The following is a 110,204-nucleotide window of genomic DNA, read 5'->3' as shown; positions in this document are numbered from 1 at the left end:
CAACAACCCCACCCTGGGCATCCCTGGCAGCGCTGTCCAAAGGCTCCCGGAGCTCTGGCAGCCTCGGGGTCGTGCCCATTCCCTGGGGAGCCTGGGCAGTGCCAGCACCCTCTGGGGGAAGGTGGGCACTGCCTCATCTTTCCCTCATCTCCAGCCGCTCCCCGGCTCCTGTCCCTGTCACAGAGAGCAGAGATGGGTGCTGTTCCTCGGGAGGAGCGGCAGCCCCCTGAGGAGCCCCCTGTCCTCTCCCTCCTCCCGCCGCAGCCACACACGGCCCCTGCGGGGGTCGCACCGCCCCGTGCAGCCCCTGAGGCGGGGCCCGCGCCCCCTCCCCGGCCATGATGTCAGGCGGGCGGAGGAGGTGCCGCTGGCCAAATATAGCGGCGCTTCCTGGGCGGCGGGGCGGGCTCGTCCCTCCTTCCCTCCGTCCCTCCCTCCTGCCGCAGTCAATGGGGCGGCAGCGGCCGCGGCGGAGCGCAGCGCGGGCCGGGGCCGCGGGCCGGGGGCCGGCATGGCGGGGCGCTGAGGCGGCGCGGCGGCGAGGGGCGGCGGCGCGCCCCGGCATGGGCAGCCGCGGGGCCCGGCGATGAGCGCGACCCCGGCCGCGACCCCCCGCGCGAATATGGGCACAGCCGTGTCCAAAAGGAAGACGCTCAGGAACGAGGCCATGTCGTCCGTGGCGGCCAAAGTGAGGTGGGTGCCGGGGGCTCGGCGGGCGGTGCCTCGGGGGGTCCCGCGGTGCCGGGACCCTGCTCGCCCCCGGCCGCCTCGGGGGTCGTGCCGGGCTGGGGGGAGCCCCGAGACCCTCCTGACGGGCCCGGGCACCGGTGCGGGCACGACCCGGGGTTCGTCCCGCAGGGCCATCCCGGGGCTGGGGAATGGCAGCTGCCGGTGGGTCTCTGGCTGGCTGCCCCGATCCCCCCAGAGCAGCCGCGCACTCGCCGGTGGCGGCGGGCGGCCGTGCGCCCCTGCACCCGCGGACCCTCAGCCTCTGGAGAGGTGACTTGTCTCCGGACGCGTCCCCGCCGCCGGCCCGGCCACAGTACCTGCAGGGCTTTATTTGCCGGGTGGGCAAAGAGCATGTCAGAAGTGGATTTGTCAGGAGATGATGATCTTGGGGAATTCGGAAGCGCGGTCAGTTTGCCCGGTGGTTTCTCCTCGGCTGAAATGCCGTGTGCGTGTCCGAGGGCAAAGTCAGCAGCCTCCTTCAAGGGTCGCGCTCCTTTGGATGGAAAAACTGCTCTGTGAAAATCTGCACCCGCCACGTCTGCCCTCCCCAGCAGTGTCCCAAGCCACTACATGGGTCATTTAAGGGATTTGGGTTCTATATTGTGCCTGTTCTGGTTTTATGTTGCTTGTTCTACAGTGTAGCATTTCACTCGCTGCCTGGTCCCAGTGCTTTTCAGTATGAAACGTGGGAGAGCTGAGAAAATATATTTGCTGCTTAATGGTACTTAGGTTTAAAAAGCAGTCAAAGATGAGCTTTGCCTTGGTGACCCTTCCCCGATGAAAGGACCCTTCTCACGCTGCAGTGCAAGTGTCACAGCAGTCGTCGGGTGATTATTTGGGGGCATTGGCGCAGCTTTTTAGCTGCTCCTTAGGCACAGCTGTGCCGGGGGTTAGGTCTGTCACTGTCTCTGCTTCAGCTTGTCTGGCTCTTTGCTGCTGGGGAAAAATAGGGAGAAATTAAACTTTTCAGCTGCATTATATAACACCTTCTTTGTATTAGACAAAATTGCATTAGAATAAACTGGAGTCGTGTGTAGGGCTCAATCCGTGTTGCTCAGAGATCTCAGTCACCTCTCTCTGTAACTCAGCATTACGGCATCTCTGCTGTGCTGGGAGGAAAGAGAAGTCTTGTGGCTTGAAGTGAAGAGATGCAAAGCTGACTGTATCTTGCCATCTGCTTGAGTTGTAAAGAAATCCATCCTTCAAACTGGAATATCTCGAGGGACAGCTCTCCAGGAAGAGCCTGCAACTTTTCCCCACGTTTTGTTGCACCCTGTCTGTAAGCAGTAATGAAAATGTTAATGCTTTCCATGACATTCAGAGATTTGGAAGTGGGATCCTTTGTGGTGATGTCAGCCAGGTGCATATACAGAAATGACACATAAAACACCAGAAGTGCTGTGATGGGGTTCTGGGAGTGGGATTAGGCAGCCACACAAACAACGCACTCAGTAACTGGTAGGATTTCAGATGGTAGTGTGGGTGTTTGGGAGCGACTAATGTGTTTTGAACGTAATGACTTGTTAGCCTACACCAGGCTTGGCAAATGCTGCTCAGGTTCTATCAACTGTGGGGAGTCCAGGAGGTGCCTCGAGAGTTCTGGTTTGCTCCATACCTGCTGTGGCTGCTGACAAGCTGCAGGTACGGGTCTGTGGGAGCTCTCTGGTATCTCTGTGAATTAAGGTGGTTTGACCAGAAGAGTTGAGTGGATTTGGGCTGGGGGACATCATGCCCTTGAGGAGTGTCTGGTCTCATGGACCATGGCACAGGACAGGTGTTTCTATGTGTCTTCCTGTTGATGTCCGTGCTAGAAATTCCTGATCTAAAAATCGTTTGAGGAGGTCAGCGAACTTGCTGAGGGGCTCCCTGCAGAGCCTCTTTGCATGGAGAGGGTGCTGGTGGTGACAGGTGCTGTCCGTGTGCCTCCATCCTGCCGCTTCAGGCACGGCTCAGTCCCTGCTCCCTTGGGCTCTGGCATGCTTAGTAATCCTACAGTGGCAATGCCCCACCTGCTGAAAGGTTTCTTGGAGCACATCACACGCAGCTCCTCTGCTCTGCCCTGGATCCTCCTCCATGCATCTCCTGTGTCCTTATCTACAGCAAGGACCCTGTAGGACACTGGATAAGGCAACAGGGACACTGTTCTGTCCACTCCACGAGGGCTGGGCACTTGGGTGGGCACTACCTGTGTGGGTAGAGCTGCTGCAATGATCATGTGCCCTGTGGGTATAGGCAGCTGGGGGATCCACTTCTTGTGCTGCAGGAGACGCCCTGGAATTGCTTCTCTGTATCGGCTGGGCTCTGTCCTGGTCATACTTGTCATGACTTCTCTTCACAGAGAAAAATCATCTCCTGGAGTTCTGCTGCAAGTCCAAGTGACCACAGCATGTATTTCTTAGGTGTGGCTGGAGTGTATGTGCACACTTGATTGTCTTACTGAGCAAGGAGCAGGGCTTGTTAGCTGGTGTGAGTAATGGGATCCAAGCAGGAGATGCAGGCTCCCTAGATCATTAAAAGAAAATCTCTGCAGAGCGACTCAGGGGAGTCTCAGGTCCCAGGAGCATTAATTAAGCTCCATGCAGCTTGTTGTGTGCTGAGTCTTTTAAGTAGCTTCTTACAAACTGAGGGCACAATTGCTCTGTGCCCACACTGTGGAGAGCACCCACGATGCTGCTGACTTTGGTCTCTGTGGTCTCTTCTCCTGGGGGAGCTGCGGCACCCTGTACACCCGAGAGGCGGCTGTGCTTGGTGCTGCTGCTCTGATCGCCTCTGAAGGGCTTGGATGCAAGATCTCCCCGTCAGAGGGATTGTTCCCTCCCTGTGTGTGTGTGCTTTTATTGCCCTGCAGCTCCTGGGCCCCAGTGCCGAAGGCAGGGCTGGCGCAGTTGTCCTTGAGCGGTGACCTTGGTGCTGCCCCTTCGCTGACAGCCTCTCCAGGGCCCTGCCTGTGGCTGTCTGGCCTGTGCTCCTTGGCGTCCTTAGAACTTTTCCAAGGGTGCAGATGAACCAAAGCCCTTCAGAAATGGGGTTTTGTTGCCCTTGCTGCCTTGTTTTCCTACAGGAAAACACTGGCACCCCCAATGAGGCAATAAAGCAGATGTTTTCCTGCAGTTCTGCTTTGTATTGTGCTTTTCTTTGGGGAGAGCGTGATGGTGAGAGCAAACAGGCATGAGGCTTTTCTGGGTGTTCCAGAACCATCTCTTCTTGCAGTCATTAGTACAGGAAATATTTCAGAGAATGTGGTTCATCTTGCCCAATTCCATGACCTTGGCATCTAGTCCAGGAAAGCCCACAGAGGGATAAGAATTTGGTCTCACTCCCTTTCTTGCTGCCTAGAGAGGGATGAAGAGTAGCTTTGGACATGGCATTAGTTGCTGTGAAAGGGTAAATTTTTCATTGATGAAATGCAGAGGTAAGTGACCATGTACCTTATCCCAGGCTTCTTGCTGCATGAGTGATTTTTGGCTTAGCTTGGGATTCTTTGTGGAGTCTAGATTCTTCTTTTCTGCTTGTGAATTTTCTGATGAGAGCGATATGAACTGTCTCTTTGATTGCCTTTTTCTTTTAACTTCTTCCTGCTCTTCCTCTCTTCTCCTGTCCAAACTTTGTGATCATAAAGTGCTCCAATACTGAGGGGTCTCTAAGACCCACTGCTGACACCCAATCTCCCTTTACTGAGAGCAAGAATTTTAAATTAGAATTTTCCAGCTACCATTTCTCTACGTAGATATTTGAGAAAACTAATTTTTGTCAGGGTACTGTTACTATTAGGCTTAAATAACGTAGGTGTCAACAGTCTTTAATGACTGAGCTGTTAACTGTGGATGTGCTGGAGGTGTTCCCTTCTCTGCTTGGTGACAAGAGCAGGATTGCTGCTGTAGGAGGACGTAGGTCCCGATGATGCAGGTCTCTTCTCTCCTGTATGCCTGAGATGCAGCATTATCAGATGCTGTCACAACAGATTCCTGCTGCAACTCCTCTGGGCATTACTTCTGAAGGAGCAGGAGAAGGTGGTGGGTGTTCCTTGTTTTTCCATGTAATACTCCTGAATAGTCCAGGCTTTGCTTAGCTTGCTGCTGTGCTCTCAGTTGAGTTACCTGAGCTCTTTCCTGTATCTCTGAGTGTTTCAATCTGCATTTCTTCACTCTGTAAGTGTCAGTTTGGTGGATAAATTTATGTGCATCAGTTTCTCATAGCTGCAAGTGCATCAAGGCCCCTTTTATCCCGTAGATGTGATTATTTCAGAGACATGATGGCCATTCTGTGCTTATTATGTTGTAATTGAGATCTCTGTTATTAGGCGGCTTTGCTCCTTCGAGCAAGTCTCTGTCTAGACTGTCTGTGCTTCTTCACAGTTCTCTTCCAGACCCGAGTCCAGCTCTGACATCTGAGGCACAGTGAGTACTGGAAAATGCCCCCAGAAGGGCAGCAGCCTTTGCTGCCTGTGTTGTGCTGCCCTTCCCTCCCTGGAGCCGTTCTGGTGGAATGCTGGGGGAGATGCTGGTGTTTTCTGAGGGTTGTCTGTGCTGGGTAGACTGAGCAGCACAGTGTGCTAGAGCCCTGGTCCCTGCTTGGTGTCCTTTTGTTAAACCAAGCTGTGCTGACTGTGTGACGTGCAGGTCTGGGCTGCCACTAAAATGAAAACCTCTCTCCAGATGAGTCAGGGCTAAACTTGTCCTGTCATCAGCTGATCACCTCTCAGTGCTACCTGCTCATTTGTATGCAGCTTTTGCAGTGTCATACACTCAGGGTTATAGCTCACCGGCCCATGGAGCTCTAAGGCACCTTGTACTTCATCTCATTTATGTGGAACAAGTTTTCTTTTTCATCTCTTGCCAGTTAAATTATCCCAAGGTGTCTCTGCTCAGAGCCCGGTTGAAGGGGTTTATGTCCAGTGCTGTCCAATGGTGTGAGGGGACTTGAACTCCATTGGCAACAGTAGTGGAGGCAGACCTGAGCTAAAAGAAAAGTTTGATTGTGTGACTTGTGGTAATAGATAGAAGAGAGAGAAAAGAATGGGATGAACAGAACAGCTACCATCTGTTTGAAATGTGCTCTGGCTTTATTTTGATCAAGCCGATGGGTAGCCAAGGAGAGTGGAGAAATGGCGCAGTAACAATCCAGGCAAGTGCTGGTGAACTGGGATGGCTGTGAGGGCAGGGAAGGAATGCCAAAGGCTTGGCAAGGGGCATGTGGCCATAAGGAGCAAGCGTGGCCATCAGAGTCCCCTTGGCAAAGGGCACGTGCAGATATCTGTGGGAGATCCGCTGAGGCATGGCCAAGGAGAAGCCGATGGCACTCGGAAAGTGGGAATGTAGAAGGGAACCACTGAGATAATCAGCAGAATAATTAGTGTGAAGTTTCTGGTGTAATTGTCTGGAAACCCCCCGCTGCACACTGTGCTGTGCAGGCAGCATTGCCATGTGCGCTGGGGCTGGGGAGCTGTGCCCACGTGTCCACATTTGTTTGCTCTTGCGTTGGCCTGAGGGCTCCGGGACGCGCGGGGTAGAATGGCCAGGACAGAGCTGCAGGTTCAGCCTGGGCAGGGAGCAATGCTTTTGAGCAGCTCTGTGCTTCTGACCCGTGTGAGAGCTCTGCATATGACCTGTTCTCTGAGAGCTCTGGCACCTGGGATTGTACCTCCTCTGCTTGGGGAAACCAGAGTGTGAGGTTAGAGATGCTGCAGCACCTTCCAGCCTGGGCTCTTACTGAGTGACGCTGCTTTCACTGTGGAATAAGGTGGGCTGGAGAGCAGCAGTGCTTCTCTGGCTCTGTCTTAGCCAGTTTTCAACTTGGATCTTAGGAATTGCTTTGTACTGGTGTTTTGAGCCCGTGGTTTGCAAGCTAAAGGTGAAGTGTTGGTTCAGATTTTCAGACAGACAAAACAGCTTCAGGCATTGGTGAAGAGATGAATGGAGACAATGACAGATGAATTTGGAGCTCGTGGAGCTTTTGAACTAGTTACAGACTGTCATCATATTTCAGCATTTTTTGTGTAAATCGCCATGTTCTCTCACTGATAATTTACCTGAGAACTTGCTTGCTGTTATTTTTTCTACGTGGAGTGACTGCTGATGCAAAAGAGAAGCTTCAAAGTTTTTCCCAATGGTCTAAGTGTGTGCCCTATTTGTGAATGGTGTTGGTGATGCCTTGCAAGGACAGACATTTCCATTGGAAGCCTTGGAGTCCCAGAAGTTTTGGTGGAAGAGATCTTGGAATCTCATGCCCAGCCATCTTATTAAAGCTGTGCTATTTCCAGTGGTGTGCGAGATCAGCCATGGCTTTGGCTGAGCTTTAACCACCTCTGAGATGGAGTACAGGAGCAGCTCAGGAATTCTGTTACAACTGAGTAGCCTGATGTTAAAATCATAGAATTTTTTAGGTTGGAAAAGACCTCCAAGGTCAATGAATCCAGCTACAAACCAAACCCTGCCACATCCACCACTAAACCATGTCCCCAAGTGCCAAATCCACACTTCCAGACATAGTGACTCAACCACTTCCCTGAAGCAGCCACACTCCAGTTCCCACTTTGCATTTGTGTGTTGCTCCAGGATCAAGTCCTTTTTGCCCGGACAGAAAGGCTGAGAGTGCCAGGAAAATCCATGAGGTGCTTGTCCCCTGGATGGATGAACCACGATGGTCACCCCTTTGCCCTTCACAGTGGGGATTGTGGGCTGATTGTAGAGCTCCCCATGTGACAGGGCCTCCTTGTGACCATCTCTGGGGGTGTTAGGCACTGAGGAGGACACTCAGGGCAGCTGCCACCCCAGGCCAGTGTCTAAGGTACAGCCTGGGACTGGACATGTAAGAATCTGAAAACAGGGAAAACCTCAGCATTGTCTGTTAGTCTGTAAAGATGCAGAAGCTTAAACCTTTCTTCTTGCACAGCTCCAGCTGTGCTGCTCCAAAGCATTTTGCATTTGACTGTGCTGAAATTTAGTTCCAGGGAGATTAAATTACTCTTTCTTCATCGTTCATATTGATCCTCTGTTGCTGACTGTGGATGACAAATGGACTTCGCACTCCTTCCAGCCCGAGTCACTCTGGGAAGTGCATTGGAGCCTTGTTAACATTTTCTCCTTTGGGAGGTGGTTCATAAAAGCAGTGGGGAAGATCCTGGCTACACAAGTTGAGATGTGCAAAAGCTGTTTTCCACTTAGATATTGAGTGGCCATTATGAGCCTTTTGCAGCAGCTTGAACTGGAGAGGTTGTTCTGAGGCTCAGCGCTGCTGAAGGAGGAGACAGTGGATGTGATGCCTCGGTGTGGAGTCTTCCCTGTTGCAGCAAGTCTGGTTCTTCCCCAGGAGGTGCTGATGTGCTTGAGGGCTGAGGGTGCTCAGCTCTTGGTTACTTGGCTTGGCTTGCCAAGGGGGTGGGTGGCTGTTTCACCTCCCTCTTTGCCAGTCTCCACCCTGGGCTGCCCAATGGCAGCTCAGCCTGATTGGGATGCTGCAGACTTTGGAGAGATTGTTCTACAAACCTGGGGAACATGGATGGCTGGGGAAACCCTGGCTCCAGTATTGGCTCTCTTGAGTCACAGGTCTGTTGGGTACAGAAGAACAATCACGGCATCAGGACATTACAAATGCCCTGGCAGTTGGAGTCTGGAGGTTACTGTATTCCATGCCTTGACCACGGATTCCTTTCCTGTGTGGGTTGCAAGCAGAAAGCTCTTCTCTGGTTGGAATATTCATAGGTTTGCTCTCTTACGTAGGCCTGGATGTGTGATAGGGGTTGAGCTCGCCCTGCTTGCTTGATTCTTAATGTATTCCAGTAAAATCTCGGTCATCCACAAGACTGGAATCCATCAGAGAAGCAGGAACTGCTTTTGTGGGAGGTTTTGGGTGTCTCTCAAACAAGCTTGTCCAGTAATCCAAATACTGACATAGCTGGGTCTTGTAAACTTAGGGTTCAGGTAGGTTAAATGGGCATTAGCACCCACATCTGAGCTGTGATGGCTCCCAGGTGGGAGCTTTCAGGAGCTGTAGGAGCCTGGAGTGGTGGTTGGCTCTGGGGTGGAGATGTCTCATTCCTGGGGCTGCCAGGAATGGCTTAACTCAGGGGACTGGAGGTAGTGACCCAGTGCCTGTGTGTGCATCACAGATTTAATGCAGGTGCATTTCAATTCTGGTTTTTTATTATTTTTATAACAGAGAAGCTAAAGCCTAAACCAGTTCAGGACTTCTAGTCCAGCTCTGTTTCCCTTTTGGCCATGGGAGCACTGAGGTTCCACCAGAAGCACTGGAATCCTGGTGTGTAATGAGGAAGTCTCACTGCTCTGGCAGTGTTATTTCCATGAGTGTCACCTGAGGCTGAGTGAATGGCAGCTGCAGGAGCACAGCAGTGTGTTGGTATTGAACTGTTCCTTCTTTCCTTGGCCTTTAAACATCACAAATCTCTCTCTTTCTCTCCTTGACTGCCTCCTGATGCTGGGACACAGAGCGGCAAGAGCTTTTGGAGAATACCTTTCACAAAACCATCCTGAGGGCAGAAACGGCTCAGGTAAGAGAACTGATGTGCCTTGGTTACGCCCATGTGTGCCTGCACCTATGGTGAATAGCCTTAGAAGGAAAGTGCATTTATTTATCTGTCATAAGCAGGGTGAGGTCTCAGCAGCAGATAGGCAGGAGGAGCTGCCCCCCAAGGAGAAAAGGCATTTTGGTGACCCAAGGCTTGGGTGGGCTTTGGGGATGAGTTCTGTTAGGGAACAAGTGCCCTGTCATAAATTCACCCCTGCAGCTGATGTCCTTAGGAGTAGTTGCAGCTGGGAAGTGACGGCACTGCAGGAGGCTTCTGCACTGGTTTGTGACTCCTAGATCTTGTTTTTACTGGGGTATAAAAAACAGGTGAGTTGTATTCTATTCATTGGTGTGAAACCTTGCTGGCAGAAGTGACGTCTGGATTTATTCCCAGTGTTTGCTTCAACAGGGGTTAAACTGAGATTTGCACTACATGTGCTGGCTAATGTGTCAGTATTTTCCATGTAGATATTGTCCCCATCACCTTATCATGAGTTCTGCTTGATGGGCAGGAGAGTGCAAGATGAACTCACCTGACTTCTAACAGGGCTGTGTCTTCTCTGTGACAAAAGAAAATATTATGCAGGCAATAAATTCATTGCAAAACCTACAGAAAATCCTGTGGAATCCACATAAAGTCTGTGTGAACAAATAACAAACTGTTCTGTGCTGTTGAACTGTTGTGCAGGGATAAAGTTATTTAATAGAATGTAAAGTAGAGTGATACTATCATTTTGGGTAAGCTGTGTGTGTTTAAGCCTGTACAGGAGATGCCTCTTGCTGTAAGAGCAGTCACACGGTCTTTGGCAGCCAGCTGAGTCCTTTCCTTTTCTCTTGAATCTGTTCTAATGACCCTCAAGTTGTCCTTGGCTGAATTGTGCTAATGTTGTAAATGGGAGGGCTCTAAGACAATGTACTGAGGTTTTCTTGGTTTCTTCTCATGAATAACTCCAGTGACACTTTACTTACAATATTTGGTCTAAGAGCAGCGCGTGGAGGTAGGAGGGGAAGGGCAGAGAAAGGCTGGGTTTTGGTGCAGCTGAGTTGAGGTGTCTTGTCTGTGAGGCAGCAGGAAGGGAGGGCTGGACAGGTTGTGCAGAGACGGCTGGCAGGAGCTTTCCAGAATGGCAAAACCTTAATTTTTTTTTCCTTCCATCGTGGCCATTTCTGCAGGTGCTTCTGTCACCTGGAGTCTTGCCAGTCCTTTTTGCAGCCCCCACACCCCAGTTTCCAAGAGGGAGAAGTGTTGGCTCCTGCTCATTTTATGGTGTCCTTGTAGTACCTGTGGTGTCATGTTGGGGCCAGGCAGAGAATCTCTGATGGAGACAAGAGGAAATTGCAGATCTGTTCAGGTGCCTGGGCAGTCCTGGTCAGGTCCAAGGAGTGGGAGCCTCTCTGATGTGCACTTAAAAAGCTGCTGTTTAATTCACTGTTGCTCCTGGTTGCTCTGACTGTAGGTAAGGAGAGCATGGAAAGGGAGCTGCTGTGACTCCTGGATCATGTGCCACAGCCAGGCTCCCCAGAGCAGCATTTCAACCCTGTCTGTGCTTGTGACATGCACAGGCTCTCTGAAGAAGCCTTTTCACCCACTGCCCCTTGCTGTATCACCCTTGAGATTGTTTTTGGATCCAGGAGAATTTAGTTGCCACAGGCAAGAATCAAGCAGTGAGAGTCACACTTGGAAATACCCCTACAATACTTACGGAATCCTTAAGTATTCACTTGGAAAGAAATAAAATTCCCTAGAAATTACTCTAAATTCTGAGGAAAAAAAAAAGAATCGTCATTTTTAAGTCATCTTTTGAAATTCTGTGATGTATAACTTAACACAGTCTGTAACACTTCTTTATAAATAACCCCAGTAGGAAGGTTGCTATCCAATAAAAAAACACAGCGAGTAGAAAATTTGGCTCCTTTTAGTTCATCCCAGCAGCCCGATCACAGGGAAGTCACGTCTTTGCTTCCAGCAGAAATTCCATCTCAGGATCACTTGTGCAAGTTCTGGAGGCTTCACCTTTGGGTGGGCAGGTGCTGGAGCTGCAGCACGGGCTGTCACCCAGTGACTCCAGGGAGGCAAGGGAAGGGTCTCTGCTGCAGGAGCTGAAGGCATCACACAGATCCAGAGGGACCTGAATGGGCTCCAGCTCCTCAGAGAGCAGGCAGAGACAGTGAGAGCAGGGAGGAGCTGTGCAAAGCCCACCTGCATCTCTTCTGGTTGAATGCCCTTGCACATGTTGGTGCCTTGAGTCCCCGGTGCCTGTATGCGTCTGTCAGCTCTGAGCTTTCACCCTGAGTGTTGTAGCTGGTGGGACAGGCCTGTTTCTGCTGTCAGAACCCCAGCTGTGCTCCCAGGTGCTCCCTGCACTGCCAGCAGACTGAGCTGGGATGAAGGCTCTGGCCTAATTATGACTGGAAGGAGGCAGGCCTTGATTCAGTCCAGAAAAAAATGGTTTAAGAAATACTTAAAGTCACTGATGAATGCAGTGAGGGACAAGAGGTGTGGATTTTGAGGAGCAGGAAGGTGGTAGAGCCATCAGTGGGACAATGAAGGCATAAATGGAGGAGGGAAGGGCAGGATCCTCCTTTTTTGGACCCAAGAGCTAGAACCCTTCTCTCTCCCTGTGCAGGGCAGTCCATATGCAGGAAATGAGGTGAGTGTGAATCTTTGGGATGTCAGTTCTTTGCTGCATTATCTGCTGGATCAGCTCCTCGGCAGAGGGGTGAAGCTCTGATGCCCCCAGCAGCCCCAGGAGATCCATGGAGATGTGGAGGGAGATGCCAAGTGTGCAGACACTGGCCCAACTTGGTCCACTTCTGCTGCACTTTGTTCTCTGAGGGTTATCTATTTTAGTTTGCCTTTTTTTAATCTTTTTAGTCCCTTGACTCCAAGGAAAGGAAAAGATATAATGGCTTTTGCAGTCCTCATAACTTTACATTCCACAGCTATCAAAGAGCTGCTTCTTCAGTTGTAACTTTTATTTGTGGTGGCTCCTCCGGAGAGCTTGTGTGCTTGTGTGTGGCAGAATGTCTTGTAGAAATGGGGGAGTGGTAATGAAGAGCTGCAGAGGGATTGTAGATCAGCAGGACAGGCCAGCTGCCTCGTCCAAGGGCTGAGTTATGTGCAGGGCTGTGTTTACCTTCTGTTTTCAGTAAAAGTGCAGTGTGTTCATGCTCTGCTTGCTTTGCTGGGGCAGGGTGTGTGCAGTTGCACGAGGCAGAGAGGCTTGCAGGTGTTACAGGGTGTACCTGGAGGGAGGAAATGTGAAGGGGAGCGTTTGTTGGTTACAGCTTCTGATTCTTCCTGAGCCCCAAGAACTTCATGGCTCAGGATGGTTGTGTGACTATTCCTGTGCAACTCTCCAGTGTCTTATTCTGGAAAAGGTTTTTTCCAGGTGACTGGGCAGGTGCATTTACCTCTCCTCTTTCTGAGGTTATGTCAGGGGTGATGACAATATAGAGTTTTCTTCCCTTTGTTTCCCTTTCGGAGCAGGGCAGTTGCCTGGTGGTGGGGTATGAATGCAGAGGATGGAGGGGTTGTCCCTTTGGGATCACTCAGATATTTTTCCCCCTGATCTTTAAAATATTTTGAGGAATTGGAAAGAAAGGGAGGGTTGGACTCTGCTGCAGGTGACAGGATATGGATGTGTTGAGGGAGCTGGTGCCAGGGTGGTGATGTATCTCCTGCTGTCTTCCTGCCTCTATTAATTGCTGGCTTATTCATGCACGCTGGAGGTCTGGGAAGGTTCCCACGAAGAGCGCTCCACCACATTCAGCATTCATTCTGCCTCCAAGGCTGTGGCCAGAGTTTTTGCTGACTTCTGTAGCTTTCTGGCACCTTTTAATGTAGAAGTGGGTGTCCCTTGGGACAGAGTTAGATGAAAGATGTGGAAAGGGATTGAAATGTTGTGAAAGGAAAGTGTAAAAAGGCTGCAGAGAATAAAGCATAGAAGAAGTAATCACCCAGTCTCACAGAGCTCATGGAATTTTGGGCATTCTCCAGCTTAGATGTCAGAGGCCCCACACTGAGATAATGCATTTCCATGTTCTGGAACTGTGAGAAGAAAAGGTACCAGAGCATGGGGCAGTGACATTGAAAAGGACAGCAAGCAGAGCCTTTGAGACATTTCCTGCTGTCGGGGGAAGCAGGAATCCATTCTGGATCAGGATCAGGAGGGAGCTGTGGGGGTTTTTTCCTGTTACTTTTTTAATCTGTTTTGCTCAGTGGGGTTGTTGGGAGGGCAGCTGCTGCTGCTGGAGTAGGGGGCTGTAGGATGCAGCAGCGGGCTGCCTGCTGTGACAGGCTGCTCTGGGCAAGCTGTGTGGGAAAGGCTCTGGAAGCAAGAGAGAGGGAGAGATCAAATATGAGGTGCCCTTGGTGCTGCAGAGGTGATGGGCCCTGGGCAGGGGCTGCCTAGCAGGCCTTGAGCCAAATTCTCCATGGCTTCTGCTAAACCAGCATGGCTACTGGTTTGCATCAGGACAAACCAAAGGGGGCAGTTACCTGAAACTGGAAAAGCTTAAGCTCCAGAAAAGTCATCTTTGTGTCTTTGCTTTGTTTTTTGCACGATGTTTCAGTCATCAAAGTGAGTGTATAAGGAGAAGAGGGCCCTTGTGAGCTTCCCCAAGCCAAGTGGCAGTGGGGAGGGGTGGCAGGAGCAAAACCATGTTGGTGCCTGTGCTGGGTGTGGAGCCACCACCGGATCAGTCACTTGTGTTTGGAGCCTGGCCTTTGGCTGTGAGTGTGTGTGGAGGGAGCAGCCAGGCACAGAGGAGCTTCCTGATGCTGCCAGAAACTGGCATGGGTTTAGAGAAACCCCAGGTGAGGTTTCACCGGTGCTTCAGGCTGAGTAACCTGTGAGCTGAGCTTTCTGTGCCGCCAGCAGTAGAGCTGAGGCTCTGCAGTGCCCTGAGAGGGATATTTCAATTTCCTGGGTTTAGACTGTGGAGCTGCCAGCCCAGCCTGGTTCAGAGTAAGCACCAGGTTGGCCTTTTTCTCTAGAGGATGTTTGTCCTGTCCCCAGGACAGATCCAGCAGTGCAGCTGGCCCTGCTCTCAGTGTATCCCTGTGCTGATGAGGTGGATGTGGCCTTTTTGAGAAGAGCCTGTGCTCTGGAGGGAGTTGTAGGTGGCCTGAGCTCAGGACAGAGCAGGGATGTGAAATCTCATCTCTGAGAGCTTCAGGCTGCTTCCAGCATCAGCCAGTGCAAGGATGGTGTGGGTGTATCCTGAAACTTGCTGTGGAATACGCTGTTGGCTTATAAAGGGAACAAAGACGTAGGTCACAGTGTTACCATGGAGATGCTGAGGCCGGTGATGGAGCTGCCACTTGCTCCTTTGGGTCGTGTCTCGCAGTAGCAATTTCATCTATTCACATTAATGTTACAGGCCAGACTAAAAGGTTACTCACCTGTGAGATGTCAGGTCAATTCTATCTTGAGTTTGTTTGTTTTTGAAGCCCATTTGAGCAAGGAGACTAATTGGAACCATTTTGTCATAGTTAAGTGACCTTGTGGTTTCTCAGAGCAGCTCCCTTCCAGAGGCAGCCTTTGCCTGTTCCCTGTGGCTTTGCATGGAAGTGTGTGACGTTCTCTCCTCAGGAGCAGTGGGGTCAGGGTGCCCCGGAAAGTCACGGTGGGGCTGGCTTGGTCAGGCCTCTGGTGACCCATAGTGAGCACTGTGCGCTCACTGTGTTTCTTGTGCACAGCTCAAGAAAGACAAGGAGCTGCTGGGAAGGCTCCAGCAGAGGCCACAAAGGTGATGAGGGGTCTGGAGCATCTCTCGCATGAGGAGAGGCTGCAGGAGCTGGGTCTGGTTAGTCTGGAGCAGAGAAGTCTCGGAGGGGATCTGATGAGTGCACATAAATATCTCCAGGGGTGTCAGAGGATGGTGCCAGACTCTGATCAGTGGTTCTAGTGACAGGACAGGGAGCAGTGGCCATGGACTAAAACACAAGGAGTTCCACCTCAGCATGAGGAAGGTAAAAAGAGCTCTGGATCAGGTGCCTGGGGAGGGTGTGGAGTCTCCCTCTCTGGAGACATTCCAAACCCACCTGGCCATGTTCCTGTGTCACCTGCTTCAGGTGACCCTTCCTTGGCAGGGGCTTGGACTGGATGATTTCCCAAGATCCCTTCCAACCCCAGCTATTCTGTGATTCTGTCTACTCACTTGGGTCTCAAGCTCCTGCATGGCTGAAATGCCACTGTGACCTTTTTTTTTATCTCCCATTTTGATCTCCCTGCCTCATGCTTCAATAACTTGAAGAAAATTCCCATTTTTTTCCCATGACTATTTCTTGATCCCATTTCAGCCCTGAGCCCAGCGAGGTGGGCTGCCTGTCCTGTGCCAGGGCTCACGTTGTTGGGAGAACATGGGGAGAAGCTCTGCATTACATCTCTGAGAGGGAGCAGAGGAGACCAGGACCTGCCAGCACCCTCGTGGGGCAGTGACAGGCATGTGAGAGGTCTTGGAATTGAGATTGCAAGAGAAACTTCTCTGCTCTGCCATTTGAATGGTTGTTACTGGTTTTGCAGTGCCCTCAGCTCTGGTCAGAGCCCCTCTCTGCTCCCCTCACTGAAGGAATCACCTGGATTCCTCCTGGTACAAGGTAAAAACATCATTAATTCATGAGCAAGGCCATGTACACCCAGAAACTTTCCATTCATCTTCAGTGACTGTGGTTTAAAGTTGGAACTTAATTGTCATAAACATCAGGTCCAGAGAGTTCCAGCTGAGGAGGAACAGGGAAGAAAGAATTGTCTCTGATTTTTTTTGTCCCTTAGATGACAGATGTTCTATTAATAGAGTTTATCTGGATTCCCCTTTGCCACTTTGCCTCTGATGCTGGAGCGGAGGCTTTAAATCTAAGGTGCTTTAATCATCAGTTTAGCTGCTAAATACAGGAATAAATTTTGAGCTTCTGTCTGTGCCTCGTGGCTATGTTCTGCCTTGATTTATAAACTTTTCATCCCACAGGGTCACAAGGCAGTCTGCAGCAGACAGGAGTTTGGCTCCACAGTTGTGGGGGGGCATCAGTCAGCTGGGGCTGATCCCAGTGTGTTCCCTGCTCTGGAGAAGTGTGGTGGCAGTGAAAGGAAAATGTGCAAGTCCTTTCTCAGTTCCCTAAGCCAGACTGAGTGCTCAAGCACTGTTACTGAATGAGAAAGGATGTATTGCAAGTATCTAATACTAGTAAATGCCTAATTATCAGGAACTACATGTACTGAGAGTGTGGGTTCTTTTTTTCCCAAGACACTGCAAGTTGCCCAGCACAGATTATCACTGCTGTCAGTCTTTGGTCGTGCATGTGCCCTGTGTTGGGCAGTGCTGCGTGGAAGGTGAAGAAAGAAATGTCAGACAGGAGCAAGTGAAGCCAAAAAGACAAAAAGATGTGTGTTTAAGTACATGATGAGGGGGGTGAGAAGTGGTTTGGCCCTCAGGACTGGATGTCAAGCCCTGCTGGATTTGGCCCTGGTAGGCAGGGAACTGATGGAAATACCTGGATGTTTCTGGTACCAATGGACACACGATCTACAGATCAAGCACGCTGTCTTCTTCCCTTTCACCTTGCTGCTCAGTCCCTCATGCACAATAAATCCATGTAGAGCAGGAATCAAGGTGAAAAGAACCTGATTTATCTGGTCCTAGGTAGCTTTGCAGCTGTGTGAGACACGGGTGTTGCTGCTGGAGGCAGGTGGGGGAGCAGAGTGGTTCCCAGGGCAGCTCGGTTGGCGTGGCTGGAGAGGAGGGAGCTGTGCCAGGCTGCCCAGTCACGCTGCCCAGGGCTGCCCTGACAGGTGGATGGAGCAGCTGGCAGTGGGAGAGGTGGCAAGAGTGATGTGAAAATGAAGGGAGCAGCAGCTCGAGGCGAGGGTGTTGACAGCAGCCTTCTGCAGCTCCAGTCATTGCTGAGCTCCCATTGGTGTCCCTTGCTTCTCCTCACCCAGCATCCCTGTGGCTCAGCTCTAATCAGCATTGATTTCGGGACCAGCCTGACTTCTTTCCTAGCAGTAGCAAACTATTAGCCTCAAATGCCATTGTGGCAACAGGTGCAGTGCTTTGGTACCCGAATCCTGTTCACTGCGGCACAGACCAGGGTCACTGCTCACATCTTGGGCTGCTGGTGTGTGACCTCGTGTATGTGAATGCACAGACTCCTGAAATGGTGTGGATTCTCTTCTACAGGCCAGTAATTCATTGTGATGGATGTTTGAATCTCTTTTCCTTCCGCACTATTTTTTTTCTGTTGATAAATTCTCTATTAACAATTACTCTTGAATAAAGCTTTGTATTCCCTTTGCATATGAAGTTGGTTCTCCAGTGTGTAATTACTGAAGGTGCTAAATGGAATGAAACTGAAGAATTATCCAATTGTTTTACAAAAAGAAAGCATATTGGTGTGCTTGCAGCCCTTTGTAGTGTAGATCATGAAAACTCCTACATAAGTACAAGTGAAAACACTTTGAGGAGGGGACAAGTAATGTAGGAAGAAAGAATTATCCTCACATTTTACATGCTAGATCAGGTAGGTAGTTTATGTCAAATATATCTGGTCAAGCCTGCCAGGAATTTCAGTGAAGAATTGACTCTTGAAACCAGTCATGGCTCCCTGAAATGTCTGTAAATTTTATGGAGCTGAACAGACCTCAGTGCTTATAAAACAGAGATTGGTATTGGTCTCTTTGCTCTTGTGATCATAAACATTTTCAGGCATATTATGCTTTGGGGGCTTCATTTTTCCATTTAGCCACAGATCCCAGGGCTCAGGAATTCCTGGATCTCTGAATTCCAGAGCTGTCAGTGTGTGAGTGAAGGTGACACTCCTGTGTGTTCCCTCTGAGGAGGCTGTGCATTTTCCATACAAGTATCAGTTTCAGGAGGAACAGGGGCAGCTGTCAGCCACGATTTTGTGGTGTCTTAAGAAATCTGTAGCGTCACTGTGCCCACACAGATTAGTAAATTTGACAAGTTGAGATGAGTACTTAGAGCTGGCCTTTGTTTTTAATTTTAAAAATGGTTTGTTTGGCACTATTAGCAAGCACAGATCTTGGCAGATCTCGAGGAGTCGTTTGGTGGTGTTTTCCCGAGACGTGCCCACTCTAGAGCACAGTTAATCCTGGAGCTGGGGAGGATCTGAGCTGCTGGAGAGCAGATGCAGGAGGCCTGCAGCCTCTTAAGGGGTGACATGTGGTTTGAGAGACTCTGGGGCTGTGACCACTCTCTGCACTGTTCTGTGACCCTGTACCCTGCAGGTGGGTACAGGCTTTGGGGTGACAGCCTGTGGAGCACCTTCTTCCACCAGAATAGCCCGTGTTGTCCATCAGGCTCCTCCTGGAGCAGGTGCAGGTGTCCACACTGACCGTGGGGCAAAGTAGAGCCCTGCCAGCCTTTCACATTACCTGGGCAGTATCTGAGGGGCACTACCCCTCACTACACCTGGACATGGATTTTTGACTTCATGTGAAGCCTGGAAAGAGCATCAGCTGCGGGTTCAGAAGGCACAGCTCTTTCTTCAGGACCCCTACAGTGTCTCCTCCTGGCCAGCTCCAGTATCCAGAGATGGAGAGGAGACAAATGAAAGGAAACCTGACTTGTGTCAGCCTGAATGGCCCTGACATTCACTTCTAGAGCAGAGGGGCCAGAGACTGGTTTATTTCCTAGTGGGGCTGGAGGAAGTTGTATCTCAAGCAGAAAAATGAGACAAGGGTGACCCCCTGTACTGGCACCAGCTCAGCTGTGATTGCAAACTGAGCAGGGAAAGAGGCCCTGGGCCATGTGAGCCTGTTCCAGGATGGATTTCAGATTCAGAAGCTGGCCATGTACCAACTCAGCTTGGGAGGGCTCCTCTCAGAGGGGCACAGGAGCACTTCAAAGGCAGCAGAATGTGGCAGCAGTGAAAGGTCCATGTTACACACATAGCACCACCACTCTTGTCCAGAGGTCATTCTCCTCTTCCTCGTTCACTTCATGGCCAGTTGCAAGGCAGCCAAGCCTTCAAATTGTGGACGAGTTCTTCCAGATCATGACTCAGTAGCTAAAGAAATGTTCCTTAAATACCTACTGAAGTAAAGGCCTGGGTTTGCTTTCTGCCTCTGTTTTAAGTGCTTCTGTCTGTGCTGGACACTAATGATTTCATTTTTTGGGTAGAAGTCATATAAATAATGCGTTCCCTGCTGAGCCTTTGCCAGTCCCTGAGCTGCTTCCCATCTGAAGGGAAGTGTAAGAGGTAATTAACAGCCACTTGAAAAAGGATTAGCAGGTGGGTGGGAGCTACTGTTGGGTTCATGCATGGAATTGCCATGGAAATGCTGAGATTTCCTGGCACTTCATCCAGTGTGTGGGCTCCAAAGATAGTTGCACTCATGGGCCTCTCTCCTTTGGATCTTCCTACCCTGCAAAGGGAGCGGCTGTGTTTTCCTACAGGACAGCTCCCACGGGCCGAGCCGTGGCCATCTGTGAGACCGGGGCGTGCCGGGAGCAGGGCGCTGTGCTGCGGCTGTCAGCTGAAGTCTCGCTGCATTTCTTTCATGCCAAACCACCTGGCAGAAAATCAGGAGGAAAAAAAAACAAACAAACCCAAACCTTGTTGTTTCGCCCCTCTGCCAGTGTTCTGAAAGAACTTAATGCGCCGAACACTCAGAATTTGGCACTCGGAGAAGGTGGTGCTGGTCCTTGTCCTGCAGTCTGTGACCAGCTCCAGAGCCCTCAGTGTGGCTGAACCAGGGCTGCAGCTGAACCAGGGCTGTCTTGCATGGCAGCATTTTCAGGCTGTGCAATGGAACCTGCATTTGCTTCTAGAGTTGTTGGGTGGCCACACATGCTTAAAATATTGGGCCGCACTGTGAGAAATATCTCTCATTTCAGTGCCTGCTCTGGAGGTTTAGAAGGTGACAGTGGGCACACATTCATCTGAAACAGGTCCTGCGGGGGCCTCCTGTGTCTGTCTCCCCTACACAGCAGTAGCAAGGAGCCTCCTGAATTTGCCATTGTCTGCGGGGCTTTGCTTTAAGGAACACGTGCCTTCTGTTTCAGATCACCTGCTAGCAGACTCCTACATCGGGCAGGAGGACTCCCCTGAGATGCAGCAGGTGGCGCAGAGCAAGCGCAGGCTCTCGGTCATCTCGGACGGCAAATTCGAGAGGAGCTTCGCCGAGGAGCAGGCGGAAAAGATGCCGAGCGAGGGCCCGAAGCCTCGAGTCTACACCATCTCTGGAGAGAGGCCGATGCTGTCGGAGCACGAGAACGACAGCATGGAGCTGATGGTGATGAAGGGGGCTGCCCACGAGGAGTGTCACCACGGCCACCACGCGCACGGTGCCGGCGGCGCGCACGGTGTCCGGCACTGCAAGGCCTGGCCGGGCGGCCGCCAGGGCTCCAAGGAGTGCCCTGGCTGCACCAGGCTGGCTGCCCCTTCCCAGCAGTCCATTGAGCTGGAGCAGCACGCGCCTGGCGAGGCTGGGTGGCACAGGAAAAGGCTGGAGAGGATGTACAGCGTCGATCGAGTGTCTGGTAAGTGAGCGCTGGGTGACAGGGAGGGTGACACCCATCTCAGCCCATCCCAGGGTTTTGATCCTGGGCCCTTCTGGTACTGTGAGGCGGCATTCCTGGAAAGGGATTGTCAAAGGAGGAGTTTGCAATAAGCTGAGCTCAGCTGCAGGCCAGCTTGTCCTAGCTCCTGGTCATCAGCAGCTGCTCTGGGTGGTTTTCATGACTCCTTCATGCAGCTCAGTGAGCTCCTTTTCTGGAGCCAAAGAGGAAGCACTCTGTCGAAGCCCTGCATCCATGCTCATCCCAGAGGCAGTTCAGAGCAGGATCCTCTCTCTGCCTCTTGCTGGGCAGGGGAAATCTTTGTGAACTGCTCTGTGGGAGCCTCAGGTTATGGTGTTCTGTACTTTGCTGTGTTCCCAAAATTCTTGTTTGTAGGGCTGGAAGCCACTCATGTGGTGCTACCTCATGGGCTTCCCACAAATACAAGTAAATAACAGTGTTGGACTTTGTTCCCTCCTTGCTTCCCTGCTCAATGTTCTCAGGGAATAGGGCTTGTAATTATTCTATTACATTAAACAGAAAAAAAAATGTTTTTAAAAACTGAACTATTAATCAAATATATGTCACAGTCTATGTGCTTTGAATTATAAACTGATGTGCAGTCTCTCTTTGCCTGTATGTGGCTGGCAAAGATTCTGGCCTAATTTGTTTGATTTTTTTTCTGTAAACACACATCAAGGCGTTTAGAGCAGAGAGTCTGGCCAGGAAAGGTCAGGGTTTTCTCCTTGGAAAGAAATTGTGTATTAGGACTGTGGAGATCAAACTGTTCAGCATTCCTGGGCTCATAGTTTTGTGGTAAATACAACACTGATGTTTACTACAGGTCAAATCACCAAAGGTTTGGGTCCTGGACCATATTTTCATGCCTAGGTACCTAATATCATGAGGCTACGTTGTAGAATACATAGACTAAACTGAAGAACAGTAATGAAATAATAGCTGATTATGAAGTGTGTGGGAAAACTGCAGACCCCTGAAATCCTGTGCATGATTTTTAAGCATTGTTCCTCTGTTCCCTGGGACTTTTTGGGCTTCACATCAGCTGCATGTGTCCCATAGCAGCTCCTGTGAAGAAAATGAACTTTATCCCAGCCCAAATGGGGCGAATCAAAATTGCACTTTGCGTTGTGGGACTGAAGGAAGTTACTTGATACAGAAGCAAGGGAAAGCTCCACATCATTAATGGAGGGGTTTAACTCCGCATAGCTGGAGCTGTGTTTGCTGGAAAACATGTGCTGGCAATCCCTGCAGGGAGATGCTGTTACTGGGTCTTGGAATTCAGTATTTCTTTTCAACCAGACAGTCATTTTCATTGGGGCCAGTCATCAATGTGGAGATTCCTCTTTCTGAAAATATGTCAGAGTAGTTACTTAAATGAGAGCAAAGTGGCAGTGCAGGACCTGTGGATGCCCCCATGGGCATTCCTTGTTTCAGCAGCTCCCCTGGGTGCTCATCTCAAGCCTCTGGGTCCTGACATCTGTGGCTGCACAGTCAGGGCTGTGTCCCAAGCCCGCATTCCATCCCAGCACTGGCGCCATGGAAGGAGAATTCCCTCAGCTTGGTCTTCTTTGCCCTCTCTGTCCAAGTGCTGCCACTCAGAGATAACCCCAGAACTGAACAGCAGAAGTGCCACAGGTTGCAAGAATTCTGTGGCATGTCCTTCCTTCCTGCCTGGCTAGGAGGGAAAAGGGAGCAGAGAGGAGTGGAGGCGGCAGAGGCTGATTTCCCCAGGGGTTCACCTGACAGTGCTGCTTTTGCATTTACATGACAAGTTGCTGCTGCAAACCAACACTTATGGCAGCCAGGCCCCATTGGCATTGCTGAATATGGATTTTGGTGCTGAGTTTCTGATGCCTGACACCATTCCAGGGAAGCACAGGCTGTCATCTCCTGGGCTGCTCCCAGCATCTGATACAGACACGTGGACAGAGGTGCTGGGATTTGGGTGCAGTGGGAAGTGGCTGGAGATGCTGGATGTGGTGCTGGTGTCCCTCCAGTCTTACCAGGCCCCTGGCTCCTCCACTGTTTCCTCACAGTTGATGGTGACAAGAAAGGAGAGCAAGCTGCTCTGCCTGGCCAGAAAGGATGTGCTGCCTGCTCCTGGCAGCAGCAGCCCTACCCATAATCTGAGCATTAATTTGGTGAGAGAACACTGGAGCTGAGCTGTACTGCCCAGTCCCCACTGCGAGCTCCTCTGCTGATGTTCTACCCTCTGAAGGGCCCTAAATCCTTTATTCTGCATTGAGTGCTGTGTGGAGGGCAGGGATATTTTTCCTAAGTTAACTCCAGTCTATGAGAAAAGAAGAGAAAGCTCCCAGTGATGGTGCAGCAAAGCCTCCTGAGGATATTAGCTGTTGTGGTCTGCTTTGAACCAAAGCCTGTGGCTTAAAAGCTGTAAAAAAACATTAAGAGATTGTCAGTCCTTTGAGATGAGTAGTCCCTGAGAAGCCTCTACAGAATGGTTGGCTAAAAAGGAATTTGTACAACTTCTCCTTCGCCACTTGTGTGGGTTGGAGGCTTCAAACAAGTAATTCATTTACAGCCTTGAGTTGTTCTGATTTGCTTCTGTCTCTGTGTTTTGGAGGAGAGCAGACTTTGGGACTGCATCAGAAGTCTTTAGCATGCTGGAATGCAGTTTCATTTAACATATATATTTCCTTGGAGTGCCTTCAAACAAGTCTTGACGTAAACTGTGAGCTGAGAAGGAGTGTCTGGTACAGCTTTCTATAGATTTCTTGGAAGCTGCACTTGAAAGGAAGGCTCCCCAGCTGCAGTTAGCATTTTTTGCATCTGTAATTGCAGCCACTTTCTGTACTTTCAGGGGATAATCTGTAGGATATGATGATCCGTACAAAACATTTGGTAAGATAGTTGGTCTGTAGTAATTATGCCTGCAGTGGGCATGTGGAGTTTGACTGGGCTTGGGCCAGCAAAAGTGAATTAAAAAATACCTTGACAATGCCAGAATATTAAATATTATCATATCAGAAGACTTGAATTATTGAGGCAAGACACAGTCAGCAACACGGGGCAAGGCATTATGCAAGGGATATTATTATTATGTGGGATTATTACCCACAAATTGGGTGTGAAGCAAGATGAAAAATCAGGTAGCCTGCAGGAATCCAGTCCACTGAGATCTCACAAGTGTTGTGGCAGTGGATGTCAATACTCCTCTGATTCCCTTCCTGCCTGAGAGCTCTCAGCAGGAGCTGCTGCTTGGGCAGGTTCCTCCTCCTGGTCACCACACACATAACTGGTGACTTATTTTGCTTTTTGTCTTAGTGGTCATTCAGTGAAGGTGATGCAGTGTTCTAATGCCCTGGAATTAAGAAAAAAACCACAATTGGTTTGGCCAGGGCAGTTTACAAAGAGAGGTGACTAAATCAGCTCAGTAACCTGCAGGTTGTGGAGCTGATGGGTGGTTTGACCCAGGGCGCTCCTGAAGGCCACGTCACCAGGAGCAGGTGTGAGATGGGTTTATTGAAACTTCAGTGGCAGAAAAAGAGAGGATGTTTCAGGCTTACTGTTCTGAGAGGAAGGTGAATGCTTTTTATCTTCTACTGGGCTGTATCAGAAAGAAGTGGAGGAATGGGGCAGTTTAAATCAATGGTATAAAGGAAAAGGCAGAGAAAGGAAAATGCTTTCAAATGTTTCTTCTCCCCGTTTTTTTTCCTAGTTCAAATATCACTTCTGTAATTCCTGGATTATTCTAATCTCCAGTGCTTAAGATAGAGCTTTTATTCTTCACTTAGTAGCCTGATGGACAGGCTTAGCATGAATTTACAGAACACTCCAGTGGCAGTGTGCCTTTGTATGAGGAGATGAGACTTGAGCTCCTGTTCAGTCAGGGCAGGATGCTGGAGGAAAGTCCTGAGAGAAGGCGCTCAGGAAGGAAATGTGGCAGTCTGAAGGATGTCTGTGCCTGCTGGGTGCTCAGGCTTTGCTCTCTCTCTTGCAGATGATGTCCCCATACGAACCTGGTTCCCAAAAGAGAACCTCTTCAGTTTTCACACTGCTACTACAACTATGCAAGCGTAAGTGAAACCACTGCTGTGGCTTTTGTTCGGTATCTCAGAGTCCAGGCGTGCTCAAAGCTGAGAGCCCTGGAGCAGGAGCTGTGTGTTCGGCACTGCTGTTTGGGGATGAGAAAGAGAGAAACTTGGCTCTTGTTAATTTTCTTTTCCCACTTACCAGTTCTTTCCTACTGCTCTCATTTGTTTGGTTTTACCTTCTTTAACTCCTTGGAGTACCCAGCTCTTCTCTGCTTCCCTGATTTTGTCTGTGACACTGTGGCCTGGCTGCCTCTGCAAAGCAAGGGTCCTGTGGATACCAGCTGAGACCTTCCACCAGCTGCTTCTGCTGCACACACTTCCCAAGGGAAGGTTATTCCAGGCTTGTCCTGCATCCCTGGCTCCAGAGAGGTGCTTTTCTCTGGGATAAGATGTAGCCCTGCAGCTCTGCACTGGTCTTCACCTGTGAAAAAAGTGTCAGTAAAATTCCTGTAAAGTGTGAAGGGGTGTGAGTTAGGAGGAGCCTTTCCCTCCACACTCCATGCAGGTTCCTGGATGCTGTGTTAGGGAGGAGGCAGCTCTCAAAGGGCTGAGGAGAGGAAGGGAAGCCTTGTCTCCAGGTTGTACCTGGCTGCCAGGGGGTGCTGCCTTCCTGGTTCCAAGTATTTCCTACCTGAGTGGAAAACCAAGGCAAGCAGTGAGGAAAACAAGATGCTGTTCTGCCTTCCAAGGCCCTTCCCCGGCCTTGTCACCTTTTTCCTGAGTGTTTCTTCCAATGTCTGGGACACCCTCAGCTCTCTGGCTCTCTCTGTTTCCTTCTTGTCTAATCTGGTGTCCTTTTTGTACTCTTGTTTCTCTGACATTTCTTCTTTCTCTTGTGCTTTTCCCTTCTCAAATCCTGAAAAGAGGCTGGTTATTTCTCTTGGGATAACCCAGACTGGATCAGACCTGGAAGGACTGATGCAGGGAGGGCTGGATCTGGAGCTGAGTGGGGAAGCTGCATTTCCCAAAAAAAACAAAACAAAAGCAAAAAAAACATTTAAAAACTATTGGCCGATAGCAGTACAGTAGTAGTATTTCAGTAGTACAGTCAGTGGTATTTCACAGTTCTGGTCTGACCCACAAACCATGTGCAAAATCAGCACGTTTGGACACTGCCTTTGCTGTCTGAATTTGTATTTTCTGGGCAGATTTGTTGCAGGATGATGGCCTGTGGCAGAGCTTACAGGGCTTGAAGGCCAACATGGGGTTGGTTTAGGGAATAGTGCCCTGAGGGGGCCCTTGAGGAGCACAACTCCTTTGGTTGATGTGGCTTCTTGGTTAACATTTCTGGAGCTTCTGTGCTGCCTCTAGAAGTGACACAGAAACACCTCCAGAAGTTCAGGGCACCTCCCCAAGGTGCTGAGGTAGCTCCCTCTGCTCCAGTGTTTTCATCCTGCTCTGCTCGCTCCCTTCATGGGAGCACAGAGCATGAGCCAGCTTCAGCAGTGTTTGTCATGGTGGGAGCAGCTCTGCCTGCTCCAGGAGCTCGTGGTGCTGCAGCCTGACAGGCCACACTCAGCTCTTGGACATCTGCACATCCTCTGGGTCTGCATGGAGCTCAGTTTGCATCCGAGCCACATGTCAGCCCTGCCCCAGGGAGGATTGAGCTCAATCAAGGAGGAGTCTCACTGCTGAGAAATGTTTAATTTAAAAAGCAATTTCCTTCCACCTAAAGAGAGATATTCCTTCTGGAGTGAGAATTCCTTCAGAGCGCTGGCTGGGGCTGAGCACTAATATGAATTCCTCTTCTCTCTCTTTTTCCCTGCGTCTCCTGGAATCTCTAGCATCTCGTAAGTATAATCTTAATTTTTTTATTTCCTTGCCTGTTGGTGTCCTGGATAAACTCTCCTCTCCTGTCCATCCTATTCACTCATGCTTTCCCTACACTAGGGGCTGTCTGTCAGCTGGCAGGAGGTTAGGTAGCTACACCTGGTAGGCCTACATGGATCCCACCAAACCATCCTCACCCTCCGAGCGCAGCCCTCAGCTGCTGGCACACTTTGTCCCTCTCGATGCTGGTGTGCAGAGGGGGTGTGGCTGCAGCTCCCAGGTCCATTCTGCAGAGCAGGGACGGTGGCTGCTCCTTTGGGCCACGTTCTGATGTTTGAGGAGCAGCCTTAGGGAGTGAGGAGCTGTGGTTTGAGTGCCCTGCCCAGCCCTGACCCCCTGGGCAGCTCCACCTCTCTTGTGTGCTGAGAGCTTCCCTCTGTGTGTCCCGTGTCCTCTCCACTTGCAAGCTGTGGACTTGGTTAATGGCTTGAAATGGTTTCCCAGGGCGTTCAGGGGCTACGCAGAGAGGAAGAGACGGAAACGAGAGAATGATTCTGCAGCTCTTATCCAGAGGTAGGGCCCCTTCCCCCATAGCTGTGACCTGCTGTTGCATGGGCCCTTGGGGTCACGACTGAACCCTGGTGGCGTTGACCGTGGCTGTCCCTGTCTCTGTGCTGTCCTGGGGACGCTGGCAGTGGCTCTGCTGGAGCTGTGGAGGTGAATGATGCTCAGGATAGCTGATCTCCGTCTTCTTAAAGAACACTGTCAGGTTGCTTTTTAGCATTCCACATGTTCCGTGCCTCAGGCAGAAAAACACGTACTTTAAAAATGAAAGATACAATTTCCCCATTCCAACTTGGAATTTCATATCGTTGCAGGATGGCTTGGGTTGGAAGAAACCTAAAATGTGATCGAGTTCCAACTCCCCTGCCACAGGCAGGAGTTTGTTTGAGGTTAGATGAATACTGTATGTGCCATTGCTGCATCTACAAATGCGCCTCAAAAATCTAAGACCTAGGCAAAATTGACATCTCTAGTGACCAGAAGTCCATTTTTAAGTTTTGTTTTTTTCAATAATAGGAGGGAAATAAAAGTGGATGGGGACTGATTCCTTGTCCAGGTATTACAGAGGGGCCTGGTTTCCTTTTGCAGGCTTCCTAAGGCACATCGCTTACTCACAGCAAGAATCAGGACTGGTTTGGTTTTTTAAATGTGCCAAGACTTGTGGCAGCCTACTAAAAAGGATAACACAGCATCTGTGTCATTGGTTTAAAACTGCCATGATCACTTCAGCACTGTTCAAAACCAAATGGGAGAAAAACATCAGGTTTTCTTAACTGAGCAATTGCCAGGCAATATTTTGTTTTAGAATTTTTTTTTTTTAACGCTTCAGAGTGGTGAGGTTTTTTCCATCAATAGCAAAGAGAAATAAAAATCCAGACTAAAGACACTCTAAGCAAATGGACAGTGTATCTTTAAAAAGAGAGATTTCTCTGAATTTGTTAGGCAGATGCAAGTCTTGGTTAGAAAATGGCTTGCGAGTACGGGAGCAGTTGTGGACCTCGGTGGGGCTGTGTAGTCAGGAGAGAGGACAGAGTCCCCTGAGCCATGTCCAGCGTGTCCCTTCTCCTGCAGGGCTGGGCAGGGCAGGGAGCCTGGCTGTGTCTGCCCCAGAGAGGAGCTGGGACAGCCCTGGGGGGCCCTGGCTGCAGGGATTGCTGGCAGAGCTCAGCTCTCTCCTGCAGGGAGCGAGGAGAACCCCGCCGTGCGTTTGGGTGTTTGTTGTGCAGCCCTTTGTGGGTGTTTTAGGGCTCAGCTGTTCTCACACAGCCCCTTCAGTGCTCAGTCCTGGTGTCCAGGGAAGCTGGATTGTGTGATGTGGCCACAGGGATACTGCTGTGGAGTGGGGGATGCCCAGAGCTTTGCCCACCGCAGGAGCAGCCAGAGAGGAGAGTGTGAGAGTGCTGCCAGGGGTTTGGGTAATGAAAAGACTTCTGGGCAGAGTGTGGTGACCCACTGCAGGCAGAGCTGCAGGGTGTGGAGTGGGACTGCAGTGTCTTGGAGCCCCTCTGGCTGGGATGGATACCCTGGAGGTGCCATGGGGTCATGCAGACCATGAGGCACACCGGAGGAGAGCTGTTCAGAAAACGGAGTGATGAGATCTCATCGTTGAAACTTAGGGGGTTCTGGTTGTGTCATGATGGGTGAAGGGATCTTGCAAGGGATCAAATGCCACCGGGCTCCTGGGTGCAGTTGCAGGAGCCAGGCAGGAAGGCTGGGCAGGTTTGGGGAGCCCCACTGCTCACAGAGCTGGTGGCAGCTTTCCCAGGGCCAGTCCTGCCATGCTGATATGCAGGCACAGAGGAGCCTGAGGAGCCAGGCAGCTGCAAGGAGCCCTCAGAAGGATCTAGATGTTCTCAGCATGGCCACATTAGGAGGCAGTCCCAGACTTGTACTTCTTGTCCAAAGTGCTGTTTTTTCTAGAGGAAAATAGATGGAGCAAAAGGTCTTTGTCCCATTCTGTGAGTATTTAGTGCAGTCGTTAACCTCTCAGGGTTTCTCATGGGAGATCCCAAGCTGTCCAGGCAGCTGGGAGCAACCTTCCTCCATGGCAGAGGCTGCTTTACCCCTTTTCCCCCAGAGCCTGAAGAAACTCCTCTGTGGAGAAGACGGCTGAGCATTTAACAGAAAAGTGGGGTTACTCTAAAGTGCCAAAAGCCCAAAGGATGTGACAGTGACCTTGGGCAGTTAACATTGGTGCTCAGTGTCTGGTATGATCTCAGGCTCACAACAGATCTTAAAGATTTCCCTATGACATATGTTCGAGACTTCTTTGTGCAAAGAACCTCCCTGGTTCCCTTAAAATGTTGTATTTATTTGGATTTTAATCTCATGCACTGTAAGACAGATCCAGTTGTCAGTGATGGTGCACCCCAGAAGGCTTTGTCCAAAGAACCAGGCCAGGAATCTGTCTAAAGGGGCACTTGTCTGATCCACAGCAGTCAATCTTCATGTACCCGAGTAGAGACAAAATAAATCTTTGGGAAACTTTGATAGCCCAAGTGCAGACAGGAGTTTGGTATGGAACAATGCTGCTCCCAGCTGCTGGTTTTGCATCTTGCTGAATTTGGAGCCTGATGACAGCATGGGATCCCAGGCCAAAGAGGGGAAGTGCAGGAGGTGATGTGAGTGAAGTGCTCTCCCATGAGGACTGTGTTTGTGTGGATATCCTGGACAGGAGCAGATGTATCCGAGTTTCTCTGAACAATTTCTTGTCAGTGCTCGAGGTGTCTTTTGGTCCAATCAGTTTGCTAAAGCATCTGCATGGTTGTACCATGTCCTTACTCATCTCACTAACCTGTGTGTGAGCCAGACAACATGTGACTTACCCCTTTCACCAGCTGTGGTGTCTGTTGCCTGGTGTTTGCCCTGTGTGTTGGGGGGCACAAGGAATCCAGGAAAGCTCCCCTACTCCAGGGTGCCCGGTGCATGGGCTCTGTCATCCTGGGGCTGCACTGTGGGGTGAAGCCACGGTCACTAGATAGGGGTCATAGGGTTCACTGCTCTTGGTGCTGCTTCTCCCTGTCTCTTCTGGTGTCCTGTTTGTTCCTGTCCTGTTCCTGCCTCGTGAGTGATGAGAAACTGAGAGAAACTGGTCCCTTGCACTCGGAGGGGCTGGACAGAGTCCCCTTGTCATGTCCTCTCAGGAGTGGCCAGGACATTCTGTTTCACACAGACCTGACTCTGAGGTGTAGCTGCTCCCCAGGGCTTTCCCCTGGAGCTGTGTGCTCTGCAGCCCCTCTGGATCTGCCTGTGAAGCCAGGGCAGGGCAGCACACGGGGAGAGCAGGCAGGGGAGAACAGGGACAGGCAGCATCACTGAACTCTACTGTGCAAGGAGGGAGAACCTGCTTTGGTCCTCCCCAGCTCTGCCTGAGAGCAGCACGGGCTGCAGGGTTACCAGGAGCACGGGAGGGGTTTTAGGAGTTGCTGTGTTTGGGAATGAGCACAGCCACGAGCGTGGTGTGTGCACAGCCTGGGCACGCCATGCTCCTGCTGGCGAGAGGGAAGCAGTTCCTGCTCTTTACCAGGAAAAGAGGGAACACTGCCAGCACGGGCAGTGGGTGTCCTCAGCAAATACAGCACAGGGAAAGCAGCCATGAGCAGGGGGCTGCCCCATAGGACCCCACTTCTCTGTACCACCAGTCCAGAGAGCTCAGAACAGCCCCACTCAACAAACATCACCATTCCCAGCACTAAATCACTGCAGGTTGGGGGCCTCGTCTCCAGCTTTGGAATGCCCAGAAGGAAATACACCATCATCCCCATTTTATTTTTTTCCTCCCTGTTTTCACAGTCCTGCTGGGTCCAGGTGTCGCTCCGTGTCACCTTTCTCAAAGGTTGTGTTTGGCCTTTCTTTCAGGAATTTTCGGAAGCACCTCCGCATGGTGGGGAGCCGAAGGGTTAAAGCACAAAGTAAGTGAGCACCTGGAGGTGTGGCTGTGAGGAGCTGGGCTTTGTGGGGTTTGTGGGAATTCTGTCCCATGCAAATGTGGGTGGAAAGGACCTGGCTTTGGGCTGGAGAGAGGATTTGACCTGTTGGTGCCATTTTACCCTACAAACAAGAAGGACAGGTGGTTGCAAGTGTCCAGGACATGTGGATGCCTGCAGCAGCCTGGAGGCTGTTCCCAAGGACCCTCTGCTGTGGCTGTGGGACATCTCTGGTGCAAGGCATGGAAGGAAAGCCGCAGCATCCTTGTCCCTGTGTGGATTTTGGTGATCACTGGTGTGGAGGCCAGTGAGGAGAACCCAAGCTAGGAGCCCAGCAGAGCTGCCTGGCTTCTCTCTGCAGCTGTGACCAGCTGTGGCTCCATTTGCCACACAGACTGCTGGCTGTCCCCTCCTCCCCATCCCACTGCCATCTCCAGGCTGGACGTGGGGGAGAGTTGCCTGTGGGAACTGAGATGATGGTGGAAGGAAGAAAGAAGAGAATCAGAGAAGAGATTGGAGCAAGGGGCAAATCGGGGAGTGTTATGCCTCAGTGGGGAAGAAAAACCTCTTAGGCCTGCAAAATGGCAGTTCCCTTTCCCTGGGGAAGGCAGTAATCCTCCAAAACTTGATTGGGCAACTCCCTTAGTGCTGTGAAAGTGGTGCAACCTGCTCCTGGGAGCTGAGGATTGCTCCAGAAGAGAAAGCATCTTGTTCTTCCCACCCCCTGGCCAGGCATCATGTACAGAGTATCCACAGCAAAGCACTGCTGAGTTCAATTTGCATTCTTTCCTTTCTCGTATGCTATGGGAAGTGATCGGCAAAGAGCTTTGCCCTTTCCAGAGTCTTCATTGGCATCTGAGTTGGCACTGCCTGACGTGGACAGGGCTCACCTCTGGGAAACTCAGGCATGCCTCTGCCTCGGGAACTCTTGGGTCATGTTTTCAAAGCTTTCTTTCTGTGCACGGTAGCTAAATGCCTGAGTTTAACTGAAAGCTGAGAATGGAGATCACCTGAAGAACTGAAGATGGGGTTTGTCTCCCCAGACACCCACCCTGGCCACGCTTCAGCAGGGCACAGGCTGCTCTTGTGATGCTGATGCGCAGTGAATTCCTGTGCTGCTGTTACTCAATTCCCTGCTGCACACTCTGTCTGCCACCAGAAATAGGTATTAGTGCCCATAAGTGGCTGTTAATCCCAGCATAATGGCTCTCACATGGGCTTGCCAAGTCAAAGTGGTGGTTGCCAGTTCCCAGGAATTTGCCTGCGGTGCAGTGCAGCAGTCTGAGCCAAGCTCCCTGGATTGTGCTTGGGAAATGCCAGTGCAAACCATACAGCACTCCTTGGGAGGAAAAAAAAAGCCATGAGCAGTGCTCACAAGAGTGCAGGCAAGCAAAGGCTGAAGGATTTCCTCTTTGGCAACAAAATGTAGAAAGCATAAGCTTTCCAGAGACATCCCCTCCCTGCTGTTTGGCCCAACTCTGACTGGGATGCCAGTAGGACATGAAGGGAGAACTGACTGGAGAGCTGCAGCCTTCTTCTGGCCATGTAGGTGTCGTTAGCTGTGCAGTGCATGTTTCTGTGAGGCCTTGGAGTCTGAGCACTTACACGGGGACACTGGACTGGCCCTGGTTAAATTGAGGTTTGAGCTGTGTGCATTTGAGGAGAGACCATCAAGTGTTGTCCTTTTTCTGTGTTCCACGTCCTGTCCTGTGCACAAGTGGGCCTTCTGTCTCTGCTGTGTGGAAAGGACTCACGTTTGGCAAGTGGAAGGACCAGCCCAGGGGAGTCTGTGATGTGTGGCTTTGGTGGCAATCTGCTGGATGATTTGTTTGCTGGCAGCAGCAGAGGTGCTTTGGGATCTGTTAATGTCGTGCTCTGGTTTTATCCTTTAGCATTTGCCGAACGGCGTGAGAGGAGCTTCAGCAGGTCCTGGAGTGACCCGACTCCCATCAAAGCTGATTCCTTCCATGACTCTCGAGAAAGTGAGTTCTGAGTCCTTTGAGCTTCCTCCTGTGGGCAAACCCTCCAGCAGTTGTTGACTGGAGTCCCACTGGAGTAACTCCTCTGTGCTCTTCTGTCCTGTCTGTGCTCCTTTTTTAGTTTCCTGAGATCGGAGCAGGTAACGCTCCAGGTGTATGTACCTGTTCATCTGTGTGTACCTGTATTTATTTGTAGAGCACCACTCATCCAACCTCAGATTACTGAGCAGTTGCCAAAGGGTACCCAGTGGTACAGCTCTCTTACAGCCCTCTGTTCCCATCATCCCGTATCCTCTTGGCACCAAAACAACCTCTCTGGAAGCTCACCAGTCCAAGGCTGCCTTCACCATAGTGGGGTAACATGGCTTCCCCATGCAGGAGCTCCTTCTGAGCTCTGTTCTAGTGTGGAATAGCTCATGAACACAGCTGATGAGATGGAGCTTTGATTTTCTGCACAGGTGATAGCTTGGGGCAATCTGATCTTCATTTGGGCTGCCAGGAATCCCTCTGGGAATCCCCAGTAATGCTGCCGTGTTCTGCTTGAGGGGACTGAGATGCTGTTGTGTTCGTTTACAGGAAGGAATGCCAGCATCTTCCCACTGTACTCTTAAAAGGGAATGGCTGTTTTACTCAGATATTATTGCAGGCCTGTAGGCAGGAGCTTGGTGGATATGAGTTTGCCCGTGTTGAAGGGAATTTCACTAATGAAATGACCTGTTCTTCCAGGTAAGCATGAGATCTGGCCCTGCTAGGTGTAGAAGACCCAGGCTGCAGGGGGAGGTGTATGAAAGGCCAGGTTCAAAACATGACCCTGTTGTTTGGCAGTCTGATTCCTCCCTGCTCCCTCAGCTGCCTGGAAGCGGATGGAAAAGCCATGGAAAAGCCATGGAAAGCCATGGAAAAGCCGTGGTTCTCACAGGCTCCAGGCACTGCCCAGCGACACTCGGACATCCCCAAAGGCTCAAACAGTGGCACCTCGGTTCTCTTTCCTCAGTCCAGCAACCATCTCTGTTTTTAACCTTTAATGGTCAATTATATTCCTTCCAGATGTTTTTTTCCCCAGGAGGCGTTGAAGGCCAACAGGTAAGGTCGATTTGGAGAGCAAGTTCAAGTCTACTGTGGCAATATGACTGTGTTTGTTGCAGCTGTCCTCACGCACGCTCTAAGACTTCTCTGCCAGGATCAGTCTGACCAACAAGGCAGATTTTCTTTATAATTCCTTAAAAGATGTAGTTGGAGCTGTAATTACTACAAGGAGACCAGCTTTGAAGTCTTTGGACTTTTGCTTACCAGCCTGGCAGCGCTGAAGTGTAGAGAGTCTGTCTGCGTTCTGTCTCCTTCACCATTTCTGGAGTGACAGGGCGACTGTTGTGACTTAGCATTTGGAAACCAAGCTTGGTGACTGCAAGAGTGATGAAGTTCTGTGACACGTGGTGTGAGCTCTCTGTGCACTCTTCATTTGTTACATGTTTGTCTGAGACACCAGCCCCAGAGTGGTGTCAGTCGCTCTGCGGGTGACAAGAGGTCACGAGTGTCGTGGCACCTCTTGTGAGGAGGCTGCCAAGGCAGGATGGAGTGGGGAAGGCTGTTCTGCCCTCGTAATGCTCCCTGTGTTCTGGCAGGCCATGACCTTCAGGATTCCTGCGGGACTCTGGATGGTGACTTTGACTTGAACTGGGAAGCAGAAAAGGAACTTGAAGCCATGGCATGTGACGGAGAAGACTTTATTCCACCAAAAATAATGGTGAGAGTTTCCAGCTCGTGCTCTGCCTGTCCTTTCAGTGCTGCTAAGTTCAGGATGTTCATGGGAAGTCTGTTGTATAGGCACTGCCTCGGGTGTCTGTGAGGGTCACTCAGAGATGAACCAAGGCATGACATGGGGTCAGATCTCTTTTTGCTGGGGGTAAGGCACTGAAAGAAAACTAGAAGGAGGGTTCTGTAGTCCAAATCAGAGCAGGACTGACACCAACACACAACCAAGTCAGCCTAAGGCTTGTTAACCCTGAAAATAGAGACCTGAGCACCACTGCCAGCTCTGTTCCCACAGTGAGGAACTGAGGGGCCTGGAATCACAACAGAGTTCGGGTTCTGGTGCTGCTGCACTGCCAGCTCTGTTCCCACAGTGAGGAACTGAGGGGCCTGGAATCACAACAGAGTTCGGGTTCTGGTGCTGCTGCACTGCCAGCTCTGTTCCCACAGTGAGGAACTGAGGGGCCTGGAATCACAACAGAGTTCAGGTTCTGGTGCTGCTGGAGCCAGCTGAGGCTTCAGCCAGAGTTGTCGGGCACTGTCTGACACCTGCAGCCCTGTGCCTGCTGTGCTGGGGCAGTGCCAGCCCTTGTCTGGAGCCTATGCAGGTCCCACTGGACACTGAACACTCCCTGCAGCCAAAAGGAGGTTTTGCAGGAGTGGTCCTCGCTGGGATACAGCCGTCCATGGTGGTGCATCCTCTGTGCACCCCAGTCTCCCCTTTGCAGACTGTTGTGGGCCCAGTGCAGCCTGAGGGCAGAGCTGTGTGCTCATGTGTTGAGGGTCAAGGATGGTGACACTCAGGGGCGCTTGGCGGGCCTGGGGGTGCTCTGGGCTGGAAACCTTCCATTGGGATGTGGATAGGCTGGGTTAGCTGCTGCCTCAAATAACACCTGCGAACAGCTGGACAGGGCACTGTTTTGTGGCCTTTGTGCTTCTGTCCAGACTCTACTGCCTTCTTCTCATGCTGTTGCACCTTTTTTTGCCTTTGCAGCTCATTTCTTCCAAGGTGCCCAAAGCAGAGTATGTCCCAACAATTATCCGCAGGGACGACCCCTCCATCATCCCCATCCTCTATGTAAGTAAATCAGTTCTGCTGTGGATGGGAACAGGAGTCATACAGAGAATTTTCATTTCCCTGGTTCCTGTTAGGGTGACAAAATGCTGATGTGATTTGGCAAAGCTGTCAGGAAGGGGCTGGGGGTGTGTTGAACCCAGCTTTGGGGTCTGGGGTAGCTTTGTGGGGGCTCAGGTCTAGATGGAACACTCAGGTGGGGTGGAAAGGGCACAGGTGGGCTCTGGGCTCTGCAGGCCCAGCCGAGCTGCCTGGGAGGATTATCAAGGGAAGGCAGGGCAGGCATTGCCAGGCTTAGGGCTCCTCCTTTTGCTCGGCCTTGGCATAAGCAGCTCAGCAGTGAACCACCAACCCCATCACCCCAGGCGCAGTGGGGCATCCCTGTCAGTCATGAATTTAACTCTGACTTTCCACTGGGAGTCTGGCTGGAGCAGGTGTCTGAAACAGCACTGAGGAGTCATGGGTTTCTTTTTCCTAACCACTAAATTTGTGAGGGAAGGTGGGACTGAGAGCCCAGCAAGGGCAGTGTCAGTGTGCAGCAGGCAGTGCTGCTGGGCCTTAGCCCTGCTGCTCTTGCCCCTCCTCCTTGGAGGGTTGTTAGTTGCCCCTGCTGTGGCAGAGGCAGCTGTTTGAGGAGTGCAGCTGTTTGTCAGCCAGCTCGGACAGGGGTAAAGCCAGAGAGCGGCTGCAGGACACGGGCCAAATAGACATTGCTGATGTTGACAGCATCTGAGGGACGGTCTGTGCTTTGGACATGTCTGCAGGCTTCAGCTTCAAGCCTTGGGGTGGAATTGATCTTCATGGACTGTTCAGTCTTCAGCTTCTCTGCTGCAGCGTGATTTAGGGTGAGGGTTACTGCTGCTGTGACCAGCAGCCATCAGTTGGTGTAATTGTGCTCTTAAAGCAACCTTTATGGGATTGTGTGATTATTAGGGAGCTGGTGGAGTGACAGTGAACCTTTATTTATCTTCTGTCTTGCTTTCCAGGACCATGAACACGCCACCTTTGATGACATCCTGGGTACGTGAGTGTTACCTCCTTTTCCTGTCTCCTGCCCATTACAAACGTAACCATCAATATTTAAGTCACTCAGCTGCCCTGTGCTTCAGCTGCCACTCACAGAGGTGTTTTTGTCACCCCGGTGACCCCTGACAGTCACTCAGCTGCTCTTGGATGTGCTGCTGTAATAAGCATTCAATTCTGTGGCCTGTTTTCTGGGCTAAACTCATGGTTTGTGGCAGGGGAACTGAGGCACGGGGCAGCAGGTTCATTGTTCTGTGCTGGGGAGTGGGAGCAGTGACAGAGGGCCAGGAGGGCTGGGGCTGCTCCAGAGCTGTGGTCACTACAGAGCAGTGTCTGGTGCTGTTCCGTCCCCTCTCTGCCCTGTCACATTGCTGACATTTCCTGCTCCCCACAGCATCCTTGGCGTGGACTGAGCAGCTCAGCTCAGCTTCCTGCCCTCAGGACTAAGTGTAAAGAAATAAGATTAATTTTGAGCTTTGTCCGTGGTTCATCTTTTTCAACATATTTTGGTTATTTTGTTTTTTCTTTTTAGAGGAAATAGAGAAGAAACTTAACATTTATCGGAAAGGCTGCAAAATCTGGAAGATGCTGATATTTTGCCAGGTACATGAAAGTTGTTAAACACTTGGGTGAATTGCTACAAAATTGTCTTTTTCTATGGGGAAAGTGACACAGAGGAACCAATATTCCAAAGTCAGCTTCCATTAAAGTCGCTGCCAAGGCTTTCACTTCCCATTTCCCAGACATGGAGCAGTCTCAAGTTGCTGTGACAGCAGGAAATCAAAGCTGATTTAGTGAGGCCAAGTCAAGAGCTGGGCTGATTCTCTCAAGGAGCCCCAGACAAACCAGCGTCAGCACTGGCCTAGAAAGGATTCCAGAGACAGGAACAAGCACTTGCAGTGTCATAGTCATGGTTTCCATCCAGCTTCAGTGTGACAGTGACAGGGGTGTGTGCTGTGGCCCAGACTGGCTGAGCTGCGAGCTGGAAGCCAGAGGACACAGGAGAAGGGTCAGGCTGGAGCTGTGGCTGGGACAGTCCAGGGCCTGCTGGATTTGGGGCTTGCTGGGGATTTCCTTGCCAAGTTTGCTGTTCCTCATGGTGGTCAGCTGTGGACTTCCCTGGCAGCTGTGCCTTGAGAAGTGAGGGAGGTGACCTGACTTCACTCCCTCCATGTGCCCAGTGCTGCAGAGGAGCAGCTTTGCTGCACAGTGACCTGGAGATTGTGACTTCTCATGTTCCTGGTGTTGTGTCAATCTGCTCATGCCTCCTGCTGCCCAAGCACTTTTCCTCTGCAGTGCCAGCCCTCACCTGCTGTCCCTGCTGTGCTCAGCTTCTCCTCTGCCCACCCCCAGCATCCCCAGCTGACAGGGACTTTCTTGTCTTCCCTATTAGTCTCCATCACCCACAATGACGTTTTTAATCTATTATTGTGCCTTTCTGGAGTGATGTGGGCACAGAACAGAGAACCAGAGAATCCAACCCCCAGCACGCTGCCCGGGTGTGGATGTTCCCTGAGTGCCCGCAGCGCAGGGCTGCCCTGCTCCCTTGTGGCACTTGTGGGAATGGCTGGGCTTTGGAAATGGATGGAAACACATCCAGGGTTTGTTTCCTCGGGGTCTGTGCAAAGGGGTTTCCATCTGTCTGTCTGTCTCTTGCAGGGAGGCCCCGGGCACTTGTACTTGTTAAAGAACAAAGTCGCCACTTTCGCCAAAGTGGAGAAGGAGGAAGATCTGATCCTGTGAGTGGCTGTGTCGTGGTCTGGGCTTGCATGGCGTCTTTCTGCTGGGTTTGCTCAATGTTTGCAGCACGTGGTGGAGCAGGAGAAGTGAAGGGAGCTGGGGTGGTTTGCTCAGGGGATGAGGAGGCTGAGAAGACACTGAATAGTGCTCACAGCTCATTCAGGGGTGACAGCAAAGGTGGCAGAGCTGAGCTCATCCCTGGAGTGCTGCAGCCCCGTCACCAGGAGATTTATACTTCTCTCTGTTTAGAATCTCTGTGGATAGAGACTGTCAAAAGAGAAGGGAAAGAAAAAGATATTTCTTCTACTAAAAACAGCTTTGCTGACCAGAAATGAGAATATGCATCTCGAGCCTCTGGTGCTGTGATAACCATTGCTAAGCTGGTGACTATGGCAGAAATCCAGAGTGTTCCCCCACAGCTGACTCTGGCCGGGGGGAAATGGAATTTGTCTCTGCAAAGCCTGCTCAAAGTCCAGCCTGTTACTGAGGAGCCTTTTCACTAACATGCCAGCCTTCAGCTGGGAGTGCTGAGCAACTTTGCTGCTCCTTGCAGAGAGTAAAGCTTTGCCTGTTTTGCTGCCTACTCGCTCGTGCTGGCTCAAACTTGCCTGGCTAACATTGCCTGGCTGTGGAGGAGAGGATGTACACCAACCTGTTCCTACACAACTTCTTGTTGGCAAGAGAACTGAGTATTAAAATCAACATCTGCTCAGCAATCTCATGCCCTGGCACAAACACTGGCTGTGGAATTCTCGAGCACGTGTGCACATCCACGATTCTGAGCGCATCCTGGGCATAGCTGCTCCCCAGCTGATAAATCAGGGATCTGCAGAAAGCTGCCAACACACAGCTGACAGTTTGGGAGCTTGGGAGTGAAAGTCTCCATCCAGCTTGTGTGTTCCTGGGAGGCAGTGCTGAGGAAAGTGAGGCTGCTGTCTGCTTGGAACACCCCTGGAGGGGCTTCTGGGCTTAGAGTCCCCCAAAAAGTCTGCTCCAACCCTCTGCCCAGGGGAGGGGGTCGCGTTTCACATCCCTCAGGCACCGAGTGCTGGTCACAGTCACTACACATCAAGTGGGGGTGACTGTGGGCAGCACCAAGCACGGGCTGACATGGAGCTGTCTGGGCCGTGTTGTCTCACTCAGAACAATCTCTCCAGCTGTTCCCTGCTGATTTCATGTCCTGGAAATGAACCAGTGCACTGATAACCCTCGTGTTCAGAAAGGGCAGTTGTTGATAGAAATGGGAGAGAGGAAGCTGGAGGGAATGCTTGGTAAAACTGTCACTCCAGAAGCACTCCTGGGGGACTTTGCTCCCTTCTCCTCACCTTGCAGCTCCCTTGGCTCGATGGGCTGCTCCTGCTTCTCTGCCACATGACTTGGAACTGCTCCTCAGGCCCTGGCTCTGCCCCTGTTCTTCCTTGTCTGAGATCCAGTGGCTCTTCCTGAGCAGTTTCCTGCCCAGGAACCTTAGGCCCTGTCTGAGTGCTGTGTGCACACCTCCCTGGCATTAACTGTGCCTATTAGGAGGGATTATTTTTTTTTTTTTAATGACGTGTTCTGTTTTTTCCAGCTTCTGGAAGAGGTTGAGCCGGCTGATGAGTAAAGTCAATCCTGAACCAAATATCATCCACATCATGGGCTGCTATGTTCTTGGAAACCCCAATGGGGAGAAGGTAGGAGCTTGTGGGTCACCCCTGGAGTGTCTGCTGTGCCCAGGGAGGCCAGAGTCACACTGGGAGCTCTAAACCTGCCTCTTCTGCTGGGTGGGAGCTGCTGCTGTCCTGTCCCTGGGAGCTGAGAGTGGGAGAACGACCCTCTGGATTGTGGGGCAGGGGAGGAAGGATTAGTGATGTGCAGGACAAATAACTGAAACCTTTGAAGAGAGGAGCTGTTGGAAGCACTTGGTTTATTTATTTACTGGTGAGATAGATGTTTTAAAGGACATGGGTAGACGGGTTTCCGGAACAAAGATGGGCGATTCTGAGTGCTCAGGAGTCATCATTGTTTTCAGCTGTCAACTCTGATGTGTTTTCCTTTCAGCTATTTCAGAATCTGAAAAACTTAATGAATCCTTATAGGGTTGCCTTTGAGTCTCCACTTGAACTATCAGCTCAAGGTAATTTATTTCCTGTACAAAGACACACACCCCCCCCTTGCTGACCGGTCTGCCTCCTTCGGGGGGCACCTTCATGAAAAAGCAGTTTTGACTCCCTTAAGTCCCACCATGGTCTTTGTTTTGCTTTAAGGACCTTGTGTAGCTCAGCTGCTGCCCCTGGCTTTCCCCTTGCGGTTCCTGCATATGTTCACATTTCAAATGCCCTCTTGGTTGTGCCTGGGGCTGCAGAGGCCTCTCCCAGGATCCTGGCAATGCAAAGGAGACGGCTTTCCAGGCTGAGTGTAGGAAAATCCATCATTATTAGGGCGTGAGGAATCTGGGGGGGCAATGCACATGGAGCAGAACCTTTTCCGTAGCCAGGTGTGCTGGGGTCTCTTCTCCAGAGCTCAAACCACTGGCACCAAGTGAATTGTGTCAATAAGCAACTGGGATGTGGCCCATCAGAGCCATTCTACACACCTCAGTCTGCTGGCCCTTTTCCATTTTTTTTCCCCTGAAGCTACAGGGTTTTTCCTGTTTGCTTGTCCATGTCAGTAATTGACAGTGCAGTTTCACACGTGACAGATTCTGAATTTGTCCGTGTTCTTTTATCTTTGCTGTAGTTCTTGGCAGATGAAACCATGCAGGATTCAGCTGTAGGCACTTCTCTGCTGCCCACAGCTCTGGTCTCAGCACAGCTGAGTTTTTCTTGCCTCCCTTCACCCTCAGGAATGTGCAGGAGTTGAACACGTTGGTGCTCAGCTGTGCAGAGTTCATGGAATCACAGAGTTCACAGAGTTCACAGTGTTACAGACTGGTTTGGGTCGGAAAGAACCTTGAGGATCACCCAGTTCCAACCCCTCCATGGGCAGGGACACCTCCCTCTAGGCCAGGCTGTTCAGTTCTCTGTGCATGATGAGTTCAGCTGCACACGGTGCCTGCACAGCTCCCAGGGCAAACATGCTCAGACGTGTCCAGGAGCAGCTTGCAGGGAAATGCCCAGGTTTGTGGGCAGCTCAGCAGGCCAGGCAGTGGGTTCTGTGTGCAGGCATTAAAGCAGCTGAGCTTTCAGGAGGCTGGGCTGAAGAATACGTTTGCATTTATCCCCTTGATCAGTCTGGGACGTGCTAAGAGTGTACCCTCGTAATCCTTTGCAAAGTCATCTAAAACTAATCTTAATCAGGCCTCACAAGTGAAAATCCCCTCCTTGAGCCCTGTCTGAGTGCAGGGTTGTTTGCCCTTGTGTTTTCAAATGCACCTCCTGGCTGCCTGTGAGCCCCCCTTCAGTCAGAGGGGCTGGGGGGCACCGCTGGCACTGCAGTGTGCTGTGAGCTCACTGCTGGCAGCACAGACGGGAGCAGGACAGGGATGGCCTGGTCATTTAAAAAAATACGTATTTTTAAATTTGAATTTCCAGCATTAATTATTTTTAGTGTTTCTTTGCAAGGAGTTAACTCTTGGTTTACTCTGAAGTCCCTGTGCCTCCTGCAGGCTGTGGCTGATCCTCTCCAGCCCCCAGCTCCCCTCAGCACTCCGAGCAGAGAGGTCAAAGTCTGGAGACAGACTTTGTGCTCAGTTCCTGTCCCCGGGGACAAACCCTGCCAAGGGATTACAGGGAGCTGTTCGTGGTTGAGGAGATCTAAAAAGATGTTTGGTTCTCACGGGCCCCTCCACGTGCCCGCTGTCGGTGTTTGCCATGGATGGGTCCCTGTGCCCTGCCCACGGCTTTGTGCTGCTGTGTTCTGTCCCCTCTCCCTCGTGCCCCTTTCAGGGTGTGACCCCTCTGCCTCCTTTCACTTCTAGGTAAGCAAATGATTGAGACTTACTTTGACTTCCGCCTTTACCGCCTCTGGAAGACCCGCCAGCACTCCAAACTGTTGGATTACGATGACATTTTATGAGCTGTAGAAGACTTTGCAAGAGGAAGCTCATCACCAGTGTCCAAGAAGTCATGCTTTATTGCAGAGAGACTTTTTTATTGGCACAGGGAGCCCTTCACAGCCCTACGGGAGGCAGCAGTGCTAAAGGGAGGGAAGGAGGAGCCCTCGGAAGTGTCGGGAGGAAAAGTCTCCTGGGCCAAGAGAGACTGGAGGGAAGGGGGTGACAGTGACACCTCGCTGGCCTCAGTCCGAGCCGTGGGGCCTCAGGAGGAGCTGTGTGAAACGAGGACAGGATGGAGTTCCTGGCAGAACTGAGCTGTTTTGGGTCAGAATGGGCCAGATTTGATTCCAGGTCCTTTTAAAGACTTTTGAAGCTCAGGTTTTCTTACAAAAAAAAACCCCCCACAAACCCAATTAACCCATGCACTACAGTGAAGAAGTCACCAGAGCACAGAGGGAGCAGGGGGTTGTCCTGGTGGGACTTTCTGTGCTGGGAGTCCTGGAGAGCAAGGACTGCTACACCTACTCCTGCAAGCTTAGAGCAAGATGATCCCGTTTCCATGTGAATATATACTGGGATATAGAATTGAAATCTTCTTTTTTGTTCGTTTGTTTTGTTTAATAGAAAATAAGTGCAATTTTTATAGCAAGGGAGGGGGTGAAATCCCTCCCGATATTTAATTAGTTAAAAATAACACACCATAACCAATAGATGAGGTATTTTTGGTCTGCTTGAAAATATATTCAGAATGGTAATATATCTTCTGTAGACATATTTAATCACCAGCAAACATGGTTTTAACATAAGTTAGCAGACCCTGCATGTCTGCTGCGTTGGTTTGGTTCCTTTCAGAGTAGCTGTGCTGCACTACCTGTACGTGCTGTCACGACTGTATAGTTCTCCTCCAGTTAGCCACAACTTCATTACTTTCTATTTTGCTGCTTGCAAAACTATGGAACTTTAGTTTTGCTGAAATACTTTAGGTTAGAAACACGGGACCTGGCTGGGAAGCCTCCGTCAGGCTCGCTTTGGTATAGAAATGAATTAGAAATTAATAGCCATGGTAATTAATTGTTCATGCCGGTGTTTTGCTGTGTGTTGGGAGAGGAGCTCTCTTCCTGTGTGGAGACCCCTCTGAGGGGGCTGAGCACTGAGGCATTTGGGAGAAATGCTTCTGGAGGGACACAGCACGGCCTTGGAGCATGAGTTAGACTCTTCTCTGTTCACTTGATTGCCAGTTGTTTGTGCACAACCCACCCCTTCTCCCCTGACCTGTTTCTTGGTCTGAGCTGCTCAGCCCCTTCCTGTGTAGGACAGAGAAGACCCTGAGCTCTGTCAGAGCAGCCTGGGAGCCCAGGTCTGTACTTGATATTTGATGGTGGCTTTTGGAATCTATTTATTTTTGTTTGGTTAGGTAAGGGGGTGCTTTTTCGGTTTTGGGAATGGGGCTTTTTCACATTCTGCTGTCCTTTCAGAGGACAAATAGTACTTAGGTCTGTGTAGGTCACTGGCAATTCTGGGAGGTGACACAAGTTATTTCTTTTACAAGCATAGGAAGTAACAGGGAAGGATTACCTTACTTTCCTGATTTCCTGGTATCTTGAATTTGTTGATTGTGAAGGAAAATACATGTACAAATCTTCTTTTCACTACTTCCAAAGAGAACTTGGTGTTCTGATCTGTAGAGTCCTCCTTCCCCTGTGCCGTACCTGTGGTTGTGATTGTGGGGAGCAGGCCTCTGGCTAGAACTGCTGAACCCTTTACATTTAGAGCAGTTTTATAGCAAAACTTATGAAGGAATGATGTACATACAGTAAGGAGAGGAATAGGTGGAGAGATAAAGTTTAAAGTCACTGAAGGCCACACAGACAGGTGTGGGCTGTTGCCTCCCCCAGGCTGGGGGCTTTGGTGGCCATGTCTCATCCCTGGACTCAGTCAGGTTTGCCAGACTTACAGTGAAGGGGAGAACAGGCACCAGTCTGTAGCTTTTGGAAGAAGATGCCAGATAGAAAAGAAAATGAAGCCCAAATTTATATCGATTACTGTTTAACATTGGAGCTTCCACCAGCTCTGCGGTGAGAGGTGGGAGCCAGAGGTGCAGTGAAAGTACAAAGTCACATTATCTGGAGAAGGAAATGGTTGTGGGAGGATTAAAATGCTGACACAAAACTCTCTCCCTTTCTGACCCTTTCACCTCCTAACTGGAGACAGGCAAACTGTTCTTTGTTTCTCAAATCCCAATTCAGTGAACTTGGTAGCATGAATGTAGCATTGTGGAACTATTGAAAATCTTATTTAACCCCCAAAGGGCCCATTTATGTATCCACTTGAGTGATTTCTCTGTAGAACTATTGTATATCTTCACTAACCACTTGTAGTACTTGGGGTGCAAAGTAGAAGGTAGATTGTACAGTAATTTCTGTGTTGGAGTGGACACTATGGACTGTTCTCCTGGTGCAGTTTTTGGGATATGACAACTGATGAATGCATTTCCCTCCAAAGATCTATATTCCTCATAGCTTGTGATGTTTATGACATGAACATATTTTTTCCTTTGTAGCATTCATTTGCCTATAGAGACGAAATTCTCTCAGAGCTGTGACTGGAATAGAGTTGTGATGTTTGATGTCCTGTGTGTGGCAGCGTCCTTGGAATTAACCACTGGTAACAGAGGAAAACACTTTTCTTCCCCCTTTTCACTGGTGGAGTTTTTCAGTTGGCTGCTGGGAAAGGAAGGGGTCAGTCAGCAGAGGCAAATAAAAATTGCAATTATTTAAACTTTAGAAGTAAAAATAGAGCTTGGAACTTCCTCAGTCAGAGCAGCCTGTAAAGGATGAGCCCAGCATGGTCCCAGCCAGGACAGCTCCAAGGCCCCGTGTGTTCCTCACCCCCTGTGCTCCTGCAGCATCTCCTGGGAATGCCAGGGCAGCGCTCACGGGCTCAGCTCCCTGTGCCCCTGCAGCAGCTCCCAGAGGTTCTGGGTTCCCTGCAGTCCCTGCCTGGGGCAGCTGTGGCTGCTGGGCACACAGGACAATCTGTCTTTCTACTCCTACCTGTTCCTTCAGCTCTCACCACCTGCTCTCGGGGCGTGTCTGAAACCAGTTCTGTCCTGTGCCGCCGGCAGTTCCGTGTGCCTGGGCTGGGTGAGGGGTGAGCAACGAGCAGCTCCATCCCCACTGCCCTGTCCCACCAGGGAACTGCTGCTGCTGCTCTGGGATTGCCTCCAAGAGGGGCAGGAGAGTGGGGACACCCGGTTCACTTGAAGAGAAGCAGATTAAACCCAGCTGGCTGAATTGGGTGCCAGCCCTGGCAGTTCACCAGCCACGGGTGGGGGTTTGTGCTGCCCTTACTGGAGGCAGTGCTGGATGTGACCCCCCAGCCTTGTCTGGGTAAATGTTACCACACCTGTTAAATGTGATAAATGTGTTATGGCCCGGGCTGGCAGCATCACCTCCAGGAGAGGAGGGTGGCAGGAAGGGCCTCGGCTGTCCCAGCCCTGCTCCTCAGCCTGGCTCACGTGCTGGGAGTGGCCCCAAGGATGTTCTCTGGTGCTTGCAGGGAATGTTCACTCAGCTGGAGAGGCCTGGGGGATCACAGGCTTTGTATGTGTGACACTTTCTGAGAGGCTTTTCTCTTTTCCTCTTGTTTGGCTGGGAAGGAAAGGGAAGAAGAAAATTCAAGTTACCCATGGGATGTAGAAATAGGTAGAAACAGATAAAGCTTTTTGCACCTCTGCTTATGCTGCAGCCACCAGCTTCCCTTTGCAGCTGACCTCCAGGCCTGGGGTGGGAAACACAAATTCCCAGATCATGTGTTAAAAAAGCAAATTCCCTGTGTTAAAAAAGCAAGAGCAGAAAAATCCTTGCAGCTCCAGCAAAACATCTGACTGCAAAAGGTACCCAGCCAGCTGATCCTGCCCGTGTGAGGACTCTGCTGTGGGATCCCACCCGCTCCCACCGCTGGAGCCACCAGAGCCAGTGGAGGGGCTCAGCCTCTGTGCAGGAAACTCCAGGAGGGAATTTATTCTTCATTCCTCAGCCTGGACTTGCTGCCTGGAGCTCAGCACAGGGTTCCTGTTTCCAGTGGTGTTCCATGTGCTCCCGTGTCCTCACCTCCAGCCTCTGGGGGATGCTCCGTGTGCAGGGAAGCGTGAGGCTGGGCTGTGGTGTCCAGCTGCGTGAGCACTGCTCGGGATCCTGGCACAGATCCACCCCACAAACAGCTCCTGCTGCTCCTGCCTGGCTGACCTGTGCCTGGCAGTTCCTGTTCCCAGGCTCTGCTGGCAGGGCTGCTCGGCACCTTCAGCAGCACAAGTGAGGTTGGCTGAAAGAATGGAAAATGCTGGTTATAAACAGCCAGCCTGGCAGGATCTAGGAACGGGAGCGTGTCCTTAATCCTGGCCCCGTTCTTAATCCCACTGGAGGTGGAATGCCAGGCTCGCTCTGCTCCCTTGGTCTGAGTGTAAACATTCAGCCCCTCACAAGCTGGTTTGAGTCACTCTTGGATATTATTAATGTCTTAGTCCAGGATAAGATGTGTTACTGTATGAGTGAGAAAATCCTTCCAGGGCCCTCCCAGTTGGCACCTGCTCTCAGAACCCTCCACCAGGGATGTGCTGGGCCGTGTCCTTCTCGGGATCCGGGCCCTGCTGCCAGGTGGGCTCAGGTAAAGCTCAGCTCAGGTCAAGCTGAGTTGCTCTGGGTTTTGCTGTGCCAATCCCTGGAGTTAGGGACAGCCCTTCCCAAGGATCCCCGTGTCCTCCCAAGGGCTATTGAGTGGTGATATATCATTTTCCACGTCATCTGTAAAGACTATGTGATCCTGTATTTTGTCCCACTGACCACAGCCTATCCCCGGCTTTCTGCATCTTCTGTGGAAGTGTTTTTTACTTCTCATTCTGGAAACACAAGCCAAAGTCAACTGGAAACTGTTACTGGCAAGTCAGCCTGTTAATGATCTCCTCTGTGGGAGCGAGGGAGTAAATGGGTGGTTTGATGGCCGTGACCCTGATTGGGATCATTGTTATTCCCAGGTGATCCTGCTGTGTCATGGCACCTTAAAGGTAAGACAGCCTCTTGCTGGGGCTGTGCATGATCTATCAAAGAGCACCAGGAACCAGCAGCAGCTTTGGTTCAGAAGTAACTTCAACCCAATTTACTGCCAGCGTGAGAAATGTAAAGTCTGAAAGGAATAAACATTGTGGACATTAAATGTAAAGAATCTGTCTGAAGAGAAACTACATCGCTTTTTTCCCATAAATGTTTAGTAAATATTAAAGGACTAATGCAACCTAATAATTTTTCACAGTATTGTATTGCTTTTAGAGTATCCATAAAAATGACGTAGGTAAGAACAGATAAGACCCATCACAGGTTGTTGCCCTATATTCTGAGAATGGGGATAATTACTCAGTTCATTGGGCATTCCAGTCTTATCTCAGCATCCCCGTGGCCTGGTGATAATCACAGCAGAGTGCTCTATAAACCCTTAGCAGGAGGAGCCTCTCCACCTGCACTGCTGAGCTGAGAGACCCCCAAACACCCAGTGGAGCCATGTGCTGGTCCCGTGTCCCCAGGTACTGTCCCAGGTCCTGGGGTGGCCCCTGCCGTGCTTTTTCCTACAGCCACACCCTGGGGCACAGCCCTGCCCTGCTCCTCACTCTGCTCCCAGGGTCTGTGGGGATTGTTGGGTTGTACCTGGGGAATGTTTCTCACCTGGGTGACTGAGCTGCTGCTGAGGCTGAGGACTGCTCACTGCACCTGGGGCTGGTCACTGCCACCCTCCTCTGGTCTCTGGCTCAGGACCAGCTCAGATGCACATTGGGTGGGTTCAAAAAGCTTCAGTGACAAGTGGGGGGTTATGAGATAATTGGTTTCTAATTTGTATTTTTAGTGCTAGTTCTCCTTCCTAGTAATAGAGACCCACCTACAAGGTGCTGTAAAGGTGGAGCTGGTGCAGAGCTGGGAATTCAAGGACAGGGATCTTTGCCCTTACCTTTGGAATGCCCTAAAGACCTCAGAGATAAACACAGCCAAGCGAGGCCCCTGAGCAGGGGATCCTGCTTCCTGCTGTGCCCCTGTGCTCAGACCTGACTGTGCTGGGGTTCAAGTGGGGGTGGCTGAAGGAACCGAGCAGGTTTGGTGTTCCCCATGCCAGGGAACCAGGCTGGAGTCGTACCCAAATGTGCTGGATGGGCTGTAGTGTTTCTACCGTGTATTTCCTGTTGTTCTTTAATAACACTATTCCTGGAACTGGGGTGATTTCAATTGTGATACCAAGTAACAACACAACCTGAGCTCTCAAGGGCTGGGAGCCAGCGCCCTTTTGGGATCTTTTTCCCCTCGGAGTTCAGGCGCCAGTTTTCATTTCCAGCTCCCTTTGCTTCTGCAGAGTGAGGGGACGTCAGCAGCTTTCTGAAAATAAAACTCGGTGCCTGCGTAGCAAGGAGAAAAGGAAACAGCGACAATGGGTCTGGTAAATGTGGAGAAGGATAGGCTGTGTCCTGTAATGCCCCTAAACTCTGAGATGGTTGAGCAAGTTTCTTTCACCCAAATGAGAAAAAGCAGCAACATTATCAAAATAACGTGGGGAGCCCCAGACCACTTCAGCGGAATTGATCAGCTGAAAAACCTCGTGAAGATAAACCACTGTGCCGATTCTGCCTCTGCTCTCTGTGGAGTTCAGAGGGAGCTGACAGCGTCCTGCTCCTTTCCCAAATGCAGCTTGAGTGCCGGGCAGTGTGGCTGCAGCCATCCGTGCTGGGTCTGCACAGACCTGCCCGGCACGTCCGAGCGCTCGGAGCCCTCCTCGCTCTCCCATCCCAGCAGGAAGCTGAGGGCACAGCAGGGGCATAAGGAGCTGGAAATGCTGGGCCCAAGACACCCCTGGGGGTGGAGAACCCAGCCTGAGACATGCTGGTTTGGGGCCAAAATGGTCTGGAGGATAATGGGGAGTTTTGAAAGCAAAGGCTGTGATCTCTGAGGTCTCGGTGGGCCCTGGAGCAGGAGGTTGGCTCCTTGGAAAAGCCAGAAGGAGGTTACAGTGACCCCAGCATTCTTGCTGTGGTTTCTGGCTACTGCTGCTGTCCAGGCATGGGGCCAGCCCTGCCTGACTCCGGAGCCCTCTGCCATCTCTGCTGCCTCGGGTTCCTCTGGGGCTCTGCTGCTTTGTGTGGAATAACCAGGCCTTAAGTACTCGAATGTTTCTATGGCTAAAGACATGATTTAATAAAAAGAGACGTTTCTGGGAAAGCTGCTTTTTTCTTGGTTTTTTGTTGTTGTTGTTTTCGTCATCCTCTGGCCGAGTTTATAAGCTCGGGAAATGGCACTTGGCAGATGCTGTGTGAGGGAAATGATGTGTGATGGATCTGTGGTGCAGGTCAGGGATCTACAGGCACTGGGTACCTCTGTGTGGCAGCAGCTGAACACTCAGGAGCAGAGCTCCAGAGGGACAAGAGGCCCAAACTCAGCTAAAAGGGGAGGAAAGCAAAAATTCCTGATAATTTAAACAAGGGACCATCTGAGAGCCACAAATCCAGTCATGGGGATAGGGCAAGGATAGCTCAGAGTGATTCAGGTTCCAGCAGCATCTGCGGCTTAGTGAGCATGGGGTGCTAAGGAATTTAGAGCGCATTAGGGATTGTGCCTCTTCCTGGGAGGAAGGCTAATCCCTGAGCACCCTCCCAGACACTGAAACAGAGCCCTGGAGAAATCCAAGGGAGGTTAAAGGCATGGTAATCCCCCTGGGGAAAACAGACCGCTCCAAAACACAGCACGGCCCCAGGAGGGCAGAAGGCAATGTATGAATTCTGATAAAACACTTTCCTTCCCCCGGGCCTGTTGCAGTGAATTGCCAAAGGGAGCAACCCTGGCTTGAACTCCCAGCTGCAATTTCCCCCTTATCTCCAGTGCTGACAGTCACCTGCATGTTCATCTTCTGATAAATGCGATAACTACAGCCCCTCAGCACAAAGAGAAACAGGCTGGACAGCTCTGTCATTTGAGCCATCTTTCTTCAGCCCTGGGATCTCTCAGCCCCCATCTCTCCATCCTCCCATTTGGGGATATTCTCCACGTGCCACCACCACAGTGAGGTGGGATGTGCCACGTTCACCTCAGCTGTGTGACAGGACAGAAATCACATTTATCCCTTACCACCCACTGCACGGCCTTGTGGCACCGCTGGTGCCTGGAGGGCTCGGTGCCCAGAAAGATGGTCTAAAGTGAAATCACACAGAGTCTGCTGGGCCCTGCTCTGTCCCCGTCCCCTCGTCCCCTGGCTGCTCCTCAGATCCAGCCCCTGTTGTGCCGTATCTGCCACGTCCTCTCGCAGCTCCGCAGCCACATCAGCCAAGCCCCGGTGGAACTTCGCCATCACAGCCCCTGTCACCATCGCACCTGGGTTTTGTAACCCAGCATTGCTCCTTGTGCCAAAATACGAGCGGGATTCCCGGGAGCCTCTTAGCACCAGCAGCGGGCACTGGGCCGGGGCTCCCGTGGGTACAAACACAGCGGAGCAGGGGATTAGCTCCAGGCACTGCTCGCCGGCCAAGTCTCACTGCCCAGCCCTTGACACTGTTTCACTGACTCAGCCGAGGCTTGGAGCAGTTGACAGAAATGATAGAAGGCTCTCAAATCCTGACTGACAGGGGAGAGGATGAATAATGGCCGGATTTATCGTTTTGTTCTAAAGGCAGGCAGGCGTGCAGTGAAACTAGCAGATGTCAGGTTCGATGCCCACAAAGGGAGGCGTTTTCTTTGCGCCAGGTGCAGCAAAACTGTGCGGGTTTCATTATTTCAGGATTTACGGGCTTTACACGGGCTCAAAAGCCAACCAGACAAGACCACGAAAGAGAAATCCATTGAGATCTCCGAGTACAAAGGCACATTGTTGGCTCTGGACGCGCCTGAGCCATGAGTCACCAGAGGCGGGGATTGTCTCTACCCGCTTGCCCCGCTCTTTATCCTCAGCCCGGGCACCCGCTGTGGCCCGGCGAGGGCTGGAGGCAGATGGTGCGCGATGGACCCGCGCTTGAGGGAGTACGGCAGGTCATGCGTGAGCCTCACATCACCCCGGAGTTATTTAAGGTGAAAGGCACGGAGCTGCCTCTGCCGCAGCCCACCTCCGCGGGGCACAGGGCTTCGGCAATAAAAGCTATTTCCAAGGGTACAGTTTCCACGTCTCATTTGAAGACGGTGCAATTTCTCTGTTGTGGCTCGGGAGTGCAACGGTAGGAGCCTTATCAGCAGGATACGGAGCTGCTGGCCGTAAACACACCTGCGCTTTCGGCACGCAGCAGGGACAGCCGCCAGTGCCGGGTGCGGCTCCGGCACCTCCCCGAGTCCTGCCCAAAGCCTATTTTATGTCACGGCGTGCCGTGTCCCCCGAGTCTCGCAGGCGAGGATTTGGGAGGTGTGGGAAGCGCTGCGCTGCCGAGCGATCGTTTCCTGATCGCACACGCTTCCCAAAGACACCTGCGGGCGGCTGATAACAGGCGCTGACTGGAAATAACGCCGCGGCGGCACTTTTGTGTCCAACAAGTGTCAATGAATCACTGAATCACTGAATCACAGAATAGCTGGGGTTGGAAAGGACCTCTGGAGATCATCCAGTCCAGCCCCCTGCCAAGACAGGGTCACCCGGAACAGGGGACATATGGATGCGTCCGGGTGGGTTTGGGACGTCCCCAGAGAGGGAAGACTCCACGACCTCCCTGGGGAGCAAAGAAGAGCAAAATGGGAAAAATGTTCTCCCGTTCTGCTGCCATGTGCCATGGAAAACTCCACTCCACTTGTGTTCATCAGAGCTGTCCCTAGAACGCTCCTCTGACGGTCCAGGTACCACAGACACTGCTCCAGAGTGCGGGGCTGGTTCCCTGCCCCTGCCCAGGCACCTGCTCCGCCTGCCGCGGCCGCACACTTCCCAAGGGTGACCCCGAAAGGAGTTTTTCGATCCTGTCCTCGGCTGGCACCAGACGGACCAGTCCGGGATGGGGGAACGGGAAAATATGAGTGTTTTGCGTATTTTGGGATTCTGTGTCGGTCACCACGGCTCGTGTCCCGGGCCGGGGTCTCTGTGTGAGGGCAAGGCGATGCGGGCGGCGGGGCCCGGCCGGTTCCCAGCCCGGGGACGCGGCAGCACCTCAGGCCACATCACCGTACCCCGGACCGGCCGCTGTCCGGCAGCCCCGCGTCCCTTCCCCCGGGCAGCGGGGGCGGAGCGCTGACCCCGGCCCCGCCCCGGCCCCGCGGGGACGGCCCTGCCCTGCCCGGCCCGGCCCGGGGGCGGTGCCGCGGGGCCGCCCCGGTGCGGCGGGGCCCGGCCCGCAGAGCCCCAGCGCCGCCGCCATGAGCAGCGCGGAGCCGCCGCTCGGCGCCGGGCCGCGGGCAGCGCCCGCCTGGCAGCGGGAGATCCTGGAGCGCAAGCGGGCCAAGCTGGCCGGGGCGGGCGGCGAGCCCGAGCCCCCGGCCGGGGAGCGGCTGGTGGTGGCGGAGAGCCTGGGCCCGCTCCGCGAGAACCCCTTCATGCGGCTGGAGAGCGAGCGGCGCCGGCTGCGGCAGGGGCGGCCCGGGCCCGGCGGCGCGGCGCGGCCGCTGCAGCAGCTGCTGGAGCTGTACAGCGCCGTGCCCGGCATCCGCACCATCCGCGCCGACAACATCCTCATCATCGAGTCCCGCGCCGACCCCGCCGCCTGCTTCGCCGCGGGGGACGCGCCGCCCGCCCGCCGCCGGGACTCGGCCGGCGCCGACCCGCTGCGGGAGCTGCTGGCCCGGCGCGGCGCCGCGCTCGCCGAGATCCGCGCCGACCAGGTCGTCATCTACGAGACGGCCGAGCCGCCGGAGCCGCCCGAGGCGGCCGAGCCGGGCACCGTCAGCCGCCTCCTGGAGAAGTTCGGGCAGCGGCCGCGGGGCCGCCGTCGCCGCGTTGGGGACGCGCTGACCGGGACCGGCGGGGCCGCGGCTCCGCCGCAGGTGGGACCGGGCGCTGTCCGGGCCGCGCCGCCCGCTCCGCCCGCGGGGCCCGGCTCCCCCCGAGCCCCCGCGCCCCTCCAGAAGGGACCCGGCTTTCCCCGGGCTCCGGCGCCAAAGGCGGGACCGGCATCTCCGCCGGCGCTCCCGGCCACCCCTCCGCCGCTCCCGGCTCCCCCCCGGGCTGCCACCCCCCCCGGCGGTGCCGGTGGCCCCCCAGCCCACGGTCCCGCAGCCGGCTCCCCCCCGGGCTGTCACCCCTCCGCCCACTGCTCCCCCACGGGCTGTCACTCCCCCGCCCATAGTTTCCCCTCGGGCTGTCACCCCCCAGCCCACGGCACCCCCGCGGGCTGTCACCCCCCAGCCCGCACCACCTCCCCGGGTGGTCACCCCGCAGCCCGTGTCCCCGCAGCCCACCCCGGCTCCCCCTCGGGCTGCAGCCCCCCAGGCGGTCCCAGCTGCCCCCAAGGCTGTGGCCCCTCAGGCCAACTGCTTTCTCCACAAGATCAGCTCCAACTCCTTCACGGTCACACCCCGGGGGCAGCTCCCCAGCACCCGCGTCCCCGAGCCCGGGGCTGTCCCCACCGGCCGCCCCGCAACGCCCAAGGGGCCACCAGTGCCATCCACCAGCCCTTCCCATGCCAGAGCCAACGCCAGGAGGCCAAAGCCGGAGGAGGCCGAGGTGGCCGTGTCGCCCCTGCCCAGTGCCAGTCCGGCCCCCAGTGCCACCGGCGCCACTCGGCCGCTCTCCGCCTCAGCCCCCCGGGCCGGGGGCTCCTTCGAAATCCACCCGGCCCCCAAGCCCGACTTGTCGGCCATCCCAGCCCACGACCTGCAGGCACAGGCTCTGGCCAAGCTGCGCCTGAATTCACGCAATTCCTTCGTCTTCGTGCCCCGCCGGGAGGGCAGCCCGGCCCAGCCGCCGGCCCAGATTGCCAGGCCAGGGCCACCGCCACCGCCCTCGGAGGAGAAGGCACCCAAGGAGGCCCCGAGGGCTTCCGCCCCGGAGCAGGAAGAGCCCATCACTTCCCCACCGGCGCCTCTGGATCCCTTGGTACCTGTGACTTATATCGATGACATTGTGGAGCCGGACAGCGGGGAACCTCTTCCCAGGGCTGGCCCGGCTGTGCGGACGGGGAGCTTGGCGGATCAGCCCGGAGGAGCTGGGCCTGACCTGGAGATGGAGTTTTCCTCCGTGCCCCTCTACAGACCGCACTCTGCCCCCCAGCAGAGGGGAGGCAGCACCTTCACTGTCGTGCCCAAAAGGAAGCCCGCGGCCCCGGGGCTGCCGGCTCTGGCTGATGCCAGCGGAAGGCCACAGCGGGAGGAAGAGGAGGAGGAGGAGGACAGCAAAGGAAGAGGCAAAGCCGTGGAGAACGCCGATGGGCCCCAAGTGGGGATATCCCATAAAAAGCGCTACCCCACGGTGAACGAGATTGAAGTGATCGGGGGGTACCTGTCCCTGGAGAGGTCCTGCATGAGCAAGACGGGCTCACGCCGCAAGAAGGTAACCGGGCACCTGTGTGCTCAGCAGCCGGGCTGGAAGCGGCCCGGTGCTGCTTCGGGTTTGGCTTCTCGTGAGGCACCGGTGGGAACACGGGCAGTGTGTCTTGTTTGCCCCTTGTGGGAGCCAGAGGCTGCCCTCAGAGCTGGGGGTGTAAAACAGACTCAGGAGTGAAGCCTTGGGGCTGGTGGAAAACGGGAGAGGATGGTGCAGCACCACCACACTGATGCAAAGGGCATGTCAGAATGGTGAGGAAGGAACCAGGGATTAATATTCCTCATGGTATCCAATATTAGATGAGTTGGAAACATTTTGCAAACCCAGTGTGTTGCTTGCTTTTACTGTCTCCTGGAACTTGTAAAGAGAGCCTGCAGACCACAACTGGGAGATGGGACTTGGCATATTAAATGGAATTTGCCCTCAGGGAGGGGGCACTGGGATCTGTCCCACAGAGCAGCTGAGGGTGAGATATGCCCTCTGATAACTGCAGGGCCTCTCCCACCCCATCCCCTCTTGGGGATATGATAATGGAAAGTAAAGTATTTCAGGAATTTAGGAAATTAGGGGGAGCTGCGTGGTTTGAACAGCTGTGGGCTTGCCCTCCCGCTCTGCTCGCTGTGTCTGAGGCGTTGGACATGTTGAGCTGCCCGTGGCCACTTGGGCAGCGTGGCATTGGCATCTTCCCCGCATTAGAGATCTATTGATAGAGCCTCAAGAATTAGGTCTCGATTAGGCAAAAAGAGATCAGCAAGAACTTAACTCCCATTGATAGGATTATACCACCTGCTCGTTCTGAATGTCCAGCTACAGCTCTGCAGATCCAAGAGATGCTGATTGCTCCAAACGCCTTTGGAGTGAGTGAATGCTAGATTTTCTCACGGTTTGGGGAGTAGTGTGGATCCTTGTGGGCCCTAAATTGAGAATTAATCTTTGTAGGGCTTGGTGAAATGCATCTGGATGTGATAAGAGGAGTGAGGGAGCTGTTGGGCTCTGAAAGCAGCCCGCTGAGGTGGCAGGTCCCGAATTTTCAGGCTGTGATGTGACATGTTTTTCCGTAGTGGGAATTGTTGTTGGATGTTTCCGTTACCCAAATGCAAGTAGATAACTGAGGGACTGAATGCACATGGGTGCCTGAGGCGCTGAGCATTGTAATTTGAGGAAATCCTTTGAGCAGGATGCATCTTGTTTGAAGGGAGGCAGGGAGTGCTGCTTCCCTGGCTTAACGCTGTCAAATTCCTCCCTAAGCACCGAAGCCTGTGGTAATTTGATGGTGACTAATGCGGGGAGCAGATCTGGAGCACCTTGACATCCAGAACAAGCAAATGAGTGTTGCTTCTTGCTCAGTGCTCCTGAAGTTTTTCCTTGTTTTCCTACAGGGAAATGCGTGGTCAGAATGGAGTTGTTCTGCTGCTTAAACACCTGCTGGCTTGCACTCATTGCAGCAGCTCAGGTTCAGTTTGGGGTGTTAATTTGATTTACACCAAATCAGGTGTGTCGTATAAAGGGTGAAAATATTAATACAGCTTGTTACAATTGTGAGTGCTCTTAGGATGGAGCAGAGGATACAGAGGGAATCTTGTGGTATGGTCATATTTGGGTATGCCCTACTTCTGATGGAGCTGATTTTTCTGAGCAGGGGACGCTGTTGGGGCACAAAGAACAAAGGTGCAATTAAAACCAATTAAATGAGGCACAGTGTAAGGTGTCCTTAACAGTACAAAAAGGAGGGAGGGGGATGAGCACAAGTCCAGTGCAATGACTGAATTGCTTTTTGGTTGGTTAAACCCGGAGAAGTCGTGGCATGTCCAGCCTTGGAGGTGTCTGAAACTTCCCAGGGGAAAGCTTTGAGCAACTGGCAGGTCAGTCCTGCTGGAGGCAGGAGTTTGGGCTAGAGACCTCCAGAGGATCTTTTCCAGCCTAAAATACCATGTGATATTGGTTAGCTACTGTTTTGTGTGTCAGTGGTGGATTTGTGTGACATTGGGCAGGTCATGAAGCTTCTCTGGCCCTGTTCTTATCAGCTTAACAGCATTAGTGCCCTGCTGTGCAGCTGAGGTGCCAAATGCTGCCAGGTGCACACACAGCTGTTCCCAAAGAACTGTTTGTGGGGTCGTCCTGCAGGAGAACTTGTGTAAACATTTGGTTTCTGAGAGGAGAGAGATTAAAAGGCAAAGGAGAAACTGCCTGTTGTATTTGAAGAGCTCAGGAAGCTGAAACAAATAGGGACCCTATGAAAAATAAGATGGAGTTGAAGGAAAGTAGTTAAGACACAAGTTTCTGGGTGAAATTAAATGTGGCATGGGAGAAACACCCATTTTGTTTTCAGTTCCCTTCCTGCTCAGTCAAGTACAGAGCATGACTTTGTAGCCAGGGTCTAGAAGATGCTGATGGTGGACAAATGGAAAGATTTCTGTTTACTCTTGACCTAGAGGATGTTTGTGGCTTTTATTCTGGGTAATAAGGCTGAGTGTTGATGCCTGAAAAGGAAGGAGCTCGTATTAGGATGCATTCCTTGGTTTCTTCCCAAGAGATCACTCTGTGTCTCCAAGGCAACCAGCCAAAAACAAGAGTTCTGTTTTGTAGCTGCGTTGGGGTTTTCAGAAACTTGATTTTGGCCTGAATTGGGCAGAAACAGACTGCTTGGGAGCTGGGAGCTGCAGTTTGTTAAAACCAATCCCCTTTCTCTTTTGGGGTGTCAAAACCTGATGCTGGTTTTAGTGAGCAGCTTCCTGTGTCTTTTGAGGTGAACAAGCCCTTCTTGTGCCAGGCATCTTCCTTTCCAAACCTTGCTTTTAAAAGGTCTTTAATAATGCTCCATGCTCAAGAAAGTAATGCTTAGTGAAACTTCAAGAACTTGTAAAAATTTAACTGTTAGCTGATGCCCAGCAGGAATCTGGGAGATAAACACCAGGTCAGCACAGTCTGGAAATGCCGTGGATCAGTGGGTGTCTGTGCAGTCAGGGGTAGTAATTTATTAGGAAGGAGGGTGTCAGCCCTGCCAGCTGGACCCCGCTGTTCTCTGAGATGCAAATGGTGTTTTTTCTTCAAATGTAGAAATTCAGCTTCCCTTTTCCATCCCTGTGTCTGGCCACTGATTGCCTGACTGTGGTAGAGGTGCTGTTAAAATGGAGTTGATGTGGTCTGTGTGCTCTGATCCACATCCTCCGTGGATTTTTGGGAGGGTGGCTGCGACATCTGGGAGTGGGTTCCAGCCCTGCTCTGCACAGAGGGAGCTCCAGCCCCTGCTCCTGGCTGCTGACAGGGACTTGTGACTTTGCTGTGGCCTGAAGGATGCTGCTCCTTCAAGGCCTTTCAGGATAAACAGCTTTATTGCTCTTTACAGACTCAGATATGTGAAACAGCTGTTACTTTGGGGGTTGGAGCTGGAGTTGGTGAGGGGGAGGAAGATGATGTATTGGAAATAAAAAATCTGTTCCCAGCGCTGTTGTGGGGCTGCTTTTGGGGGACAGGGGCTGTGAAGGTCAGCTGGGGCTGTGTGTGATGGGACACATCAGGTGCAGGGCAGAGCCCCAGCCCTGCTCACCCTGGGGGCTGGATGAGCTCGAGCTCCTGTGCTCCTGCAGGGGTTCAGGTGCCCTTCAGGGCTGTTCATCTGCTCTGGGGCTGTTCTCCAGGCAGCACCAGCAGCAGTTCAGTGTGGGTGGGACTCAGTCTGAGAAGTGTGTTTGCAGCTCCGAGGGGATGTGCCAGGAGCTGCTGGGCAGCTGCTGGAGGAGCTGGCTGAGCTCTCAGAGAGGACAGGATACATGTGCAGGGTGGAAGGAGACCTACTGACCTTTATTCTAAACTGGGAGTGGGGCAGAGGATGCAGCACACTGTTGGTGACCTCTGCTCAGGGCTCCTCTTTGTACTCTGTTATTGCAGAGAAGTAAAGGCATTTCAGCAGTTCCAGGAGGAAGGGAAGGCTTTGCTGCAGGATGTGGATCTTTGGGATCACAGAGGATAAAATCTTGCTCATCTGAGCTGACAAGAATCAGTAGTGGTTTGGTTACCTGCCAGAATAACGTCCAATAAAGTTGTTGGCGAGATAGAAATCTGGGTTTCTGCAGAACATGTGGTTGGCATGTTGGAGCGAGAGCTGGGGAAGGACAGAGCACTGCAGAGCCAGCCAGGCTCCCCACCAGCAGTCACTGGCTTTAGGCTTCAGGCTCTCCTCTCGCTGGAGGCTGGACTCTGCCCTGACCCTGCTCCTTCAGTGCATCCCAAGTGTTTTCCTCCCCAGGATCCGGTACCTCCTGGAGATCCTGCAGGGAAGGTGAATGGATTCCGGCCAGGCCACCCAAAGTCCTGTGAATAACAGGACCTGGGAGCCAGCAGACATCAGGTTGTTGATGGGTTTAATGTTTTGTGCAGGCAGGCAAGGCACAGCCCAGCGTGAGCAGGGATTACGGGAACAAGGCTGGTGGGATCCAAACAGTTGGAGTCTAAAGCTAAATTGTCTTCAGAGATGTTCAGCTGAACTTCAAAAAGTTCCAGCTCACACAGACTTTAGCATGGTCCGTGTTGTAATCTTTTGAGCTATGTAATGCCTGACTGTGGCTTCCAAATTCCCACTTAAAAGTCTGTTTAAAAATTACTTGAAATACCCTTCAGTTTTGATCATGGGCAGCAGCTTTGTTGGTCTAACCTGCTGAACTTCTTGCTCTGTAGTTTTCCATCTGTTCAGTTCTGCTGGAGATGGTCTCCTGTGAGAACCAGGTGCAGGCTTGGGATGTTGGCAGGGATCAGCATTTCCAGCTGTTGCCCAGACCTGTTTGGAGCAAGTCTGCACAGTGTGGAGTCTAAATACTGCTGGCTGCCTGAAGTGTTTTTTTTGTTTTTTTGTTTTGCAATGTATAACACAAGTAAATTAACCATTACACAAATAAACTAATCTGGTGGTAGAAGAAGAAATCTCTCTGCAAAAATTCCTTTGATTATGTCATCTCTGTGTTTTGGAGGGGTCAGGGCAGAGATTTGTGTTCTTTAGCTCTTGGAGAACTGTGTGTTCCTGTTCTATTTTCTGTCTCTGGCTGTGCTCTGCTGGGGCAGATTCATCTACCACCTTTAAGGAGGGGCCATGGCAGTATTTGACATGAATGTATTGCATTTTTAGGAGATGAGGTCAGCAGTGATAAGTCACGCTCAGGAAATCAGTGTCTTGGATGATGAAGTGCAGTCCCTGCCCTGCGGAGATGATCTCCATTAGCTGTCAGATGGCAGCAGGCTCTTTCGCCCAGACAGGGCCATTTAACTGCCCTTTGCTAATTCCGCTGATTTTTTTTCTGTAATGTTGATGGCTGAAGACTGGAAATCAGAATTTGCTGCGGTTACAGCTTTTAAACCACTTGACAAACTGCTCCCGAGTCCGTCGGTGGGGCAGTGGGTGGTTTTTTGTTTCCCTGCTGCATGCCAGCACCTTGAAGTGCTGAGACTTTGTTGTATGAAACCGTGGCAGAGCAGATGAGTCAGATTTATCTCATCTCTGGAGTGGGAAACTTTCTGTGACTGAGGCTCTGCAGGGCCTCACCACTCCCATGCTTCTTCTCGTTCTGCAGTGACAATCTGAGCTGGTCTCCAATTCCCCTGGTGCTCTTGCCCCTGTGTCCTGCCTGCTGCTGTCAGCACTGCAGGGAATGGGACGCAAGGGCTAAAATAGAAACTCTTACGCAAATAAGAGCCGAGCCTGGCTTTGAAGCTGGTTAGGACGTGCCCAGGGCTCAGCCTGCCCCAGAGCTCGAGAGGAGATTTGAAGTACTTTGTGCTCTGAATTCTAATCGCAAGGATTACAGTTAACGTTTTCTTAATCAGTTTCCCTAATCTGGGAACAAGATTGGAGATGATTTATAATTTCCCTCCATCTCAAGGATTCAGTTTGTTTAAGCTTTGGGTTTTCCTTCCCACTCTGGTTTTTTCCAGTGCGTGGTCATGATGTTCTGAGAAGAGCAGAGGAAGGACCCTGGGGTGGCTGGGGCAGGAGTCCTGGTCTGTGTCGTGTGTGGGGAGCAGTAGGAAAAATGAAAATATTTACTTTCTGGGTGCACTGACAGTAAAGGAAATCTGGGTAAGAGCTGCTGCAGCATCATCTCCTTCACCTCAGGGGTTGTGCTCACCCCGCTCCCAAGTGAAACCTGAATTTAAAACCTGTTTACAGCACAGACTCTTCCAGTGACTGCAGCAGTCTATGGGGCTGGGAGGATGTCCCTGTTTGCCAGTTTGTGTGGGAAGAGTCACATGAAGTGTCTGTATCACACAGAGCGACTTCACAAACATCCTGGGAAAACCTGGGCTGGAGGAACTCGGTGCTGATGTTTTCCAAGAAGTGCCCTTTGGATGATCTTGGGAACTTGGCAGGATGGAGCTGCTGCTTTGTGGGCATTGCAAGAATGTAGGAAATATCTCAGATGAAACATTTGTGTGTGTAGGGAAATTGTGTCGCTTGCAGCTGGTGAAAATGCAGCTCTGAGGGCACATCCCTGAAGCTCCTGGTGAACCTGCTGCACTTGCTTCTCATCAAGGAAGTTCCTTTTACATGTTAAAGGAGAGGGAAAGGGCAAGAGGCATGAACTCTGTTATGCAGGTGATACTGTTCACATCATAGGAGCCTTTTGGTCCTGAATGAGCCCCTTGACAGGGTGGGAAGTAATTCTGCTCCCAGCCTGTTTCCCATGGAATGATGCTCCATGGATCCTGTTCCAGCACCAAACCCAGGTATTTTTGTGAGCTGCTCTGGGCAGTCTGGGTTGCACAGAAATGTTTGTGGGTGGCAGCTCCCAGCACTGCACCTTGTTGTAGCCACAAATGGGCTGCTCAGAGCTGCCTGTGAAATCCTCTGCTGTTGGGAAGCTCTGTGTGGTTTTTATGAAGACACCAAGTCTTGACACTAATTGTACCTTGCTTATCCTGCTCCCTTTGTGTATTCAGATGAGATTTGTTTCATACTGGCAGGGAGATTTGTCTGGTTCTTAGGAGCCATGTAAGTAATTTTTGAATTGCTTGTTAAGCCGTGGAAGGCTCTGGCTCCTCTGCCTGCAGATGTGAGGAGGAATAAAGGGCTCCCAGGGTGAATGGCTGCTCTGTGCCCTGGCACACTGGGACTCCAGCTGTGCTTGTGTGGGCACTGCCATCTCCCCTTGTCCTGCACAATGAAGGGAAGAGTTAACCAAGCCACCTGCCCCACATGCTCTTCCTTGGGGCTGTCCCTACCCTGTCACCTCTCAGCAGGAATTTGACACTTGCCCGTGTCTTGCACAAGGAGTTTAATATTTCGAATCTCCATGCATTGCTCCTATCTGCCATGTGCTTCAGCATATTGATTACACAGAGCTGGCTTTGTGGGTTGCCTTGTAAATGGAGACTTTCTTGTTTTGCCTTGTGGCTTGGGATGTGATCCTGGAGGAAACGTCTCCTTTGCCAGCCACACAGGGCTTCAGTGCTCCTGCTGTAAATCTTTAGTGCTCTTAGCTCTACTCAGTAACTCACTGAGGTGCAGTTAATGGCTGAGCAAAAGTCAGTGTTACTCTGAGGAAACACTTCTTGGAAAACATGATCAAGTGATTCAGTGGTGTCATAGCCAATTCCAGTTCCTCAAAACTCTTCTTTTTGTACAGAATGACAATAAAGTACGTTTCTGAACTGCCATCTGCAGCTTTCTGGGCATACTTAGAATGCTTTAGCCATAGCAGTACAGGGTTAATCCGATATAGGAACCAAGCCTCAAGTCCCCTCTGTTCCTAGGGATACTTGTCAGGGAAAAACCTTTCTTTCTGTGTCAAGGAAAGACTTTAGAGGCACAAAAGCTCCTTATCTTCTGAGTGATAGCAAATGCCTTGGTGATGTGCTGGTGCTTCTGCAGTTCCCAGGGTACTGTTCCAGGCTGCCCACGTAGTTTGTGCCTGGACTTATTCAACAATTTGGGCTGACACATGACTGTGTTTTCAGGACAAGCACAGATACATAGACAAGCCCATCCCTAACTCTGAAAAAATGGCTCATTTTCACAAAAATCCTTTATCTAAAAGTTTATTTTGATGGGTGCTGTCTAGGTCATTGACTGCAGCCTGCTGGGGGAAAAAAAAACCAACCTGAAGGTCTCTGCAGAGGTTTGGAGTTTATGCACTGCTTTTTTGTCTCCTTTTACTAAATCAGTTGCTCTGTGGGACTGGTCAGATGGGAAGAGCAGGGTAAACCTTTTGGGATCTTTGTCCACCATAAAATCTCTGCTTCTACCTGGTTTTCACTCTCACAAGCAGTAATTTGTCTGTGCTGAGACCTTCCCTCTCACTCCGTGGCAGCTGGGAGATTGTTCTGTGTTAGAACCTCTTCTTTCTACAGGTCCTGAGCCTCCACCCACCAACCCAATGGGTTTGGAGCTTGAGCAGCTTTTCTGCCCAGCTCGGGGTTGTTTGCAGCCCTCCCTGGGATGCTCTGTGTGCACAGGCTTGCTGACATTCCCAGCTGGCTGCAGTTTCAGGTGTCAGCTGTGATGTCTTGTGCTTTCTTCTCCTTGACTCAATCTTTAGACAACCAATGCAGCAGCGAATGTGGCTCGATGAGATGGCACAGGAGCACAAGGTTCTTCAGAACACTTGTTTTTTCTGTGCTGGATCTCTCAGAGATGTCGACCCCTGCTTTGTGTTCATGCTGGATTGTCCAGCTTTCCTGCAGATACCAGCCAAGCCCTCCTGTGCTGCTGGGAGGAGACAATTTCCTTGTGGGGGGAAGAAGAGGGGCAGACACTGATCTCTTGTCTGTGGTCACCAGGGACAGGAGCCAGGGAAGGGCTGGAGCTGGGCCAGGAAGGCTCAGGCTGGAGATGAGGGAAGGGTTCTTCTCCCAGAGGGTGCTGGGCACTGCCCAGGCTCCCCAGGGAATGGGCATGGCCCCGAGGCTGCCAGAGCTCCAGGAGCCTTTGGACAGCGCTGCCAGGGATGCCCAGGGTGGGGTTGGTGGGGGTCTGTGCAGGGACAGGGGCTGGACTCGGTGACCTCTGTGGGTCCCTTCCATCTCAGCACATTCTGTGGTCCTGTAATAGACCAGATGTGAAAAGCTGCTTTAAATCACACCCAGCAGTACCTGGCAGCCCCTGGATGTCCTGGGGAGTCAGTGCAGTCCCTGGGTTTGTCACTTGGGAATTATTGAGGCCAGAGGATGATTAGAGGAAGATCAGTATGTGAAGAGAATAGGTCTTGATCCCTGGTGCTGCTCAGCTGTTTGGATCTGGTGAGGCACTCGGTGGGTTGGGATGTGCTGGAGGTGCTGTGGGATGGCAGCAGGGCAGGGATGGAGCCTGGCTTGTGCTTCACCACTTGCCATCCCACCCTGCTCCTCAAGGACAGAGCAGGGACAGCAACTCTGGCAGGAGCCCTGGGTGTGGGAGATGGGGACCGCTCACGGGGAAGGGAGATGGGCTCAGTCCTTCTCAGCCCCCCTGTTCTGGGCTGCTGTGGTCAAATGCTGACTTGGACTCTCCCTGCTGGAATATAATTACAGGATGATTTTATTCTTTTAATGCCTAGAACAATTACTTTTTCCTGACTGTTACAAGGTGAGAATTCGGATTGCCAAAGAGGTTTCAGTTTTAAAGGTGTAAACACCCAACGTTATCACTTTGGCTTTGGCTCAACAGCCAAGCACCAAATGTAATAATGGGTGGAGGAGAGAAAAGCCACAGTAAGGAGATTCCTTCTGGAGCTGAGGATGCAGATTAACCCCTGGAGACTTCCAGAGATGTCCCTGGTATGTGAGAAGCCATTGGGTTTTTGCTCTGTCATTAATACTACCTTGCAGATTTTCTCATCTCCTTTTTGAAGGTGAGGTGGCTGCTGATTGTCATTGCTCAGTGTTGTAGGTTGGGTTCTATAAATTGGTTACTTTTGTTTTTAATAAATCTCTGTATGTGGGGTTCTTTGGTGGCTGGTCTGAGTGCATGGAGTCCTGACAGCCTGACACAAGGTTGACTTCCCTTTTCTAAATGAGATCTGCATGACTGCTCAGATTTACGCTTTGTTGGGCAATGTTTGCCCTGGCTTCTCTTTCCTGGATCTTCTATTACTCATTACTGTTCAAATCCTAGCAAATAAATAAATGATTTTTGCTATGGCAACAAGAACCTATCGGTTGAACAGCACAATATTTCCTGAAAAGGCTGCTTTACTCTTTCCAGTGTGTCTGATTGCTGGGCAGAGTATTTACATATATATTTATATATGTCTGTATATATGGGTTTGGGTTGGACCCTGGGTTTGTGACACAGCTGTGGGTGAAGCCTCCAGCTGAGCAAAGTGTGACAAATCCTTACAAACATTCACAGCTAAAGGGTGCAAAATTCTTCCTTGCCACAACTGGCAGCTGCTGCTGGGGCAGAAACAGGGAAATCAGCGCTGAGACAGGCTGAGCAGAGGCCTCTGGCTGGGCTCCAGTGAGCTTGGCTCTGCTGGGACACGCTTTTCTTCTAAAGAAATGTCCCCTGTTGCCTTTTGTGTTCCCATAACAGTCTCTGTGGTCTGGCAAGGCGCTGCTGGCTGTGCAAACCTGTTGTCTGTGCCATGACTGGGCTCTTGCTTTTCCTTTTTAGCTGGTTCTAGGACTGAAGCTGCCTGTGTTCCTTGCACACAGCACTCAGTTGTGCTCTGTAGCCACTCAGAGCATTTCTCTGCCCCATGTGTCCCCTGGTTTTGCCTGAATATTTCGCCCTCCCTGTTCTGTTGGGTCAGGCGGAGCTGCTTTGTGCTTCCCTGAAACCCCGTTGTGCTTAGAGAGGGGAGCTGGGCTGCTGCCACAGCAGGTTTTGGGGTTTGGGGCTCTCTCCCCGTGGGCAGGGCTGAGTGAGTGCCCCAGGGTCCATCCTGTGCCAGTGCCTGCTTGTGCCTCATGTTTGTTCTGCCTGGGTGTGCCCAGGGCTTTATTGCAGCAGCCGTGGGGCTCAGCCTGGTGCAGGCTCTGGGAGCAGGGGCTGGGATCTGTCAGAGTCAGTGTGGTTTGAGGAACTTGTGCCATGGTGCTCCTGTGCCACACACAACTGCCTGTGTGAGCCTTGCAGGTGATCTTGGCCCCCGCTGGGCCCTGGGTGCTCTGTGTGAAGGGCTCCAGCATTTCCTCCTGCTTGAATTGGCTGTGGACAGTGGGAGCTGTTGAATCTGGGGCTGTTGGCGTTGTCTCTGGGCTCTGTGTGGGCTGTGAGTGTCTCCAGGCTGTTTCTGCTATGTTCTGCTCTTTGGTTTTGCTCCCTGCTGAGGCTGTTTTCTCCTCCAGCACTGTGTGCACCTTTGGTCCAAACTGGACCCAAAGTAATTTTTCTCAGAGATTTCTTCCAGATAGCAGAAAAACAGGAACATTTAGTTCCATCTCCCAAGCTTAAATTCGAAACCCCAAGGCATATCTCTCCTGTCCACTTTGTTTTCCATGCTTAGCCAAGTACTTCTTGCTGTTTTGTGCCATTGGCAGCACTGGTAAGTGGCCTGTGTGCAGTTTCTGGGATAACTCCTGGGCTTCCAGGACGCTGGGCACCTCCACCCTCGTGGCCTTTGTGCCTGGCAGCGTGGCTCATCCCCACAGGACAGACACCACATTGTGAGCAGTGACAGCCTGGCTCGGATCAGGAAGCATCTAGGTCAGCAGCAGGGATGAGAAATTCAGGGAGCAACAACTGGGATGCTCTCAGCTTCAAGACCATTTAATTCCAACCCCTTCTCTCTGAAATAGAATCACTCCTCTTGTGTGTCATTTGGGGAGACTCAGAGTGGCTGGGGCAGGGAATGGGGAAAGGCAGCTGGTTCCCTCCATGCAGTTTCCATCCTGCCTTCTCCTGGGAGCAGGGGAGGAGAGCCAGCCTGTGTCCAAGGTCCATCCTGCCCTGGGGCAGAGTAGCACAGAGCTCCAGCAGTGGGTTTGCAGTGTGGGGGAGCTGCAGCTGCTCCCTCTTAGCCAGATTTGAATTAAGCTCCCCTCACTGCTTTACTGGGAAGCAGCAGTGAAATGCTCCCTGTCCTGCTCTGGTCCCTCCAGAGCTCCAGGGCTCCTGTGCATGGGCAGTGCCGGTGGCACTGTGACCTGCTGGCAGCTCTGGCCCTTGGGGACATCCAGGTACGACTTTGGCAGCCCCTAACAGTGTCACTCACTGCTCCCACTGCTGCTGTGACAGGGAATGGGGGCACCTGGGCACTGTGGTGCTTGAGGGCTGCTTGGGGCCAAGTGTCATTTCCCAGCCTCTGGGGATTTTCTGCATGACAGAAATGTGGGATAAATGTGCTGCAGCTGTCCCTGGCCAGCCATTGCACAGCATCTGGAGAGATCAGAACCACTGGGCTCCTGTCACAAGCTGCCACGTCCTTTCCATTCTGTTCATAACCCTACTAGCTGAATTTTAATTGTATTTAGAAGTAAAGGGATCGTAACACTATTTTAGACAGCTGCTCCTGAACCTTGATCTGTGTTGGCTAAATACTTCCCTACTTTTGGCATGAACTTACTCCTGGCAAGCTTATCTTCCTTGTTTGTGTGCTGGCATCAGCAGTTCTCTGCTTCTTGGTGGTTATTTTCTGGAGTACTTACAACGAGCTGTTACGCCTTTTCTCCACCCTCACTTTTGCTGGTGTGAAGTTTTTGCAGTGAATCTGCTCTGCACCTGTTGAGGTGACCTGTAACCAGATCCCTGGAGCACAGCGGTAGATAATGATTAGGCCAGGCAGGGCTGCAGGGGGACAAACCCTTCCCTCAGCTTTTCTTTCCAGCTTGGATGAGCACATCTGGAGTTACTTCCACCACCTGCTGGGTGTTACAGGGAGGAGAGGAGCCAGGCAGTCCCCATTTCCAGCAGACATGCCTTGTTTCATTCCTGTCTTATTTAAGCAGCATCCTAATGATGATTACAGTCCTATAGCCGATCCCAAATGTTCTTCCTCAGTCATTCACAGGTGATGAACTTCTCTTCGTGCAAGGTTTGCTCTTAAACTCGATTTCATTTTCAGTGTTTTTGCTCTCCAGTTTTCTTCATGACCATAAAATTCTGGTTAGCCCTTGATGAACTCTTGTGTTAGAGTCACTTTCATTTTTCAGTCTCCCAGTTACTGTGGAAAGGTCACTAGTGACAGTACTAGATAAAACTGGTTTCAAACCAGAACCTTTAAGGCCTCCCCCTTGTCCAGTATTTTCCCTGCCTGCTACCAGCTGTTACCATCTCTGCTTTAGCTGCTTCCTTCTTCTCTCTTGTGGTTTTAAGCCCTGTTTAATGTAGCTGAAATAGCTCTTTGCCAGATTATCCTCCTAAGACTGGAGTCCCGATCATGGATGTTTCTGTTTTCTGGAGTTTGGATACACAAAGGAGCTGCCAGGAATTAGCGATGTCACCTTTCCAACGTGTGGGTGCTTTCCTGCTTGCCTGTCCCATGAGAGACAGGATGGCAGCTCCTCCGGGGTGCTGGGCATCAGCGTGAGGTGCTGGCAGAGGGCACAAAGACAGAGGAGCTCCAGACCCCTGGGCCTCCTGCCCCCACCCCATCCGTTTGGCTCTGCCTTTGGGTTTCACTCAGCGTGGCAAGAGATCCACCACGGCACTTGGGGAGGGACTGGGGGTCTGCAGTGGCTGCTTTAAACCAGGGGGCAGCCCTGGTGTGTGCAGTGACCTGTGCCAGAGCCAGCGTGGGCATCAGCAGGTTCTTGTGCTGCTCCCTGATAATTCTCCTTTGCTGTTGCCCAGATGAAGATCTCTTTCAACGAGACAAGTTTGCAGACGATGTTTGAGTACCCCTCAGAGAGCTCCCTGGCAGAAGAGGATGAGGAAGAGGAAGGACATGCTTCCGAAACAGAGGAGGAAAAATCTCGTATCTTTTATATTCCACGCCCAAACAGCACTTTGCATCCCAGTACACCTAACTCAGGTGAGTGAGGCACTGTGTTGGCACCATGGGATTTCTGGTGGTGGCTGTTTCCCACAGACTCTTAAGGGGCTCCACATGGGTAGAAATGCTAATGGAGGTGAACAGGGAGCTTCGGATGGGCAGCTTCCAGGCTGTCCCTGCTGGGATCTTGGTCCCCACTTATCTTTGGGGTGGGGAGAAATATTTATCTCATCTTTGTCCTTCCAGCAGATTTATCCAGCTACACCCCAAAGCACTCCGTGAAGTTCAGCGAGTGGCAGGAGCAGAAGTATGAGGGTCCTGCTGCAGAGGGACCCCTCCCAAAGGAAGCTGATTCCCATGGGAACCAAGTTATGGTGAGGCTATAAATAAGCAACTCTTATCCTCTCTTGTGGGGTGGGGGTTGTTCCAGGCAGTGGATGGGACAGGATGTGCCTTTCCCTGCACACCTGTGTTTGTGTTCCTGCCCAGGGAGCTGTGTCACTGCTCCCAGAGGGACCAGCACACCGCCCCACTGCCACGACCACACCTGCCCCTTGCCAGCTGTGTGAAGGAGACTCAAGGCAGCTGGCACACTCTGTGCCCAGCAAAGGAAAGACATGGATCTGTTGGAACAAGTCCAGAGGAAGCCACGGAGATGCTCCAAGGGCTGGAGCCCCTCTGCTCTGGAGCCAGCCTGGGAGAACTGGGGGTGCTCACCTGGAGAAGAGAAAGCTCCTGAGAGACCTCAGAGTTCCTGTCAGGGCCTAAAGAGGGCTTATAAAGAACAGGGAGATTGAATTTTTTTTAAAATTTATTTTTATTTTTACATGGGCAGGTGATAGGACAAGAGGGAATGGTTTTAAACTAAAAGAGAAGAGATTTAGATTAGATACTGGGGAGAAATCACTGTGATGGTGGTGAAGCCTTGGTGTGGGGTGGCTGCCCCTGGATCCCTGGAAGTGTCCAAGGCCAGGCTGGATTTGGATTGGAGCGACCTGGGATAGTGGAAGGTGTCCCTGCTCCTGGAGGGAGGGAGGGGGGTTGGAACAAGTTGGATTTTAGATCCCTTCCAACCCAAACCATTGCGGGACTTTCTGACACTGCAGGGCACGTTTGGAGGGGGGCAGTATCCAAACACAGCTGGTTGGCCCAGGCAGGGTGCCAAGGCACTGCCCAAGGCTTTGGGGGCTCCTTGGCCGGCTCTGACGGCGCCGCGGTGTCCCTGTGCTCTGCCCACAGCTCACCCCGGCGGAGAAGGGCGGTCTGTCGGATTTCAGCAGCGAGCCTGCGCTCTATTTCTGAGGCTGCTCCGCGGTGCTGCAGCAGCGGCTGCTGGGCAGGACGGGGCAGTGCAGCCGCCGTGTGGAACCACCACCCAAACCGCCCCCAAACCGCGGCTTTCCCCGGATCCTGCTGCCAAGGGTGGACCAGATGCTCTCGGGCATCTTCGGAGAATATTTGCACTGGATTTTGGGACCGAATTACTGCTTTCAAGGCATATGATTTATTCTGCCTGTGGCCTTGCATATTCCTTGTTCAAGATCAGCTGCTGGTTAGGCAAGTGTGGGAAGGACATCTGTAATTCTGGCAAGGATGTTGATTTTTCTTAATGTTTGTCTGAGTTCAGGCACTGTGCAGGTTCTGGACAGCTTTTGCAACCCTTCTCCCCGGTGGAGGACGGCTCTGGAGTTGGAGCACTGGGCAGTTAGGTGGGTTCACAGCATGGCTGTGACTTGACACATTTAGTATCAGTTTGGAAAACCATTGAAGGTTCATGGTTTGTCCTTGGCATGTTTCCAGCTCTGGTTTCACTGAAACATCATGGAATTCATGTGCTTGTGGAGTTCACTGAACACCCTGAGGGAGGGATGGGAAGAGCAATGAATACCTTTAGCTTTAGGTGTTACTTTTGCACCAATCAGTAGAGAAGTGTTCAGACTGTCTCAAGCCTCTTGAAGATTCCCTAACATTGGCCATAGCTTTGGTCTGTCCTTCCCAACTCTGGCATCCAATCTCTGGGAATTGCTGGTTGTGCTCCAGTTTGTCAGCTCCTCTTGTTGCTTTGTTCTAGATCTGATTGATCTCTCTCGGTTGCTTCCTTCAAGCCACACTTGCTCTGCTCCTCTAATCAAAGCACAGGAGGGCAGTTTCACTCCTTTCTTCTGCAGAACTTGAACAAGGAATGTGGGTTATTTTAGTTTTTTCTAGGATTTTTATAGTTCTATTGTAATTGTTTAATGCAGCCAATATGCAAAGGAACCTGCTAGAATCTTCCATTCAAGTTTTCTACTACTGTAAACTCAGGGTCAAAATTGCACTCTGGAACAGGTGGAGCAGTGCTGCTAATGTGATTTGTACTTTGGGATTAAAAGAGATGTGGTGAGAACAGATCCGGCCTCTTTGGGCTTTATGGAATGAGTGGTACCCCGGTGTGGGGCGTGAGCCAGAAGAACAGGCTGGTATCTTTGATTAAATTTGATGGTCACTGGATTGTCTGTTATAGATGATGAATGTCTGCTCAAGTGACACTGGTCTGTGAATTGAAAATGCTCTGCATACCTTGCACTTGGTTTGCTGTCTGTTGTAGCAGCAAGGGAAGGTTGTTCTGCTGAAAAACACAGGATTAAATGTTAGGACATACCTACTTGTAGCTGTTCTCTTCTGCCCTGGGTGCCTAAATACTTTTGGAAAGATAATGAACACAAAAAAAAGAAAAAGAAAGATTAGCTACTGGGTAGTTTGTTAGATGTTGGCTGGAGGGGGCAACAAAGAAACATTTTGCACCTCCTCGTCTGTTCCAAGCTGATTTGAAATCTGCTGCCTGTGTGACTTGCCGGGAGCAGGATGTGTCTGCAGTGCATCTGCCTGGGACATGGCACAAGGACCATGGAATTCCATGTGTCGAGGCTTCTCCCATTAAAGAAATACTTCAGGATAAGGTGCTGAGACTGGAGTAGAATGAGGGGAAATGTGAGACTACTGGAGACTGCAAGATTGAAGGGGTAAGTTTTCAGCACGGCTTTCCTAGCAAAACAGGCCCCAGTGAGCATCCTTCCCTGTGGAAAAGCTCAGGTCAGTTTAAGGCAGCTCTGTTTCTAGCACAACTGCAGGTGGTAAAGCAAAGCTGCTTTCAACTCCAGTTAGGGACAAGGGGTCTGAACTAGCCCTGGCTTAGTTCTCCTATGGATCCATGAGGAATGCTGAAGCCAACACTGTCCTGCAGCTCCAGCGCTGCTCTGGTTCTCGTGTGAGCTAACTGTGCCTGCAGCCCTGTGGGCAGGACAGCTCAGGGATGTGGGAGTGCAGAGTGCTGCTGACTCTGCTCCTTCTCCCAGCGATCCTGCTCCACCTTGGAGCTGTGATTCACACCTCACTGAGCACTTCTTTGCACTTCCCAGCTTCTGCTCTGATCCCTGCCTCCAGGCAGAGCAGGTGAGTGCTGTCCCAAGAGCAGGAGCATCAGCTGGTCACCTCCTGGGATGTGCCTCGGGATGGATGTGCTCAAAATGAAGGGTATTTTTTTGGTAAATGCCTACCCTGATCTGTAGCGTTCCAGGATCAGCTTTAGTGGATCTCTGACTAATACCAAAGTACATCTGAAAGGAAAATTTACTTCTGCAAAACAAAGGCTTTTATTAAGTGTGGCAACCTTGTACCACAACAGCAGCTCTCTCTGGCCAACAGGACTTTCCAGGCTGAAGTTTAGGAACGCTTTTGTCGACGTACTCGTTGTCCTAATATAGCGCTTTGTGGCTCAATGACTTTACCAAGATCCCTCATTTGCTCCTTCAGGACATCTAGCAATGTCTGAGAATTGTCCAGTATCTGGGAAAGAAATAAAAATAGCTTATTTTTACATAAACTGTTTTCTCTTATGAATTCCCTTCCATTCACCTGTTCTGCCTTGCAGCAAGATGGGTTCTCCAGCCCTTCAGCCTCTAATTCCTGGTGATTTATTATCCTGCCTCACTGTGGGAATATCTATGGGAGAATTTCTCTGGTTTGTATTCATATTCTGAATATGAAAGGCCTTTAGCAATTTATCTGCCTTGGAGCATGAGGCAGAGAACTTCCTGAAGCAGACTGGGATGGTTTTGGTTGGTTTGGTGGGTTTTTCTAAGGGAGATTTGGTACCTGGGCTTTTTAGATCAGTATTAAATTGTGCTCAGCTGACCCAGTCTCAACTCTTCCACTGTTAAAATGTCACATTTTGGGTTTCTGACTTCAAGACTAACTCAGATCTACAGTGACCGTATGTCAGACCAGATCAGTTATTAATTGTCCCCTATTTTTACTTCACTGTGTACATAATCGAACATCCCTGCTTCCTATGCTCTAGGCTGCAACCAATTTAGGAGACCTTGGTGCCTGTCCATCTCACGAGTTAAAAGTTTTAACACAGTCAACATTTGTAACCAAATGTGATGGTTATAGTCCCAAAAATAATTTATGTTCCTGTGAGTTCGTGGAAATCACCAAGTGATCAGAGAGGAGCTGACGAAGTGCCCCACAGGCCAAGGTGCTGGAGGAAGGTGAAGTCCTGGGGGGCTGGCAGAAGGCAAGGAGTGACAAACCAGGGATGTACACCCACAGCATGGGAACTCTGTTACTCTGTAGGACACCAACATCTCTTCCTCAGCACCTCCTTCTACTTCCTGTGAGTGTCAGTTCATTTCAATAAACAGGAATTCATCTGTAGGCTGGGGCTGTGACTTGGATCTCAGGTAAGTTTCTTTTTAACGGGGCTGTTTGTTTGTGTACCTTACAACATAGTTTTTAAGCTTTTAAATTTTATGTGAGTGTTTCCCCCTTGACTTCCAACCATCAGGTCTTGAAGGAGGTCAAGGAAACAGTTCCAACTTCATCTGAAAAGTGATTGCCAGGGGAAAGCACTGACTTTGGGAGAGGAAGAAGAGCTGACACAGTAGTTGGTCACATTCAAAATGCAAATGGGAGAATTTAGGCAGCAGCTAATAGGGGAAAGGGTGTTTCTGACACGAACTCTGCCCAGTCACCAAGAGAAGGAAGATTGTAACTTACCTTAAAAGAGGCTGGGAAGATCCTTTTTTTAAAAAACAAAGTTGGTGTGTTACTATGGAAGTGATTTCAGCTGTGTCCCTGTCTGTGGGGACCAAGCAGTCCGTGCCTGGCACTAACACACACGGGGAAGGGGTAGAGCTGTCCCAGGAACCACAACAACAGTGCCAGCCCTTGTGCTGTTTGCCTCCTTCCCACCCTTTACTGCCCCAACACTTTGACTCTTTTAATGACATTATTCTATTAAAGATGAAAGAAGCTACACTAAATATTGGGAGGCCAACAGCTGCATCAGCACCATTGTTCTCTGCCTGAAATGGTATGATTGTGCATCATTGGTTTCCTTCTTTTCCCCTAAACCATGGGTCTGAGATGGTCATTTTTAGGGGTGTGTTCCTAAAGCTATTTTTAATGTATTTTGACAATAAACTTTGCCCAAGCAGCACCAGAACAACCCTCTCGTGCTGGGGTCTGTGTGCCAGAGCTGCATCCCGGGCCCGGGACGTTGTTTTGGCTGCAGTGCTATGACCCGGGGAGGAGTGGTGGTTCATTGAGGTGCTCCCACCTGACCCTCAGGTAAATACAGACCCATGTATCTACATGTATCTCCACTGACACAGCATTAGGTTGGAGATGAGGGAAAGGTTCTTCCCGCAGAGGGTGCTGGGCACTGCCCAGGCTCCCCAGGGAATGGGCACGGCCCCGAGGCTGCCAGAGCTCCAGGAGCCTTTGGACAGCGCTGCCAGGGATGCCCAGGGTGGGGTTGGTGGGGGTCTGTGCAGGGACAGGGGCTGGGCTGGGTGATCCTTGTCCACCTCAGGTTATCCTGATTCAGTGATTCCCTCGGGTCCTGTCCCTGGTCACAGCAGAGATCGCTGTCGTCCCTCCTCCTCCTCTCAGGAGGAAGGTGCACACTGCGCTGTCCCCTCCTCTCCTCCAGGCTGAACACACCGAGCGCCCTCAGCGCGGCTCGCTGTCAGTACCTGCCCGGAGGCCGTGTCTATCTCGGCGATGGTGCGGTCGATGTGGGCTCGGGCTGACCGGAGCCCCGCCAGGCTCTCGCTGGTGTCGGACAAGCGCCGGGAGAGCGTCGCGATCCGCGCCTGCAGCCGGCCCCGCTCCGCCTCCTCGGCCTGGATCCGCCCGCTCAGCTCATCCCTCCGAGCGCGGAGCTCCGACAGCCCTGCGGGGCGGCACCGTCAGACGGGCCCGGCCCCTCCCCGGCCCCGCTCGCCCCCGGCCCGGCCCGGCCCCTGCCCGGCCCCGCTCGCCCCCGGCCCGGCCGCGCTCACCCTCCCGCAGCGCCGCGTGGTGCCCCCGCAGCGCGGCCCCGGCCCCGCTCATCGCCGCGGCCGGCTCGGCCCCGCCTCTTCCTGCGGCGCGGATGGAGCTCTCGGCCGCCTGGCACACGCTCAGCACCGCGCTGGTGCCGGCCGCCGCGCTGGGGCTGGTGAGCGGGGACCGCGCGGGCCCTCGGGGGTCGCTGCGCTCCGCCGGGCCCGGGGCAGGCCCGACCCTCAGCCCCCGGGATGCTCCAGCCTCGGCTCCTCCCCGGCCGGGCCTCTCCGGCTCTGGGTCCGCGGGGCGGCTGCGAACGGCCGGGGACGGGGGGAACGGCCGGGGCTGGGGGAGGAGCGGCCGGCGCTGCCGGGGCTGGGGAGGAACGGCCGGGACTGAGGGGGGAACGGCCGGGGCTGGGGGAGGAACGGCCGGAGCTCGGGAGGAACGGCCGGGTCCGGGGAAGAACGGCCGGGGCTAAGGGAGGAACGGCCGGGGTTGGGGAGGAGCGGCCCGGGCTGAGGGAGGAACGGGGCCGGGGCTGGGGAGGAGCGGCCGGGCCTGGGAAGGAGCTGCCGGGGCCGGGGAGGAGCAGAAGCGGCTCCTGGCTGTGCGGGGGCTGGTGTCTCCTGGGGGCTGTCAGCGAAGGGCCGCGGGTCCAGCCGCTCTCTCTCCCTATCACCCCAGCCAGGAGTGGGATGAAAAGGCCACAGCTTTGCCGGTCAGGTTGTGTTTCCGCTCTCTGTCAGAGGGAGCTGGCGTTGGCCAAGAAAGGGTTTTGGCTCAGGCCATGGAGTTTTGGGCACCCGCGGGTTTTGGCTCACAGCATTCCCACCAGCACGGGTGTCCTGCTGCAGCTAGCAGCAGGAACAGTGTGTGCGGGTGTGAGCCCTGGGAGGTGGGCGTTGAGCTTCCATCGGTGGGCTGAGAACCCGGCAGGTCGCCATGAAGGAGCAGCATCCCTCCGGTGCAGTTTGACAGCAGAGTCCTTGCATGCTCCGTCAAGTGTTGAACTCGTGTTCCCTCCGCTTTCCAGGCAGCCCCGAGGCCCGAAGCTGCGGGGCCCCTGCAGGATGCCGAGCTCCGGGCAGCCCTGGACGTGCTGCAGTGCTACGACTTGCACTCCGTGGTGGAGGAGTGGTTCATCGAGGTGCTGCAGACTGACCTGCAGGCGAATATCGCCCCCGAGTTCTGGAACTGCGTTGGCCAGTATGAAAACACGGCCGAGGAGCCCCAGTGCGCCGCGCTGCTCCTGGACGCGTTCAGTCTGCTCAAGTGCCGCCTGGAGCCCTACCTGAACAGCCTGGAGCTCCTGGAGCAGTGGACCAAGGCAGGCCTGCTCCTGGGCACAGGCGCTCAGACGCTGCAGGAGAAGGTCTACACCATGTTCAAAGCTATCCTCTTCTTCTCCACGACCAAATCCTTCCAGGAGATGATCCAGCAGTTCTACAGCCGCACGTTCAGGATATACATGCGGCAGTGGAAGAAGGGAGAGGATGGAACGAACGAGTGTGAGAGCAGCATGAGTGAGACTGAGCAGGAGAGTGACCCAGAGGAGGGTGGAGGAGAGGGCCAGCTCTGTGCAGGCTGCAGCAGCAAGAGGGAGCAGTGCTGGTGCCCTGAGGCCATGGAGCAGTTCCAGCAGCTCAATGACATTCTGTAGGTATCTCGCAGTGTGGGGCTGTCACTCTGGGCAAGGGGAGGGCGGTCTGGATGGGGAGCAGCAGCAGGTTTTATTGATCCCTGAGAACAGGAGGAGCTCTGTGAGTTCAGACTGTGTCTTGGTGGTGAGTGGAGAACTCAACAAGGACTTTTCTGCTTTCACCTGGTGCTTGAACAAGAGCAGACCTTTAGACAGAAAGTTCCTCTCCCTGGTTATGAGAATATCCTCCTCTTGCTCCGAGGCCTCTGATCACAAAGAAGCAAACCAGTGCAAGGTGTCCCGGCCCATGTCAGGGGTTTGGACTAGATGATCTTTAAGGTCTGTTCCAACCCCAACCATTCTCTGATTCTGTGAAATTCTTCTAAATGAATTTGTTGGCTTTAAGTAATGTAAGGAAGAAGGGATAGCAGTAGTGCCGTGTGTTACATGTAGTGCATCTGTGTGGGCTATCAGAGCGTGTGGCCTGAGCTAGGCCTGCCTCTGTACAGGGAGGGTGGTGCCTTCAGGTATAAGATTTCTTGATTTGCTGCTGCCTTTGCTCCCACACGTTCCTGACGGTGTCCCTGTGCCCGCAGCCGCCGGCTCAGTTTGCTGGAGAGGGTGAGCGCTGACGCTGTCACCACCATCTTGCACAGGATGATCGAGGAGAGGATGGAGCAGCGCTGCCGTGGGGAATACGAGCACTCCTTCCTCAACGAGTTCCAGGAGGTGAGGCAGCTGTGGGGGCACAGAGTCCTCCTTGGCACATGGGCAGCTGTTGTTGGCTTTTAGCAGCTCAGGCTAAAAGCAGATTCCAGCTTAAAACACCTGGTCCACGCCTGGAGGGGAGGTGGCTAAAAATCCCCATTTTAGCTGCTGCTGGAGGGGAAGGTTTGCTCTGGCCTGTGCATTTTGACCTTCACGTTTCACCTCATGATGCCTGTAGTAATGAGGGAATTTCTGTGGTTCCAGTTTACAAACCACAAGATCAACAAGTGCCACCTGGCCTGCAGAAGGCCCTCCCTCTGTGTAGGTGAGCCCGTAATTAGAATTTCTGTGGCTGCTTTCAGCGCTCTTTCCAATTCCCTGTAAAATTGGAAGCAAGGATGAGAGAGGATACTCTGGTATTGATCTCACCAGTTGCCACACAGAGAATTAAAATCTTTCTTTGCAACTGCCCAGTTGCTTTGCTGCTACTTCAGCTAAGTTGATGTTGAGCTGTTTACCCACCATGACTTTAGAATAAAACTCTTCTCCGGGTTATGGCTCCTCCAGGACACAATCCTAGCTCAGTGCTCCTTGCCCATGACCTTGCCTTTCCTGTGCTGGAGAACCAGGCCTGGAGCCAGGCTCCCATGCAAACCAGACACCCTAGATCCCTCAGTCTTTGCCATGCCAAATGTTTTTGTTGCCTGCAAACATCAGGAATCTTTTTGTGTTTATTTCCTTTTGGTTGTTGTGCAACGCTTTCTTTGCTGCACTTCGTATGAAATGCTTTTGGATGGAGACTGTTTAAGGATATTTTCAGGGCACCACAGAAAACACAACTGCATTCTGCTTGTCAGATGCTGCCCTTGCTTCCACCTCCTGTTTGGCCATAGAATATTGGAGCATGTCATGGTTAGGAAGAGGTAATTTTAAGGAAAGAAAAAATAAAAGCACAGGCCGGGAAATCTAAAGGTTAAATAGAGAAGTCTGAGAAACAGCTCACTGAAAATAAAATTACAGGTGCTGAGGGCAAAGGCTCTTTGAGGCTGAGCCCAAAGCAGCTGCCTGAAGTGTCGGGTCACAATCAGGCTGTAACAGGAGCACTCAGGGAAGATAAACTCGGGGGGGAAGAATGGTTTGGTTTGATAATGATTCCTTAAAATCGTGTTGCTTTGCATGTATTGTAGTCTCCTGTCCTTTTGTCCTTTAGGGGAATTCTTTATCAGCTTCTCCACAGTTTGGCCAAGGTGTTTGTAGTACTTAGGTTTGTCCTGGCAAAACTTGTGCATTTTTTCAGTGTTTCCTCTGTTGAGTAGATAATTAAAAATAAACATCAGCAAACCAAACCTTGACTTAGCATTTTGTTTCAGGCTGTCAGAATCTATCAAAAAACCCCCCTAATATGTAGTAGTAGAGTAGTAGTAGAACATCTTGTAGGATATTGGTACTCAAATACTATCCCAGGAAGTGGCATATATTTGCTAATTGATGGGGGGAAAAGGCATTTGTTTTGAACATCTGGATATTGTAATTGAGTATGTTTGAAATTTGACTATTACACACTTCTCACTAAAGCTCAAATATAAAAAAAATTACCTTTTTATACTCTCTGTTCAGATTTTTATTTTATAATTCAGTGATGAGGGTGGTATTTGGATTTTAAATGCCTACGTTGTGTTGGGTGTCTGTGACTTCTTGGGATATCTTGTTTGCTTTTCACTGATTTCAGGAACCATAGAAATTTTATGCCAAGGATGGTATAATGGGCAACTTGCTCATTTTCTTACGAATGGGATAGTTCTGCAAGTACAGAATGGGATGAAACTCTGCAAGAATGGAATAGGCTGCAAGTTTTGGAATGAACTCTGTCCTTTTTGGAACCCAGTGCCTGCACACAGTCTGTGGTCGCCCTTTATCTTCTCACACCCAGCTGCACAGTCCATATCCTGTATCTAGTTAAAGTTCCAATTCTTTCAGCTGGGCTTTCCCCAGCTATGACACAGGCTGGGGCACCTTTGAAGAGCAGCTGGGGGTGATGTGTCCTGGTCCAGCTGCCCCTTTCTGCTGGCTGTGGTGGCTTGCTGGGTTGGGATGTGGCTGTGCATCCAGCTCTGTGTTCACATCTGTTTCTCCCTCTGGTTGTGCAGTGGATAGAGAAGGTGATTGGGTGGCTGAGCAGGGTGTTCCTGCAGGATGGCCCCTCGGCACAGTCCTCCCCAGAAGCCAGCAGCACCCTGAAACGCTGGCGCTGCCACGTCCAGAGGTTCTTCTACCGCATCTACGCCAGCATGCGCATCGAGGAGCTCTTCAGCATCATCCGAGGTGCTTCACCCTGGGGCTGGGCCTGGGGGTGTGAGAGATCTCTCTGATGTGCCACACTGCCTCCCCCTGCCTCCCCTCAGAGCCTGGTGCTGCTTCTGATCACTGCTTGGTTTGCAGATTTCCCAGAGTCAAAGCCTGCTGTGGAGGACCTCAAGTTCTGCCTGGAAAGGACTAACCAGAGGCAGCAGCTGCTCAGCTCCCTGAAAAGTGCCCTGGAAATGAGACTTCTGCACCCTGGTGGGTTTTACATCCCTGTCTGTGTCCTGACACTCTGAGGAGCCTGGGCACGAGTGGGGCTCTGCTTGGAGCTGGTCTGGTTTCCTGTTTGAGGAGTGAGGGACTGTCACTGTGCCCATCACACATTCTTCATGTTCCAGTGGGCATGGCAGCAGCAGCTGATGGCATCCCAGCCCTCTTTGGCCTCATTTTCACACTATGGTCAGGGGCACAAAGTTTAGCTTTGGTCCAGGTGGGCAAAGGCTCCTTTGCACTGTCCAGGCTCAGCTCTGAGCCTCTGTTCGCGCTCAGAGCTGATTTCTCGGGCACATGGATCTGATCTGCCCCATTGCCTTGGGCAGTAGGGCAGCAAGCCCTCCTCCCACAGCACAGATAGAACAGAGGGCTTGGACCACCCAAACCTCTTCTATCCAAGCCATTATTCTGTGCTGCAGGACTCTGACTCCCTCTGCTCCTCTCCTGTAGGAGTCAACACCTCCGACATCATCACTCTGTATATCTCGGCCATCAAGGCCCTGCGGGAGCTGGACCCTTCCATGGTGATCCTGGAGGTCGCCTGTGAGCCCATCAGGAAGTATCTGAGGTAGGAGGCGTGTGGGGCAGCGTGACACAGCCCCACATCCCCCTTCCCTCCCCTTCCCTCACCTGCTCCGTTTCCCTTCTGCTGGCAGGACTCGGGAGGACACGGTGCGGCAGATCGTGGCTGGTCTCACGGGGGATGCTGAGGGCTCGGGTGACCTGGCCAACGAGCTCTCCAAAGCTGACCCAGTGACCTTGGAGAACGGCCAAGAGAGTGATGATGACATCTCAGAGCCAGGGGACTGGGTTCCTGACCCAGTCGATGCAGATCCAGGTGAGGTGCCAAGCTCAGCAGCCCTGGCAGCCGCCTGGTTTCCCTGGTGGGCTGTAGCCTTGAGCAGCTCATGCTCTGGTCCTCTGGAGCTGGGCTGGGCTGGGGCAGGTCCCTGTTCATCTCACACTGTTGTCTGCTGGATTCCACCAGGGAAATCGAGCTCCAAGCGTCGCTCCTCAGACATCATCAGCCTCCTGGTGAGCATCTACGGCAGCAAGGACCTGTTCATCAACGAGTACCGCACGCTGCTGGCTGACCGGCTGCTGCACCAGTTCAGCTACAGCGCTGAGAGGTGAGGCCCCAGTGCCCACACCCAGGCTGCTGTGGCAAAATCACCTCTTTCCTTTTACCTCCTCTCTGAAGGGTAGAACCTTCAGACTCAATCCTATGAACAACAGCTGTTTGTGGAGCCAGGAGTGCCTTTGGCTGTTTCCTTTGCAGCTTTGAGTTTGCCTCTAGAATTCCACGGTCAGATCTGCCCTGGACTTGTGCTGATAGAGCAGTGTGTAGGAATTTGGAGGCACTGACCTGCTCTTAGCTCCATCCCACATGTTGTGATGGCCCCTCAAATGGGAGGGATGGAAGATGTTTGGTTCTGAAACACAGGAAGTTCTACCTGAACATGAGGAAGGACTTTGCTGTGAGGTGACTGAATAATGGAACAGGAGCCCAGAGAGGCTGTGGGGTCTCCTTCCCTGGAGATACTCCAAACCCATCTGGACACAACCCTGAGTGACTGCTCCAGGGGACCCTGCTTGAGCAGGGAGGTGGAACTGGGTGAGCTCCAGTGGTCCTTTCCAGCCGGAACCATTCTGAGATTCTATCTTCAAAAAGCTGCTGGCCTAGAGGAGGTGGCTTGTTCCTCACTTGGGTGCCAGGAGCCACCCCGGGCAGACACTGTGCCTTGCAAGGCTTGCTAGGAAGAGCATCCTTGTGCCAGGAACTGTGGCACCCTTGTGCCAGGGACTTCCTTTCTTTGGCTGTGTGGTGAGGGCTAGAGGCCAAGCCAGGTTTGTCCATCCGAGGGCCCCGTGCCTGACCTGCTGTGTCTCTTTCCAGGGAAATCCGTAACGTGGAGCTGCTGAAGCTGAGGTTTGGTGAAGCTCAGATGCACTACTGTGAAGTCATGTTAAAAGTAACTCCCTTTTTTTTTTTAATTTAAGTCCTGGGTGTTTGAGCCCATTGGGGAAGGGGAGGGACTTGAGGAGTGACCCAAAAAAGGGTCTTTTGGGAAAGTGGGGGTTCCAGAATGCCAGTGAGGGGCTGATTTGTGACAGGTAGAAGTGCATTTAAATCACGTTTGTTTTTAAGCTCTGTGGGTTGGATTATCAGCTCTGGGGAATGGTTGCTCTGGTGCTGCTCTCTCCTGCCCTTCATGCAGTATCCTGGCATTGAAGAGCTGGGCTCCTCCAGCTCCTCTGGGGGTGGAACTCTGGAGTTTGATTCTTTTGGAGCACTTTAGGAAGAACACAGGTGTGGAGGGCCTCCAGTAAAGGCAGTGTTGAGTTGTAACCCCTTTGTCTGACATCCCACTAATTTTTCTGAGTATGTAGCAGACTTCCAGGTGAACACACATGATCATGTCCTTTCCAGTGTCCCCATCCTCATTTGGAGAGAACACTGTTCACCTTGTTTGAGCCTCTCCTTCACTAATGGTTAGCACTGACTCTGAAGGGAAGGAGCCACCTCAGCCTCCTCTGCCTGTTGCAGGACATGGCCGACTCGCGGCGCATTAACGCCAACATTCGGGATGAGGAGGAGAAGCTCCCTGAGGAGGAGAGGCCTCCCTTCAGCCTCGTGGCCATTATCCTGTCCAGTGAGTTCTGGCCACCTCTCAAAGAGGAGAAGCTGGAGCTTCCAGAGCAGATCAAGGAAGCCATGGAATCGTATTCCAAGAAGTATGAGAAATTAAAGGTGAGCCCACCTTAACCCTCCTTATGGAAGCTTTATCATTTTCCTTTAGCTGCTGGTTGGCCCACGCTGTTACAGTGGGGTTTGCAATAACCCAGCACTTTGTGGTCCCTGCTGGGAGATCTGCTGTGAGCAGCTGCTTCCCCTTTTCTCAGGCCATGAGGACCTTGAACTGGAAGTACCACCTGGGGCTGGTGAGCCTGGACGTGGAGCTGGCTGATCGCACGCTCTCCCTGTCCGTGTCTCCTGTGCACGCCGCCATCATCCTGCACTTCCAGACCAAGAGTGAGTGCTGTGGAACCCCTGTCTGTGCTTCCATGGGTGGGAAAGCCACGTTCCTCGGGCAGCTGGAGGCTCTGAGAGCCTTGGCAGGAGGACCGAGACCTGGTGCATGGCTTTGGATCTCCCACAGGGTGTCCAGCACCCAGCAGGGCCACAGCTCTGCACGCCTCTTCTTGTTCATGGCACTGCCTCCCCTGCCTTCCCCAGCTTCCTACCAAATCCTGGCAGGCTTGGGTGTGGGAAGTGTGCTGTTCTCCACCTCCTCTCAGATCTCCATGGTCTGTGCAGGCACCTGGACGCTGACAGAGCTGAGTGAAGTGCTCAAGGTGCCCGTGACGTCTCTGAAGAGGAAGATGACGCTGTGGCTGCAGCAGGGAGTCCTGCGGGAAGAGCCTGAGGGCACCTTCACTGTCATTGAGGAGGAGCAGAAGGACCAGGTGGAGAAGGTTGTTCTGATTGACAGTGACGAGGAGGGGGACTCTGCCATGGCCTCACAGGCTGACCAGAAGGAGGAGGAGCTGCAGGTACCTGTTCTTGTGGTGATGCAAACATCCTGTATTTTGGGCTTGGGAAATCGGATCCAAATGATGGATTCAGTTTGCACTGTGGATTCACGTTTTCCACTGCCAAGTGGCTGAGTCCAGCACAGACAATTGAGTTTTGAAGGGGGTATCTCTTGGTTAATCTCTTGGTGCTGGATCGCAGCCTTCCCACCAGACAAGTGCCCAGCTGCTGAGTCAGGAAATTAGAAATCTTCAAATTGTTTGGGGGTTTTTTTTCAGTTTAAAAAAAGAAAAAATTTCAAGACATGATTTCATTTTTGAAAATAATCATAACTTGTTTGGATGCACCCGACCTCACTTTTTGGCACTTCTGAGTGCCCAAAAGACTTACCCAGCACTAACAGCTGGATCTCTGCCTTCTCTCAGTTGTGGTTCCTGGACATTTCCAGTGCCTTTCCTGCCTGTGAGTCACACTGTGTGTGCGTGTTTGGCAACACGGCGTTGTCATGCTGGTGTTCATCCACAGAGGGTCGTGCATGTGCTGCACTCACTGCCTAGCTCAGTGTCCCAGCACTTTGCTGCTCTTCTTGGGTATGCCCTGGTTAAAGCCCCCACGCTCACGGCTGAGAGCAGAACTCCCTGCCAGCTGCATCCCTGCCTTGTTTTGGGGTATTTGCTTTATGCTGTAGTGTCAGTCGTTCACCATAGCCCGTGTCCCTCTGCAGCTGTTCTGGACGTACATCCAGGCCATGCTGACCAACCTGGAGAGCCTGTCCCTGGAGAGGATTCACAGCATGCTCAAGATGTTTGTGATGACCGGCCCCGTGGTTACTGAGATCGATATCCAGGAGCTGCAGGGATTCCTCCAGAAGAAGGTCCGGGACCAGCAGCTCATCTACTCGGGGGGGGTCTATCGCCTGCCCAAGAACTGCAGCTAACCTGGCAGTGTCCCTGCCCCCTGGGCACCCCTGCCTGTGCTCTGCTCCAGGGTGCCACCAGCTCTCGGTCTCCTGCTGGGGCGTTCTCTGCCCTGGGGGTTTGCTCTACCCCCTTCCCCAAACGTTTCCCACATGGAGGCAGCTCAGCAGCAGCCCGGACACCCCACAACGTCTGGGTCTGCTCCTCACATCCCTTCCTCCCCTACGTGAGTGCCTGGGCCCACCTCCCTGGTTAATAAATAACAGTAGGCTCTTTTTTGCAATGATGCCAGTTCTTTTCTTTCCTCTTGGCACTTCCCCACGCTGGAAGGGCAGGCAGGAAACTCCCCAGTCTGCCAGGCACCGGCCCCCTTTCCTTGGGTCTCTCTCCCAGCCCCAGGAGGTTTTGGGAGGGGTCTGTTGGCTCCAGCTGCTGTCTGAGGCTCTGTGTGTGGCTAAAGCAGCGTCTTGCAGCTGGATGTGATGAGTGAGACCCTGCCCAAGAACAAGGCTTGCTGCTGTCTCTGACAGGCAGGGAACAACTCCAGGGTGCCCTTGTTTGGGACTCTTAAATTGTGTGGAATGATTTTATTGTGGGACAAAGAATGCTTTAGATGGATGAGATGTAGCAGTTCTTCAGGACAAGCTGGAGGAGATGCAGTGGATTATCCAGGCCCTGGTGGGATTGCTTTGCCCTGGCACAGCTCCTGTCTGTGTCCCAGCACCACGGGGCTGCCCTTGGGGACAATGTCCTGGGGATCTTCAGTGCTGGCACCACACGAGGAAATCTGATGGGATAATCCCAGAGCTCCTGGTTAAACACTTTGCCCCCAGCCAGCTCTGGAGCAGTTTCAGGATTGTATCACGTCCCCAGTCCATGGTGTTCAGCTCTCTCAGTCCTGCTTTCCACATGGGTTTTGCTCATCAGGACAAATATACTGGGAAAATCTGTCTTTTACTAAAAACATGTTTTTTGTGAAGCAACCAATGAGTTTCTACAGCACAGGGTCTTTCTCTTCCTCTGCTGAATCTTCAGTCCCAGCCTGTGAGTGCTGTGGCGGCTGGAATTGAGACTTAACAGAGCCACAGGGAAGACACAGGAGCAGCTGTGAGTGTGGCCTTCCATGCAGGTGTGTGAGAGCCCTCAGAACATAGAAATCACCCCCTGTTTAACACTGAACCTTGCTTTTCAGTGCCTAAAGCCCACCAGTCCTCGTGGCATCCCTCCTGCAGCTGCAGGCAGCAGGTGCAGCAGTTCTCTCCCCCTCGGGCACGGTGGTGTTCTCCTCTGTGGATAAAGCAAAATTACTTGATCCCCCTGGGACACTGCTTTGGGCTGGCACTGGGAGCCTGGTGCATCCTGTTGTGAAGGTTCCTTGTGCTGGAGAGAGAGGATCCGGTGATAACTGAATAAACCCCAGTCTGTGATTACTTCAGGTAAAGCCAAAAAAACCCCAAAGGGCAGCAAAGCCATAATTGCATCAGCAGGGAAAGGATGGGCATCCATGCCAGGATGGGCATCCTGAGTGCCCAAGGAACCTTTCCCTTTCCTCTTCTCCTCTCTCCTCTGATATTTTATTTCTTTCATGAAAGAACACTGAGCACGTGGAAGGATGTGGAGGGGCTGGCAGTGGGGGTCAGTGGGGTCAGTCATCCCACAGTGTCTGGGGTGTGCCAGCCCCGTCCCACAGAGTGTCCCAGGAGTGTCTGGGTGCGCTGTGGCTGCGACAGGGCAGCGAAAAGGCTCCTTTTGATGTGGGGAGATCAAAGCAGCTGCCAGTTTGGAGCAGAGCTGGCAGCAGGGCTGTCCCCACTCACCACAGAGCCTGAGCCACTGCTGGGACACGGCCCAGGGTGACTCAGAGCCTTGGCTGCGTCTGCTTTGCTTATGGATGCAAAAATATTGATTTATTTACGTGTTGTGCAGGTGGATTTATAGCTCTGTGGTGCTTCCTCACCCCTGCTGCGGGGGCTGTGGGGCAGTGAGTGTCTCCTGTAGCCCATCCCAGCAGCATTCCCAGACTCTGGGATGAGATGAGGGGCACTCCCAGCCCTTCCCGAAGCCACGGCTGTGCCCTGGAAGGGCACCATTCAGGATCATTCCCATCCTGACTTTTCCCAGCTCCCTCATGCTGCCCCAAGGTCTGGACCCGTGGGGTGTGCTGAGTTGGTCCATCCTGAGCCAGAGGATGAGCAATGCCACCACTGAGGGCACCTGGAGTCACCTCTGCCCATGGGAGGTCCTGGCGTGGCGGAGCCAGAGCCACCAGCTGAGCTGTGGTTGTTTCCAAGTGTTACAACAGGAAAAGTTCTGCTTTAATGACTGCCTCAGCCTTCATGGGATATAAAAGTCCTAAGGTTAATTGAAACAAGCTGGAAATGCGATTTTTTTTTTTCCAGAGTGAACAGAGGAAGCTGTGGGGAAATGAAGGGCTTTGTGCTGTTCCCTCTGCCACTTGCTGTGCAGCCCTGTTGCTTCAGGCTGGAGCTGTGTCTGCTGGCCGGGGCAATCCCTGTCCCAGGGCTGTCACCTTGGCAAATCACTTCCACTCCAGAGTAAAGAAAGAAAGAAAAATGTATTTATAGCTCAAAAATGCACCTAAAATCATAGAACCATAGAATTCACAGAAAGGACCTTAAAGCTCATCTCATTCCATCCCCTTCCACTAACCCAGGTTGCTCCAAGCCCTGTCCAGCCTGGCCTTGGACACTTCTTTATTCCTTGAATGCTTGGGAATGGCTCCAGTTTTTGGGGGGTGTTTTACAGAGCCCTTGGTGGATGATCCAGACCCTGCTGTGGACCTTGGGAAGGTGGTACAGTGATTTTCTCCAGTCACCACTTGTGCCACGAGGTGATATCGATGGTCCTGGGGGATGCTGGTGGTGGGACACTGTTGGTGACAGGAGGAGTGCTGCAGGCACTCGCTGCTCTTCATATTTTCCATATTATTTCCCAAATTTTCCAATTTTTTCTCCAGATGTACCCCTTCTGTTTCCAAAGCACTGTGAGCCACAACTTCCCAGCTGCAGCAGTGCTGTCCCTGCCCTCTCCCACTGCCTGGTGCTGGGCCTGGATGGTGCCTCATGGCATGGCCACGACCTTCCCTTTGGTCCCACAGATGAGGGGCTGAACCTTCCAAACACATTTTTCTTAGTTTTTACCTCTTTTTTACTGTTTTAGCGAGGTAGGGATGGAGCTCAGCTGGAAGAGAAAGAAGCAGCAGATTCAACTTGGGTTTTAGGAGTGGTCATCTGACCCAGCACCCCTCGAATGGCTTGAAAACAAGAAATGAGATAAAAAATCCTCTGACACAGAGCTCTCCCCTCCTTTACCTTGGTCTATTTATAAACTGTTTGCAAGGGTCACGATAACCCGGGCAGGATGCGGCGTCCCTGCGGGGGACATTCCCCAGCCCAGGGATAAACTGTTTGGGTTATTTAGGACGTGTTAAAGCTGCTCACACAGGCTGGAAATTTTTGCTAAGAATGAGATTTGGAAGAGTGAGGGGTGTGGTTTGATCTCCCCAAGAATGCGTCCAGGGGATTTACCCTGGGTTTAGGATTCCGGAAGGATGATGGTTCAGGGGGAGCCCAGGGATCAGCAGCAGCAGTTCAGGGCAGATCAACACAAGGTGGGTGATGTAAAAGGGAAAAAATCCACCCACCAGGGCAATCCGGAGCTGATGTGGCTGTGGAGCTGTGGGGGTCACACTGCAAAAGGGCAGCTCCATGCTTGCAATAAAAGATCTTTGGGTCTGGGAAGGGCGCTCCAGGGCTGGATTCTGCACCCCTGCCAGGGGCTGCTGACTGCCCCCCCGTGTGGGTCCTGCCAGCCACGGATCAGATTATTTTATGATATTCTTTTATTCTTCCCTGTCTGGGGCTGCAGGAGGGGCTGGCTCCAAGGTCAGGGCCTGTGGGGGTCCTCAGGGGTTTCTGTATCTCAACCCCAGCCCCATTTCCCCTTCTCCACTTGCAGCCTCTCACTTTTCGTTTCAGGGCTCCCTGCCTGCTGCAGGCTTTACATCCATGGGCTGTATTTCTGGTCTCCACATCCATTTTCCTGCTGGCTCCAAGCCCGTGACCTCTTCAGCTGCTTTTCATTTACTTTTTTACCGGTTTTCCTCTTCTTTTGCAGAGTTTGTCTGGGCAAGGCCAGAGCTGCAAGCATGGTACACTCCATCCTGGAGCTGCTGTGTCTCACTCTGGAGCCATTCTGAGCTCTGAGCACCCCACAGCTTCCCCAAAGGGACCCTGGGTGCTTCATTCACCTAATTCTTGTTTCCCAAGCTGCACAGGGGGGATTTGCCTGTGTCTGGGACGCAGCTGCTGCTCCTCAGCCCTAGAAATGTTCTGGCTAAACAGACAATGTGCAAAAACTTGAAGGAAAACCCTAAAATTGTCACATAAGTCGGTGCCACGGAGCTCCGGCGATGCCTCGTGGTGGGTGCCAAACCCAGGGGTGCCCAAAGCACCGCGTACCACTCGGAGGCTGGAACCAAAATCTCGGCTCGGGGCACCGTGCCCCTCTCCCTGGGGCATTCTCTCCCCTCTCTCCGTGTGGGAGAGGCTGTGTTTGTGCAGGATTTGCATCCGTGGCCGCAGGAAGGGCTGTGGCACCTCTGGTCCCCATCCTGGCCCCGCACCCATTTCCTCCCTGCGGGGCCCCGCCGGGGGAGCCCGGCCTCGGCACCGCAGGGCCACGGGGCACACGGCTGGTGGCCCCAAGGCCCTGGGGGACAGGGCTGGTGGCCTCGGTTTGTTCCCACGTGCCCCCCATGCACTGCCCTGGTGCCCCCCAGGGCATGGCTCCCCCAGGCACACAGCCCACGCATCCCTCACTGCCAGGCAGCCCCCAGCCCATGGCACTGCCCCCACGGAAAACACCCCCCCAAAAAACATTACCTCTGTGCCTGCATGTCCCCCAGGGTGTCCCCTCCCCACAGCAGGGACACAGCAGCTTGTCCCCTCCGATTTGGGGTGCTGGAGGTCCCCAAAGCCCCGTGGATGAGGGGGAAGGGACACAGCCCCCACACCAGGGCCAGGAGCAGCTCGAGGGGAATATTTAGGCCAGGAACATAAGCAGCTTTTCCATCATCCTGTCCTCCTTGTCCCCACATGAGACAGACACCTGCTGGCGCCATCGATGCTCCTGCCCGCCCCCAGGTGCTCCCCAGCATTTTTTTGCAGCCACTCCAGGCCCAGCCTGTGATTTTGGAGTTGGCAGCAACACCAGGACGGTGTCCCCAGCCCTGCATCACCTTGTCACCCATCCAGCCACTCCACGGCTGGCAGTGTCCAAGCTGCCCCTCCAGCCCCTCATCCTCCACCAGCACCCCGGGGATCCCAGGCAGGTCAGTCCCGTGTCCCCACTGTCACCAGGATCTCGTCAGCCTCTGCTCCAGCAGCGCTCTCTGTCCCCAGCCCAGGAGGGGTTCAGAACTCCCCTTCCCAGGGCAGGATCTTCCATCCTCTCCAGGATTCCTGCTGTGTTCTGGGTATTTTTTGTCCCCCCATTACCCCCAGCAGCCCATGGAGCGCTGAAATGGCTCAAACTCTTTCCCAGTTAGAGGAGAACTGTTTTGGTTGGGCTGTTGAGGTTCACTGGCAGCCTCTCGAGGAGGGTAGCAGCTTCTTGCTTCTTTAAGGTAAAATCTTTCAGAGCTTTGGGGCCACTGTGTTTTGGGGGATTTTTAATGGTTACCAACCACTCTGCTTGCGGGAAGTGATTCCTTCTCAACAACCTGAATTAGCCACAAGAGCATCCCTTCGTGTCTGCTCCCAAAACACCTGCCAAGCTCTCTTAATGAGATCTCAGCTTTGGGTCAGCCCTGCCCGGCTTCCCGACCCCGAGAGCAGCTCCAAGCTGCTGAGTGTCAGCTCCAGCTGTGCCCCTGTGCCTCCATGACACAGAAATCCCACAATTTGCAAGGATTTGTTAGGCAAATCCTGCTGGCCACAGCAGAGGCACATGCAGCTGCCTGGCACGGGGCTGGGGAGATTTGCTCAGAGCATCACCTCCCCTGCGGTGGGGGGAATAGTGTGCATCACAGCCAGGGTGGGATCTGCACTGCGATGCACCAAACCCCCTCAGATTCGGGGGGATTCCCCCTTATTTTTGGTCCCGTGCAGCCGGGCTCACAGGGTGCAGGTTCCGTCTGAGGGCTATCGAAAACCAGGAGCTTGAAATACCAGCAGGAGCTCACTTTGGCTTTCTCTGGCTTTACCAAATGGGCTTGTTTTGAGGGGGAAAACCTTGGCCAGGCTGTGCGAGCGCCCGTGAGAGGTGGGACGTGCCAGGGCGTTCATCAGGGCTGAAGGAAAGGGGAGCGTAGATGAGGAGGAGCCGCCGCGATGAACTTTTGCACTGCTGGGTGAGGAAAACCCCCACTGCTTCGTGAGGAAAACCCCCACTGCTTCCTGCTCCGAAGGGATGAAGCGGTTTTCCCCGGGGCGTTTTTGTGCCCACACCAGAAGCTGGTCCCACGGCCTTGGCCTGGCTGTCCCCGTGTCCCCGTGTCCCGGTGCTGCTCGCACACAGCAGCCAAGGGGCCAAGAGCTCCGGGAGGCAGCACAGCAGGAGTGTGGCTGCAGGCAGCACCCGCCCAGGGTCCAACCAGCTACTCTGGACTTGCCCTTTTTTCCAGACTCATTCTTTTTAATGGACTCACTCCTTCCCCCAGACGGACTCGATTTTCTCCTCGCTTCTCCTGCTGCCAAGGGGAAGCACCCAAGCACCGCGTCAGCCCCAATTAACCCCTCTGGGCAGCGTCACCGCTTTGACCTTTAGGGCGGCGGGTTCCGGGCTAATGACTAACGACAGACACCCCGGAGGGTGGGGATGTTTTGCCGGGGCTGTCCGGGCGATGAGCTCACCCCGCTGCCCCGGCCCGGCCGTGCTCGCTCGCACGGTGACGGCAGCGGCCGGGGAGGGCTCTGGGCAGGGGGGACACGGAACCGGCCGGCAGCGGCCATCCCGTGGCAGGGCAGGAGGAAGTGCCGCCCGGGGCCACTCCTCCTCACCACTTCCTCTGCGGGGCTGGATTCTGTACGGATGGGAGCGGCGGCAGAGGAGCTGACCGGCCCGTCCGAGGCCGGAGGGAAGCGCCGAGGGGACACAGCGGGTAACTGCGCTGCCATCGGCTCCCCCGTCCTGCTCCCACCCCTCAGGGGTCACCCAGGCACCCCAGGGCTACTTCCAGCTTCATCCCTGCCACCGCCTCTTGCTCGTCCCCTGTCGCTCCTTTCCACCGAAAGCCGTCTCGGTTTTCCAGGGATGCTCGTGCTCCCGATGGTTTGGGATGCTCCAGGCTCTTCCCCTCCGCTTGCTGTCCTTCCCTTCGGACTTGGCTTTGGGGCTTGGCGAGACTTGGGGCTGGGCTGCCGGGGTTTGGTGGCGAGCGGGCTGTGTGGGGTGCTGCTGGCTGTCACCCTGTCACCCTGTGCCGTGTGCTCGGGACCGTGAGCGCCTGCATCAAAGCGCCTCGCTCAGCTTCTTCCCAAGCGGGGCCCCGGGCAGCTGCGGTTCGGGGTGCCGGGGCCGTGCTGGCCTCTGCCGGCATTCCAGCCTTCTCCTCCCAGCCGCTGACCCCTTCATCTGCTGCTCCCACGGCCCTTCCCCATGGAAATGCTCCCTTTCGGGTTTGGCTCCAGCTGGGGGTGAGGGGATATCAATCTTTAGAATTTCCCAGCTGTTCCCTTTCGCCAGCAGCTTTGCTCATCCAGAGGGGCTGAGTTTGGGGTGCAGCCTCCCCAGCCGGGGGTGCTTTAACCCGGACCACGCTTCTCCGCTGGCCCCTCCTGCCACCGGGGGCTTCTGCCGCCTGCCTGGGGCTGTCCCGGTCCTGCTCCCCTCTCCCAGGCTGCCTCCAGCTGCGCACACAGGCTCCTCTGTTGTGGAAACCTTGTTTTGGAGCAGCAGGGTGCACGAATGCAAACACTTCAAGGGTTACAGCAGGAAAGCTGGAGGCTTCCCGGGAGTGTTTCCAAGGGCAAGTTTTCCTGCAGTGTCCAGGCTCGGCACAGAGCAGCGATCAGCAGTGTTTACATGAGCACTGGGATGCTGCAGACTGAATTCCCGGGTTCTCTTTCCTGTCGTTTTCACCAAAAGTTAAATTAAGCTGCAGAAAGTGCATCATTGCAGGCTGGCACAGCCTCCTGCCCAGCCCTGACCCGACACTGAGTGTGCAGGGGCTGCTCTTAGAAACTTCCAGTGCTGTGTAAATAGCAGCAGGTATTAGGGGCTGAGTCATGGCATTAACAGGGTTGTTATGTTCATGACTGGACAGATTCCTTGCTCAGGATGGGGTTTTATCCTTCCACCCTGCCTTGCTCGGCTCATCTGGAGGTTTGGGTGTCCCACACCGGTGGATTGATGTGCTGGTGGGCTTTTGGGAAAGGGGATCTTGAACATTTCCCAGCTGGTGAGCGCTGAGCCCTCACCATTCCCCACGGGTGTTGTAGGGGCTGTGGGCTCTCTGCGTGGACATGGCAGTGGGACAGCAGGCTCTGGGCTGTGAGCAGCCAAATCACTTCATGTTTCAGCTGCAGCAGCGCCTGGCTGTGGCCTGGCAGTGTCCGTGGGGAGTGCTTGGGGTGTCCCGTGTTCCCCTGCCAGGAGCAGCCCCCAGGCCTTGAAGGGAGCCTGTGAAAAACAGAGACAAAATTTTTATCAGGTCCTGTTATGACGGGAAAAGGGGTGATGGTTTTAAACTAGAAGAGAGTGGCTTTAGAGTAGATATAAGGAAGTTTCTTAGAACGAGGGTGGTGAGGCCCTGGCACGAGTTGCCCACAGTGGCTGCCCCAGTCCGGGCCAGGCTGGACAGGGCTTGGAGCAACCTGGGCTAGTGGAAAGTATCCTTGCCCGTGGCAGGGGTTTGAAATGAGGTTGTCTTTGAGGGTTCCAGCCAGCCCTAACTGTTCCACGATTCTGTGATCCCTCTGTTCTCTAAAACTTTCCCTGTAAATTTCCATAGCCTCTCCCCTGGCATTTAACCAACCCCCTCTTCACCAGCAGGGGTTTGGGGCTGGGAAAACTTCACCCTGTGTTTGTGGGGATGTTTGTCAGTGCCTGGAGAGTTTTCTCATCCCTGGCTGAGCTCTGTGGCGTCCCTGATCCCTTGAGTCCATGCTGGTCTGAGCTGCAGGAGCTGCTCCCTGGTGGCTTTGGGGACAGTTGTCCCTTTGGGGACCTGCAAGGTGATGCAGGATGGAGAGGAGCACGGGGGTGGTGTGGGGACGGCCCAGGGCTCCCAGTGCATCCTTTGGGTGGCATCGCAGTGACGGTGGCATCCAGCCCTCCTTCCTGGTGCCACCTCAGGGCATCCTCGTGTGATCCTGCCTGGCTGGTTTTGCCTTTGCACACCAAGCCCTGCACAGAGTTAGAAATTAGGTCAGCAATCAGCACTCGAGGTTAATTGCTGCACAGCAGTGGCAGGTCCAGCGATGACGGCTGGGCTCACTGGCTGCCCGTGCGTGTCCCAAAATCAACGGGTGAACAGAGTGGGAGCGAAGCTTTGCATTTCAGAGCAGCCAGGAAGGGTGTGGGGTGAAGCAAGGAGGCAGAGGGGGCATTTCCCAGTGCCTGTGGCTCCCACACAGCTCCCGGGGTGCCCTCGGGCTCGGCGGGTGACGGAGGCCGCTTTGCGCAGGGGAAGTAAAACCTTGTCCAGAGCGTGACTTTGTGCAGGTTGGTGGCTTCCTGCTGAGCTGGGCCGAGTTAATAACAAACTTCCAGAGCTCCTTGTTCTCTCCACAGTGGTGGTGCTTTTGGCAAGACCCAGTGTTGATTTTTTTAAGATGGTTGATGAAAAGTGGCTTTTCCTCACGCTGCCCGTGCCGGATCCCTGCTCCGGGGCTGGCGGTGTCACAGCAGCAAGCTGTCCCTTTGTGTCAGCCCTGCTGCACCCAGAGGTGTCAGAAAAGTGCCCTCCCACCGTGACACAGCTTCTGCCACCTCCAGCCTTGTGCCAGGCAGGGCCAGGGCAGCACGTGGAGGCGGTCGTGGGGCTGCATCCACCCCTGCAGAGCTGTGTTCTCCCGGGGGCTTCCCTGCTGGGTCTGTGCCTCTTGTCACATCCCTCTGGCCTCTCCTTCTCCTTGTTTGCCTGCTGAGCTTTGTCCATTCAGGTGGTTATCCCAGGATCACCACGTCCCTGAGCTCTGCTGTGCAGCTCCAGGGTCTCACCTGGCAGCCCCTGTGTCCCTCCCGTGTGTCCAGGGGCGTTTGCGGGCACGCGGGGCAGGGAGGGACCTGGGGGTGGCAGGGTTGGGGTTCTGTGGGGCTGCCCCACTCCTCTCCCCACAGCCATGTGCTGCTGGCAGGCTCAGGCACAGCCACGCTGGTCCTGCAACTCCTCTGAGCCTGAGCCTCCAGGGGCAGCTCTCATCTCTCCGCCCTGCCGGGCACATCCATCAGCACAGCCGGGAAAATCCTCCCCCGGGAGATGCCACCACAGCCAGGGTGGCAGCTACAGCAGGTGACTCCCACAGCCCCAGAGGTGCCCGTGGGTGGGGGAGTGACTTCCCACAGGGTGTGGACATGCCTGTGTGCATGTGCTGGCACACAGGTGGGGCTTTGTCTTCTTCACATTTAGCAGGTGCAGGGAAGGACTGGGCAGCTGTGGTTCGGAGCATGGGTCAGTCCATCCTGCTGTCCTGCCTCGCCCTCACAGCAGGGCCTCTGCCTTTGGCCCCAGCAAGCTCTGAAGGCAGGGTTGATGCCTTCAGAGTCAGTGTCAATGCATTCATTGACACTGAATTTCATCTGTAGTTTTGCACATCTGTCCCATCTTCCAGAAGGTCAGCTTAGGTCTGAAAGTCTCTGCTGATTGCTTCAGGTTTCTGCCCATTAGAAAGGGGGATATCTGTCTAATTCCACTGTTTCTTGTCACCTCCTGATGTTAGGGAGGTTGGTTTCACATCATTCCTTTTCTTTTTAGAAAGAAGATGATGTGAGTGGGCTGTAAGAGCAGACGAGATGGAGGAAGAGCTGCCCTGCTCTGAGGTGGATGGAAAAAGTGTCCTCAAGGATCTGGGGGTGGAGATGCCCTGCGTGGACAGCGATCCCACAGAAGACACATCTGGAGTGGAGAAGGGTGCAGGAGAGGTGCCCTGTGCTGAGAGTAGCACGAGACAAGAGGCTCCTTGTGACCCAGGAATTGTCTTCACTCGGGGCAGCCTGGGAGGAGAGACGCTGGGCAGTGGCAGCGATGGGGAAGGGGAGATTCCCAGCTCCGGCAGCGACGGGGAAGGGGAAATTCCTGGCACTGGCCGTGACAGGGAGGGGGAGATTCCCGGTGGGGAAGGGGAGATTCCCGTCACCGATAGCGACGGGGAAGGGGAAATGCCCTGTGATGCGAAAGGAGAGGCGTCTTGCTCTGAGAGTGACGCAGAGGAAGTCCCAGATGCCGTAATCCCTGCTGCTAAGAAGAAAATAGCTTCTATTTCCTCTCCCTTACGGGCCATCATCCGCCTGCGCCGGCACTACCGGGGGCTGAAGAAAAGACGCCTGCATTTAGAGCTCCCTCGGGAAAAGTCTGCGGAGTTTGTCCACACCAGGCTGCTCCAAAGGCAGCTGTCCGTGAGCAGAGCTCCCCTGTACAGCCCTTCCATGTCCTTCTTTAATCAGTCTGGCTTTGAGAGCTCCCAGTACTTCACCTTTGACACATCTGTGGAACATTACTCCGTGAAAAAGTGCAGGCGGAAAAAGAGCCGGAGGAAATACAGGATGGTCCTGTACCCGGATAAAACAAAAAAATACCTCCCAGCAGAGGAGAAGAGCAAGGCAAAGCGCTGCCTCCTCTTGCTCATTGCCATCATCTTCTTCCAGATTCTCAATGCGATAGAGAACCTGGATGATAACCTCCAAAAATACGACCTCGATGCTTTGGAGAAAACCATGCACCGGGAAGTATTTGGGCAGAAGGTCGCTGTGGAAAGTATTATGGAATTGCTGAAAGATTACCTGGCTACCCACGTCCACAACAAGCCTCTGGTGATCTCTCTGAATGGCCCCACAGGGGTTGGGAAGAGCCACGTTGGCTGGGTGCTGGCCAAACACTTTCGCTCCGTCATGGACAATGACTTTGTGCTCCAGTACTTCGTGATGCATCACTGCCCCAGCGGGGCGGCTCCCCTCACCTGCGAAATCGACCTGTCTAAGAAGATTTCTGACATGGTTACCAGAGCTGAAATAGAGGAAAAGACCCCCCTGTTCATTCTGGATGAGGTTGAGCTCATGTCCCCCGTCCTGCTGGACACTCTCAGCCGGTTCTTTGAACCCAATCAAACCAACGAGTTCCTCAATGCCATCTACATTTTAATAAGCAACCTGGGAGGTGCCGAAATCACGAAGTTCGTTATCCAGAACGCGTCCACTGAGCTCCTGCATCAGCAGCGGGGAGCTGAAGAGCTGCTGAGCATCATCCAGCCAGTCCTGGCCGGTGTCCACCCTCTGTGGAAGGCTGCAGACATCATCCCCTTTGTCCTTCTGGAGAAGTCTCACGTCATAAACTGCTTCCTGGAGCAGATGAGGAGGGAGGGGCTCTATCCCGACCAGAAGCACATTGAAAATTTGGCAAATCAGCTCAGCTATTACACTACAGGGGACAAGCAGTACTCCAGCATGGGCTGCAAGCAGGTTGTGGCCAAAGTCAACCTCCTGTAGGGATTTACTGCAGAGACCAAGCCCTGCTCTCGGGATTTGTGAAGTTCTGTGCTCATGAGGAGGGTGTTACAGCAGGCTGTGCTTGAGGTGTCCTTCCTCAGCCCTGCACTGGCTCTGCCCTGCTCCAGGCACAGGGGTGGCAGCCTGCACAACCTGGTCCCTCTTCTCCTCCAGAGACTTCACTTTTTCCTCACGTTCTGTGAAAAAGGAAGGGCGAGGAAGCCAGAGCCAGCTCCCAATAACTGTAAGAGGTTTTGTTCCTCACATTCCCTTTTGGGATTCTTGTCATTAAGGAGTTTTGAGGTGGCGTCAAAAGCTGCAGGACATAAACAGGATGAAACAGTCCCCGGGTCACTGTCCTGCAGAACGTCACCTCGTGTGTCTCACTCTCTCCAGGCTCACAGCTCTTTGCCCTCCTTTGTCCTGGCTGTGGATGAGAGCAGAGGCAGGGCTGGGCACCACAGTTTGTGGCTTCTGCCCCCCCAAAATGTGCAGGCCTGCCCAGCTCCTACGTGACCACATCCTCTGGAGAACTTTTTGGACCTATTCCTGAGCTGTTGCTTTTCTGAGCTCATCCCTGAGCTCACCTTTGGCACCTGCAGTGAGATTTCTGCCCTGCAGGTGTGTTTGGGCTCGCCTCTAAGACTGCTCAGCTGTGCCAGATGGGGCAGAAATAACCTCTGGATTGTTTCAGGTCTGGTGGTGACACCTCATCCTCAGAGCTCTTCTGCTTTTCGCCTCTGGGAAACGTCACCGTGGTCAGTCGTTATCTAGAAAGGCCAAAGCAGCAAGTGATGGATGTTAACAACACACACTGGAAAAGACAGTTTGGGCTGGTGGAGTGGGAATCCTGGGCTTGCTCCCTGTCCTGAGAGGCCAAGAAGAGTCTCTTTGCCATTGAGCCCCAGGTGAGACGTGGCCTGGGAGCAGCTCAGGAAGGGCACACAGCCATGCTTTGAGCAAAACCGAGCAGGTATTTATGACATTGTTTTCTCAGGTTGTGGTTTTGTACAAGATTTCTACAGCTTGCTGTGAATTCCCAGACAAGAAACCCTTTGGATGTTTGCACTGGGGTTTGATTCACCTTTTTCTAATTGTTGGTCTCCAAAGACTCCGTCACGTACTCCAGCTTCCAGAGCTACTGTCAGGAATAAACCTGAGCTATCCTGAATAAAATAATTGAAAGTACATTTCTTTCATTTGACTGAAATGTGGATTTCCTCCCAAATTTCCCTTCTGGAGCCGTGTGGCTGCACTGCCATGCCTGTGCTTCCCAGTGACTCGGGTTGGGAGCGAGGCCAGGGCTTTGTGGTGTTTTTTGCAGACCACCTCGCTGCAGTGTGGGTGCAGCAGCTCCAGGTGTGTCCCTGGTAAGCCCAATCCCAAACCCACCCGGTGCAGCAGTGCCGAAAGGCGGGTGCTGCACAGCTCCTCCATCCAAGCCACCTCCTGAATTCAAGTGTCCTCAAAACCCAGCGTGTGGGAGCTGGTTTGCACAGCCTGGAGAGCTTAACTCAAGCACTAAGCTTAGCTTACTGCTAAGACATTTGGGATGCTTTTATCCTGGATAAGAAACAGCTCAGGGACCAGGATTCCTCTCCTCTTCCAGCTGGGAGAGGGGCAGATGTTAGTTCTGAATGTTTCAGCAATGTCTTTTGTTTACAATTACCCACCCACGGGGTGTTTACTTGTGCCAGAGGCCCCTGGGTGCCTCCACTCCATCCTGTGTGAAAGGGGAGGGTGACTTGGAATGGAGATGAGCATCTGCAGAGTTTTCCACCCCTCTAAGACTCTCCTGCCCTGAATCAGAGCTCCTAACCATTCCCTGAGCCTGAGTTTTCCTGAGTGCCCTGTGCACCTTGAAGACCTGCCAAAGTCTCTGTGTCTCCCAAAGCTCCTCTCAGTGCACAGAAATGGGGCTCAGCTTCCTGCTGCCTGAAGATCACCTCATCCCTCAGCCTCTGGAGGCTCTTGTCAGACAGCACAGGAACCTCCAGGCTGTGGAGGGGACTTTTCCTGCCAGAAGATAGGATGCAGGACTCAAATCCCAGCTCAAAGGGCTCTTTAGGTTGTCCCCAAAGGCTTCCTCAGCTGGCAAAAGCTTTTTCCGTGGGTCAGGACACATCTGTGTTGTGCTTGGAGCAGTGATTTGTGGCAGGCTGCTCCCACCCTGCTGCAGACACTGTTTGATCCCCTGGTTCAGCAGCTCCAGCAGCACTGGGCTGGCTGGGGCTCGTGGGGACACGTGCAAACTCTGCACCCTGCAACTGCATCCCAAAGCCAGAGTGGGGTTTGGACCAAATTCCCTTTCTGCATTTGCCCTGGGGAAAGTGCAGGGTGATTCCAAAGAGCTGTGCAGTGAGGAGATGCTGTCACTGCCCACGAGAGCAGGGCAGTGAAGGAGGAGGGTCAGGGGATGGGAAATTGTTCGTGTCTTGGGAGCACGGGCTGTGACCCCGCGGGCCAGCGTGTGCTGCCGCTTTCCCAGGGCTGGGCTCAGGACAGGCCCGTGGGCAGCAGCTCGGATTGCTCTGCTCTGTGAGGTGTTCTGTTTCGTGCAGTGATGATGAACTGCTCTCCCAGGGCCCGTGGCCTTGGAGCACTCCGGGCAGAGCTGGGGCTGGGGCTCCCAGGACACTCACACCAGCGATGGGGGAGCAGGAATGGATGTGCCCTGTGCTTCTCCATGGCCATGGCCCTGCCCCAGCCACAGGAAGGTGGGTGGGTGCACATTCTGCAGGAGCTCTGGATAACTTCAGCTGCCTCGGGGAGAAGAGCTTTGGATTTAAATATTCCTAAAAAGGACTTAATTCCCAGCAGTCTCCCTTAATCAAAGCAGCCTGTGTGAAGCTGCCTCCAGAGGTGGCTGCTGGCTGCCAGGCTGAGTCCTCCTGGGGTTTCCTGCACCTTGGGGAGGTGTGATGACCCTGGGCCAGAGCTCTGTTACACAGCACAGCATCACCCCGGCCTTGCTGGGCTTGCCCGGTCCCTGAGCTCCCCGGGCACTGCTGGGGCTGCTGCCACTGCTGTGTGCCCACCCTGCAGCGCCTTGTCCTCTCTCCTGAGGCTTCTGGCTGTCCCTGAGGATCTGTGATGTTTGCCCAGGACACCTGAACAGTGTTTGCAGAGAGAGGCAAATGAAGGGGTGCAGAGAGATCCCACCTCCACGTGCACCGGTGATTTGTCCCTGTGCTCAGGGCAAGGAAAAGCTGCTGCCAGTCCCTAGAAAGGATTTGTTGCTTTGTTTCCAACCCCTGTGCTCATCACTAAGCAGGTGAGGTGCCAGCAGGAAGGCAGATTTTGATCCCAGTGATGGCAGGGAAGATCAGGGCAGCAGCAGAGGAGAAGAGAGCAAGGACAGGTCAGGGCTGCAACTCCTCCAAGGGCGCAGAGGAAATGTCTGCAGTGGCTTTTGAGACCATGCCCTGATGGGGTGAGTCCAGGAAAGGTGGAGGGAGGACAAGCACCCCCTCTCCTTGGGAAGGAGGAGGAGGGACAGGCAAATACAGATGTGAGTGCGTTACCTTCTGAGCACTCTGAAGAGACGGGAGAAATTCCATCCAACATTTTTCAAAAACAGTTGTAACAACAGAATCTAGTTTCTTCCTCTCACAGGATATTTAGAGAATAGCAGTTAGCAGTTACTGGGATGAACTGGAGTTTTCCAGAGCTGGGGAATATTCCCTAAATGGTGGGAGAACAGAGTCAGACGTGGTTTGTCTGCCCATGGAGTTTGGAGGGGGAGCTGAGGGGTACCCAAGCACTGCAGGAGACAGGCTTGGGATGGGAATCACAAATTGGAGGAAAGGTCTGAACGAAGGTGCAGCAGAGGAGGGTGGGAGTGCGCAAAAGCACGTTCCAGGATGGGGAGGGTGAAGGAAAGGCTGAAAGGAAAACAAGCCTGGGGGCATCGCAGCGCTCACACCCCACAGGAGGGATAACACCCCGGGCCCGAGAATGGCAAAGATCCCGTTAAAATGTATTAATAGGTGTGTTACATATGCAAGGGATGAAGTAATGCCGGGCCACGCTGGAGCAGCGTGGCACCATATTTGGGCACCTCTCGGGCAGGGAGGGAGGGAGGGAGGGCAGGAGACCTCGGTGCTGTTCCCCCCCAGCATCCTGCCGGGAACCGGAGCGCGGCGTGGGAGCGCGGGGAGAAGTTTTAGGTGAAGCACGAGAAGAGGTTTAAATATGCAAAACACGGGCAGAAAGGAGACAGCGGTGCTTGGTTCTCCCGGCCTTGCTCGGGCAGGGTGTGGAGCTGGCTCCGGAGGGTGAGGTTTTTATGTAAAACCTTGGGGAAGTTGCTGGAGCTGCGGAGGTGCAGCACCGAGGTGGGCTGAGCTGCAGAGCTGCTGCTGCTGCTGCTGCTGAGCCCCGGGACGCAGCGTGGTTTAGGCAGACTCTGCTCTGCTCAGAGCTTTCAGGAGGTCCCACTTCGCCTGTCCTCTGTCACCCCTGCTGCCTGTCGAGGGTGCAGCTGGAATTTCGCCCTGCCCAGCGCGGAGCTGCTCTCTCTGGCAGTGCTCAGCCTGCACCGACATCATTCCCCTGTAAGAGATGTGCTTCAGCTCCTAAAGTCTGCGTTTAGGTGCAAAGTTTCGGGCGGCTGCACCTGAACGCTGCCAGCCTGGGGCAGGGTGGTGAGATCAGCGAGTCGCTGCTCAGATGGATTCATTTCCAGCTGGGGTGGGTTAGAGGCACGTGGAAAGCCAGCACTGAAACCAGAGTGTGCGGATTAACGATGTAAGAAACTAATCTGGAAACTCGTTTACTTCCCCTTGACACTTCCCCCTCATCAATTCAGTTTATCGATGTATATTAGGTATTATTTTAGGGTCTGTATCTACAGCTACCTCAGGGGACTTGTAGCCATCCCCAGGAAGTGCCTGCAGAAGGAACTGCCCTCCCCAGCACACTTTGTATTCTGCAGTTGAGAATGTGGATGCTGGATGGTCTCTCTCTGTCTCCCTGGGCAGTTTGGGATGTGACATCACCTCCTGCTCCTCCTCCAGCTCTGGAGGTCACAGCAGAGCCCCTCACAGCTCCATGCGGGATACAAACAGTCCAGGATCCTCTGTGGATGCTAATTTTTTTGTGCTTCCTGTGATGTCTTATCAGTTGATCCCTCAGGCTGGAATTCAGCTGCACTAATTTTGGTAACTTGAGGAAGCCTGAGTAAGTCTGCCTGGGATTTCCCCATTCCTGCCTCCTGAAAAAAGCCTGTCCAGGAACCCAGGCCTGGGAAAAGAGCACCTGGAAACCCCCCCTGAGGTGAGTGGAGATTTTTGTGGCCAGCAAGAGATATGTGAAAGAATGTAAAGCATTAATTGCAGCCAAACCCTCTGTTTTCACCCGTGCCTCTGCCCCTCTCCTGCTCCTATCAAATGTGCCTCACTGTCCAAATGCTCCCACTCAAACCAGACCCATGTTACGTGTGGTAACTTTCCTGTTCTTCTTTGAAAAAAACAGTAAAAAAAAATTCCAAAATCCTGCAAAAAGACATTCCCAGAATTTATGGTTTACTTTTAAACTCTCTGAGCCACCCAACACAGTTTTTGTGCAGCAGTAGTTGCAGGCGTGGCTGGCTGAAATCAGGGAATCGTGCGCCGCATTCCCAGGTGCCAGGTTTTCCAAAACTGCCACTGAAGGGGTTTGTGTCCCCTCAGCTGGCACAACCTGGTGTTTTTATCCTGTGCTTTTCCTGACATATCAGCAAAACTGCCCAGTTCTCCCTGAGATAACTTCATACACCCTCCTGTGGGATCCAGGCCCCTGAGTCACGGGCTTGCTCTGCCTGGGTGCTGCGGGGACCTTGGAAAAGAAATTCTGAGCTTTTCCTTCGAGGGTGAGCTGGTCCTTGGCTTCAAGGTTGTTGCTTCTCTCTCCAAGTGAAGAAGTGCCTTGGGATAGCTCCAGCGTTCAGGATGATGGAATGAGCATTTCTGCCCCTCCCTGCAGATCCCTGCAGCACAGACAGCACAAACAGCTCCGGGTTCCTGGGTGGCTCGAGGTCAGAACACGATGCTGAGCCTTGCAGAACTCTCTGGCCTGGCGTGACCTGGTGTCCTCAGCTCCGTCTGTGCCGTGGCCTCCGTCACTTCCAGCTGCAAAAGCCACTCCTGGGTGCTTCCCTCTGCCAAACACGCAGCTCTGAGCGCTGCTCCCCGTGCAGCCAGAGCTCGGTTCTGGCTTTGGCGGTCAGTGAAAAGCACTGAAGTCTCTGGGTTAGAAAGGGTGGATGAAATTCAATTCTTTGGATCCAGCTCAACAGGTATTTTCATTTCTCCTTGCACCTGGTGGGCAGGAGATCTGCTGCTTGCAGGGCTGATTCATCTCCTCACCTGAGGAGGATCCAGTGACCTGCTTGGACAAGCTCCCCTGGGAGGTATAAACGCATCCCTGTGTTACACTGGCATGACAATAATGGGCGATGGGGATTGGAAATAGGAACAAGATTTGTCCCTACAGGTCTCCCTCCTCTTCCTCCTTCTGAGGCTGGGCCCACGCTCACCTCCCTCCAGCTGGGAGTTGGGCAATGCTGGGGAGACGGATTAGGGGGTGAGAGGTGGAATTTCACTGAAAACCTCAATGTGATGAACGGCGGGTGATGCCACTGGTGCCAGAGCTGGAGTGCCGGTGCTTCAGGAGCTCCCTGTCACCTGCACCAGGGTGACACAGCTCAGGGCAGGGGACAGCTGGAAAAAGCTGATTATTGTCTTCCTCCTTGGATATGATCCTGACTGAAATAAAGAGAGTTGGATGTAGCCTTTGAATGAATCTTTGGGGTTTGTGTTTAACATCCACCCAGCGCCCAGGTGTGCATTTGGGACAGTGCCTGTGGCATTTTCTCCTGAAACCCCGTGGTCTGGGAGGATGTCACCAATCCCCAGCCTGACTCACGCAGGTGTTGGGGCCGGGGTGTGTCTGAGGGCTCACACACCACAGGGCAAAGCAGCAGCAATCCACACGAGTTATTTCTTGATTGTGTGCTTCCTTTAAACCACTAACGTGCCCTGGGTGCTGCCTGACAGCATTTCAGCAGCCCAGACAGGGGTGGGCAGTGACTGGGCCATGGTCACTGAGAGCAATGTTTGCCACCAGAATTAAGGGATGAGCCATTCCACCCCACTCCAGCCAGCTTCCCCGAGAGACAGTGATGCATGAGAACCACCTGGGACAGCATTTCACCCCTTAGGAGCTGCCTTGTCATGAGTGGGGGATTTTGGAAGCGGCAGGTTTTTTCTCCCAGCCCTCTGGACTTTACCTTGTAGAGGAGAGGGGGAAAAGGTTGCCAAGAAGCCCTGAAGAGCTGTCTGTAAGCCCTGGCTGTGCCTCAGGTTCAAGCACTCACCTGGGCAGCACAAGGGAGAGCCCGAGGAAGGATTTTTCAGCAGCAAGTGCCTTGAGGGCAGCCACAGGCTCCAGCTCCAGGTTTGAATGGGGGTCTGGGGTGATTGCACAAGCCACCAGCAGTGTTGCCACGTGGAATTAATGCCTTGGATCGATTGGGTGAGGCACCCCATGTACCGTAGTCACTGTGTTAGGTATTTTATTTCTGCCTGAGTTTCCAGTGGAATGAGCCTGAAGGGTGAGAGCTCTCCCCGTGTGACAGCAGGTGCCCCAGTGGTGATTTACAGTGCTGGGAGCACGGGGGGTCGATGCCTGGTGACTCAAAACCAGCATCACTTTGATCTTCCAAGAAGCAGAAAGCAAGAAATGTTAGAGAGCCCAAAGGGCAAGAGGAGATGTCAAAGAATAGTTTTTAAATTGTCAAAAGATTGTTTTTAAATTGGAAATTTTGCCCTTTGCTGCTTTGTGGTGGCTAAAGGCTGCCTAAAAAGACTTAGGAGTGACCAAGTTCCATTTATCTGATCTGGTGGAAGGTGTCTGCCCAGGGCTGTGGGGCTGGGACCAGATGATCTTTAAGGCCCCTTTCAGCCCAAGCCATTGGAGGACTTTGATTCTTTTGTTTGATTTTACAGCCACCATCCAGAGATGGCTGCCCAGGGTCTTTTTACAGAAATCCATCTTCCATTCCCTCCAGCTTGAAGGGGCCCTCAATGACCAAGACACGTGAAGTTTACAGCTAAATCTTCTACGTTCATGACAAAGACCTGACAGAGCTGGGGCCCTTTCCAGCAGGTTTGTGGGCACTCAGCCCTTTCAGGCTCTGGTTAGTCATTACAAGGCACAAAGAATTCAAACATGAGAGCTGGTTTTTTTTTCCTTTTCTGGGCATATCTGAGATGGAGCTTGCCAGAGCAAGTGCTGAGGTTGCTCATTTTTCTGGGGCAGAGTGCTGAGATTGCACAGGGTCAGAACAGAAACTGCGGTCTCCCATCTCCATCCCTCCAGCTCAAGGCCAGGGTTACTGGTGGGTGGGATGGGAAGGAAGGGGACAGCACCCCCAGATTCTGTTCTTTCTAGCAAATACGTGAATTTCAATGAAGGACACACTCTCCAAAGCACTGAAATGTCTCCAGGCAAAGCCTTGTGGTAGACAGTGGTAATAAAGGAGAGCAGAACTGGGGAGGAGAAAACTTGGATCGTGCTTTACGCTGCTGTTAGCAGCGAGTGCCCCTGGGCAGATACTGGGCAGATAGAGGCTGCTGGGCTACAGACATTCCAGAGTGGTTTCTGAGCCAGCTGAGCTCCTCCCATCATCACTTCACTCATCAAAGTAAGTATTTATAGCACAGGTAGGAGCAGGGGGAGAAATCAAAGAGGAGCTCCCTAGAAAGAAGCATAAATCACTCCACGAGTTCAGCTCTGGGGCTCTGTGTTTTTTTTGCTTGAATGAGAGTGAATAAAAACTCTGGTGTTATTATTAATATTTCTTAATATTATTTCAGTGCTCTGCTTTTTGCATTAAAATAATCTTTGAGGTATTTCCATGGAGTTCTCCCAGCTTTCAGAGCTACGCCTGCAGACTGCTAAGGACGTGCTGTCTTACACCAGAGAAAACATTTTCTCCAGCACAGATCTGCTGAAAAACAATTCAGAAAATCTTTCCAGGCCGATGTTTGCTGCCCGAGCTGTCAGGAGACCTTCAGGCCTCTCAACAAAGCGGAGCAGGAAAGCCAGGAAGGTGCTGTACCCAGCCCACGTGCGAAAATATTTGCCACGTCAAGAGAAAGATCCAGTCAAGCGGTGGCTGCTCTTCTGTGCTGGCGTCATCCTCATCCAGGTGTTAATTGAGGCTCCCGAGCAGGAGAGAAGGGCTGTGGGGCAGAAGCCGCTCTGTGCAGCAGCAGCATCCCCGGGAGCTGCCGGGCCCGCACGGAACCGCTCCCGAGAGCTCTCGGCTATTGCAGGAACCCTTTCCCCCGCGGCTCCGGGGCACCAGGCTGTGGGGCACAGCTGGGCCGGTGTGCCACAAGGAGCCCAGAGCCGTCCCGACGCTTTCTGCAGGCGCTGCTGCTCCTCCCGGGCAGAGCTCTGAGCCAGGAGCTGCCCTGTCCCGGCTGCCAGGAGCTGCCCTGCCCCGGCTGTCAGGAGCTGCCCTGCCAGGAGCTGCCCTGTCCCGGCTGCCAGGAGCTGCCCTGCCCCGGCTGTCAGGAGCTGCCCTGCCAGGAGCTGCCCTGCCCCGGCTGCCAGGAGCTGCCCTGCCAGGAGCTGCCCTGCCCCGGCTGCCAGGAGCTGCCCTGCCCCGGCCCGGGGCTCCTGCACCCTCCGAGGGGACAGCGGCACTCGGGACGGTGACACGGGACCCGCGGCGGCCACACGAGGCCTTGAGGAAAGCCCAGCAGCAAGAGCTGGGCAGTTTTCCCCGCTGATTTGTTTGTGACTGTGATTAGAGACTGCGGTTTCCACTGGCTGCAGCAAGGGGCTGCAGGAATCAGAATTCCCCTCCCGGGCCGGGACTGTGCTGTGCTGACCCAGCTGTCTCACTGTTGCATGAGATGTTTCAGCGCTGTATTCGCGTGTTGTAACTCAGCGTCAGCTCTCAGGAGCTAAAGCAGCTCAGCTCTCACGGTGAGCGGAGAGCGAAGCTCCCGAGCGCCGCTCTCCCTCCGTAACACTGTAACAATAAACTGCTGACATCCGATCTTCACAGCGTCTCTTACAATTTCGATTTTAAAATTCAGATTGTTCTGTCTGTCCTGGGGAAATAAAACTGTCCAAGCAGCGAGGACAGTGGGGTGGGAGCCATGGCATGACCTGGACATTGGCTGAACCTGGGGCAGATGCTGCGGCTCTAGCTGGGGATGTGGGGCAACAGATGAACCCAGCACCGGGATATCTTCCTGGGAGAACCCTGGGAGACCCCTAAAACCATGGGACATGCTGAGAAAAAGCGCTGGTTGAGGGGTGGTTGAACTAGAAATCACCAGTGGTCCCTTCTCACACAGTTCCACCATTTATTTCTGCGCTGGGTGGTTCTGTGCAGGAAAGACGGGATCGCCCCAGCTCCAGGGCGCTGCAGGTGTGGGGATTTTGGAGCCAGTGATGATGTGTGGGGGCTGCACAGGAAGGGCAGCTCGGGCTGGGGCAGGCTGTGGGTGCCAGGAGTGAAGAAATCTGCCTCAGGAGCTGCTTCTGCTCCTTGGGGCTTATTGCAAAGAGTCCCTTGCAGGAAATGCAGAGTGCAGGATTTCCAGTGGATGGTGTTTTCAGCTTACTGAGTTTGCTGGGCTGTTTGATCAGACAGCCCCTGGGGCTGGGATTCAGCTGCCTTAATTTAGGCATCCTGAGGGAAGTCTGAGTAAGGCTTCCTGGTGTTTTCCCAGCCCAGTCTCCTGGGAAGAGGCTGCCTGGGGAAAGGCACATGAAACCCCTTCTCCAAGCCATGCCCACGCTCCAGACTCATGTCTCTCATGTGTCAGGGCTTCCCCATGAAGTTCATCCCCAAAACAGCACATTATGTCTGTGCAGCCCAACCAGGTCTCCAGCCCAGCCATCCACTCTGCAGAACAGCTTCAAACTCCTGCCAGGTTGCTCAGAGCTGTGTCCAGCCCAACTTTTAAAATCTCCAAGCATGGAATCTCACCACCTCCTTGGCCAATCTCTTACACTTGGCCTGGGACTTTATTCCAATTAATTCCATGCCAGATGATGACAGAGCTGGTGAGCCTCACACAGCTGTTCACGGAGCAGAGTGTCCCAGAAATCAGGTGTTTTCTTGGGAGCAAGCAGTCATTTCCCCAGGTCTGGATAAAACCAGAACTCAGAAGTTTTGTGATGACCCACAGCAGGCAGGTGTGACCCAGGGGTGGGAGGAAGATGGGTGGCTCATGCAGTGATTGCACAGGAGGGGTGGCAAAGCCAAGAGCAGCACTGCAGACCGAGGCTGAGGAGAACAGGGAGCTGCTGCAGGTGATGGTGAACACAGAGACCTGTTTGCCTAAAAAAAAAAAAGGAAAAATGAAAGGGAGATGAAAAAGCTGAATCACTATGAGATTTTAGATGCTTAATTTCTACTAGAAAGAAAAATAAGTAAAAGCCAAGGCACTGTCTGGATTAAGGAGCAGCTGGTGCACAACTTCTGCAAGTGGTGATTCAGGATGAGCCCTTCAGAGAATCTCCCTTGTGTAACCAGGGGAGAACACACAAACTCAAAGGAACACGAGGATTGTGAAGTTTTGTAAAATTCAGGAATTACAAATGTTGTTGGAAATAGAAAGAGCTTTTCACAGAGGTGTTGCTGTTGCCGTCTCTCAGAGTCGATGGAAGAGGTAAGGTCTTCCCCTGAGCCCAGCCCATCCAGAGGCATCACGAGAGGGCAGCAGAGACAGGAGCTGAGCAGGACACACGGGCAGTGACCTGCAGTGCTCCAGACACCGAATCTGAACCGCCGCGGCGCAGCTGCAAAGCTGAGGATGCTGCCAGCACGAAACCAGAATCTGTCAAAATAAACGAGAATGCTGGGGCATAACTCAGCAGAGTAGATACAGATCCCTTAAACAGAACATCCCCCATCCCCGAGTCCTATCGGTGCGAGGTTTTATTGTTCAAACATGGTGAGATGGTGAGCTGAGGTAAAGCACAGGCTGCCTTCACCAGCTGCCCGACTCTGAGAGCTGAATGCAACCTCCAAAAATCCATTTCGGACTTGGTGACTTGGATGAGCTTGAGAAGGGACCTTTACAGTCAGTCTATTGCGTGAAGCCTGGTGGTCCCTGCCGTGGCCAGCCCCTCCTCCAGGCTGTGACATCCCTGTCTGCCCCAAGAGCTGCTTTTGGCAGGGTGCAGCAGGGCCGGGACAGCTGAGGTGAGGGCAGGAGTGAAGGGCACTGCTGGGAGCGCACATCCCTGCCCCACAGCTCCGTGCTGGGAGGGAGCCCAGCCTTGCCCGGCCCTGGTGCAGCTTCTCCCAGGCCTGTCCCAGCTCCAGCTGAGGGCACAGGGGCTGAGACAGCCCCAGGATGGCTTTGGGAGCCATGGAATGCCCTGGAAGGATAAGGCATCTGTGCTACAGCCTGGATGGCAAAGCCCCGTATCCAAACAGGCTCTGTGGCAGGGACTCAGTCCTGAGCTGGCATTCCCAGCCCTGCTCAAGGCTTGCGGCTCCTGTCCCTTCTCTTCTCTGTGAGGGAAACCCCACTCCCAACTTGGCTCAAAACTTTTCTCCCTCCTTCCTCTCTCAGAGCTCCCAGTTCCCTGTTCTGTGCTCCAGAGCCTTTCCAATCCATGTCACAGTCCCTTCTTTCCTCATACAATCCCTCCCTCCAACCTCTCTCTGCACACAAGTCTCCTTAGGTCATCCCAGCTCTCCCATCCTGCTGCCCCAGTGTCCCCCAGCCCTGCCCCTGGGCACAGAGACCTCGGCTCCAGCACACATCCCTGCTGGAGCAGAACAAATCCCTTGGCTTTTTAGCAAACAGCATCCAGATGTGTACTGGGAGCAGCCCCTGGGACATTCCCAAGTGTTCCCTACCT

General features: G+C 52.9%; 4 protein-coding genes across 9 annotated transcripts; all 4 read left to right on the top strand.

Annotated features, from left to right (window-relative positions):
- Nucleotides 1-565: 565 nt before the first annotated feature.
- On the top strand, nt 566-47,950 carry NSMF (NMDA receptor synaptonuclear signaling and neuronal migration factor). 5 transcript variants are annotated; one of them, XM_040082978.2, is made up of 15 exons: nt 566-693; nt 9,174-9,235; nt 20,281-20,757; nt 24,758-24,833; nt 27,126-27,194; nt 31,044-31,096; nt 33,004-33,093; nt 34,713-34,834; nt 35,834-35,917; nt 36,901-36,934; nt 37,470-37,540; nt 38,597-38,676; nt 40,248-40,350; nt 40,718-40,793; nt 42,576-47,950. In XM_040082978.2, exons 1-15 carry the CDS (start codon nt 587-589, stop codon nt 42,671-42,673), a joined length of 1,602 nt encoding a protein of 533 aa, XP_039938912.1. In that variant the 5' UTR covers nt 566-586; the 3' UTR covers nt 42,674-47,950. The 5 variants fall into 5 exon arrangements, with proteins under 5 accessions (XP_039938912.1, XP_039938914.1, XP_039938915.1 ...); XM_040082980.2 differs by lacking the exon at nt 27,126-27,194; XM_040082981.2 differs by lacking the exon at nt 33,004-33,093.
- A 5,049-nt stretch (nt 47,951-52,999) lies between these two features.
- Nucleotides 53,000-71,452, top strand: TPRN (taperin). The gene is made up of 5 exons (XM_058423167.1): nt 53,000-53,623; nt 53,688-55,127; nt 68,821-69,001; nt 69,209-69,336; nt 70,202-71,452. Exons 1-5 carry the CDS (start codon nt 53,000-53,002, stop codon nt 70,262-70,264), a joined length of 2,436 nt encoding a protein of 811 aa, XP_058279150.1. The 3' UTR covers nt 70,265-71,452.
- A 3,931-nt stretch (nt 71,453-75,383) lies between these two features.
- ANAPC2 (anaphase promoting complex subunit 2) lies at nt 75,384-84,932 on the top strand. Its single transcript, XM_040083540.1, has 13 exons — nt 75,384-75,449; nt 76,314-76,936; nt 77,516-77,648; nt 79,775-79,949; nt 80,067-80,186; nt 80,652-80,769; nt 80,858-81,039; nt 81,190-81,331; nt 82,099-82,174; nt 82,750-82,953; nt 83,106-83,235; nt 83,521-83,756; nt 84,461-84,932. The coding sequence occupies exons 1-13, from the start codon at nt 75,384-75,386 to the stop codon at nt 84,671-84,673; spliced, it is 2,418 nt and encodes an 805-aa protein (XP_039939474.1). The 3' UTR covers nt 84,674-84,932.
- Nucleotides 84,933-88,144: 3,212 nt separating this feature from the next.
- On the top strand, nt 88,145-98,490 carry TOR4A (torsin family 4 member A). Of its 2 annotated transcripts, none has more exons than XM_040083666.2 (2): nt 88,145-88,284; nt 95,593-98,490. In XM_040083666.2, exon 2 carries the CDS (start codon nt 95,631-95,633, stop codon nt 97,317-97,319), a length of 1,689 nt encoding a protein of 562 aa, XP_039939600.1. In that variant the 5' UTR covers nt 88,145-88,284; nt 95,593-95,630; the 3' UTR covers nt 97,320-98,490. The 2 variants fall into 2 exon arrangements, with proteins under 2 accessions (XP_039939600.1, XP_039939599.1); XM_040083665.2 differs by lacking the exon at nt 88,145-88,284 and adding an exon at nt 91,591-91,776.
- Nucleotides 98,491-110,204: the final 11,714 nt, after the last annotated feature.

This window comes from Hirundo rustica, chromosome 20, assembly GCF_015227805.2.
Source record: "Hirundo rustica isolate bHirRus1 chromosome 20, bHirRus1.pri.v3, whole genome shotgun sequence".
Classification (NCBI taxonomy): domain Eukaryota; kingdom Metazoa; phylum Chordata; class Aves; order Passeriformes; family Hirundinidae; genus Hirundo; species Hirundo rustica.
The sequence above is the reverse complement of the archived record's forward strand: the minus strand, read 5'-3'. Positions and strand labels throughout refer to the sequence as shown.

Bases quoted from the DNA above. Each gene is read 5' to 3' on its own strand.
- ANAPC2 (XM_040083540.1), top strand. From the start codon at position 75,384: ATGGAGCTCTCGGCCGCCTGGCACACGCTCAGCACCGCGCTGGTGCCG. The intron at 80,187-80,651 runs GTGGGTTTTACA...CCTCTCCTGTAG, and splicing joins AATGAGACTTCTGCACCCTG to GAGTCAACACCTCCGACATC. The intron at 83,236-83,520 runs GTGAGTGCTGTG...TGGTCTGTGCAG, and splicing joins CCTGCACTTCCAGACCAAGA to GCACCTGGACGCTGACAGAG.
- TOR4A (XM_040083666.2), top strand. From the start codon at position 95,631: ATGGAGGAAGAGCTGCCCTGCTCTGAGGTGGATGGAAAAAGTGTCCTC.
- TPRN (XM_058423167.1), top strand. From the start codon at position 53,000: ATGAGCAGCGCGGAGCCGCCGCTCGGCGCCGGGCCGCGGGCAGCGCCC. The intron at 69,002-69,208 runs GTGAGTGAGGCA...TTGTCCTTCCAG, and splicing joins TCCCAGTACACCTAACTCAG to CAGATTTATCCAGCTACACC. The intron at 69,337-70,201 runs GTGAGGCTATAA...CTCTGCCCACAG, and splicing joins CCCATGGGAACCAAGTTATG to CTCACCCCGGCGGAGAAGGG.
- NSMF (XM_040082978.2), top strand. From the start codon at position 587: ATGAGCGCGACCCCGGCCGCGACCCCCCGCGCGAATATGGGCACAGCC. The intron at 694-9,173 runs GTGGGTGCCGGG...GCTGGGACACAG, and splicing joins TCCGTGGCGGCCAAAGTGAG to AGCGGCAAGAGCTTTTGGAG. The intron at 24,834-27,125 runs GTAAGTGAAACC...ATGGTTTCCCAG, and splicing joins GCTACTACAACTATGCAAGC to GGCGTTCAGGGGCTACGCAG.